Source organism: Rhinoraja longicauda, chromosome 15, assembly GCF_053455715.1.
Source record: "Rhinoraja longicauda isolate Sanriku21f chromosome 15, sRhiLon1.1, whole genome shotgun sequence".
Classification (NCBI taxonomy): Eukaryota; Metazoa; Chordata; class Chondrichthyes; order Rajiformes; family Arhynchobatidae; genus Rhinoraja; species Rhinoraja longicauda.
The window spans coordinates 49,783,026-49,903,974 of NC_135967.1; the positions used below are offsets into that span (position 1 = coordinate 49,783,026).

The following is a 120,949-nucleotide window of genomic DNA, read 5'->3' on the forward strand; positions in this document are numbered from 1 at the left end:
CGAACCTTGCGGTACCCCACTGGTCACTGCCTGCCATTCCGAAAGGGCCCCATTTATCCCCACTCTTTGCTTTCTGTCTGTCAACCAATTTTCTATCCATGTCAGTACCCTCTCCCCAATACCATGTGCCCTAATTTTGCCCACTAATCTCCTATGTGGGACCTTGTCGAAGGCTTTCTGAAAGTCGAGGTACACCACATCCACTGACTCTCCCCTGTCAAACACTACAACCTCCAATAAGCTCTGAACGACATAGAGTATTATTATTTCACTATTTTTGTTTGTTTTTTATGTGTGCATGTATGTTTATAATAATAATAATAATAATAATAAGCATTTATTTTATATAGCGCCTTATCGGGAGCTCAAAGCTCTTTACAAGAACAATCATAACATAAAAACAAACAGACAAACTATCCTAAAGGAGAAGCGGCGAATAAACAACGCCAGCGTCCTCTCACGTCAGGGTCGGCAGTAGACAACAAAAAGCACAGGACACACAGATACAATTTTTTACACAAACAGCCATCACAGTGATTGCTCTAGGCACACCCTCACTGTGATGGAAGGCAAAGAAAAGTCTTATCTCCTCCTCATTCTTCTCCCGTGGTGCCACGAGGTGATCGAGGCTCCCAACTTTTTGAAGCCCCCACCGGGCGATGGAAAGTCCCAGGGCCGAGCCGAGCAGGCCGATGAAAGTCCTGAGTCCCCACCGGGCGATGGAAAGTGCCGCGGCCGAGCCACGCAGGGCGTTGAAGGGCCTGCGAGCGGGTCGATCGTACCTCGAGCTTCGGGGCGGTCGAAGCTGCTACGGCTGGAGCTCCCAAAAAACCGGTCGCCAGCCAGGGACCTGCGAACTCCCGATGTTGCGGTCTGCAGGGCCCACGGCCGAAGCCTCCGAGATGGTAAGTCCAGGCCCTGCGACCGGAGTCTTCAAGGTCGATCCCAGCTGGAGGCCGCCGACTCCACGATGTTAGGCCGTAGCGCGAACGGAGATACGACACGGTAAAGGTCGCATCTCCGTTGAGGAGGAGATTAGAAAAAAGGTTTCCCCCAACCCCCCCACCACCCCCCCACATACACAGAATTAAAAATAGAACAAAACGTACATTAAACGATGACAATAGACAAAAAACAAAAAAAAGACAGAGAGACTGCCGGTGAGCCGCAGCTGCAGAACACAGCCACGCCCCCATATATATATATGTGTGTGTGTGTGTGTGTGTGTGTGTGTGTGTGTGTGTGTGTGTGTGTGTGTGTGTGTGTGTGTGTGTTTGTGTGTGTGTGTGTGTGTGTGTGTGTACGGTAGGTGAGTATGCGTATATATGCGCACACTGAACATTTTTTCTCATTTATTATATTCTTTAACTGTACTATGTTTACATATTCTGTTTTGCTGCTGCAAGTAAGAATTTCAGATGACAATAAAACATTCTTGATATTAGATATTTGACTAACGATGATGATATTCAAAAGTGAGTAAGTTGATTGAGAATGATCAGCCATGATCATATTGAATGGCGGTGCTGGCTCGAAGGGCCGAATGGCCTCCTCCTGCACCTGTTGTCTATTCAAAGGCAGAGGAAAATTACCTGAGGGGTAACCTTTTCACTCAGGGGATGGCGGGTGTAAGAAATTAGTTAACAGAGGAGGTAGGTGAGGCAGGTACTAAAACAAAATGTAAAACATGTTTGGACACGTACATGGATCAAATGCAGGAAAACGGGACTAGTTTAGATGGAGCATCTAATCTGGACTCCCCCAACGTCGGGAACACTTTTCCTGCATCTAGCCTGTCCAATCCTTTAAGAATTTTATTTGTTTCCATAAGATCCCCTCTCATCCTTCTAAATTCCAGTGAATACAAGCCCAGTCGACCCATTCTTCCATCTTACGTCAGTCAATAGACAATAGGTGCAGGAGTAGGCCATTCGGCCCTTCGAGCCAGCACCACCATTCAATGTGATCATGGCTGATCATTCTCAATCAATACCCCGTTCCTGCTTTCTCCCCATACCCCCTGACTCCGCTATCCTTAAGAGCTCTATCTAGCTCTCTCTTGAATGTATTCAGAGAATTGGCCTCCACTGCCCTCTGAGGCAGAGAATTCCACAGATTCACAACTCTCTGACTAAAAAGGTTTTTCCTCATCTCTGTTCTAAATGGCCTACCCCATATTCTTAAACTGTGGCCCCTGGTTCTGGACTCCTCCAACATTGGGAACATGTTTCCTGCCTCTAACGTGTCCAACCCCTTAATAATCTTATACGTTTCGATAAGATCCCCTCTCATCCTTCTAAATTCCAGTGTATACAAACCTAGTCGCTCCAGTCTTTCAACATATGGCAGTCCCGCCATTCCGGGAATTAACCTAGTAAACCTACGCTGCATGCCCTCAATAGCAAGAATATCCTTCCTCAAATTTGGAGACCAAAACTGCACATAGTACTCCAGGTCCGGTCTCGCTAGGGCCCTGTACAACTGCAGAAGGACCTCTTTTCTCCTATACTCAACTCTTCTTGTTATGAAGGCCAACATTCCATTGGCTTTCTTCACTGCCTGCTGTACCTGCATGCTTCCTTTCAGTGACTGATGCACAAAGACACCCAGATCACGTTGTACGTCCCCTTTTCCTAACTTGACACCATTCAGATAATAATCTGCCTTCCTATTCTTACCACCAAAGTGGATAACCTCACACTTATCTACATTAAACTGCATCTGCCATGTATCCGCCCACTCACACAACCTGTCCAAGTCACCCTGCAACCTCATAGCATCTTCCTCACAGTTCACACTGCCACCTAGCTTTGTATCATCGGCAAATTTGCTAATGGTACTTTTAATCCCTTCATCCAAGTCATTGATGTATATTGTAATTGATGACTATTATATAGTCCCGCCATCCCGGGAATTAACTTGGTGAACCTGCGCTGCACTCCCTCAATAGCAAGGATGTATGAAGTAGGATCATGAAATCATAAGCTAAATTTCAAGCGGCTGAATATGGAGGTATGTTGTTGTGGCGTGAGCAGATTTGCAAGCAGGCCTGGAACAGGGGAGAGAAATCAAATTAACGAGGAAAGGTTTAGGTTTATTATTGACACGTGCACGGAGGTACAGTGAAAAGCTTTGTTTCGCCCGCTTTCCAAGCAAGCGAAACACAATCAGTTCATACTCAATCAAGTTCAATAGATAGAGCAAAATGGAAGATACAAAGGTGAATGTAGATTGACCAATTGGTTGCAAAGAATTTCAGACAATGCAGATGAAACTAGTATTCGGCGACTTTAACGACTTGTTCAGGCCGCGCATCAGTGGAGATCACACTGTGTCAATAAAACTAAAACGCGACTGCAGAAGAAACGTTTTTGGAGAGGCGGCGTTAAATAGATCCTCACCTCTTCTTGCCACCACCCACAGAGCGAGCAACACACGGACGATAAGGACAGCCAACACAATGGAGATTGTAGCGGGGCTGGAGAGACGCTTTCCATCCTGTTCATGAGAACTAACTCTGCTCAAACATGTATTTAAAAAACAGAAGCAACCGCCTTGTTTCATTGGAGAGTTGGAATACATTTATGAGTGCAGTCAACACGACTTGAACACAAAGGGCTGCGTTGACCCCCATGATGCACAAGAGACTGTGTTTCACTGCGTTTCACAGAATTCACAAAGTGCTGGACTAACTCAGCAGGTCAGGCAGCATCTGTGGAGAACATGGATAGGTGACGTTTCACAGAGTGCTGGAGTAACTCAGCGGGTCAGGCAGCATCTGTGGAGAACATGGATAGATGACGTTTCACAGAGTGCTGGAGTAACTCAGCGGGTCAGGCAGCATCTGTGGAGAACATGGATAGGTGACGTTTAGGGTTATGACCCTTCTTCAAACATTGCGGGGGGAGGGGGGAGTGGAGGGGCAGGACCAAGCTTGGCAGGTCATTGGTTTACAGAGGCACGGGTTTTTTTGTGTCAAGCAGATATTTGGACAAAGATCAGAGATGAACACACACAAGGATAGACATACAATTGCTGGAAACAAATGCAGTCCATATCTGACAAGAATATATTTTATATCGTGTTTACGAAAGCAGATTTCGCCGCTCAGAGGAGAGGCGGCGGAAGCGGAACCATCACAAGGTTAATTCCCGGGATGGCGGGACTGTCATATGATGAAAGAATGGGTCGACCGGGCTTGTGTTCACTGGAATTTAGAAGGATGAGAGGGGACCTTATAGAAAGTTATAAAATTCTTAAAGGATTGGACAGGCTAGATGCAGGAAAAAAAGTTCCTGATGTTGGGGGAGTCCAGAACCAGGGGTCACAGTTTAAGAATAAGGGGTAGGCCATTTAGGACTGAGATGAGGAAAGATTTCTTCACTCAGAGAGTTGTGAATCTGTGGAATTCGCTGCCACAGAAGGCATTGGAGGCCAATTTACTGGATGTTTTCAAGAGCGAGTTACATTTTGCTCTGAGGGCTAACGGAATCAAGGGGTATGAGGAAAAAAGCAGGAATGGGGTACTGATGTTAGATGATCTTCACGGAGACGTGGCTCAACGCGCTGGTCCCCGACGGGGCTGTGGAGCTAACAAACCGCTCACTACATCGTGCTGATAGTACAAAGGACCGGTAAGAGCAAGGGCGGTGGGCTCTGCATCTACATCAACAATGACTGGTGCACCAACCATTCCGCAATAGAGAGCTACTGCTCCCCAGACCTGGAGTACTTACTGCTCAAATGTAGGCCATTCTATCTGCCGCGGGAGTTTACGGTGGTCATCATCATGGCCGTATACATTCCCCCACAGGCTAATGCTAACCTAGCACTAGCACAGCTACACTCGGCCATCAGTAAGCAGCAGGATGCCCACCCCGGCGGTGCCTTCATTGTTGCAGGGGACTTCAATCAGGTCGACCTACGAGCCTCGCTCCACAAATTCCATCAGCATGTGCAGTGCCCTACCAGGGGCTCAAACACACTGGATAAGGTGTACACCAATGTAAAGGACGCCTACAGAGCTCTCCCCTGCCCACCCCTGGGACAATCCGATCACCTCTCACTGTTTCTACTGCCCGCATACAAACCCCCTCATCCGCAAGACCAAACCCACAATAAAGACGGTCAAAATATGGCCCGAGGATGCCACCCTACAACTCCAGGACTGCTTTGATCGCACCGACTGGGACCTGTTTGCACAACAGGCCACCTACGGTTCAGAGGTAGACTTGGAGGAATACGCATCCACTGTGCTCTCCTACATCAACTGCTGTGTGGAGAATGTCACGGAGGACAAGGAGATAAAGATGTTCCCAAACCGGAAACTCTGGATGAACAAGGAGGTACAGAACCTGCTGAGGGCACGCAACAATGCCTTTAAATCTGGTGACACTTCAGCATACAGTGTTGCCAGGTCAAACCTGAACAAAGGTATTAAAAGGGCCAAAGACACCCACAGGCAATGGGTGGAAGACCACTTCAACACCACGGACACCAGAAGCATGTGGCAGGGTGTCAGGGACATCACTGCCCCCACAGCGATATGGCACTGACCAACGAGCTTAACACCTTTGCCCGCTTTGAAACTGGCAAAACCACCTTGAGTGAAAGAACCCCAGCCGAGGCGGTGGGACAGGTCTTGCAACTGAGCACACAGGAGGTACAACGCGCTCTGCAAAGGGTCAACCCACGCAAGGCTGCAGGACCGGATGGAGTTCAAGGAAGGGTACTGAAGGACTGTGCTGAACAGCTGGCTGAGGTATTCACCAGGATCTTTAACCTGTCATTATCTCTGGCTACGGTCCCCAAGTGCCTGAAGTCGGCTATCATAGTTCCGGTGCCGAAAAAAGCAAAGATCTCCAACCTGAACGACTACCGCCCGGTTGCCCTAACGCCGATAGTCATGAAGTGCTTTGAGAGGCTGGTCCTCTCACACATCAAATCCAGCATCCCTGACTTACTGGACCCACATCAATTTGCATACAGGGCAAATAGATCCACAGAGGACACCATCTCTCTGGCTCTTCACACTGTCCTGACTCACCTAGAGAGACAGGGCACGTACGTGAGGATGCTATTCATAGACTATAGCTCAGCCTTCAACACGGTCATCCCCACCAAGCTCATCACCAAACTCCACCAGCTAGGCCTCAGCTCGTCATTATGTGACTGGATCCTGGACTTCCTGCTGGAACGTCCGCAGGCAGTGAGAATAGGCCCGCACCTGTCCTCCACTATCACCCTGAGTACCGGCACACCACAGGGCTGTGCTCTGAGCCCCATGCTCTACTCCCTCTTCACACACGACTGTGTTCCTGCATTCAACACCAACACCATTGTCAAGTTTGCAGACGACACAACGGTGATCGGGCTTATCACCAACGGGGATGAAACAAACTATAGAGCGGAGGTGCAGAACCTGGCGGACTGGTCCTCGGATAACAACCTGTCCCTAAATACCACCAAGACCAAGGAGCTGATCACCAACTTCCGTAGGTCACATAACGGGGAATATGCCCCGATCTCTATCAACGGGGACAGTGTGGAGAGAGTGTCCAGCTTCAAGTTTCTGGGCACTCACATTTCGGAGGACCTAACATGGTCCAATAACACTGCTGCGCTGGTCAAGAAGGCACAACAAAGACTGTTCTACTTAAGAACACTGAAAAAGTCTGGTCTACCCCAACAGCTGCTGACGACCTTCTACCGCTGCACCATAGAGAGCATCCTTACGCATGGCATCCCTGTGTGGTACCTCAGCTGCACGGAGGCAGAAAGGAAAGCTCTACAGCGGGTAGTCCATAGAGCTCAGAGGGCCATCGGAATACAGCTACCAGACTTGGAGGGCATCTACAACACACGATGCCTCAGAAAAGCCACCAGCATCCACAAAGACTCTTCACACCCCCGCAACAGTCTGTTCGAACTCCTTCCATCAGGCAGACGATACAAGGCCTTCTACGCCCGCACCTCCAGACTCAGGAACAGCTTCATCCCCAGGGCCATAGCTGCTATGAACCGGTCCTGCTGAGCCGGATGGCCACATAGATCAACTTGCACTTTACCCTGTCTAAAACTGTTACAATTGTTTCGTTTCGTTGGGTTGCTGTTGTCGAAATTACTTAAATTATTACATCGTATGGGAGGCGCATTCCCAATCTCGTTGTACCCCTGGGTACAATGACAATAAAGATATATTGTATTGTATTGTATTGTATGATCATATTGAATGGCGGTGCTGGCTCGAAGGGCTGAATGACCTACTCCTGCACCTATTTTTATATGTTTCCAAAATTGTAATCATGCATAGTCTTTTCGCTGACTGGATAGAACAAAAAACGTTTTCACTGTGACAATAATAAACTAAGCTATGCTAAATCATGTGACAGTTTCACAGCATTTACCCCTAGAGCTCCTGTCTGGGCCGACACAGCGACACGCACAGCATTTACCCCTAGAGCTCCTGTCTGGGCCGACACAGCGACACGCACAGCATTTACCCCTAGAGCTCCTGTCTGGGCCAACACAGCGACACGCACAGCATTTACCCCTGGAGCTCCTGTCTGGGCCGACACAGCGACACGCACAGCATTTACCCCTGGAGCTCCTGTCTGGGCCGACACAGCGACACGCACAGCAAGTTGAAAAGGTCGCGATAATCATTCTTTAGTGAACATTAAAAGGTAAACTATCAGATGTGGATTGATGGCGCTTGTAAGGAAGGATAGGTGGACGGAGTGCAGGGAAATCAGGAGAGGAGATGTGGGGATAACAGCTGCGCTGGGCGGTGGCGTGAGCCTAACTGACCTGTGTCTTTAATGGTATGTACAGATCGAAAATTATTTTAAAAGAAAAAACTTATGATGTCACATAAATGATCGCCCTCTCTCTCAATGGAAAGCCATACCCAGTTGTCCACGGATCCACTGCCATGATGCCAGGGTACACACAAAATGCCCGATAACACAGCCGGACAGGCAAGGATGCTGCCTGTCCCACTGAGTTACTCCAGAGCCCAGCATTTTGTGTGTACCTTCGATTTAAACCAGTATCTGCAATCCTTTCCTGGGTGTCAGGAGTTATGGGGTAAAGGCAGGAGAATGGGGTTCGGAGGGAGAGATAGATCAGCCATGTTTGAATGGCTGCGTAGACTTGATGGGCCGAATGACCTAATTCTGCTCCTATCACTTATGAACTTGTCTGAGGGAACAGTCTCCACACTTCACTGGCAGTTGGCAGGATTGCAGAATAAATTCTGCAAAGACTGGACCCTTCCCCACCCACTCCGCCCCAATCACCACTTCACACCCACTCACAGACTGATTCCAGTCTGCAAAGACTGGCCCCTCCCCCGCCACTACTCCTTTGTAACCTGAAGAAGGGTCTCGACCCGAAACGTCGCCCATTCCTTCTCTCCTGAGATGCTGCCTGACCTGCTGAGTTACTCCAGCATTTTGTGAATAAATACCTTCGATTTGTACCAGCATCTGCAGTTATTTTCTTACACCACTTCACACCCACTCACAGACTGACTCCAGTCTGCAAAGACTGACCCCTTGTCCACTACGCACCCTCTCCTTGCTGCCCAACATCAGTCTGGCCACTTCTCTATTTCCAACAATAGAAATTGCAGAGGTGGAGAGGCTGTTCAGGAAACAGAAAAGCCGGAAATCTCCAGGACCGGACAATGTTTCCCCCTCTACCCTCGAGCTCTGTGCCGATCAACTGGCACCGATCTACACAGACATTTTCAACCAGTCCCTGCAAACCTGCACTGTCCCTGCCTGCTTCAAGGAACCCACTTTTGTCCCTGTACGCAAAAAGACAAGAATCACTGGTCTTAATGACTACAGGCCTGTCGCACTTACCTCTGTAGTCATGAAGACCTTTGAAAGACTTGTGCTGGCCCAGCTGAAAAACATCACAAACCCCCTGCTGGACCCCCTGCAGTTTGCACACAGGGCCAATAGATCGGTGGATGACGCAGTCAACCTAGCCCTGCACTTCATCCTCCAGCACCTAGACTGCAAGGGGACGTATGCCAGGATTCTGTTTGTGGACTTTAGCTCTGCTTTTAACACCATTGTGCCAGAGCTACTACACTACAAACTCTCCCAGCTGACTGTGCCTGAACCCCTCTGTCAGTGGTTCATCAACTTCCTGACGGACAGGAAGCAGCATGTGAGGCTGGGAAAGCACATCTTGGACCCGCAGACCCTCAGCATAGGAGCACCGCAAGGCTGCGTACTCTCCCCTCTCCTTTACTCTCTCTACACCAATGACTGCACCTCCACAGACTCCTCTGTCAAGCTCCTCAAGTTTGCGGATGACACAACCCTGATTGGACTGATCCAGGATGGGGAGGAATCTGCCTACAGAGGGGAAGTGACACAGCTGGCGTCCTGGTGCCATCGCAACAACCTGGAGCTCAATACTCTTAAGACAGCGGAACTGATAGTAGACTTTAGGAGACCTCTCCCTCCCCTCCCCCCACTCACCATCAACAACAACACAGTCTCATCTGTGGAGTCATTTAATTTCCTTGGAACCATCATCTTCAAGGACCTTAAATGGGGGCCACCATCGACTCCACAGTCAAAAAGGCCCAACAGAGGATGTACTTCCTGCGGCAGCTGAGGAAACACAATCTGCCACAGGCAATGATGGTCCAATTCTATACTGCTATCATTGAGTCCGTCCTCACCTTCTCCATCATGGTCTGGTTTGGCTCAGCCACCAAGCACGACATCCGGAGGCTGCAACGGATCGTTCGATCAGCTGAGAAGGTTGTTGGCTGCAACCTTACCCCCATTGATGAACTGTACATTGCAAGGGCCAGGAAGCGAGCGGGCAAGATCATCTCTGACCCCTCTCACCCTGGCCACAAACTCTTCGAAGCACTTCCCTCTGGAAGGCGACTCCGGACTGTCAAAGCAGCCACAGCCAGACATGAAAACAGCTTTTTTTCCACCAGCAATAACCAGTTCTACTCAATAACCAAAAGTCTGTCGTCCCTTTTGGTCTGGTTTATTTCACTCACATGTTTAAACCGTAATGTAGTATTCTTAATGTTTTATGCTTTATTCCTAATTGTTTATAGACAATAGACAAAAGGTGCAGGAGTAGGCCATTCGGCCCTTCGAGCCAGCACCACCATTCAATGTGATCATGGCTGATCATTCTCAATCAGTACCCCGTTCCTGCCTTCTCCCCATACCCCCTGACTCCGTTATCCTTAAGACCTCTATCTAGCTCTCTCTTGAATGTATTCAGAGAATTGGCCTCCACTGCCTTCTGAGGCAGAGAATTCCACAGATTCACAACTCTCTGACTGAAAAAGTTTTTCCTCATCTCCGTTCTAAATGGCCTACCACTTATTCTTAAACTGTAGCCCTGTTTACTGTATGTCCTTGTTGTTACTTGCGAGCGGAAGCACAAAGGCACATTCCTTGTACGTACTTGGCCAATAAACTTATTCATTCATTCACTAATTCATTAATTAATTCATTCATTCATTCATTCACCCGGCAACAACTGAGCCGACACAAACTTTTTGTTTTTTTATGGGATAACGAGCGTAAATCTGTCCAATCACATAAAAGGTAGAGGGAGTATGTGAATGAGTGAGTGAGTGAGGGAGAGGGAGGACACGGGACACACCCAGCTGTTTCTTGTGCTCATACCCTCATCTTTCCTTGACGGAGTGTCCTCCTTCAAAGAACCAGTACAGGTAGGAACAGCTAATGAAACCACAAACTGAGCCGAGTTCTCAGCTCGACTGCGCGGTGTCATTTTAGACGGAAGATCGACACCGAAAGCTGAAATAACGCAGCGGGACAGGCAGCATGTCTGGAGAGAAGGAATGGGTGACGTTTCGGGTCGGGTCTGCTAATTTTAGACGGAGCAAGGCCGCATTTACTCTGGGGTTGGGGGTCGGCGAAGTATAAGAAGATAACTGCAGATGCTGCTACAAGTCGAAGGTATTTATTCACAAAGTGCTGGACTAACTCAGCAGGTCAGGCAGCATCTCGGGAGAGAAGGAATGGGTGACGTTTCGGGTCGAGACCCTTCTTCAGACTGAAGAATGTATCCCTTAAGAACTCGTTTTTGTTTTAAAATAGATTTTATTCAAGTAATAAATATATACAATACATGTACCGTGCAAAAAAACGTCACCCGACATTCTCGGAGGCGATACATACATACCATACAGTTTCCCCAAATCGCAGATTTACCCCCACACCCTTGCCTTGCGAGTCCCGTGGTCCACGCGTGAAATGCCGAGATAACTCCGGCGATGGGCTGCACTTCAATCTGTGTCAATTCTGCCCGGTTTTCGCCAGCGCGCGAGTCTTATCTAATCCAGGATCGGTCCGGTTTCGAGTTGAGGGGAAATCGAAACTTACATGAAAACAACCTTTGGCATCACAAAATGCTGGAGTAACTCAGCAGGTCAGGCAGCATCGAGGAGAGAGGGAATGGGTGGCGTTTCGGGTCGAGACCCTTCTTCAGACTCGGGTGTGAAGGGTCTCGACCCGAAAAGTCACCTATTCCCTCTCTCCTAGATGCTGCCTGACCTGCTGAGTTACTCCAGCATTTTGCGAGACTTTCGATTCGCACCAGCACCTGCAGTTATTTTCATACATGAAAACAACCTGTTTTCGAAAGGGGAGTGGCTTTAGAGAGGCGGGCGGGGCACGGTTGATGCAATCAAAGCAGTGAACTCTTTGCAAATGGATCAGAAAACAAGAGAGAGCATTGGAAAGTCGCCGCTGGTGTTTGTTGCTACGTCAGCAGTCCGCTGTTTGCACAAGTCTCTTTAACATCCAGTACAGCCAGACCAGCACAAACTCCAGCCCCGCGGCCTCCTGTGGGCGGCGAAGAGACTGAGTGCATTGCCTGCCCCTCTCTGAGACTTGTCCACGGGCCCGGGACCCCACAGGCGGTCGCACGCAGTGCCCGCTGCCCCCGAGACCATCGCAAGGGAACACAGGCCTTTGAGCCACTGGGTTACTCCAGCACTCTGAGTCTTTATTGGCATTATAGCTGTAGGCATGGTATTTTAAATAATAGTTAAAAAATAAAACTATGGAGAACTTTCAGGGACGTCGACAGCCACTGACCCCATCTCCACTTCACGCTGCCTCGGCAAGGCCAGCTGCATAATCAAGGACCAGTCTCACCCCGGTCACCACCTCTTCTCCCCTCTCCCATCGGGCAAGAGGTACAGGAATGTGAGAACGCACACCTCCAAATTCAGGGACAGTTTCTTCCCGGCTGTTATCAGGCAACTGAACTATCCTACCACAACCAGAGAGCAGTGCTGAGCAACTATCTACCTCGTTGGTGACCCATGGACTATCTTTGATTGGACTTTACCGGCTTTACCTTGCACTGAACGTTATTCACCTTATCCCCTTTATCATTTATTTATCTGTACACTGTGGACAGCTCGATTGTAATCATGTATCAGGGGATATGGGGAGAAGGCAGGAACGGGGTATTGATTATGAATGATCAGCCATGATCACATTGAATGGCGGTGCTGGCTCGAAGGGCCGAATGGCCTACTCCTGCACCTATTGTCTATTGTCTTTTCACAGACTAGTTAGCACGCAACAAAAGCTTTTCATTGTACATGTGACAATAAACTAAATTAAACTAACTAATTAGCGATGATGGTAAGACACGTTCTCCCGCAAGGAAGAGTGTAAAAGCAAAGTGAAATGGTTTAATGTGAAGACTAAGATGTTTAGAGGGCAAACAGTCTTATTGAGTTCTGCAGGGGTATTCACAATGTGTAAATTCACAGAAAACTACTCGCCACATGCTGGTAACTAGTATTTCTACAGATGGGCAGCTGATGGTCAGCAGGGAGGCAGTGAGCCGAAGGGCCAGTTTCTGCACTGTATGACTCTATGGGTTCATAACTGAAAGAATCACCACCCCTCCATGCATTCCCCTTGTTCCAAGGTATCGCTTGTCGGTGCAATTCAAATAGACCAGCTGAGAATGTGTTATAATTTATTTCCGGGCTGCGGGTCTTGCTTGCAATGATGAAGGTATCACAAAATGCTGGAGTAACTCAGCGGGTCAGGCAGCATCTCTGGAGAGAAGGAATGGGTGATGTTTCAGGTCGAGACCCTTCTTCAGTCTGAAGAACGGTCTCAACCTGAAACGTCACCCATTCCTTCTCTCCATAGATGCTGCCTGATTCGCTGAGTTACTCCAGCATTTTGTGATACCTTTGATTTGTACCAGCATCTGCAGTTATTTTCCTACACAACTTGCTTGCAATGATGGTCTATAATGTCCAGCCCTAACTGCCCGAAAACAGACGTTGGTGAATCTTGAACAGCTCCCAGCCTGAAGGTGGAAGCAGCTATCTGTACAAGGTTGTCAATCACATCACTTCAAAGTGCTGACAGATCAGCAGACTACTGGTGAGCAATGGCCTACAGACACCTCCAATTGCTCCCATTTCTGCTCACTACCAGGTCACCGTGTCCTTTCTGCCACCACGAGCCCTTCTTCCTGGAACACTGTGGAGGAAGCTCAACTCTCCCGACACGCTCCAGCATTCGGCCGAAAAGGCAAGGTGAGATTTTAGACTTCAGAGATACAGCGCGGAAGCAGGACGTTCAGCCCACCGAGTCCGTGCTGACCAGCGATCACCCCGTCCGCACACTAACACTATCCTACACACAAGGGACAATATACAATTTTACCTAAGCCAATTAACCTACACACCTGCACATCTTTCGAGTGTGGGAGGAAACTGGAGCACCCGGAGAAAACCCACGCAGTCACAGGGTGAACGTACAAACTCCGTACAGACAGCACCATATTCGGGATCGAACCTGGGTCTCAGGTGCTGTAAGGCAGCAACTCTACCACTGCGTTACTGTGCCACGCTAAGACACCCACATTTGTGTATTTTCTAGTAGATATTTTAGTAGATTGAACCCATCCCGAATAAGGGTGATATTCCCAATAGCCTCAGGGATTTCTGGTACAGAACAAACCATCACTCACTCTCTCACTACTTTCCTCTTGAAGGAGAAGACTCGCACATCCAAGGACGAAGAAGGGTTCTGATCCCCGACCTCACCTCAGCACAGCGCGAGGATCACTGGATCATCACACAGGCCGGCAGCGACACACAGAGATCAGAAATGGGAGGAGGCAGCTCCAGGTAGGTCCGGACATGCCGCACCTTGTCACCCTGTCACCCTGTAACTTGTCTCCTTATCAGATTATCACCTTTTCATCTTGTCACCGTGTATCCTTGCCTCAGCACAATCTGCCATCACAGGACATGGCCAGTGCTCAGCTTGCCCATTGTTACAGGAGAGTGCTGGTCATTCGGCAACTCAAGTCTCTTTACTTTACTTTGCATTTATTCTATTTTCAGCATGTGCTAATGGGAGGAAGGACACAAGTGCACTTGACACTTGACTGAAAGCAGCCTTGCTGCTGTAGGCAGGTCTGTACGGCCTTGCTGCTGTAGGCAGGTCTGTGCGGCCTTGCTGCTGTAGACAGGTCTGTACGGCCTTGCTGCTGTAGACAGGTCTGTACGGCCTTGCTGCTGTAGACAGGTCTGTACAGCCTTGCTGCTGTAGGCAGGTCTGTACGGCCTTGCTGCTGTAGGCAGGTCTGTGCGGCCTTGCTGCTGTAGACCGGTCTGTACGGCCTTGCTGCTGTAGGCAGGTCTGTACAGTCTTGCTGCTGTAGACCGGTCTGTACAGCCTTGCTGCTGTAGGCAGGTCTGTACGGCATTGCTGCTGTAGACAGGTCTGTACAGCCTTGCTGCTGTAGGCAGGTCTGTACGGCCTTGCTGCTGTAGACAGGTCTGTACGGAGAGTGTAGGAGGGAACTGCAGACGCTGGGTTACACCTTTTGTCCAAATGTAGTTTAGCGAGGCTTTTGATAAAGTTCCCCGTGGTTGGCTGCTCTGGAAAGTTAGATCGCATGGGATTTATGGAGAGCTAGCCAATGAGATGTAGAACTGTCTTAATAGAAGGAAGCAGAGGTGGTGGTGGATAGTTGATTTTTGGACTGGAGGCCAATGCCTAGTAGTTGCCTCAGGGATCAGTGCTGGGCAGAATTCTGATTGTGGTTGCAACTAACGATTTGGATGAAATTGTTCAAGGCATGTTTAATAAATATGCAGGTGCACTGAAGTATGTGCCATCAGGGACAATGAAGGCGGTTAGTAAATGTAACAGCAAGATCTTGATTGGCTAATGGAGGTTAATGTAGACATCCAGATTGCATTTGGAGAAGTCAAACAAGTGCAGGACCTTCCCCCTGAGTGGTAGAGCCCTGGGGAGTGTTGTGGAGTAGAGGAATTCAGGAGTACAGATACACAGTTCACAGGTAGATGAGGTGGTCAAGAAGGCTTCTGTACTTTGGCCTTCATCAATCAGAGAATTGTGTGTAGCACTCGGGATGTTAGGTTACAGTTGTACAAGAGGTCCTTCAGACTGGAGAAGGGTCTCGACATGAAACATCACCCATTCCTTCTCTCCAGAGATGCTGCCTGACCCGCTGAGTTACTCCAGCATTTTGTGATACCTTCGATCTGTACCAGCATCTGCAGTTATTTTCCTACAAAGGTTTACATGAACATGGGCTAAATGCGGGCAAATGGGAATGGCTTAGATGAGTCATTTGGGTTCGCAAGGGCGTGTTGGTTCGAAGGGCCTGTGTACAGTAAGACTCTTAATACCGTGATCCTAAATAGGTGCTATTTCACCTGGAACCTATCACCAAACATGTTTCCTTTCAGTCAACAGGCAGCTCAGTCTGAGACCCCTACATTCTTCACACAGGAAGAGCTCAGCAAACTGACGTCTGAATTTGAAAAGGGTGGTGTGCAAAAGGTTAAACCTCTGCTAGAGAAGAATGTGACTGGGTTGAAAAATACTGAGCTGAACATTGCCGTGACAGGGGACACAGGTACAGGAAAATCCACCTTCATCAACGCCATGAGAGGACTTTGTAGCACAGATGTGGGAGCGGCTGCAGTTGGCACCACAGAAACTACAATGGAGCCAACCGGATACCCACATCCCAATCTGCCCAATGTCCACTGGGACCTCCCGGGGATCGGATCTACACGATTCACCGCAGATTCCTACCTAAAGGAAATGCAATTTGAAAAATACGATTTCTTCATCATAGTGTCAGCTGGTCGATTCAGGGAGAATGATGCACAACTTGCCATTGAGATTAAGCGGCTGGGGAAGAGGTTCTATTTTGTTCGCTCGAAGATTGACGCTGACCTTTATTCTGTGCGGATGGAACGGAAGGAATTTGATGAAGAAGATGAATTGGAAAAGATCCGGAGTGACTGTGTCCGTAGGTTGGGGAAGGTCGGGATCCCTGATCCCAGGGTGTTCCTGATATCCAGTTTTCAGCAGGATCGGTACGATTTCAATCGGTTAATGGAAGCACTTGAAGGTGATTTAACGGATTTAAGGAAAAGGGCCTCTCTGGAGGGGTGGGAGCAATCCCGATCCCCGGTCTCTCTCTCCCTTGTGACATTGGGATATTGATTGGAGCAATAATACTTCTCGTCACCGACTGGCCAACAGAACAGGTAAACCTGTGAAAGAGCTAGTGAAACCTCATCTGCTGGGAGAAATAACTCCAGATGTAATTGCGAGGATAGGTTGGGGAGCTGCTGTTGTGACGGTTTCAGCCCTGGAAGTAGCTCTCGACTTCGTCCCAGTCATCGGCTCCATTTTTGGAGCAGGTTCATCGTTTCTCATGACCTTCGAGATCCTGAGAGATGCGCTGAAGGAACTGACGGAGAGCGCGGAGAGGGTGGTGAGCGTAGCGTTTGACATTAATTAACTGCTTTGCATTTACATCGATCCAGAGAGTTCATGTCATGTTGCAGTCAATTGTCAGAACAGGTCCAACGCTAAATCCTGCCGTGATTCTCCTTGATGATTTTTCTGTTTGTCGTTGCCTTTTCTTTACATATTTCACTGCCACATTCCAGGAGGATTTAGAAATTTTCAAATTTCACTATTTGAAATGGTGGCACAGTGCTTGAGGGTGTATCACTCTGTCAAATGAGACGTCTGGAATCATGTCTGCACCTCACAATTGGACGCAATGTATTCTTGAGTCTATTGTTTAAGAAGAGCAGATGGGTTATCCCCAGAGACCTGATCAAATCTCATCTGCTAATCGCCAGCATTGTGGCAGATCAGCGGGTTGCTGCATGTGAGACATCACCGTGCGCAATCGGGTGCTTGTATTCCCCTCGTTACAACTGCAAATACGTTAAAGACCATTCAACAAGTGTCAAGTTGTGAACCCGAGTCTCAAGGAGAGGAATAGAATGACAGGTCTTTCTATTTGGTGGAAGTGTTTGTCTGCGTGCAGAAGGCTTAGGAAGCTCGATATGTCCCCAACAACTCTCATCAATTTATAGAGATGCATCGTAGATAGCATTTTATCGAGACGCATCACAGCGTGATTTGGGAACAGCTCTGTCCAAGACTGGAAGGAATTGCAGAGAGTTGTGGACACAGCCCAAACCATCACTCGAGCCAACCTCCCTTCCATGAAGGTAGACACAAAACGCCGGAGTAACTCAGTGGGTCAGGCAGAATCTCTGGAGAGAAGGAATGGGTGACGTTTCAGGTTGAGACCTTTCTTCAGGAACCCTGAAGAAAACATTTTGTGTCTACCTTCGATTTTACCAGCATTGGCAGTTTTTTTTCCTACTCCCTTCTATTAACTCCATCTTCACCTCACGCTGCCTCGGCAAGACCACCAAGATAATCAAGAACGAGTCTCATCCCGGACACTCCCTCTTCTCCCCTCTCCCATCAAGCAAGAGGCACAGAAGTGTAAAAATGCACACCTCCAGAATCAGGGACAAAGTCTTCCCAGCTGATAACAGGCAATTGAACCATTGGACTTTACTGGACTTTAACGCGCACTTGTCTTTATTCTCTTTATCCTGTATCTTTGCACTGTGAACCATTTGATTGTAATTATGCATAATCTTTGCACTGACTGGACAGCTCGCACCAAAAAAGCTTTACACTGGACCTGTGTACACGAACAATAAACAAAACTTACGGTAGGGTCAATTGCATCCGCCACAGGGAAAGCGTTATTGATCATTGTCCGTTTGTAAAGTGCACAGGCCATGTCGGGCAATTCCATACATCAATTGTTATTAACAGCTGGGTGTTCTTCAATGGTTCAGTGATTCTTTCATTGTCACAAGTACCAAGGTAATGAAATTATTTTCACCAGAAGACCCTAAAACCGCCGCTCCTGCAGAGACCCTGATAGAGATGCATGCAAGAGTTCAATCCAATCCTAAGCCATTCCATGGATAGTTCAAACAAGAAATTCTCACATTAATCGTCGATTCCTGTCACCCCTCTTATGGGATCCCATAGGTCTTCCTAATTTATAATGATGCTTAAATTCAAACATTCTTTAATGGTTATGAACAAATTGACTCAGCTCCATGTTGGGAAACCTGAACCCCTTTGTTTTTAATTCTGTTAAAAAGTGCAAAACACTAATATTTACTTTAGAGCAGGACTTTCTGTGTGTCCTGCTGTCAAAACGTACCTGATTTTCCATTGCTTATTCTCTGTAATTCCTACAGATGTAAACAGCTGAGACAAAAAAAAGGGAGAGCAATGCTTTTCAGAAGTTGAGATTAGAAATATGGCATTAACCTAGATATCTAAAATGCAAATTCAACTCATGCTGTTCTCTTTCATTTTGATTTTGAGCGCAACTCATCTTGTGATTGATGGGGGGCAAAGTTATCCCGTTTGTACAGGTGATGGGTCATTTGAAATATCGCCAAAACTTCCCCTAACAAAACTCCCCGCATTCACAATCAAAGGTCACCCTTGACAATTGATTGAAAACACTTGCTTTCTTATATACCGTCTGATTCCAGCCTGTTTATACCATGTCCAGGCATTCCTCAATCTAACTAGATACAGTCTCAGTTTGGAACATAAGTTATTTCGTGACAGTGAGGTACTATGAAGGCACCAAAAACACTTATTTGTTGACATTGAATTTGTGTGGTAGTCCTTCCACAGAAACATTTTGGGAGAAAATGGATGAATTAGATTGTATATTGGGGATGAGTTATTAATTTCACAAATTCTTTGTCTTACCATGTGGATTAAAAAGTGAACTAAACACAGTGATTGCGAAAAAAACTGAAATGAAAGCCTGCTGTTAGAAATAGCAGACCAATCCGTTTCTATGGCAAGAGAAAGTGCTCTGATCATTCGAGTCAACAAATTTATCTTGGATTTCGCAATTTTCCCTAAAAATCACTGACAACAACCCAAACCAAAAACCGGTTGGTTGCCCAGTAAGGCTATTGCAGGAACGAAGTTGAAGATAGATGACGTGTCTATTCACTTACAGGAAATGGACCCTTATCCCTTATCATGTACACTATAAATGGCTCGATTGTAAACATATATTGTCTTTCTGCTGACTGGTTAGCACACAACAAAAACATTTCACTGTACTTCGGTACACGAGACACTAAATTAAACTAAACTAAACTAGATATGAACTTCCGAGGAAAAAAACATATTGCAAAGGCCAATTACAGTGGGAGGAAGGTGTTTTAACACCTTTCATTATTAAATGCGGAAAAAAATTCCTGATGCTTAAGAGTCCGTGTTTTATTGGCATATGTCCCGAAGCGGATTAATGACATTCTTAACTTGCAGCAGCACCACAACAAGTTTATAAACACAGCACTTTTGCCGGGGAGCTGATCGCAGGACTGACCCACAATGGCGGGATTCTGCTGGCAGCAGCAGTAGTTTACTCCTGCAGCCACAAGGGGGAGGTATTACACCACTTCCTCAACAAAATATTACTCCACAATCACTGTTTATGTGCGACTACAAACAACACGAGTAAATTAATCCTTGACATGACTTTCGAGTCAATTTGCGGCCTATTCTGCTCCCATGTCGCCTACCATTGCTCTAAGGTTGCAAGTTTACCTCGTGCGGCCTTACCGCAAGAAATAACCTCCACCTCTGGGCAGTGTTGCTGAGCTAATTCATTAGGTGCCGGAGCTGTCACTGGCGCCGGAGCGGCCGCTGTTAAGTTCCCCGCTAGTTAAAATTCCCCGCTGTTTATTTTGGCTTTTTTTTTTTACAAAGGTGCCGGAGCGGCGCTCTGGTCAGCTCCGGCAGCACTGCACCCCTGCCTCTAGCTGTTAGACCAGTCAACTTTGTAAGAAGGAACTGCAGATGTTGGTTTAAACCGAAGATAGACACAAAGAGCTGGAGTAACTCAGCGGGACAGACTTCTGGAGAGAAGCAATGGATGACGTTTCGCGTCGAGACCCTTCAAAATTTATTTGTGCTGCTTCCAACATATTAATTCATGTTCAAATTATTATATCCTATTAATCCAAAATTAGGAGACCAATATGAAGAAAGATTCCGACCAGAAACGTCACCTATTCCTTTTCGCCAGAGATGCTGCCTGACCCGCTGAGTTACTCCAGCATTTGTGTCCATCTTCGGCATAAACCAGCATCTACAGTTCTTACCTAAACAGATATATAGTCAGTTCTCCCAACGCGATCTCACCAATTCCTTATGATGATTCCTTATGAGGCTGTAGGGTGACTTGGATAGGTTGGGTAAGTGGGTAGAAGCATGGCAGATGCAGTATAATGTGGATAAATGTGAGGTTATCCACGTTGGTGTCAAGAACAAGAAGACAGATTATTATCTGAATGGTGTCAGATTAGGAAAAGGGGAGGTACAACGAGACCTGGGTGTGCTTGTACATCATTCACTGAAAGTAAGCATGCAGGTACAGCAGGCAGTGAAGAAACCTAATGGCATGTTGGCCTTCATTGCGAGAGGATTTGAGTTTAGGAGCAAGGAGTTCCTGTTGCAGTTGTACACGGCCCTGGTGAGACCGCACCTGGAGTATTGTGTGCAATTTTGGTCTCTTAATTTGAGGAAGGATATTATTGCTATTGAGGGAGTGCAGCTTAAGTTCACCAGGTTAATTCCCGGGATGGCGGGATTGGCATATGATGGAAGAATGGAGCGACTGGGCTTGTATTCACTAGAAGGATGAAAGGGGATCTTATTGAAACATATAAAATCCTTAAAGGATTGGACAGGCTAAATGCAGGAAAAAATGTTCCTGATGTTGGGGAGTCCAGAACCAGGGGTCACCGTTTAAGAATAAGGGGTAGGCCATTTAGGACTGAGATGAGGAAAATCTTTTTCACCCATTGAGTTGTGAATCTGTGGAATTCTCTGCCACAGAAGGCAGTGGAGGCCAATTCACTGGATGTTTTCAAGAGAGAGTTAGATTTAGCTCTGAGGGCTAAAGGAATCAAGGGATATGAGGAAAAAGCAGGAATGGGATACTAATTTTAGATGAGCAGCCATGATCATATTGAATGACGGTGCAGGCTCGAAGAACCAAATGGCCTACTCCTGCACCTATTTTTTTCTACAATAGACACAAAATCCTGGAGTAACTCAGTGGGACAGGCAGCATCTCCGGAGAGAAGGAAAAATAAGTGAATAAGTTAAAGTTTATTGGCCAAGTATGTGCACATACAAGGAATGTGCCTAGGTGCTCTGCTCACAAATGACAACACAAACATACAGTTAACAATTAAGAATAAAACAAAAACACATCAAAACAATAAGGATGCAACATCACGGTCTAAACATGTGGGTGAAAATAAACCAGAGCAAAAAAGAGACTACAGACTTTGGTTATTGAGTAGAACTATCACTCGTGGAAAAAAGCTGTTTTTATATCTGGCTGTGGCTGCTTTGACAGTCCGGAGTCGCCTTCCAGAGGGAAGTGCTTCAAAGAGTTTGTGGCCAGGGTGAGAGGGGTCAGAGATGATCTTGCCCGCTCGCTTCCTGGCCCTTGCAGTGTACAGTTCGTCAATGGGGGGGAAGGTTCCAGCCAACAACCTTCTCAGCTGTACGAAAGTTCCATTGCAGCCTACGGATGTCGTGCTTGGTGGCTGAGCCAAACCAGACCATGATGGAGAAGGTGAGGATGGACTCAATGATAGCAGTATAGAATTGGACCATCATTGCCTGTGGCAGATTGTGCTTCTTCAGCTGACGCAGGAAGTACATCCTCTGTTGGGCCTTTTTGACTGTGGAGTCGATGGTGGCCCCCCATTTAAGGTCGCTGGAGATGATGGTTCCAAGGAACTTTAATGACTCCACAGATGTGACTGTGGTGTTGTTGATGGTGAGTGGGGGGATGGGAGGGGGAGCTCTTCGAAAGTCTACAATCAGTTCCACTGTCTTCACAGCATTGAGCTCCAGGTTGTTGCGATGGCACCAGGACACCAGCTGTGTCACTTCCTGTCTTCAGGCCGATTGCTCCCCATCCTGGATCAGTCCAATCAGGGTTGTATCATCCGCAAACTTGAGGAGCTTGACAGAGGAGTCTGTGGAGGTGCAGTCGTTGGTGTAGAGAGAGTAAAAGAGAGGGGAGAGTACGCAGCCTTGCGGTGCTCCTATGCTGTGACGTTTCAGGTTGAGACCCTTCTTCGGACTTCTTCATGTCTGGGAACAGAGATAGAATGTAGTTGAAGACCGTAAGACTGGTGGGAGAACCGGGAAGGGGAAGGGGATGGGGAGAGAGGGAAAGCAACGGCTATTTGAAGTTAGAGAAGTCAATGTTCATAGCGCTGCAGTGTACAGCATATAATCCTCCAACACTTTCGCCACCACCAATGGGATCCCACTACTAGCCACATCCTCCCATCTCCACCCCTTTCTGCTTTCTGCAGAGACCGTTCCCTCCGCAACTCCCTGGTCAACTCGTCCCTTCCCACCCAAATTACACCCTCCCCAGGTACTTTCCCCTGCAACCGCAGGAGATGCAACACCTGTCCCCTTACCTCCCCCATCGACACCATCCAAGGACCCCGACAGACTTTTCAGGTGAGGCAGAGGTTCCCTTACACCTCCTCCAACCTCATCTACTGTATCCGTAGTTCCAGGTGTCAACTTCTGTACATCGGCGAGACCAAGCGCAGGCTTGGGGATCATTTCTCTGGACACCTCCGCTCGGTCCACATTAACCTACCTGATCTCCTGGTGGCTCAGCACTAACTCCCCCTCCCATTCCCAATCTAACCTTTCTGTTCTGGGCCTCCTCCAGTGCCATAGTGAGGCCCAGCATAAATTGGAGGAACAGCACCTTATATTTTGCTTGGGCAGCTTACACCCCAGCGGTATGAACATTGACGTCCTTTGTTTTCCCTCTATTCACAAAATGCTGGAGTAACTCAGCAGGTCAGGCAGAATCTCGGGAGAGAAGGAATGGGTGACGTTTCGGGTCGAGACCCTCTCTCTCCATCCCCTCCCCTTCCCAGTTCTCCCACCAATCTTACTGTCTCCGACTACATTCTATCTCTGTCCCGCCCCCTCCCCTGACATCAGTCTGAAGAAGTGTCTCGACACGAAACATCACCCATTCCTTTTCTCCAGAGATGCTGCCTGTCCCGCTGCATTACTCCAGCATTTAGTTTCTATCTTCGATTTAAACCAGCATCTGCAGTTCTTTCCTGCACTTTCCTAGTTGGCGTGCAGGTACAGCAGGTAGTGAAGAAAGCTAATGGCATGTTGGCCTTCATAATGAGAGGATTTCAGTATAGGAGTAAAGAGGTTCTTCTGCAGTTGTATAGGGCCCTGGTAAGACCACACCTGGAGTATTGTGTACAGTTTTGGTCTCCTAATGTGAGGAAGGACATCCTTGTAATTGAGGCAGTGCAGCATAGGTTCACAAGATTGATCCCTGGGATGGCGGGACTGTCATACGAACAATGATTGAAGACTAGGCTTCTATTCACTGGAGTTTAGAAGGATGAGAGGGGATCTTATAGAAATATATAAAATTATAAAAGGACTGGACAAGCTAGATGCAGGAAAAATGTTCCCAATGTTGGGGGAGTCCAGAACGAGGGGCCACATTCTTCGAATAAAGGGGAGGCCATTTAAAACTGAGGTGAGAAAAAACTTTTTCACCCAGAGGGTTGTGAATTTGTGGAATTCTCTGCCACAGAAGGCAATGGAGGGCAATTCACTGGATGAATTTAAGAGAGTTGGATAGAGCTCTAGGGGCTAGTGGAATCAAGGGATTTGGGGAGAAGGCAAGCACGGGTTACTGATTGTGGATGATCAGCCATGATCACAATGAATGGCGGTGTTAGCTTGAAGGGCCGAATGGCCTCCTCCTACACCTATCCTTCTATGTTTCTTATCTAATTTCCTTAAGTTGGTATTCACCATTCACAGAAACACTGTATAGTCTGAGCTTTGTTGATTACTTACGGTGTCTGTAGGCATCTTTTACGGTCACATTTATTGTCAAATTTAAACCCGTCTACCATTTAAACCTAGCTATAACCCTTTGTAGCATCCTTTGTCCAGATCACAGGTTACTTTCAATTGATTAGCAAAGTTGTATGTTTACTTTTCTTCGATATCATCCATTATCAGCCTTCGACAAGGTCCCACATAGGAGATTAGTGGGCAAAATTAGAGCACATGGTATTGGGGGTAGGGTACTGACATGGATAGAAAATTAGTTGACAGACAGAAAGCAAAGAGTGGGGATAAATGGGTCCCTTTCAGAATGGCAGGAAGTAACTAGTGGGGTACCGCAAGGCTCGGTGTTTGGGACCGCAGCTATTTACAATATACATTAATGACTTGGATTAAGGGATTAAAAGTACCATTAGCAAATTTGCAGATGATACAAAACTGGGTGGTAGTGTGAGCTGTGAGGAAGATGCTATGAGGTTGCAGGGTGACTTGGGCAGGTTGAGTGAGTGGGCGGATGCATGGCAGATGCAGTTTAATGTGGATAAGTGTGAGGTTATCCACTTTGATGGTAAGAATAAGAAGGCAGATTGTTATCTGAATGGTGTTAAGTTAGGAAAAAGGGACGTACAACGAGATCTGGGTGTCCTAGTGCATCAGTCACTGAAAGGAAGCATGCAGGTACAGCAGGCAGTGAGGAAAGCCAATAGAATGTTGGCCTTCATAGCAAGAGGAGTTGAGTATAGGAGCAAAAAGGTCCTTCTGCTGTTGTATAGGACCCTAGTGAGACCGCACTTGGAGTACTGTGTGTAGTTTTGGTCTCCAAATCTGAGGGTATATTCTTGCTATTGAGGACGTGCAGCGTAGGTTTAGTAGGTTAATTCCCGGAATGGCGGGACTGTCATATATTGAAAGACTGGAGCGGCTAGGCTTGTATACACTGGAATTTAGGATGAGAGGGGATCTTATCGAAACATATAAGATTATTAAGAGGTTGGACACGTTAGAGGCAGGAAACATGTTCCCAATGTTGGGGGAGTCCAGAACCAGGGGCCACAGTTTAAGAATAAGGGGTAGGCCATTTAGAACGGAGATGAGGAAAAACATTTTCAGTCAGAGAGTTGTAAATCTGTGGAATTCACTGCCTCAGAAGGAAGTGGAGGCCAATTCTCTGAATGCATTCAAGAGAGAGCTAGATAGAGCTCTTAAGGATAGCGGAGTCAGGGGGTATGGGGAGAAAGCAGGAACGGGGTACTGATTGAGAATGATCAGCCATGATCACATTGAATGGTGGTGCTGGCTCGAAGGGCCGAATGGCCTTCTCCTGCACCTATTGTCTATTGTCTATTGTCACAATCCATCGTGTCCACCGCTGTGAGTTGATAATATAAATCCCAAAAGCTCAGCCCAATTCCAACCTTGGCTTTGTGGAGATTTCATCTTCCCCCATGATCGCCTGGTTCCTCCTGGGCGCGCCCGTTTCCAGGTACCAGTATTGAATGATTAATAACTAAAGACACAGCCTGGAAACAGGTCATTCGACTCATTAACTCTACACCGACCATTTATCACCCGTTCACTCGAGTTTAATGTGATCCCACTTTTCCATCTACCCCTTGCACACAACGGACAATTTACAGAGGTCATTTAAACTACAAAGCCGCACGTCTTTGGGAGATGTGAGGAAACCGGAGCACCCTGAGGAAACCAACGCGGCCACGGGAGAAAGTGTGAACTCCACACATACAACACTGGAGATTAGGATTGAACCCGGGTCTTTGGTACTGTGAGGCAGCAACTCTAATTAGTAGAGGTGTCAGAGGTTATGGGGAGAAAGCAGGAGAATGGGGTTAAGAGGGAGAGATGAATGGCGGAGTAGACTTGATGGGTCCAATGGCCTAATTCTGCTCCTATCACTTATGACCTCTATGTATGGCGCCACTGTACCGCCACAACTGCCAAAGACTTGTGGTTGCAAGGTTGATTGGCTAGTGTAAATTAGCTCTCGCGTGTAGATGAGTGGTGGAATCATGGGGATGGTGGTGGGGTTATGGTCATAAGGTCATAAGGAATAGGAGTAGAATTAGGCCATTCGGCCCATCAAGTCTATTCCGCCGTTGAATCATTGCTGATCTATCTTTCCCTCCTAACCTTACTCTCATGCCTTCTTCTCGTAAACTCTGACACCTGTACTAATGAAGAAACTATTTATCTCTGTCTCAAAAATATCCACTGACGGCCTCCAGAGGCTTTTGTGGCAATGAATTCCACAGATTCACGGCCCTCTGACCAAAGAAATATGGGAAGTTTAAAAACGGAACTGTGCACGATGAGTGTAAATATGTGGCTGGTAGTCGGTGGGTACCCTGGACCAATGTCTGTTTCCATTCTACACATCACTGCGACTCAGTGCGTTGATGTGGGAACAGATTACGCCGTTGTGTGTCCCAATATGTCACAACTATGTTTACAATTGTGCCCAGCGAGTAAAATGGCGGTACACATTGTGGAACTGAATGCAGTGGGCAGGGAGAAGCAGTTTCTATTTGGGGAGTTGTGAAGGGTGTTGGCCTGGGACCAAGCCAGTGGAAGCGATTCAGCAGAAGGTATTAGAACACGCCAATGAAATGGCGTCGTAAACAGCTCCGAGCAAATAGAAATGGGCAGAAAGTGCTGGAACAACTCAGCAGGGCAAACAAGATAAGAAGAGAAACACGAAATGCTGGAGTAACTCAGCGGGCAAGGCAGCATCTCTGGAGAGAAGGAATGGGTGACGTTTCGGGTCGAGACCCTTCTTCAGATTGAGAGTCGGGGGCAGAGGGACACGGATTTATGGAATGGTAAGGTGTGAAAACAACAGATCAAAGCAGTCGTTGATAAGGAAATGTATAATAGGAAAATTACTGCAGATGCTGGTACAAATCGAAGTTATCACAAAATGCTGGAGTAACTCAGCGGGTCAGGCAGCACCTAGGAGAGAAGGGTCTCGACCTGAAACGTCACCCATTCCTTCTCTCCTAGATGCTGCCTGACCTGCTGAGTTACTCCAGCATTTTGTGATACCTAGGAAATGTATAATAATTCATTATTAGCTGAGGGGAAGGCGACAAGAGGGCATTTAATCGGTAAAATTAATCAGAACAATGCAACTAGTTGGAGAACCATCCATGGAGAACATGGATTGGTGACTTTTCAGGTCGAACCCCTTCTTCTGAAGAAGTCTTCTAATGCCTTGACCCGAAACGTCACCTATCCATGTTCTCCACAGATGCTGCCTGACCCGCTGAGTTACTACAGCACTCTGTGAAACGTCACCTATCCATGTTCTCCACAGATGCTGCCTGACCCGCTGAGTTACTCCAGCACTCTGTGAAACGTCACCTATCCATGTTCTTCACAGATGCTGCCTGACCCGCTGAGTTACTCCAGTACTCTGTGAAACGTCACCTATCCATGTTCTCCACCGATGCTGCCTGACCCGCTGAGTTACTCCAGCACTCTGAAATGCAACCTATCCATGTTCTCCACAGATGCTGCCTGAACCGCTGAGTTACTCCAGCACTCTGTGAAACGTCACCTATCCATGTTCTCCACAGATGCTGCCTGACCCGCTGAGTTACTCCAGCACTCGGTGTCCTTATTTGTTTCTACAAATAGGAAAGGATTTGAATAAAACGAGTCATGGGAAGATAGAGCTGGTCGATGCAGCAGATCCACATGAACTAATCGTTGGCCTGAGCACCCCTTCACATCCAAAATGCTCCATAATTACTGGCATCATTTTGGATGTAAAGGAACGGGTAGTGCGTAGCAAGCGACCCAAGCTCTCCAGCGGGGGATATGTTTTACGATTAAGCTCAATTATTACTGGATGGGCTTTAAGTTTAAGGTAAATGCCTAGGAAATAAACAAAACACGCGATGGACTTTATTCAACGTCCGTATGTTTCAGGAGTGCGGGCAAGCGTAACACGAGCCGGGGAAATACCACAATTGCAGGTGCTTCCTGTCAGAAGGAAACAAAATTAAACTGGCAACAAAATTCGTGTGCCCCCTCAGTCAGTAAGAGGCGCGCTCCACGCCGATATTACAGAATATTATACACCATGTCGACATCTATAAAGTATCTTCATGGTCGTGTGTCTGGATCGATCGGTTTTACCCGGTGCGGGTCATTAATGTTGAATATTTGCCATTTCTTCAAGGGTTTCACGGGTCGCAGGATGTTTCCTAAAACCCATGGCAAGCTGCACCGGCAGAGTTGCAAAGATCATATCGGAGCTGCTGCTGAGAATCGTTTCCGCACAGCATCATCGCTCACACAAAAACCATCGCTGCAGGGAAATGCAAACTTAATGCAGAGTGTGTAAGAAGGGCCTGCAGATGCTGGTTTAAACCGATGACAGACACAAAAAACTGGAGTAACTGAGCGGGACAGGCAGCATCTCTGGAAAGAAGGAGTGGGTGACATTTCGGGTCGGGTCTGAAGAAGGGTCTCTTCCCGAAACGTCAGCCATTCCTTCACTCCAGAGATGCTGCCTGTCCCGCTCAGTTACTCCAGAATGTTAATGTCTAATAACAGACAGGACCTTGGCAGACCCAGCACCATACATGACAATAGTTTAGGACTCAGTGCGCTCGAGTAACTCAGCGGGTATAGGCAACGTCTCTGGAGAACACCTTCCCTGGAGTTAACCTTTCCGATCGAGGTCCTGCTTCTGACAATAGTTTAGTTTAGTCTACTTTAATAATAAAGCACAGAAACAGGCTTTTCGTCCCACCGAGTCCACTGATCACCCGATCATATTGGTCTATATAATCTCACTTTCTAACCCACCCCCTACACACAAGGTACAATTAAAAAATGTAATTATATAAAACTAATCTGATCAGTGGTCGGCCTGGATTCGGTGATCCAAAAAACCTGTCTTCATGCTGCATCACTAAACTAAACTAAACTAAACTAAACTAAACTAAACTAAACTAAATTAAACAACTAAACTAAACTAAACTAAACTAAACTAAACTAAACTAAACTTAACTTAACTAGACTAAACTAGACTAAACTAAACTAGACTAAACTAAACTAAACTAGACTAAACTAAACTAAACTAGACTAAACTAAACTAGACTAAACTAAACTAGACTAAACTAAACTAAACTAGACTAAACTAAACTAAACTAGACTAAACTAAACTAGACTAAACTAAACTAAACTAAACTAAACTAGACTAAACTAAACTAGACTAAACTAAACTAGACTAAACTAAACAAAACAACTATTGTCAGGTGCGGTGCTGGGTCAGTAAAATGAACTATCCTTAAGGTTTCTCCATTAACTGCCCCAAGTTCACTAGCCTTCCTTTTTTCTCCGGGGTAAGACAGGGATAAATTGTCATTGAGGAATTTGCACATGCCCTACCTAGCATGTTCCAGTCTCATACCATCAATGGTGGCCTCAACCCGATTCCGAACTTGGACTTCGGCCCACCATATCCTTATCCATAACTATTTTAAAGCTAATAGCGCCACGGTGGCTGGTTGCAATCGTCTCGCTCACTGATTCCTCGGTCACTTGCTATTCTCAGTTTTTTTAAGAGTAGGTGAGGCTTTGCCCCGAACTTAACATCTGTCGTTTGAAAGTTACCAGAGAATATTCTGAGGGATAGGTTTTACAGGCATTTGGGTGGGCAAGGGCTGATTAGGGATAGTCAGCATGGTTTAGTATGTGGGAAGTCGTGCCTCACAAATCTGATTGAGTTTTTTGAAGACGTGAGCAAAAAGGTGGATGAGGGCAGATCTGTAAATGGTATGTACATGGATTTCAGTGAGGTATTTGACAAGGTTCTGCGTAGCAGGCTGCTCTGGAAGGTTAGATCGCATGGGATCCAAAGAGAGATAGCTGAATGGATAACAAATTGGCTCCATGGAAGGAAGCAGACGGTGATGGTGGAAGGTTGCTTCTCGGACTGGAGGCCTGTGACTGGTGGTGTGCCTCAGCGTTCAGTGCTGGGCCCGTTACAGTTTGTCATCTACATCTGGGTAGCTGAGATAGCAGAGGGATCTAGGAGTGCAGGCGCATGATTCCTTGAAGGTCGAGTCACAAATATATAAGGTGGTCAAAAAGGCCTTGGGCACATTGGCCTTCATCAGTCAGAGTATTGAGTATAGAAGTTGGGAGGTCGTGTTGCAGTTGTATAAGACGTTGGTGAGACCGCATTTAGACTATTGTGTTCAGTTCTGAGCACCATGTTATGGGGAAGATATTGTCAAGCTTGAAAGGGTTCAGAGAAGATTTACGATGATCTTGTCAGGACTAGATCATGTGAGCTATCGGGAGAGGTTGAGTAGGCTGGGTCTCTATTCCTTGGAGCGCAGGAGGATGAGGGGTGATCACATTGAGGTGTACAAAATCATGAGAGGAATCGATCGCGTAGATGCACACAGTCTCTTACCCAGAGTAGGGGAAATGAGGACGAGAGGACGTAGCTTCAATGTGAAGGGGAAAAGATTTAATAGGAATCTGAGGGATAGGGTAACTTTTTTCACACAAAGGGCGGTGGGAGTGTGCAACAAGCTGCCAGATGAGGTAGTTGAGGCTGGGACTATCCCAACGTTTAAGAAACAGCTAGACAGGTACATAGATAGGATATGTTTTTGATGGATATGGACCAAGCGCAGGCAGGTGGGACTAGTGTAGCTGGGACATGTTGGCCGGTATGGGCAAGTTGGGTTGAAGGGCCTATTTCCACACTGTATCACTCTATGACTCTATGACGATGACTCTAACCTGTAGGGGGCCCTACATATTGCCCAAGGTAACTCCACTGAACACATTTGACAAACCCCACCCGTCCCGGCCTTCGGCACCATCGCAGTTCCAGACAATATTGGGAACGTTAAAATCCTCTACAGTTACAGCCTGTTATCTATCCAGCTACCTGTCTTAAAACAGGCGAGAAGTTCTACCGCCGCGATGTTCTCCTTAGTTCATAAAGCAACGTTTCCTCTTTTGCTCCAACCTCAATCTGGCAATAAACCAGAGGAGAAGTGTTCATTGATTACCCTAGCCCATGACATAGATGTTCAGTTTGAGTTTTGAAGGGGCCTATAGTCTCCCCAGTTACCCATTTCCCCCTTGATGTGCATGGAATCTCTTTAGATTTTCCTTGATATTTCCCCCCCCCCCCCCCGAGCTGGTGCCCCTTTTACCCTTCTGGTTTCATTGTTGAGTACGCTCCCCAATCCCCGATACTCCTCCGGGGATTGAATTAAACCCAAGTGCCTATACTTGAGCCACGTCTCCTGCTTTTTCATGACCAGAATCACAATTTACCTCATCTTCCATAGACAAGTTCCACCCATCTATCCCTGGGTACAACGGTAGTCCCAGTAAATATTAGGAGAGTTCAAATCCCCAACCAGGCCAACCCTATTACTCTTGCAGCCGTCTGCAATCTCCAGGCATGACCGATATTCTTATTTGTTTTTCTTATTATTTGGAGGCCTATAGTAAAATCTTAACATAGAAACATAGAAAATATGTGCAGGAGTAGGCCGTTCAGCCCTTCGAGCCAGCACCGCCATTCAATATGATCACGGCTGAACATCCAAATTCAGTGCCCCGTTCCTGCTTTCTCCCCATATCTCTTGATTCAGTTAGCCCTAAGAGCTGTATCTAACTCTCTCTTGACTTGGCCTCCACTGCCTCAACATGCTGATCAATTTACCAGCTCCACCCACGTAGCCTCATTGCATTAATCTTCAGTAATAACATCTCATGCTACGGCCGTGATGTTTTCCTTAATCAATAAAGCAACTTCTGCTCCTCATTTGCCCCCACACCAGCCTGGCCTGTAACACATGTGGCTTGGAACATTGCGCGCCACACCTGTCCCTCCCTTAAACCAGGTTGCTACAATAGCTCGACGTCCAAGTAGCAGGTACCTATCAGGGCCCTGCGTTCATCCGCCTTACCTGTTGGGACTCAATTTAATCAAACATCTTCAAATATTCACTGTTCTGCTATTACATTTTGTAAACGTAGAGCGGTGGGCTGAATCGAGAATTCGTTGTTTGAAGACTTTTGGGGAAATATTTGGTGATCATGTGACAATTCGGGGCAGTGGGAGATGAGGTATTGGTACAGATTTTCTTCCCAGACGCGCTGGAAAGGAAATGGGCCCAAGATGTCCATGTTTGGGCAGGCTCATTGCCATTGGTTGACTTTATCAGTCTGTAATTCATGCCTGACCTCTGAGACAATCTATTGGTTGTCTGGACGGAAGGGATGATTTCAGTGGAAAACATAGTTGTCAAAGCTGTCAAAACAGATCACTGGTGCGTTAGGAGATGTCAGAGGGATAAGTCTGAAATAACCTGAAAACAGCGTTCGTTGAATGTTCTGGTGCCATTGCCCTAACCGTTTGCCAATGATGCCGATGTCCGCGCTGGCGTTGGTTCTACTGTTTTGGAACTGTGAGTGATTACTCGTTAAACCTACTCGGTTATCGATTGCCAAGTTGATCAGTGTCAATGTTTGTGATGTCGAATTTATTGACACATCGAAGCGATGAAACATTGTCTGTCATCGCTGGGACTTTACTCTGAATGTGTAGAATAAGGTTTGAAACCTTACGGACAGATGTAACCTACATTTTAGAAGTGCGACGAAGGACAGTGGACACATGAAGCCGAGGAACGGGCTTATTTTATTCACGGTGGTAGGTATCTCAAAATGCAGACAGGGACGTTAAAATAAGAGTTTTATTCCTCGCACGCATTGTTTCAGTAAGTTGGGTCCTTATCTATTAGTATTAATATTCCGTATCAGCAAAACCGATTCCGATTGTTTGGAACCGGATAAATTCCCATTGCAGATTTTGGTCAAGCAAATGTAATTTGCATTGGAAGGAATCGCAGATGCTGGTTTAAACTGAGGATAGACACAAAATGTTGGAGTAACTCAACGGGTCAGGCGGCATCTCCAGAGAGAAGGAATGGGTGACGATTGTGGTCGACACCCATCTTCAGACGTTCTTCTGCACGGTCTGAAAAAGAGTCTCGACCCGAAATGTCACCCATTCCTTCTCTCCAGACACGCTGCCTGTCCCCCTGAGTTACTCCAGCTTTTTGTGTCCATCTAAATGCAATTTGCAATTGGAAGTAGCAAATACATGGAAGTAGCTGCATTATTTGATTTTTCGCTTGTGGATCTTGCAACGCAGTTCCAAATGGATAAATTGAAGAGTCTATTCGAGAAATGGTACCGTTATTATTGGAATGCGCTCAATCAGAGCGAGCGGCGAAGCAACTCAGGCAGACTGGCGCACAGACAGAGGTTCGCCTACTGAGCCGGCATTGATCTGTGGGTGGCTGATATACACCGATCAGCCAAAACATTATGACCACTGACAGGTAAAGTGAATAACAATGATTATCTTGTTACAATGGCACCTGTCAAGAGGTGGGATATATTAGGCAGCAAGTGAACAGTCAGTTCTTGAAGTTGATGTGTTAGATGCAGGGGAAATGGGCAGGAGTAAAGACCTGAGCGACTTTGACAAGGGCCAAATTGTTATGGCCAGACGACTGGGTCAGAGCATCTCTGAAACGGCAAGGCTTGTGGGGTGCTCCTGGTCAGCAGTGGTGAGTACCGACCGACAGTGGTCCGAGGAGGGACAAACCACAAACCGGCGACGGACAGGGTGTTGGGCGCCGAAGGCTCATCGATGCACGAGGGCAACGAAGGCTATCCCGTCTGGTCCGAACCAACAGAAGGTCTACTGTGGCACAAGTCACAGAAACTTTTAATGGTGGTCACGGGAGGAATGTGTCACAATACACAGTGCATCGCACCCTGCTGCGTATGGGGTTGCACACGGAGGACCAACAGCATATTAGGCAGGTGGTCATAATGTTTTGGCTCATCAGGTCATAATGTTTTGGCTGATCGGTGTATATCACTAACATTGTTGCTTGTGCACTATATGATACAAGTAACTGATTTAGTTCAGTATTCGTTTTTAGTTCTTAGAGATACAGTGTGGAACCAGGTCCTTCGGCCCACCGAGTTCACGCCGCCCATCGATCGCTCGCTCACACGGGTTCTGTTATTCCACTCTCGCATCTACTCCCCATTCACAAGGGGTAATTGTAGGGGGCAATTAACCTACAACTCGCATGTTTTTGGGATGTGGGTGAAAACCGGAGGAAAGCCACGCTGTCGGAGGGAGAATGTGCGAACACCACAACGACAGCACACTATTTCGGCATTGGAGCAGGGTAATGGCGCTGTGAGGCAGCAGCTCTGACCCAGGCAACTGTGCGGCCCCAGTTTAAGTGGCCTATTCGCTGTAGTTCCGGTGCAAAATGATTAGAAAGGTGGTATAAATAACATGATAATTATGCGGAATAAACATAATATTATGTACTGCCGTTAAATTAGTATGATAACTAAATTTGCCAGAAGAGGGATTTTGCTTTGATAACAATTGCCATCAGTTTATGACCTTTTACATCAATTACTTTCTTGAAGATCTTTTTTCCTTAAGCAACATTATCCCCCCCCCCCCTTCCTCTCTCCCCCATGCTGGGATGCGGCCCAATCTGTGGATGTAGACATAGAATTTAATGATCGATACGGGGATATATTTAATATTCCTTCCACATTTTCTCCACCATTGAATCGTGCTATATGTAAAGAATTCAGTGGTTTTTTTTTAGATTAAATATGCAATCCTTTTTAATGTAGTCCCCGCATTTTGCCCACTTTTTGTAAGATAATTCCCATCTCAACCCTCCAATTTATCCATATTTCAGTGGTTTTCCTAAAGGATAACACGGACCAGTTTCTCAGCCTTCGCAGTTGTCATTACATTAGATTGTTCGGATTCTCCCTTGTCAAATGCAGCTTTTGCGAATGATATGTGTTCTGGCAATTACTAGACTTACTCTGTGGCCTTGAGTTCTCTTCTATATCGGACCAATCTCCGCTTCAAAAGAATCGAGATTTTTATTTTCCCGAATCAATTTCACAAATTGTATATTTGACAGTTATAATCGTTCTAAATGTTTTAATCGGTCCCATTTCATACATTGGGAGTCAGTTACGGAGTCCTTTCCATTTGACGAGACGGGGGTTCTCTACTTCGCACATAATGTTGCCAGTGGTTTATGAAATCTTGATACCAGAATATTCTTGCACTTGTTCAATGTTGGCGCTCTTCATTCCTTCTCCATTTCCACTCGTATTTATTCCTTCTCCATTTTTACTCGAACTCAACAACAAAGCTTGTTATCCCTGTGCGGAAGATTACTGGGCAGCCGGGAGGATGAAACATTGTCCTTGTCTTGAGCTTCTGGCTCGGAAAGAACCGTCCGAAGCCGCGCATGTAATCAGTACGTTAACCCTCTCCGCCCGTGGAAGTTGCAAACAATAAAAAAAAACAGTTTAGTTTTTAGTGTTGTCATATGTACCGAGGTACAGTGAAAAGCTTTTGTTGAGTGCTATCCAGTCAAAGAAAAGACTACACATGATTACGATCAAGCCGTTCACTATGTACCGATACAGGATAAAGGTTACAACATTTAGCGCAAGTCCGATAATGTCCATTTAAAGATTGTTCAGGTATTTGGGAGGTCAGGACCGCATTCAACCTAATGAGCAGATGGTCCAGTTGCCTGATAACAGCTGGGAAGGAACTGCCCCAGAATCTGGAATGTTGAATTTTCTATTCGGTACTTACCCCGCGGACGTTTAAAGAGCGCAGCGGCGACTGTATCAGAGCCTGCAAGGTTTGCACTATGTGATGTGCAACATCAGTTAAAGCAGCATCTGCTGCCGGCTGAAGGCGCGAACACATATCTGTCTCTGATAGTGATCGCCGACACCGCTGTTTACACAGCACATGTTATCATGAAGTAAATCGTGTTAAAGTCCCTATTCACTAGTTTTACAGTACGCTGATATTTATAGGCATTGTATTTAATATTATTTAAACATGAAGCCATTCCGTTTTTAATTCTCATTGCTATCGACATCAATATTAAGTAAATAGTTGGACTAACTCTGGTGGCCAAAGATCCCAAAAGTAATGTTGGATTTCCCAAGTTACCAATTGTTAAAAGCAGGCTCTTTTCAATGAAACGCAAGACTTTCGTAATTGTAAACGTTAATTAATTTTTGGTCGGTAAGCGTTCACTTATTGAACCCTGTTCTTGAATATAATGAAAAAGGCCGACAGGATCCCAAATGTCTCGTCAAACTTTCCTGCAAATTAAACGGCTCAGCAGAATTTAATTCTAACAACAGAACCTTGATGAAAGCGAGATTACACAGAAGTAGTGTGAATGGGTGGTCAGTAAAGAGACTAGGTTAATTCCCGGAATGGCGGGACTGTCGTATGTTGAAAGGCTGGAGCAATTAGGCTTGTATACACTGGAATTTAGAAGGATGAGGGGGGATCTTATTGAAACATATAAGATAATTAGGGGATTGGACACATTAGAGGCAGGAAACATGTTCCCAATGTTGGGGGAGTCCAGAACAAGGGGCCACAGTTTAAGAATAAGGGGTAGGCCATTTAGAACGGAGATGAGAAAGAACTTTTTCAGTCAGAGAGTGGTGAAGGTGTGGAATTCTCTGCCTCAGAAGGCAGTGGAGGCCAGTTCGTTGGATGCTTTCAAGAGAGAGTTGGATAGAGCTCTTAAGGATAGCGGAGTGAGGGGGTATGGGGAGAAGGCAGGAACGGGGTACTGATTGAGAGGGATCAGCCATGATCGCATTGAATGGCGGTGCTGGCACGAAGGGCTGAATGGCCTACTCCTGCACCTATTGTCTATTGTCTATTGTCTATTGAGACACATTCTGGGGCGGGGAAGAAAATAATAGTTAAGCTGGATGACACTTCATTGGAACTTGGTCAGCATCTGTAATTTGTTTTTGTTTTCACGAATTGGGATTTATTTTGTGGCTATACGCACAGTGCCGTAGCTGGCAACGCTGCCGCCTCACAGGGCCGGAGATCCGGGTTCGATCCTGACTACGGATGCTGTCTGTGTGGAATGTTCCGACATCCCAAAGCCTTTAGGGGTTGCAGGACATTTGGCTCTTGTGAAGCGTGTGGGGAGTGTACGCGAAAGTGGATGACGGAACTCAGGATTATCGACGGTCGGGGTGGGCACAGGAGGCCGAAGAGCCCGTTTTCATGCTATGTATTTTAATCAATTAAATGTCAATATTGGGGGTGGGTTCTTGTAGTAAATACGACATAGGGCATAGGGACCGGCAAGTAGCCAGTTTCACGATAAACCGGAAATAGACACAAAAAGTTGGAGTAACTCAGCGGGACAGGCAGCATCTCTGGGGAGAAGGAATGTGCCACGTTTCACAGAGTGCTGGAGTAACTCAGCGGGACAGGCAGCATCTCTGGAGAGAAGGAATAGGTGGTCCTTTTACAGACATTATAGACCGGTCTTCGCTCTTCAATCTCCTTTTATTTAGCTTTTCGCGGTGTTTCTTGTTGCTTTTTCCCTGTTTAATACCTTGAGTTGTGCCTGAAATGATTCACCCCACCATTCCATTACAATCTAATTACATCCAAGAGCATAGTTCATTATGTGAAAGCTTACTTACAAAAAACATATAAATGCATGTTATTGTTTAATATACAAAAGACTTGGTTGGTCGCTTGGAAAGTTTCACATTACTTAGTGCGATTAATTAAGAACACATTTGCAGTTTATTTTCAGAACGCACTTTGGATTTTACATCGTGTTAAACTGGCACACGACAGTCATTCTGCCTAGCAATTCAGGGAAGCGAGAGAGGAAATTAAAACCGGTGTTATTATAAAGCAAATTCACAAGTCGGTTAATATAAAATTATGATATTATTTGTAGGTTTAAATTCCCGATACATGGGTCAACATCCATAAGTTGCTGCCTTACAGCGAATGCAGCGCCGGAGACCCGGGTTTGATCCCGACTACGGATGCTGTATGTACGGGGTTTGTATGTTCTCCCCGTGACCTGCGTGGGTTTTCTCCGAGATCATTCGGTTTCCTTCCACACTCTCCAAAGACGTACAGGTATGTAGGTTAATTGGCTTGGTAAAAGTTTTAAAAAAATGTTCCTAGTGGGTATTGGATAATGTTAATGTGCGGGAATCGCTGGTCGGCGCGGACCCGGTGGGCCGAAAGGACCTGTTTCCGCGCTGTATCTGAAAACTAGACTAAACGTCTCCTCAATCGTCAGCTCCATGTCCTTGCGCAGTGCACCTGTACAGTTGTTCCACATTGCCAACGTATCCACAGCAGTGTTTCAGCGTGTTTCCTTTTGCAGTTGATGACCGCTCATGAAGTCAGTGGATATTTTTAAGGCAGAGATAGACACATTCTTGATTGGAACGGGTGTCAAGGGTTATGGGGAGAAGGCAGGAAATGGGATTAAGGGGAAGAGATCAGCCATGATTGAATGGCGGAGTAGACTCGACGGGTCGAATGGCCCAATTCTACTCTTATAACATGCATCTTCAGAACAATCCCACACCGCGCATGCGTTTGTCGGTGTATATGTTTGGACGAATTAATTTTGTTAGACGTGAAAGGATATTAGAATCGTAATAATTTTATTTCCACACAGAGATTCATTTTGATGTTGAATACTTAATTAATGCTCTGGATATTGACAGTGCGCACTGCCCACTCGCTTGATTTATGTCCCTACTGAAAAGAAGGTTGTTGTTTCTAACATTTCATCTTGTTAAAGCAATTAATCTCTGACGTGTTTCATTTGACACGGATAATAGATTGACTGTTCGTTTAAGAATATTAAAATAATTCACTGGGCAAAAGTCCAATCATTTGCAGCCGACGTTCAGCAGATTAGCGGTACGGCGACTGATATTTGAATGGCGGGACCGCAACCGTTCGCAGTGGGCGAGCGGGCGCTCTCGGGACTCGATACTTGGTCACAAATGTTCAGCTCAAGTAATTGTTAATTCGACTTCGTCTTTGTACCCACGTTTCATGTCTCATTCTATGAATTCGAAATGGGATGATTGAGAAACATTTTCTAAATATGCAGGTAACTCGGCACCGAATCCCCCGAAGTGATTCTTGTAATTGTCAATCTATGCCACCGTTTTAGACAATAATCTCCCAAATAAAATGAAAGTAAAGCACATCCACAACCGATAAAATATAAATAGATGAACATTTACAACCATAGCCAGAGTTTCTAACGATTGATGCTATTAGTGTAGCTTTTCTGAAATAATAATATTATGTTGAAATATATAATATTTTACAGATTACTATGTTTGGCAGTAAGTTGTAATACGCTGTGGCATATTTGAAGATCCCTTAAATACATTGTCCTTCGGGACAATTGGGACTCCAATGAGTACTTTGGTAAATTTGTCGGCCCCAGACACGATGCGTACTTGGGGTATTGTGCGCAAAACCAAAGAATTTTATGGTTGTTCATCTCCGGATAAAACTTTCATTGTGGCCATTCGTTTATTCCCCATCAGTTTTTGGCCGGCCCTTCGCTCATGGTGGCGGCGAGCACAGGAGCTTTCGGGGAATGAGCCGCACCGGGGAGTAGAGTGGATCATTGAAATAAACCTTGTCCACAAATTAAATCATCAAAAAACAATAATATAAACGCTTGGCAGAAGGACGAAGTCAATGTATCTCACCGACAGATCGCCTTGGCTGCGCCGGCAGAATAGGACCGGCTTCAGTGTGCGGAGGCAATTGTTAGTCTCTCTTGATGTTACTGTGTAAAAACAGAGAACGTACTCAATGTCATAAGAAGTGTTTATTGGTGTCTGTATTGCTGAACGACCCAAATAACTCTGTCGAACGATCGTTAACCAACTTCCCCCTATGCATTTGTCGGTTCACTCCGTTACACTTTCATTTCCCTGCACCGTCGGGAAAAAAGCGGAGTCTCCTCACGAAGCTGCTGCCACTTCAGGATCACCCCTTGTCCACAGAGGTGTCAACACGCACTAAAGACACTTTCAGTGGGTCCATGTTTGTAACCAAAGACACTGGTTGTAACTACTTTGCTGCCCAGACTGAATGTTCCATTTCATGAGAAATCACATGTTCAAGGGAGCAGATGCCGGTTTAAACCGAAGACAGACATAAAAAGCCGCAGTAACTCAGCGGGATCAGGCAGCAGCCCTGGAGAGAAGGAATGGGTGAGCTTTCGGGTCGAGACCCTTCTGAAGAAGACGCCCTTCTCGACCCGAAACATCACCCTTCTGAAGAAGACGCCCTTCTCGACCCGAAACATCACCCATCCCTTCCCTCCAGAGATGCTGCCTGTCCCGCTGAGTTACTCCAGCTTTTTGTGTGTATCTGCGTGTTCAGGGGTCGCGGTTTCACTCCCTGTGCACCTGGATCAGAAATTCCCCCCATGCAATAGAGAGCGATGCTCAGCTTGCTGTGTTTATCACGTCCGACTGATAAATGATCCCATTTCACGGCCATTGCACCCAGTGGAATCTAATTATCGTTTCCCCCTTTCAGACAGTCCCGGGGATTGCCAGGCCGGGATATCAGGTAATCCTGCGTTATTTTCACGGTGAGGATGGGTGGGGGACAGCGACCGAGCGATCCCAAAGGTCCAAGTTTGTAGATGAGGGGCGGCGGCTGCCTTCCAGCCTCAGTGAGGTCCCTGGTTGAACAGTCTCTTCGCACTGTTGGCGGGACCCGGTAAAAACGCTCAACTGTTCACCGCACCACATGGCGCTGGGGTGGGCGGTGTGTGATACCCCAGCCTGGGCCTTTTGTCCTTCTACCTCGAACCTCCCCCACCCTCACGCCTCCAGCGGATGAACTCTTCCTGACAGACCAGTCAGTGTTGAACACAACGCGCTGCAGAATGTAGCAGCCTCGCCCATCACCGGTAACAATTGTTCGCCCATCACCCACTAATTGCTCCTGGCATACTGGTGGGGCAACGATGACCTGTTGCTCCATGACTGCGCGGACTCCAACCTCTCCGGGCTCTGGTCCCTGGCAGACATTGCCAGGGAAGATCGCATGGCCCGCGTTGACTGCGTAACGAGGGGCGGGAGGGGGCAGGGAGACCGCGGAATGAATCCAGTGTAACCCGCGGTGTCGGGTTTTCTGTTTTTTGTTGTTGCAGGAAGTGTGAAGTTACGGCTGGTGAATGGCGGCAGTCGGTGCACGGGACGACTGGAGATTCACTACAGAAGTCAGTGGGGGACTGTACTTAGTAGTGACTGGGACCTGCCTGACGCCGCTGTGGTTTGCCGGGAGCTGGGCTGCGGGGCCGCGCTGGCAGCGCCGGGAAGGGCTCACTTTGGGGAAGGGTCCGGACCCATTGTGACGTGGGATGTTCAATGCAGCGGGAGCGAGAGAGCTCTGCGGGAGTGTAGAACAGCGTCATGGGGTCACTACAAAACTTCCCACTCCTATGATGCCGGCGTTATCTGCGCAGGTAAAACCTGCTTCCCTCCAGGCGGGTTTGTTGGTTTCTGAAAAATTTGCGCAGGTCAAATAATGCGGATTGTCCGATTGGCGTCTTGCGAAAATAATCCCGATGCTGCAGAAGTTTAGGCGGATTGCTGGGGCGACAAATGCTGTCATCTATATACTAAAACTCTCGTTTGTTTGTTTGTTTGTTCGTGAACTACAGCCAAAACGGTACACGATAGCGCAACAATTTTAGGCCCACCTTACTCACCATCGTCCCTTTGGTGCTAATGGAAGAAGTTTAATTGAAATCGGTGTTATACTTTTAAAGTTATTCACATTTTAAAATCTATCTCCTCGGGAGGGAGGATAAGGGGGGTTGAGGGGGATGGAGTGGGGGGCGAGGGGAAGGGGAGTGGAAGGAGAGGGGGAGGGGAGGGGTTAGGGGAAGGGGGTGGAGGGAGGAGGGAGGGGAAGGGGAAGATGGGAGGGAGGGAGGAGAGGGTGCTGCACAAATGCAGGAGAGGTTTGGGCCCAACGGGTCCGCTTGGTCTAGTTGTAATTTAAAGCGCTTACATAGTATAATATCTAGCATATTCAGTCATCCGAACTCCCTCTCCCCACAGTAGCGGTCATCAGGTCAGGCCGCATCAGTGGAAGGCGAAAGAAAGATAACGCTTTGATGAACAACATTTCATCGGCGTTGATGAAGGTGTTTTGGCGAATGAAGAAGCAATATTTGTTTTCAACGTTGTCATATTACCCGCCTCAACTATGTCCCCCGGCAACTAGTTCCACATACCTACCAGCCTGCGTAAAAAGGTTGCCCCTTCAGGTTCCTATGAAATCTATCCCCTCCCATCTTAAACCTATGTCCTCTGGTTCTGGATTCCTCTAATCTGGGTAAACGATTGTGCATTTACCCTGTCAATTAAACTCAGCATCTTCCATACCTCTATAAGATCACCCCTTTAATATTATATTGCCAAAGGCTTCAATATTTTTTATGGAAGTTAATTGCACAACTCTGTGACCTCTTGTACAAATACAATATTTTCCACCAAATGACAATTTATATCGTCACGAACCGTTTCTTATTTCACACCCACTATGTGATCATATTAATACTGCAAGTGCTCGTTTCGGGCGATGGGTTTTGGGCTTGTGTTTACTTGCACAGAATTTGCAATAAATATGTATTGGAAGGGGGGGTGCAAAATGTGTTTTTAAGATGGAAAACGCTGTTTCCTGATTTCCAGGACCTCGGAAACCCAGATTGGTGGGAGGAAGCAGTCCCTGTGGAGGGAGGCTGGAGCTCTTCACGGGCGGAACATGGAGTACCTTGTGCGGTGACATATCCTGGTCAATACCAATTGGTGATCGTGTCTGTCAGGAACTGAGCTGTGGGTACAGAATGGAAGTTTCCCTCTCAACCCACTTCGCAAATGTTTCGGGACCTGTTGTTGGTCGGCGTGGGTGCGGGTACAAACAGGACGTTGAAATCATCTGTTCAGGTACAGGCCTTGATTTTTTTTTAAACAAATTTCTAAACAATGAAAGTTGCGCTCGCGCTGTCTGAGTGGTAACAGACAAGGTGGGGCAGCGGTAGAGTTGCTGCCTTACAGCTAAAGCAGCGCCGGAGACCAAAGTTCGATCCCGATTACGGGTGCTGTCTGTACGGAGTTTGCACGTTCTCCCCTTGACCTGCGTGAGGTTTCTCCGAAACCTTCGGTTTCCTCCCACACTCCAAAGACGTGCAGGTTTGTAGGTTAATTAGCTTGGAAAATGTAAGAACTATCCCCAGTGTGTGTAGGAAGTGTTGTGTACGGGGTGATCCCTGGTCAGCGCGGACTTGGTGGGCCGAAAGGGCCTGTTTCCGCGCTGTATCTCAAAACTAAACTAAAGAAGGATTCACTTTCTGGTAAAAAGGAGTATAACAAAACTTGAGTTTGGCTTATTTTGTCTATTGCCGAATGTGCAACACAATCTCAATCAATGGTCAATGGTTCAGGAGTGCTTTATTTCCCGCGTTTGCAACTGCACAGTGAGATCCTCTCTCCATTCCTCACACATGCAGGCGCCGCCATTTTTGACGCCATTGTTCAAAGCCCAAAGTCCGTTCGGTCCATGCGCTGGAGCAGTTCCCGTGACCGACCTCCGTCCCCTCTCCTCTCCTCTCCTCGCCCGGCCATCTTTGTGTCCCGGGGCGCTTTCTGCAGCCTACCTTGAAGCCGTTGTTGGCGTCACCCCGGTTCACCCTCCTACCAACCTATTCCTAACGCCCGTCGTCTCCCAGTTTCGCCGTCCTCCGAGTTTCTGGGCAGGTTACCGGTCCCGCGGTTCGACGAGCCTTCTGGGCGGGCACCTCGGGAAGAGGCAGCTTCTTCTCAGCCCTTCCCGTCCAAAGGTAGTCTGATTAGCAACAGGAATTATTGCCTTTCTTAGAGGTGACATTGAGTGGCCATTTACTCTCAGCTGCACATCGGGCTATCCTTGAACTGTTTACGGAAGACAGGGGCATTGCTGAGCATTGCAGGTGATTGCAATGAACCTGTTTCCGTTGAATGAGTTTCCGTTGAGCCCCTTCATTAAGGTGGAATACTATCCCAATTGAGCGAGTTTACATTGCTTTGATGTCATGGTTTAAAACCTGCAGTGCTTAGTCGAATTTTCTGGTTTGCACCACGTTGACGCAAAGAACACGCAATTGTGCTTTCGAAACGTCCCATCACCTTTGTCCAATTGCCCACTGCAAGACACTGTAACACTGCCTACTCTGCACCTCCTCCAACCTCATCTATTGTATCCCCTGTTCCAGGTGTCAACTTCTCTACATCGGCGAGACCAAACGCAGGCTCGGCGATCGTTTCGCTCAACCTCAGTCCGCCTTAACCAACCCGATCTCCCGGTGGCTCAGCACTTCAACTCCCCCTCTCACTCCCAGTATGACCTTTCTGTCATGGGCCTCCTCCAGTGTTCTAGTGAGGTCCACCGCAAATTGGAGGAACAGCGCCTCACATTTCGCTTCGGCAGCTTACAGCCCAGCGGTATGAACATTGACTAACTTTAGATAGCTCATTTTTCCCTCCCTTCCCCTCCGCCTTCCTAGTTCTCCCACTGACTTCCTGTCTCAAACTACATGCTTTCTTTGTCCCGCCCCCCCCTGACATCAGTCTGAAAAAGGGTCTCGACCCGAAACGTCACCCATTCCTTCTCTCCAGAGATGCTCCCTGACCCGCTGAGTTACTCCAGCATTTTATGATACTTCGATTTGTACCAGCATCTACAGTTATTTTCCTGCAAGACATCAAAATCATCTCCGCGTCAAGAATGCAGCAACTATCATCAAAGATGCACACGTCTTTCCCCTTTTTCACCGCTAACATCCGGCAGCAGGTACAGTAGACTGATGTTCCTCGCCACAGGTTCAGGAACAGCTACGTTCCTACAATCATTAACATCATGGATCAATGCGCACAACCCTCTTCCTACCTCGCCAACGGAACACGGGCATCCTCTTGCGGGACCGTGGACTTATTAACACAGACAATAGGTGCAGGAGGAGGCCATTCGGCCCTTCGAGCCAGAACTGCCATCCATTGTGATCATGGCTGATCATTCTCAATCAGTAACCCGTGCCTGCCTTCTCCCCATACCCCTTGGTTCCACTAGCCCCTAGAGCTCTATCCAACTCTCTTTTAAATTCATCCAGTGAATTGGCCTCCACTGCCTTCTGTGGCAGAGAATTCCACAAATTCACAACTCTCTGGGTGAAAATGTTTTTTCTCACCTCAGTATTAAATGGCCTCCCCTTTATTCTTAGACTGTGGCCCCTGGTTCTGGACTCCCCCAAAATTGGGAACATTTTTCCTGCATCTAGCTTGTCCAGTCCTTTCATAATTCTATACGTCTCTATAAGATCCCCTCTCATCCTTCTAAGCTCCAGTGAATACAACCCCAGTTTTCCAATCTTTCCTCATGACAGTCTCGCCATCCCGGGGACTTATGTTTCAAACGTGTTTGGCACTATGGCGATTTCTGCAGTATTTTTTTCTGCCTTACAGAATTTTACGTGTGATTTACGTACAATTCATCTACATAACTGCATGCCTTGCGTTTGCGACACTTTGCCGAACTCTTACTTGGGGCTTAACACTCCCCTGTGTGCCTGGGTCCAGGACTTTCTCACCGCCAGGCCCCAAGTGGTCAAGATGGGGAGACATACATCTAACCCCCTCACCCTGAGCACAGGATCCCCCCAGGGTTGCGTCCTTAGCCCCCTACTGTACTCCCTGTACGCACATGACTGTGGGGCCAGGTTAAGCTCCAACTCCATCATCATGTTTGCTGATGACACTGTGGTGGTGGGCCTGATCTCCGACAACGATGAGAAGGCCTACCGGGAGGAGGTGGCTGATCTGGCACTCTGGTGTCAGGACAATAGCCTCCTCTTGAATGTCACACAAACTAAGGAGCTGATTGTAGACTTTAGAAGGGCTCAACATCCGAGGACGTACATGCCACTGGAGATAAAAGGGATTACTGTGGATAGGTTGAGCTGCTTTAAATACCTGGGAGTCCACATCACATAGGATCTGACATGGACAACACACATTGCCGCGCTGGTGAGTATGGCAAGGCAGCGCCTTTACCACCTCAGACAGTTGAGGAAATTCAGAGTCTCTCTGAGGATCCTTCAGTGCTTCTACTCTGGGGCTGTAGAGAGCATCCTGTCCGGGAACATCACAAGTCTGGTTTGGGAACATCTCTGTCCAGGACAGGAAGGCCCTGCAGAGAGTAGTGCGTTCGGCTGAACGCACCATGGGAACTACACTCGCCCCCCTGCAGGACCTATACATCAGGAGGTGCAGATCCAGAGCAAGCAAGATTATGGGGGACACCTACCACCCCAGCAACGGACTGTTCCAGCTGTTACAGTGAGGCAAACGCCTCCGCTGTCACGCTGTGCAAACGGAGAGGATGAGACGGAGTTTCTTCCCACAGGCCATCAGGACTGTTAACTATTATATATCCAGGGACTACATTTTTTTCTGTATTCATTTTAATTTTTATGCTGTAATTGTATTTTTTTGCACAATCCGCAGGCATTGCCACTTTCATTTCACTGCACATCGTGTATGGGTATGTGATAAATAAACTTGACTTGACTTGAATCCGCTGAGGTGCATGTTTACATTAACTTTTATGTAATTGTGTGTCTTGTTTTTTTTTGTATGGCTTTATGGTAATTCGCATATCACTGGACCTTAATTGTTACATGTGACAATAAAAGAAATTTGAAACCTGTGAACCCGCAATGCCGAGAAGGATATAACTATCTCCTACACTTTGCGTCTTCCCCTTGGCTCTGTGCTTGCAGAACAAAGCTTTTCGTTGCACCTCGGTGCACTTGAAAATAATTTAGGAGTTTTACATGTCCTGTCGGTAAATAATTTATTGTTGTAAACGTTAATTGATTACAAAATACAAATTATTTAAATATATTTTCAGCACGTCTGCCTGTGAACATCCGGGACAATTACAGACAGTGGCAAATTGTTTTTTTCACAAAGGGGTTCGTCTAAATATGAGATTCCCAAGCAATAGGGGTGTGGTGGGGTTGGCTGGTGGCGATATAACTGCACTGACATGCATTTTAAAATCACGGTGGTTTTCACAATTTAGATTACAGGAATCTGAGACTCGTATCTGGGGATGGTCGGTGCTCCGGACGGATAGAAATACAGCAAGGTTTGGCGTGGGGCACGCTGTGCGACGATCATTTTGATTTGGAAGACGCGGCTGTTGTGTGTGAAAACCTTCAGTGCGGAGTAGTGACGGCAATCCACAGGGGGGCTCACTTCGGGAAAGGAAGCGGCCAAATCTGGAAACAGACGTACATGTGCCGGGGGAACGAGACACGACTCTGGGATTGCCCCATTTCATCCGGTCAGCGGTTCCGCTGCTCACATGAAAATGACGTCGGTGTCACCTGTTCAGGTGGGTCCTGGGAAAAGTACAACGCCAATATGCCCCTGTACATGTCAGCCACAATATGTCTATCGATGCAAACCGTGCTTTACCTGTCGCATTCCATGAACACACCTGTTAATTCGCCTGTCACGGAACTGTCTGAAGAAGGGTCTCGACCCGAATCGTCACCCATTCCTTCTCTCCAAGATGCTGCCTGACCTGCTGAGTTACTCCAGCATTTTGTGATACCTCCCTTGTATCTAATCTTCGCGCGAGATCTATTCCACGTCAACATGTCTCATAACACGATCTATGTCTCATAACACAAATCGAATAATTATTATGAACTTTAATGACCAGAGTTCCAGTTGTGAGATATTTCTGCCTAGTTTTAACTTTGGTTGGTGGTTGCATCACGGCAAATTGAATGCCCAGTAGTTGGAAAGACTGCAAAAAGGTGTGAACACTCCCCAGTCCGTCACCGGCTCTGACCTCCCCACCATCGAAAGGATTTACCGGAATCGCTGCCCCAAAAAGGCAGCCAGCATAATCAGAGACCCCACACCACCCTGGCCACACACTCATTTCACCCCTGCCATCGGGAAGAAGTTTCAGAAGCATGTAAACTGTAACGTCCAGGTTCAGGAACAGCTTCTGCCCTACGGCAATTCGGCTATTAAACACTACAACCTCAAATAAGCCCTGAACTACTATAGATGATTATTGTTATTATTGCACTATTATTGTTTGTTTTTGTGTACATACATATATGTATTTGTGAGTACGTGTATTTACATTCACACTGAACTTTTAATCTCTCTCTCGATTATTATATAATTTACAGTCTGCTATGTTTAGTTATTGTGTTGTGCTGCTGCAAGTAAGAATTGCATTGTTCTATCTGGGACATGTGGCATTAAAACACTCTTGACTCATGTTTTGCAGATGAGAGTTGGACTCCGCGGCTGACGAACGGAGGGAGCCGCTGTGACGGGACGGTGGAGATTTATCACAACAGACGTTGGGGGAGAGTACAGGACATTCGGTGGGACCTTGATGACGCCAACGTGGTCTGCAACGAACTAGACTGCGGTGAAGCGCTGTCCGCTTACAATTCTTCACAATACGGAGAGAGTCACTTGCCCCTCTTTGTGAGTGGAGTTGACTGTAAGGGAAACGTGTCGCAGCTCCGGAAGTGCAACTTGATGACACCCCCCTCATTTGCCAATGATAGCGGCGGGGTTGGGGTTCTGTGTTCAGGTAAATAATTCGTTTGCATGTGGTTAAAACTGAAGGGGAATCTCAAGATCTTCAAGAATATCTCCATTAGTTTCTCCTTATATTCCATAAGGATTGGAAAAGCAGATAGTGTTAACTACTCTCCCTTGTTCCTTCCTCCTCCATTGCCTATTCTCCTCGCTCTTTCCTCCCCTATTCAACCGCCCTCCACCTATCTCTGCCCCCCTCCCACTCTTCCATGCATTGCTCCCGCCTGCTTTCCACGTCGCTGTTCCATCCACCCCTCCCTCTTCCGCTCCCCAATTCTCTAACCCTCTCCGTGGTTGGCTCCATTTCTACTCCCCCCCACCGTCTGTGTGTCCATCTGCCTTTCTCCTTTCCACCCCCATCCACCACAACCCCCTCTGTCCTCAGTCGACCATCGCATTAACACCGTTGTGTATTTCTAGATGTTTAGATACCATTATTGTTCATCTGCAAATAAACCGAGTTTACATGTGACCAGAGAATGAGGAGCTCTTGACTTAACCATTACGAGAAAATCCTGCTGGAAGTTTCTATTTGCTGTCCAACAGGTCACAAAATGTTACGGCTAGCCGACGGCGGAAGTCCTTGTGCGGGACGAGTGGAGGTGTATTACGCTGGAGTTTGGGGCTCGGTCTGCGACGATTCCTGGGATCTGGCTGATGCAGATGTGGTTTGTAGACAACAAGGTTGCGGGAATGCCCTGAAGACGAAACGTTCTGCTGATTGCGGACAAGGCTCAGGGCCAATTTGGTTGGATGAAGTGACCTGTACGGGTGACGAGTCTTTTCTCTGGGACTGTCCCTCGGCACCTTGGGGTGAACACGATTGCGCTCACAAAGAGGACGTGATGGTCATGTGCTCGGGTAAACTTGCAATCAATCCAGTTTGTCTTCTTTCGAAGTGTTGCCTTGACGTCAAGGGAACAAGATGATCCAAACACTTGTTCTCAAACAGCTCTCCCCGTCCTCACTTTAATAATCGACAGCTAGCTTATTCCTCCTGGGCATCGTGCTTCCCTTAAATGTCATCCATGTTCGGTGTCCTCGCTCTTTGACAGCGAAATGCATAATCAAGCAACTCTTACTGCAAGTGATATTTTCATCAACCATGGATAGGACATATATGTAGTGGTACCTTTATGGACCATTTGCATTCTTGAAAGATAATGAAATAATTTACTCCTTCGAGACGAGCACGCTACGATTTTTTCCAACAATTTGTTAATTGATAATGTATATTATAGACAATAGACAATAGATGCAGGAGTAGGCCATTCGGCCCTTCGAGTCAGCACCACCATTCAATGTGATCATGGCTGATCATTCTCAATCAGTACCCCGTTCCTGCCTTCTCCCCATACCCCCTGACTCCGCTATCCTTAAGAGCTCCATCAAGCTGTCTCTTGAATGCATTCAGAGAATTGGCCTCCACTGCTTTCTGAGGCAGAGAATTCCACAGATTTACAACTCTCTGACTGAAAAAGGTTTTCCTCATCTCCGTTCTAAATGGTCTACCCCTTATTCTTAAACCGTGGCCCCTGGTTCTGGACTCCCCCAACATTGGGAACATGTTTCCTGCCTCTAACGTGTCCAACCCCTTAATAATCTTATATGTTTCGATAAGATCCCCTCTCATCCTTCTAAATTCCAGTGTATACAAGCCTCGTCGCTCCAGTCTTTCAACACAGGACAGTCCCGCCATTCCGGGAATTAACTTTGTAAACCTACGCTGCACGCCCTCAATAGCAAGAATATCCTTCCACAAATTTGGAGACCAAAACTGCACACAGTACTCCAGGTGCGGTCTCACTAGTACAACTGCAGAAGGACCTCTTTGCTCCTATACTCAACTCTTGTTATGAAGGCCAACATTCCATTGGCTTTGTTCACTGCCTGCTGTACCTGCATGCTTCCTTTCAGTGACTGATGCACTAGGACACCCAGATCTCGTTGTACGTCCCCTTCTCCTAACTTGACAATAGTTCAGATAATAATCTGCCTTCCTTTTCTTACCACTAAAGTGGATAACCTCACACTTATCCACATTAAACTGTATCTGCCATGCATCCGTCCACTCACACTACCTGTCCAAGTCACCCTGCAACGTCATAACATCTTCCTCACACGTCCACTCACCTTTGTATCACCTGAAAATTTGCTAATTGTACTTTTAATCCCTTCATCCAAGGCATTAATGTATATTGTAAATAGCTGCGGTCCCAGCACGGAGCCTTGCGGTACCCCACTAGTCACTGCCTGCCATTCTGAAAGGGACCCATTTATCCCCACTCTTTGCTTCCTGCCTGTCAACCAATTTTCTATCCATGTCAGTACCCTACCCCCAATACCATGTGCTCTAATTTTGCCCACTAATCTCCTATGTGGGACCTTGTTGAAGGCTTTCTGAAAGTCGAGGTACACCACATCCACCGGCTCTCCCCTGTCAATTTTCCTAATTACTTCCTCAAAAATTTCCAGAAGATTAGTTAAGCATGATTTCCGCTTCGTAAATCCATGCTGACTCGGAACGATCCTGTTGCTGCTATCCAAATGCTCCACAATTTCGTCTTTTATAATTGACTCCAGCATCTTCCCCACCACCGATGTCAGACTAACTGGTCTATAATTTCCCGTTTTCTCTCTCCCTCCTTTCTTAAAAAGTGGAATGACATTAGCTACCCTCGAATCCACAGGAACTGATCCTGAATCTATAGAACATTGGAAAATGATTATCAATACGTCCACAATTTCTAGCGCCACCTCCTTAAGTACCCTGGGTTGCAGACCATAATGCCCTGGGGATTTATCAGCCTTCAGTCCCATCAGTCTCACCAACACAATTTCCTGCCTAGTGTGGATTTCCTTCAGTTCCTCCGACACCCGAGGATCTCTGGCCACTAGGACATCTGGCAGAATGTTTGTATCTTCCTTAGTGAAGACAGATCCAATGTACCGGTTCAACTCGTCTGCCATTTCCTTGTTCCCCATAATAAATCCCCCTGCTTCTGTCTTCAAGGGACCCACATCTGCCTTGACTATTTTTTTCCTCTTCACATACCTAAAAAATATTTTATTATCCTCCTTTATATTATTGGCTAGCTTACCCTCGTACCTCATCTTTTCTCCCCGTATTGCCTTTTTAGTTATGTTCTGTTGCTCTTTAAAATAGTCCAAATCCTCCGGCTTCCCACTCTTCTTTGCTATGTTATACTACTTCTCTTTTATTTTTATGCTGTCCTTGACTTCCCTTGTCAGTCACGGGTGCCTCTTACTCCCGTTAGAATCTTTCCTCCTCTTTGGGATAAAGTGATCCTGCAACTTCTGCATTATTCCCAGGAATACCTGCCATTGCTGTTCCACCGTCTTCCCTGCTCGGGCCTCCTTCCAGTCAAATCTGGCCAGCCCCTGCCTCATGCCTCTGTAATTCCCTTTGCTATAATGTAATACTGACACTTCCGATTTTCCCTTCTCTCTCTCAATTTGTAGAGTAAAACCTATCATATTGTGATCACTGCCTCCTAATGGCTCTTTTTTTAATCTCGAGTCCCCTTATCAGATCAGGTTCATTACACAATACTAAATCCAGAATTGCCTTCTCCCTGGTAGGCTCCAGTACAAGCTGTTCTAAGAATCCATCTCGGAGACATTTCACAAACTCTCTTTCCTGGGATCAATTACCAACCTGATTTTCCCAGTTTACCTGCATGTTGAAATCTCCCATAACCACCGTAGCATTACATTTGCGACATGCCAATTTTAGCTCTTGATTCAACTTGCACCCTATGTCTGTTGTGTTCTTTAAAAAGATACTGTGAGTCCGACTGTGTTTTTACGTGAGTGTTTATTCAACCGCACATCTGCTCTCGCCGGGCTTCTCCCTCTCTCTCCCTCTGTCGCCCTCTGATGACCCCTCTACCAAAAGACCTGTGTAGTCTTAAAGGCACATTGCAATAACACCACATCTCCGCTTTCTAGAATCAATCGGTAGACTGCGGTTGATTCACCAGACCTTAGAGGATTATTCTGCCTCTTTAGCTGGAAGGTCTGTTCCTATCTGAACTAAATTAATTCAACATAAGTACATGTAAACACATTGTCTTAGTGAAACTCTCTTTTTTTTCCACTTATAGTTCAACCTATCTGGTCTCACCACTCTTCTCCCAAACCTGGTTCTGGGAGTGGATGGCAGTTTTGGAATGTTCTCCTTTGGTGGCTCTGCTGAGCTCTGCTCTGGAATGTTCTCTTTTGGTGGTTCTGCTGAGCTCTGCTCTGGAATGCAACCCGGGAGTTGCTCTTTCATACCACCCCCACTCTGGTCCGGCAAGGGTTTCATGGGAATTAGATGGCGACGGTTTCGCCTGACCGTCCCGTGAGGTCCCTCCACGATGTAAGAGCGGGGGGCGGTGTGGCTGCCGATCACAGCTCCAGCTTCGCCTTGATCCGTGACCCACACTTCTTGTCCGGGAAAGAGCCTGTCCAGACTCCGTGCACGATGCCGCAGGTTGTACCGTTGTGCATCTCTGATTCTCTTCTCCTTTTCCTTCCACACAACCACTTCATTGTCGGGAAGAGCAGGATTCAGCAGGGCTGGAAGTGTTGGTACCGTAGTGCGAAGCCTTCTCCCCATAAGGAGTTGGGCTGGGCTGTACCCGTTTTGCAGTGGGGTCGCTCTATATGCAAGTAAAGCGAGGTAGGGATCCGCCGCTTTCTTCAGGAGACCCTTCACTATCTTGACTGCACGTTCGGCCTCCCCGTTACTCTGAGGATATCTCGGGCTGCTTGTGACATGGCGGAAATCATACGACTTTGCAAACGCAGCAAAGGCGGTTCCGGTAAACTGAGGCCCATTGTCTGTGACCAATGTCTCCAGAATGCCGTGACGTGCAAACATTGATTTGAGGTGGTGGATTACATCTGTCGACTTGGTGGGGCTGAGTGGAGCGATTTCCACGTATCTCGATGCATAATCCACTACCAGCAGGTAGTTCTTGCTTCCCAGCATGAACAAGTCAGCTCCCAGTTTTTGCCATGGTCGGCCTGGGTATTGTGATGGCATCAGCGGCTCTGTGTGGTTCTGTCTCTCTTTGCTGCATGTCCGGCAGTTGAGGACCAATTCGTTCAGCTGCTGACTTAGTCCAGGCCACCACACTGACCGTCGTGAACGCTCTCTACACTTCACCACTCCCTGGTGACCTTCATGTAGTCTGGTCAGCACGTCGTTCCTCATAGTTGAGGGTATGACTAATCTGTCCCCTTTGAGTAACAGTCCGTCATTTACCGTGAGCAATGCTTGTTCTGCCCAGTACAGCCTGAGTGCCAGTTCACTGTTGCTATTCGTTGGCCATCCTTCCTGACACAGCTGCATTACCCGTGTGCACACACTGTCCCTTTTTAGCTCCGCTCTCAACTCATCCAGGTAGGCAGTGCTTGCCGGCAGGTTCTCTATTATCATGTCCACATAGATGTTTGTATTCTCAAACAACTCCTTTTCGTCAGGCGTTTCCCCCATTTTCACAGGAGCACGTGACAGCGTATCAGCTGTCCACAGACACTTTCCTGGCACATGAGAAATGGAGTAAGAATAGCGCATGAGGCGCATCCGGAAACGCTGAATCCGTGGAGGGAGAGCATCCAGTGCCTGTGACCCCAGCAGACTCAGGAGAGGCTTATGATCCGTCTCCATCTGGAAGTGTTTACCGATGAGAAAGTTGCGGAACCTTTCCAAAGCCCAGGTCAGGCCCAAGGTCTCTTTCTCCACCTGCGCGTATCTCTGCTCCGTCTGTGTGAGAGATCGCGACACGTAGGCTACCGGTCTCCACTCCTCATCCCATTTTTGGAGAAGTACACTTCCCAGGCCGTAAGATGACGCGTCTGCTGAGACTTTGCATTCACGGTTCGTGTCGTACATGGCTAGTACAGGTGGGGATACCAGTGCATTTTTCAAATCTTGAAACGCTCTTGCCTGGTCGACGCCCCACAGCCAGCAGTTCCTTTTTGACAGGAGGTCTCGCAGAGCCTTGTCTCTCTCTGCTGGTTGCGGGATGAACTTCCCCAGCTGGTTAACCATTCTGAGAAAGCTCCTCAGCTCACTCACATTGGTCGGCTCCTCCATCTTCCTTACAGCCTCAGTCTTGCTTGGGTCAGGACTAATGCCACTGGAGGAGAGGACATGACCAAGAAAGGTCACCTCTTCCTTCGACAGGTCACATTTGTCAATGTTAAGCGTAATGCCCGCCTTTTGGATCCTCGCCAGCACAGTATGCAGACGAGCGTCGTGCTCCTCTCGTGTTTGGCCCCAGACCAGTACATCATCCATGTGGCATACGATTCCCTTGAGTCCCTCCGTGACCTCTGACACCATCCTATTTTGAAAGTGTTCGGGGGCAGAGGCAATGCCGAAGGGCAGCCGCTTGAAGTAGTAATGACCGAAGGGTGTGATGAATGTTATGTATTTTGCTGAGTCTTCGGTCAGGGGTATTTGCCAAAACCCCGTGTTGGCATCCAACTTGCTGAATATTCTGGCTCCAGCCAGCATCCCCAGTGTTTCCTCCACCGATGGCAGGATGTACTTTTCTCGACACACCGACTCGTTGAGGTTAGTGAGATCGACGCATATGCGTACGGCTCCTGTCTTTTTCGGCACCACCACCATGCCTGAACACCAGTCAGTAGGCTCTTCAACCCTAGTGATCACCCCCAGGCCTTCCATGCGGGACAGTTCTCGCTCGACTTTACCCATCAGCGGCAACGGAATCCTTCTGGGTGTCTTCAATGAGAACGGTTGGGCCCCTGGTTTCAGCTTGATGGCATACTGCTGTCGTACCTCCCCGAGACCGCTGCATAGCTTCGGGTAGCTAGTCTTAAGTGTCTCTATGGTGATGCTTGTCTAACCGAACCCCAAGCTCCAGCTTGCCGATAGCAGGCCTCCCCAGCAATGCAGTGTGCAGGTGTCGTGTGACGTACACATCCTCCATCACCCTTTTCTCTCCTTTCACCAGGAACAGCCCAGCGACGCCCACAACTTCTAGTGGACTCCTCCCGGGTCCCAGCAGTGGCTTGGTTGCTTTACGGAGGGTAGGTGGATTGCTGTCTCTATAGATCTCTTTAAACACGGTGTGGGGTAGGACTGTAACATCGGCGCCGGTGTCAATTTTGAATGACACGTTTTTATTATTTATGTCGATGTTTACCATCCATGGCTCTTCATCGGCTGTGACGCTGCCTAGGAACATAACATCCTCGTCCTCTTCAACTTCCTGCACGGTTTTGGGTGATCTACATACATGCTTGTAGTGTCCCTTTTTTCCACATAAATGGCATTTCGCATCCTTTGCCGGGCAATCCTGCCTTGGATGGGACGGAGAGCTGCCACATTTATGGCACTGTACACTTTTCCCCCTGCTGTGTTTGGCGCTGTGTGTTTTGAGTTGGTGGCCATAAGCCTGGTGAGGTTTGTTTTTGGCACCTTTACTACTGCTCTTATACACTGTCCACAGATTTAGCATCGCTTGTCTCTGTCCTGGTGTCACCTCGCAGAGAAGATTGTTGCCGTTTCACCTCCTCACTCTGCCTCGCCATATTGACGGCCTTTTCCAGCGTCAATTCTGCGTCAAGCTGCATACGTTCGGACAGCCGCTTATCCATCAGTCCGACAACAAGCCTGTCGTGTATCAGCTCGTCGTGTAGCACCCCATAGTTACAGTGCTCTGCCAACGCATGTAACGCAGTGACAAAGGCATCCACTGTTTCATGTTCTCCCTGCCTGCGCATGTTGAACTTGGCACGCTCATAGATCATATTTTTCTTTACTATGAAAAATCGTTGGAAGCCATCACGCACCCCTATGTACGTTGCGCTTTGTGCTACTGTCAGGTTTAACCCGCGCAGAACATCGTCCGCCTCGTCTCCCATGCAATAAATCAGCGTGTTAACTTGATTATCTTCGGAACTGGCATTCAAGTTACTTGCCAGACGGAACCTTTCGAACCTCCGTATCCATTTGGCCCACTCTTGCGGCTTTGAAAAGTCGAAGGACTCCGGAGGCTGGATGCTAAATGTAGCATTTGGGCCTACCGGGGCTCTCTGTGCGTTGTCCTCTTGCATGTCGCACTCTTCTTTCTCTTTTGCCGTCAATGAGCTCCAAACGATAGTTGTTCGACTCAAAGTACACTTCACGCACCCTACAGGACTTCTGACACCATGTTGTGTTCTTTAAAAAGATACTGTGAGTCCGACTGTGTTTTTACGTGAGTGTTTATTCAACCGCACATCTGCTCCCGCCGGGCTTCTCCCTCTCTCTCCCTCTGTCGCCCTCTGATGACCCCTCTACCAAAAGACCTGTGTAGTCTTAAAGGCACATTGCAATAACACCACATGTCGAGGTTACTGTTTGGGGGCCTGTAGATAACTACAATCAGGGTCTTTTTAACGTTACAATTCTTCATTTCTATCCATACTGAAAACCGTCTCCTGATTCTGCACACACATTAGAACCGAAACATTAACTCCCCCTCCCATTTTCAATCTTACTTTCTGTCTTGGGCCTCCTCCATTGTCAGACTGAGGCCCAGCATAAATTGGAGGAACAGCACCTCATATTTCGCTTGGGCAGCTTATACCCCAGCGGTATGAACATTGACTTTTCCAACTTCAAATAGCCCTTGCTTTCCCCACTCTCTCCATCCTCTCCCCCTTCCCAGTTCTCCCACCAGTATTACTGTCTCCGACTACATTCTATCTCTGTCCCGCCCCCTCCCCCGACATCAGTCTGAAGAAGGGTCTCGACCCGAAACCTCATCTATTCCTTCGCTCTAGAATGCTGCCTGTCCCGCTAAGTTACTGCAGCAACTTGTGTCTGGAACCGAAACAATATTTGACATTGAACAGGTATTGTCCTATATACACATGCGCATTGTCAGTAGACGGGAAATCACCAGCGCATCTCCCGCCCTCCCCCCCCCCTCCCCCCCTCCCCCCACCCCCCCCCCCCCCCCCACCCCCATGTTGTTTAAAGCACCATACAGATCACCATAACAGGATGCCTTGGATCATTCAATGACATTCCAACTTGACTCTTGTAGTTGTTGCTTCTCCCAATCGTGCTAAATTCGAGGAGGCAGTGACATGAACACTTCTGCTCCCAGTGTTCCGAACCAGATTGCCTGTCAGTAACAATTAATGATAATCGGTTAACATAAACGTCGCCAAATATGATACGCTACGTGAAAACGTAATTGAACGTGGTCCGAGGCTAACATATATTTCCCGTTTCGTGGACAGAGCACCGAGAGATTCGACTGGTGAAGGGAGGCCGCGACTGTGCGGGTCGAGTAGAAGTGTTCTATAATGGGTCCTGGGGAACTGTGTGCTCGGAACGCGTGACGACAATGGATGCGGTATTGATCTGTAAACAGTTGCGGTGCGGACCCCTGCAGGGCATTCAATACAGCATCGAGCAATTCGGAGCGGGATCGGGTTCTATTTGGTTCAATGGAATGGCGTGTACGTCACACGAGTCGACCCTTTGGCAGTGTGCGGCCAACCCGCGGGATGGTCATGACTGTCCGCATACAAGGGACACTGGAGTTATCTGTTCAGGTAAAACCACGAGCAACTCAGCGAGCGTGCGGCGTTCGACACTTCAAACAATGATGTTCTCTGAATTAAATTAAATCATTTCCATCATCAACAGACGCCAAGGTGCCGGAGAGACCAAAGGACTGTTTCAGGGAATCCGGAACTGCGCATGCCCGTTCGCCAGGTAGTTAATGTTGCCGAACAACATCTCTGGAGAGAAGGAATGGGTGACGTTTCGGGTACACAGTTTTAAATCGAAGATAGACACAAAAAGCTGGAGTAACTCAGCGGGACAGGTAACATCTCTGGAGAAAAGAAATGGGTGACGTTTCGGGTCGAGAGTCTGAAGAAGGGTCTCGAACGAAAAGACACCCATTCCTTCTCTCCAGAGATGCTGCCTGTCCCGCTGAGTTACTCCAGCTTTCTGTGTCTATCTTCGATTCAAACAGCATCTGCAATTCTTTCCTCCACATAATATTTGCCTGTTGACTGAACCTGAATTTGTTTGGCTGTTTTCGCACTCAACATATATTATTTGATTCACTTTGCTAGAACGCGGACTGGAGTTGCGCCTGGTTGGAGCTGAGAGCAGATGCTCAGGGAGGGTGGAGATATTCACCAACAACAGCTGGGCCACGGTGTGCGATGACTCTTGGGGCGAGGCGGACGCTCATGTTGTCTGCAGGCAGTTGCGCTGCGGCCCCGCTGTGTCGGCCGCGGCAGGGGCCGCCTTTGGTCAGGGTGACGGGGTGATCTGGCTGGATGAGGTGAAATGCACGGGCAGCGAATCCTTTCTCTCCGACTGCGGCTCCTCGCCGCCGGGTCAGAACGACTGCAGTCACAAGGAAGATGCCGGGGTGATTTGTTCCGGTGAGAATCTCCTCAATCTGCTTCCACGGCATTTGGCTGTTTTAAAATGTATTGTAAATTTTGCGGATATGGTGGAATAAAGATCTGAACATGTTCCTGTGGTCGTCTCCACAGATTCGGAGTTGTCTCCAAGGGACTATTCTTCATCGCGTTCTGTAAGTACTTACTGGTAATATAAGGTTATTTTTTATTAATCCTCGATGTGGTCATGGATTTTATAATATTTCTCGGAACCTTATCCAACATTGTGCAGTATTCTCGCGCACCTCAACTCACAGAATTCCATTAAACCCCAATAATTTCGGTCACTATTTATACCTGGATAATCCTGTCAAAGATTGGGGTTCACTAGTAAGATACACTGCATGTGTCACGCCGCCTTTGATTGAGTCGCAGAGTCATCATCATCATCATCATCATCATATACATACAGCCGGAAATAGGCCTTTTCGGCCCACCAAGTCCGTGCCGCCCAGCGATCCCCGCACACTAACACTATCCTACACCCACTAGGGACAATTTTTACATTTACCCAGCCAATTAACCTACATACCTGTACGTCTTTGGAGTGTGCCATTGACTCTTCTCTAGTGTAACAGACAAGACAAATATTTGGGAATGTAGAAACAAGGAACTGTAGGTGCCGGTTTATACCAAAGATGGACACAAAGTGCTGGAGCAACTCGGCAGATCAGGCAGCATCTCTGGGGGGGGAAGATTGGGGGATATTTCGGGTCTCGACGCTTCTTCAGAATTATTCGTGAATGTTCCTCCCTGCTCCTTGTACATAAGATAGAACATAGACCAGCACAGCAGAGGAGCATGCCTTTTCGGCCAACAATATCTGCGCCAATAGGTGCCATAACCATCTCCTATCTAACTGCACATAATTAATATTAATCCCCTGCATATCTGTGTGCCCATCATAAATATGCTAGATGCCACTATCGTTTCTCTCTCAACCACCAATCCTAGCAGAGTGTTCCAGGCATTCACGACCTTTTGTGCAGAATCGTTGCCCTCATACATCTCCTTTAACCGCCTCCCCTCCCCCAGCTTAAAGCAATGTCCTCTAATAATTGATTTTTCTCCATCATGGGAAACGTTTCAGACTGTCGACCCTATCTATGCCTTTCATAGCTTTATATACTTCTATCAAGACTCCCTGCCATCTCCGGCGTTCCATAGAACAAAATCCGGGTCGGTGCAAGATCTACCTTTAGCTACTCGCCCCTAATCCAGGCAACTTTCTGGGAAACTTCCTCTGCACACACTACGGGCCACTCTGCTGATGAATGCACTCGCTTTCTGGAGTGAACAACCCGACTGCGCTTGTCTTACGATGGTCTGACACGTTATTATTGTGGACAGGGACGAAAGGTGTTCACCATTCCCGTGATAGCCTGTGTTGTGCTGGGTTTTCTGTTCGTCTGTGGGTTCGTCGCCTTGTTCCTGGTAACGCGGATAAAGCAAGGAAGAAGAGGTGAGGCTTCATCCGTCATGTTGCACCGCTGCTCCCTGTCCCCACTCTATTCTTCCGCAACCACATCCCCGCGTTCCATAAAGTGCCGCGCAATATTTGACCGCTCTTGTAAGCGGCGAGTTTTTGTTATTGCCCAAACCACCATGAAACCCACGCTCCCACCTCAACCGAAAAAGTCCGGTTAAATCCCACCAAATTCGCTTGAGATCACGTGCCTTGCGTTTTTACTGTTGCCAAACGACCTATAAACATTGTTCTGAAAGCCTCGTCAATTCCACTGGCTGAGGGGTTGAGGGGAGATCGAGGCGCGCACGTCGCGCTCACCGTAACACCCTTTCATATTGAACCGATCTAAAGATTATACTTCGCCTTCGCCATGATTTCAAATCAAAGTCAGACCATGAGGTGATAAACTTGTATCATATAACACACATTGTAATCACCACTCTCCTGCAGGCGTTGCCATTGGCCGATGGGACTCCCGCGCTGAGATGTACCAAGCTATTTACGAAGAGATTGAAGATATTCCACATGGCGAACACTTTTTCCCAACCGATGGTTCAGGTTCATTTTCTATTCGATCCTGACTCTGTACTGTCCAGATACATTATCTCCTTATTTACCATTGTAAATCGTCGCTATCCTACACACACTAGGGACATTTTTTTAAACATTTGCCCAGCCAATTAACCTACATACCTGTGCGTCCTTGGAGTTTGTCTCCAAGGACGTACAGGTATGTAGGTTAATTGGCTGGGCAAATGTAAAAAAAATGTCCCTAGTGTGTGTAGGATAGTGTTAATGTGCGGGGATCAGGGATCGCTGGGCCGAAGGGCCTGTTTCCGCGCTGTATCTCTAAATAATAATTTTTTTAAATCTCCTCGCCATTTTGAGAAAGCGGACTGGACGAAAAGCGTTTATGTCAGAGCGTGGTGCGTGCTGACACACTTGCAATGGTTCCAGGATTTTTCACTCTGGACAAAGGAGACGTTTGCTCTCAGATTCTATCGTCTGAAAACGGTCACTTGCACATCCTTCCAGCTACATACACACTCGCATTAACGTGCGACCCCGTAAATAAGAGACTGGTTAGCTGAGATGATCACCCCATGTGTGGACTATTGGCCCTGTTATGATGTTCTTGTTTTGGGTCAGCAACCATCCATCAATACCGGATTCCTTACGTGAGTAAGTTTCCACAAAGTGCAGGAAGGAACTGCAGGTGCTGGTTTAAATCGAAGATAGACACAAAATGCTGGAGTAACTCAGCGGGACGGACAACATCTCTGGAGAGAAGGAATGGGCGAAGTTTCGGGTCGAGACCCTTCCTCAGACACTCGAACTAAAACGTCACCCATTCCTTCTGTGTTTCCACAATGATGTCGGTTCACAATTTCACAAGTTCTAGTAGCAGAATTAGGCCACTCCTAAGACTACTTTCAACCATGGCCGATCCATCTTTCCCTCTCAACCCCATTCTCCCGCCTTATCCCCACATCTCCGGACACTCTTACTAACCAAGAATCTGTCAGTGACCAAATTCCGAAATAAACGACATTGTTTCTCGGACCAAGGTGGCCACGTTACCTGCTTCCATTTGCAAAATATCCATTGCACAAGCAATATATTATTTAATTGTGTTTGACATGTTTTCCATCATTAAAATGGAGAGCGAAAACAGTGACTCTTTGTTGTGTTAACCCCTGATCGGAGTTTTATTTTTCTGGCGACTTTAATCTTTGAAATTATGCCGCCACTGGCAAACAATAATAATAATGACCTCAGCATACGCTTGTGGGATTAATACAGTAGGTCGTGTAATAATAATGACCTCAGCATACGCTTGTGGGATTAATACAGTAGGTCGTGTAATAATAATGACCTCAGCATACGCTTATGGGATTAATACAGTAGGTCGTGTAATAATAATGACCTCAGCATACGCTTATGGGATTAATACAGTAGGTCGTGTAGTGTTGGACAGTGAAGCAAGACTGAGAAGCAACAGAATTAAATAACATTTTATTTGCGACGCGCTGTCTGACCCGCCTCAAGGCGCCCGAAGTTTATACAAAATGCGCTTCGCTGGATAAGACAAAAGGGATGTGAATTTAAAGAGGAAAATAAGCAGCCTGTCACGTGTATCGAGGTACAGTGAGAAGTTTTTGTTGCGTGCTAACCACTCGGCGGAAAGACAATACATGATTACAATCGGGTCATTCACAGCGTACAGAAACATAAGGGAATACATTCTGTACGAGATAAAATCAGTAAAGTGCCATCAAAGATAATCCGAGGGTCACAAATGAGGTGGATAGCAGTTCAGGACTACTCTCTGGTTGTGGTGGGATGGTTCAGTTGCCTGATAACAACTGGGAAGAAACTGTCCCTGAATCTGGAGGTGTGGTGATGTTATCACACTTCTAAACCTTTTGCCCGATGGGAGAGGGGAGAAGGGAGTGGCCAGGGTCCTTGATTATGCTGCTGGCCTTGCCGAGGCAGCGTGAGTTACAAATGGTGATAATGGAAGGGAGGTTAGTTTGTGTCATGGTCTGGGCTGCGCCCACAATTCGCTGCAATTTCTTGCTGTCTTTGGCGGAGCTGTTCTCAAACCAAGCTGTGATGCATCCCAATAAAATGCTTTCCACGGCGCATCTGTAGAAAATGGAGAGAGTTGTTGGGGACATGTTGAACCTTCTAAGCCTCCTAAAGAAGGAGAGGCGAGTTGCCATGTGTCAACATTTAAATGTGAAGTCATGTTGAATCTTCAATTTCTGCGCGCACATTCAGTGAAAATCACTTTCCCCACATCCAGAATCAGTTCATGACAGCGACGATGATATAAAACCTGTGGGCGTTGACGAGCGTGGAGATAACGTATCAACGTTCAGTGAAAGCGCAAGCAGGGATCTCTCCAAACTAGGTGAGCTGAAGCAATGTCGTTTCCTCACATTCTTTCAGGCAATGAGAACCAGACTCTTCATTCAATGGGTGACAAAGTGGCGAAGCGTAGAGCTGCCTCCACGTCGGAGACCAGGGTTCGATCCTGAACTTGAATGCTGTCTGTATGGAGTTTGCACATTCTCCCTGTGACCGTGTGGGCTCTGTGCAGGTTCTCGGGCTTCCACCCACATACCAAAGGCATGTGGATTTGTAGAATATTTGGTATATGTATATTGCCCCCTAATGTGGAGGGTGTGAATGAAAAAGTGGTATAATATAGAACTCGTGGGAAAGGGTTCCATGGTACAATACTGGTGCTATGGTAGGCGTGCACTTAGTGGGTTAAAGGGCTGTTTCCGTGCTATATGTCTAAACTAAATTAAAGTTCTGCATGTATATGTAAAGTACACGAATGTTACATCTGCGATCAAGCCGTTATCATAGCATTATTAACCTATCATCTGCTTCCCCACAGAGCATAGCCCACAAAAGCCGTGAGGACCCAGGAACCCCGCTTTCCGACAGTCATCGTGACATCGGCAATCTTCATTTGCGCACAACCCACCACCGACGGATCAATTGGAAACATCATTTCACCAACATCTGGCATATGAGAATAGAACATAGAATCGCAGAGCACAGCGGCAATATCTGTGCCGAACATGATCATGATGACAATCTAAAATAATGTACTCCGCCTGCATGTGATCCATATCCCTTTATTCACTGCGTATTCATTTGTCTATCCAAAGGCCTCCTAAATGCCACCAATTTATAAATTTCCACCAAAACCCTCAGCAGCAGGTTGCATGGACCCACCACATCATGTGTGTAAAACTTGCCCGCACATCTATTTTTTTATGTATCGCCCCACCTCCCCCACCCCCTTCCTGTAAGTTCAGACCTCTGACATTTCCACCTTGGGGGGAAATATTCTGCCTGTCTACCCTATCCACGCCTCTCATAATTAGATATTCTATTCGGACACCCCACCGCCTTCGCCACTCCAGAGAAAATAATCCAAATTTGTCCAACCTCTCCTCACAGCAATTAACCCCTAATCTATGCTACATTCTGGAAATCCTTTTCTTCCTTTCCAAAGCCTGTACATTCTTACTGAAATGAGGTGACCAGATCTCAATAGAACACAACAAATGCACCTTGTATGAAGTTGTAACATGACTGCCCGACTCTTACATTCAACGCCCTGAACAATGAAGGCAAGAATACGACATGCCTTATTTCCCACTTTATCTACTAGTGTTACCACTGCCAGGGAGCTATGTACTTGGATCCCAAGATTCATCTGTACATAATGCTGTCAAGGTTCTTTTAATTAATTGGGTACATTCTCCTGGCGTTCTGCTTCCCAAAGTGCAACACACTTGAGCGATTTAAACCATCTCTTGGTTCACCAGAAATATCTGGATTTAAGATTAAGACTCCAAGACTGCAAATGGTTGAGAGCTTCAATTTCCTTTGTGTTAATGTTACCAAGGATCTGTCATGGACCAGCTCTGCCCAAGACGGCAAGAAATTGCCATCTTGTAGTTGTAGCCAATCCATCAAACAGACCACACTCCCTACACAGTGCCTGCGAATAGCAACCAACATCATCAAAGTTTTGTATCACCCCAGGTATTCCTTCTTGAAAGCATGAAACACCAGACTCAGGAATAGCGACTACCTTCTGTAATCGGGATTCAGATCGGCCCTCCCATAAGCTAGGGTACTCTCCGATTCATCTCTACGCGATGCCACCAGGGGGCGCCGCACGATGGCCGCCTCGCCAACGGTCTGTCTTTGTCCTTTTCATTCTCTGTATTTTAGTTTCTTGTAAAATGTATGTTTTAGTTTATCTTTAGTTTTCTATTATGTGCGGGAGTGGGAGTGGGGGGGAGGGGGAGATGGGGGTGGGGGGGGGGGGGGGGTGGGGGTGGGGGTGGGGGGAAGGGGGAGGGGGGGTGGGGGGAGGGAAACTTTTTCTTATCTATTTCCTCGATTGAGATGCGACTTTTCCGTGTCGTATCTCGGTCCTCACTGCGCCCTAACATCGTGGAGTTGGCGGCCTTTTTGTTTGGGACTTCTAGACCTCCAAATCCATGGAGCCTGCGGACTTTAACATCTTGCAGCGGGCGATCCCTTTGCCAGAGGCCGGCCTTTTGGGCTCCAACCTGTTGGAGCTGTGGACGTTAACATCGTGAAGCTCGCGGTCCCTGGTTAGCGACCGATTTCGGGTACTCCAGGCCGCAGGAGTTTCGATCGCCCCGATGTGGGAGCTCGATCGCTGGCTGCGGATAGTTCGACTCCCACGACCGCAGTAGAGAAGAAGACAAGACTTTATGACCTCGCATCACAGTGGGGAATGTGGAGGAGCCGCTGTGCTGGATGTTTATGTCAACTTTTATGTCGTTGCCTATCTTGTTGCTTTTTTGTTATGACTGTACGGCAAACCAAATTCCTCGTACGTTACAAAACATACTTGGTTAATAAATAACGGTTATGATCATGATTATGATTGTGGACATTGGACTTAGTTCAGGGAATAGTGGGCTGCAATGCTGATAACTGCGTACTGCACTCCGAAACTTCCTCCTTTGATCTGCCTATTGCATTTGCGTTTGACAAGGTTGTATTAATTTAGAGCATTATCTGACCTGATTGAATCGCATGCAATGAAAGCTTTTCGCTGTATCTCAGTATACACGCCATTAATAAAAATATAGCTAAATCAAAACCGAGCCTCGCTAATGGGTTTCAACAGGTTCCGTAGTTCATTCCAATAGATTCTCTTTATATGAATTTAAAATTATGATTAATACTTTTTGTAATATGATGAGGTGTATGTGCAAGACCAAGAGGAAGGATATTCTTGCTATTGAGAGCGTGCAGCGTAGGTTTACTAGGTTAATTCCCGGAATGGTGGGATTGTCATATGTTGAAAGATTGGAGCGACTAGGCTTGTACACACTGGAATTTAGAAGGATGAGAGGGGATCTTATCGAAACGTATAAGATTATTAAGGGGTTGGACACGTTAGAGGCAGGAAACATGTTTCCAATGTTGGGGGAGTCCAGAACAAGGCCCCACAATTTAAGAATAACTGGTAGGCCATTTAGAACTGAGATGAGGAAAAACGTTTTCAGTCAGAGTTGTGAATCTGTGGAATTCTCTGCCTCAGAGGGCAGTGGAGGCCAATTCTCTGAATACATTCAAGAGAGAGCTAGATAGAGCTCTTAAGGATGGCGGAGTCAGGGGGTATGGGGAGAAAGCAGGAACGGGGTACTGATTGAGAATGATCAGCCATGATCACATTGAATGGCGGTGCTGGCTCGAAGGGCCGAATGGCCTACTCCTGCACCTATTGTCTATTGTCTCAAATGACAAGTACAAATTCTACAGATGAACCATTTTTAAAGCCACATGATTCACAGCTTGAGTTTGGGAACAAATCTGCCCAAGACAGCAAGAAATTGCAGAGTTTGTAGATGTAACCCAATCCATCACACCGACCGCACTCCCCACCACTGACTCCATTCGCACTTTGTGCTGCCTCCAAAAAGTAGCCGACATCATCAAAGTTGTCTCACCTCAGGTATTCCTTCTTCTCCCCGCTCCCGTCTGGCAGAAAGTACAGAAGCTTGAAGGCGTGCACCACTAGACTCAGGAACAGCGTCTTGCCCTCAGTTATCAAGCTTCTGAACAGTCCTCGCATTTGCTGGGGTACTGTCTGATTGTCTACCCCATTGCTGATATTGAAATTTGCCAATGGAATTGTGTGCTACAAAGCTGAGACAGTATTCTGCACTCTGTACCTTCCCCTTTGCTCTACCTATTGTACTTACGTTTAACATGGGTATTTATTAGAGCATTATCTGATCTGTTTGGATAGCATGCAATGAATGCTTTTCGCTGTATCTCAGTAGAGGCACCATTAATACCAATATAACGACATTAAAACCTGGCATCTCTAAACCACTTTAACGGGTTTTCGCGGTTCTAATAGATTCCCTTTATACGTATTTTTAATTATGTTTGACATACAGGAAATCATCGCCATAACAGAAAACACGGGAGCGATGGTGTCCGTTATTAAAGATTGTCCGCTATAAGGGTGGTTTATTGTGTGGTCCATATTTGTTGGCGGCTTGGTTTGATCCTAACCTCGGGTGCTATCTGGCGTTTCCTCCCGCGTTGCAGGGATGTGCAAGGTTGTGGTTTGGTTTGCCTCTGTGGCTTGAACTGGTGGTACCGCCTCCTTGCGGCGCCGGGAGCGCTGGATTGATCCCGGCGAGGTGAAGCGAGTACAGCGGCGAGGCGAGTACAACGGCGAGACCGGGCCAGCGGTGGGGCGAGTACAACGGCGAGACCGGGCCAGCGGTGGGGCGAGTACAGAGGCCGGGCCAGCGGCGGGGCGTGTACAGCGGTGGGGCATGGTTTTTGCGAAAAATGTGCGGCGAAATTGGAATGGAGGAAATGAAATAAGAAAGCGGAAACTTCCCGCCAAATTCGGAAGGGTTGGGAGGTTTGTGTGAGACTATTATTCAGGTGAAAGAAATGAATTGTTGGAAGTACTTCGCAGTAAGTGTTCCTATCCAACACATCCCCAATCTCAGGGATTTCTCGTCTTGAGTGTTTTTATTTCGGGCAGTAATTTTTCCACTGACATACAGTTCTCCGAACATTAATGAATGAATTGACAAGAAAGATAATTTCTTGTTGCACCTTATTCTTTTTACTCATTTATGTTTGGTGACGGTCGGCACATTGTTCGGAAGCTGGTACGCTCTAATGCCGATGGGTGACTACTTTAATGCTGCTTGGTTCTGTGGCATTTGCCCACAAAGGGACTTTCTGATTCAGTTACGTTCTGGTCTGAGCTAGATGCAGCTCTAGTTGGAAGGAGCTTGGAGAACATGTGCTAAGGTAATATTGGGAAGGACAGGTTGCCTTTTAAGCAAATAAACAGAAAGGGGGGTAGGTATCTGGAACGAGCTGCCAGAGGAGGTAGTTGAGCCAAGTATCATGACAGCATTTAAAATATATTTGGACAGGTACATGGATAGGAAAGGTTGAGAGGGATATGGGCCAAACGCGGGCAGGTTGACTAGTGTAGTTGGGTCATCTTGGTCGGAAGGGTCTATTTCCGTGCTGTTTGCCTAGATTAATCTGTGAAAGGTTGAACAGCCGAACATTTAATCCGCTGCAGCACAAATATAAGAAAGTGGAATTTATTTTTAGAGAATATACTCAGAAAGATCTTGACCAGATGAATGTGCAGATAATGATTCCATTGTGGGAGAAACTGGAACTAGGGGTCACTGATTTAAAATGCAGGGGTGCCCATTAAACAAAATGTAGACAGACCTAAAGCCACGATTTTGGGAAATAATTTTGGGATTTGATGTTACTATCAGAACAGCAGCTAACTGTTTTAAAACAACAGCACAGGGCAAGCAGCAGATATGTGTTCCCGGCTCCTACTCTGAATTTAGATGATTTTAGAATCCTTTACACACTCTGTAAATGTGCTCAGTCTGCTTGGGCCGTGGCAATCTTCTACTTGTTCATCTTAAGGATATTCTTGCTATTGAGGGCGTGCAGCGTAGGTTCACTAGGTTGATTCCCGGAATGGCGGGACTGTCGTATGTTGAAAGGCTGGAGCAATTAGGCTTGTATACACTGGAATTTAGAAGGATGAGGGGGGATCTTATTGAAACATATAAGATAATTAGGGGATTGGACACATTAGAGGCAGGAAACATGTTCCCAATGTTGGGGGAGACCAGAACAAGGGGCCACAGTTTAAGAATAAGGGGTAGGCCATTTAGAACGGAGATGAGGAAGAACTTTTTCAGTCAGAGAGTGGTGAAGGTGTGGAATTCTCTGCCTCAGAAGGCAGTGGAGGCCAATTCGTTGGATGCTTTCAAGAGAGAGCTGGATAGAGGTCTTAAGGATAGCGGAGTGAGGGGGTATGGGGAGAAGGCAGGAACGGGGTACTGATTGAGAGTGATCAGCCATGATCGCATTGAATGGCGGTGCTGGCTCGAAGGGCTGAATGGCCTACTGCTGCACCTATTATCTATTGTCTATTGTCTAAGACATTTGCTCCTCTCGGGAGCGTAGGCCATTGACAAATGTCCTCCACCTCACTCGGTTGTTGGCGGTTCTTGCGAGATCTCCCCAGTTGAGCGCACTAATTTTTATTTTGGCAACATTGGCAGCCTTGCCAGCCTGGAACATGGTTCGGAAGCTCCATGTCCCCACAAGGATAGATTTCTTCAGCGTCAGAAGGTGTGTCAGCTTCCCAGCGCCCTTGCGGGTTTGGCTTGAAAGTGTCATGTTCCCTGTTGCTGTGGAACCTTCTTCAACCAAGTGTGTCATTTGGTTTTCATTCGTCAAAGTTTCTGTAACCCATACTTTTTTTCCAGGGGGTGGGGTAGTTAACCCCACGCCCAACCCCCAACATGGAGGACCAGGGACTGCTTCGTCTGCCCCCTCACCCATGATCTGTCCGGTTTGGTTGAACCTGCGCTGTGGCAATCTCCCGGTTGTTAAACACTTCATTTCTTCTCTCCCATTCCCCTACTAACCTTTTTAAAGTTTCCCGCTCCCTGACTCTCAGTCTGATGAAGGGCCTCGACCCGAAACGTCACCCATCTCCAGAGATGCTGCCCGTCCCGCTGTGTTTCTCCAGCATTTTCTATCGAACTTCTTTGTCAGTACTTAATTGTCTATTGCACACCATGGCACATTTACATGCAGGTGTGATGCCGGTTCTGCATCCATCATGTCTGTTAGTTGCTGAATGTATTAAGTCTGTATTACTGGAGGGACGCATTGCATTGCAACAGCGCTGTCAGAAGTGTTTCTCAACACCAGCCCCTATATGAATTTTGCAAATTTCTTCGTATTATTCCTGATCACATAATTTAATCAGTCACACAATGTGGAAATAGGTCATTCTGCCCAACTTGCCCACAAAATACTCAATTGTGCTTTTTATTGTCACATCTGTTAATTATTAACACAGTGAAATTATTTTCCTTCAAACTGACCAACATGTCCCATCTACACTAGACCCTCTTGCCTGTGTTTGACCCATATCCATCCTAACCTGTCCTATCCATGTACCTGTCCAAATGTTTCTTAAACATTGCTATAGTACCTGCCTCCTCCGGCTGCTTGTTCCATCCACCCACCACACTTTGTGTGAAAAAGTCACCCTTCAGATCCCTATAAAATCTTTCCCCCCTTCACCTTAAACCTACGAGCTCCGGTTCTTAATTCCCATACTCTGGGCAAAAGATTCTGTGCATCTAACTGATCTATTCCACTCATGATTTTATACATCTCTATCAGACCATTATACACCTCTACTAGATTAGTCCTTTACCCAAACTAAATTTAACACAACTCTTAAATGATCTGTTATATCATTATTTAAGGGAACCAATTTGCTCAGTGGAATATTTAAAACAGTCTGCAGTCTGAATAAATTATGCCTGATATCATTTCTTTAAGTCCCCCATATCTGTAAAGTCTTTATGACGAACCAAAGGAGTTGGCTGCGCCTAACGGCTGCGGCTCTCTGGCAGTCTGTTGTCTTTTTTTCTTTTTTTTGTTTATGTCGGTGTTGGGACGGTTTTTGTTTCTGTTTTTGGCTGTGTATGTGTGGTGGGGGGTGGGGGGTGTGGGGGGGGGCGGGGGGAAACCTTTCTTTTATTGGGTCTCTTCCCCGGGGCGCGGCTCGGCTGCGGGCCTTAACATCGCAGGTGTGGCTCGGCCGCGGGACGTTTCAGTGCCCGGTGTGGCTCAGCTGCGGGACGTTCAGTGCCCGGTGCGGCTCGGCCGCTGGACTTAACATCGCCCGGTGTGGCCGCGGGACGTTTCAGTGCCCGGTGTGGCTCGGCCGCGGGACGTTTCAGTGCCCGGTGTGGCTCGGCCGCGGGACGTTTCAGTGCCCGGTGTGGCAGCGGGACGTTTCAGTGCCCGGTGTGGCTCGGCCGCGGGACGTTTCAGTGCCCGGTGTGGCTCGGCTGCGGGACGTTCAGTGCCCGGTGTGGCTCGGCCGCGGGACGTTTCAGTGCCCGGTGTGGCCGCGGGACGTTTCAGTGCCCGGTGTGGCTCGGCCGCGGGACGTTTCAGTGCCCGGTGTGGCTCGGCCGCGGGACGTTCAGTGCCCGGTGGGGCCGCGGGACGTTTCAGTGCCCGGTGTGGCAGCGGGACGTTTCAGTGCCCGGTGTGGCCGCGGGACGTTTCAGTGCCCGGTGTGGCTCGGCCGCGGGACGTTCAGTGCCCGGTGTGGCCGCGGGACGTTTCAGTGCCCGGTGTGGCTCGGCCGCTGGACTTAACATCGCCCGGTGCGGCCGCGGGACGTTTCGGTGCCCAGGGCGGCTCGGCCGCGGGGCCTTCCATCCCCTTGCGGGGGCTGTGCGTGTCGTTTGCCTCGGTAGGGGTCGAGCTGCCTGTCCGTGGGTGCGGGGGGAAGAGAGGGGAAGTTTTGTTGCCTCCATCACAGTGAGGGGGTGTTTGAAGTCACTGTGATGGATGTTTGTGTTGGGGTCGGGTGTCCTGTGTTCTTTTCTTTTTTGCTGTATTTTGTGTGACTGCTGAAATTTCGCTCGGTGTTGTGCCGAGTGACAATAAAGTGTTGTTATGTATGTTATGTTATGTTATATTATATGATTACCACATGCGACACAATACCCTGGATTGCATCCTCAATATAGCAGATGACTTTGACTTGTACAGTCTGTGGAATGAGGTGCTGCCCATTGATTAATGTTTGTAAATACTATGTGCATGAGTTGCATGGAATCTTGTACTCTATGGAGGACCTTAGCAACCTGCGGAAAGGTGCAATGCATTTCCGCAGGACACACAACTCTCTTGGTGTTTCTCGAGATACATTGCGCTGTGCAACCAAACGTTAGAAAAACATCAGACCACAATATTTCCATTTCTATTAAAGTTTTATCTTGTACAATCGCAAGGCACAGGTATGTATTTATGAGAGAAATATTCAGAATATTGTATGTTAATCACAGAGTGCGTTTCAATAATTTAGATCGTGAACATACATTGCGCTGAAAATTAATACAGATCATAAGTTCTAGGAGCAGAATTAGGCCATTCGGCCCATCAAGTCTATTCCACCTTTCAATCACGGTTGATCTATCTTTCCCGTTCAACATGAGTTAAATGAGCATTTACAATCCAGATTTTAAGCTATGCATTATTTTTACCCAATATAATTCCTTTCAAGAGATCATAATATTTTGTCATTTTATCTATTGATTTTTGTCTTATAAATTCATGGTTTTTACCTGTGCTAATAAAAATGTCGAAAGATTGTTTAGTTGTGTTGCATAATTATTATCTGTATAATTATTCATTCTACCCCCATCTCCACGTGTTAATATAAAGCTCTAAAGGGAGAACAAGCAAGAATTATTTTGCCATTTTAATAGTTCTTCAATTATTCGCAATGGCATTCAAGGTTTTAAAAAACCATGACAGCTTCTTGCGTGTGGGATGTGCATCATATTTGGATTAGAAACATAGAAAATAGGTGCAGGAGGAGTCCATTTGGCCCTTCGAGCCAGCACTACCATTCATTGTGATCATGGCTGATCATCCACAATTTTTTTAGTAAATTCTGTGATTGGGGCTTCTTCATCATTGTGATGCAAGGGAACTTCAACACGGACTGCCCTCCGTACACAGGACCTTGCCAAAAGCCACTGGGGCTAAATTCCTGAAGTACAATTCATTCACACATCCGACTGGTGAAAATTCACAGGTCAATGAGGCAAGAGCCTAGCGGTGAAAATCTGACCCAACTATAAACCTCAGAGGTTTGTAGGGATGATGGATTTGCATTTTTCCAATAATTTGTGTGCTTTACTACACCTATTTTTTGCTAAATATCCCCAGCGTTTCAGCTTCATTTTGATGCCTGTCAAATTGGCTGCATACTGTAAGGTGCTGTTGATTGGTACCTGGCAATGGTGCAACGGGTAGGTCTGCTGCCTCAGTACCAGAGATCCGGGTTTGATCCCTACCGCGGGTACAACCTGTGTGAAGTTTGCATGGTTTCCATGTGACCATGTGAGTTTCCACTGGGGTGCTCAGGTTTCCACCCACATCCCAAAGACATGTAGGATTATAGGTTAATTGACCTCTGTAAAATTGCCTCTAGTGTGGAGTGAGTGGATGAGAGAGTGGGGTAAAGTGGACATAGTGTGAAAGGGCGATCAATGGTCGGTGTGGAATTGGTGGGCTGATGGACCTGTTTCCATGCTGTATCTCCAAACTGAAAGTTCACCAAACTGTGCCTTCTATAGGCCCATACTTAATAACATTTCACCTTGATTGTTACAGAGCTTCTGAATTTGTGGAAGTAAAACCTGTCCATCTCACTGGTGGTTCTTGGTCATCATAAATATACTATCCCTCTTCTATTTATCCAGCAAGATTTGGCATTTGACTTCTTCAGTCTATTGATTACAGATGAAAACTAATGGCATGATGGCCTTCATCACGTGAGGATTTGCGATAAGGAGTAAGAAGGTCCTACTGCAGTTGTTCAGGGCCCTGGTGAGACCGCACCTGGAGTATTGTGTGCAATTTTGGTCTCCTATTTGAGGAAGGACATTATTGCTCTTGAGGGAGTGCAGCGTAGGTTCAGCAGGTTAATTCCCAGGATGGCGGGACTGACATATGATGAAAGAATGGGTTGACTGGGCTTGTATTCACTGGAATTTAGAAGGGTGAGAGCAGATCTTAGAGAAACATATAAAATTCTTAAAGGATTGGACAGGTTAAATGCAGGTAAAATGTTCCTGATGTTGGGGGAGCCCAGAACCAGGGGCCACAGTCTAAGAATAAAGGGGAGGCCATTTAACACTGAGATGAGAAAAACTGTTTCACCCTGAGAGTTGTGAATTTGTGGAATTCTCTGCCACAGAAGGCAGTGAAGGCCAATTCATTGGATGAATTGAAAAGAAAGTTAGATAGAGCTCTTGGGGCTAGCGGAATCAAGGGGTATGGGGAGAAGGCAGGCATGGGTTACTGATTGTGGACAATCAGCCAGGATCATGTACGGGCTAATGAGATCAGTTGAACTTGGCATAATGTTTGACACAAACACTGTGGGCTGAAGGGCCCATTCCTGTGCTGTACTCTTCTATGTTCTAATGTCAAATGCTACCCTCACCACCCTCTCCGCACTCTCCGTCAGTTCCTTCAGCGCACCTCTCAGGATCTTGAAGGTCATGAGAAACGATGAACCTGCTCCAAAAATGGAGCCGATGACTGGGATGAAGTCTAGAGCTAATTCCATGGCTGAAACCGCAACAACAGCAGCTCCCCAACCTATCCTCGTAATTATATCTGGAGTTATTTCTCCCAGCAGGGGTGTTTTTGCTGCTGATTTCAGCTCATCCATGGATTTACCTGTTCTGTTGGCCAGTCGCTGAAGGGAAGAGTTATTAAGACCCAGGCAACTCCTGAAATGGATGATTGCTCCAATCAGTATGCCAATGTCACACGCGAGAGAGACTCCAGGGACAGGGATGGCTCCGAATGCTCCCGAGAGGATCGCCAATGCCCAGATTTCCTTCTTCAGCAACTCATTTTTCTTCTGAACAATCTCCACGCTGAGGTTGGGAAGTGCCAGGACAAAGATCCTTTTCTTTATATTTGGTAAATCACCTTCCAGTGCTTCATTCAACTGAACAAAATCATACTTATCCTCTTCAAAACTGGATATCAGGAACACCCTGGGATCAGGGATCCCGACCTTCCCCAACCTATGGAGGCAGTCACTTCGGATCTTTTCTAATTCTTCTTCTTCATCAAATTCCTTCCGTTCCCTCTGCATTGCATAAAGGTCAACATCAATCTTAGAGCGAACAAAATAGAACCTCTTCCCCAGCCGCTTAATCTCATTGGCAAGTTTTGCATCATTCTCTTTGAATCGACTAGCTGCCACTATGATGAAGAAATCGTATTTTTTAAATTGCATTTCCTTCAGATAGGAACTCGCTGTGAATCGTGTAGATCCGATCCCCGGCAGGTCCCAGTAGCGGACATTTGGCAGATTGGGATGTGAGTATCCGGTTGGCTCCATTGTAGTTTCTGTGAGCCCAACCTCAGCCGCTCCCTCATCTGTGCTACGAAGCCCTCTCATGGTGTTGATGAAGGTGGATTTTCCAGTACCTGTCTCTCCCGTCACGGCGATGTTCAGCTCGGTCTTGTCCAGCTCTTTCATCTTATTCTGTATCAAGGGTTTAATCTTTTCCACACCACCCGTTTGGAAGTCGGACTTGAGTTTGCTGAGCTCATCCTGCGTGAAGAATGTGGGGGTCTCAGACTGAGCCGCCTGTTGACTGAAAGGAAACATGTGATGGAACATGACTGAAAGGAAACATGTGTTGGAACATGACTGAAAGGAAACATGTGTTGGAACATGACTGAAAGGAAACATGACTGAAAGAAAACCATGACAGTTTCCAGTTGAAACAGCATCCAAATACATTGCACATTGCATCATGACCAGATATCCTCGTGTCAATCTGACCTATTGATTGTACAGCAGGCTAAACAAAGCTTTTCACTGTACTTCAGTACACATGCACAACAATAAGGATAAACATAGTTATGGTTGAAATGCTTTTCCTGTTACAGAGCAAAGTGAAGAGATAATCTGTGCAGTGGGATTATAAGGAGATATATAAAATTATGAGGAACATCTGTATGGTGATTAATCGCTTGTCTTTTTCTCAGGGTAGGTAACTAAAATCAGGAGGGTTTCCAGTTGAGGGAGAAAGATTACTGGTGGCTATTTGGAATGAGCTGTCAGAAAAGTGGTGGAGACAGGTACAATGATAATAATCAGAATCGTAATTTATTAACCAAGCAGGTTTTGCAACATACGAGGAATTTGGTTTGACAATAAACAATAGGTGCAGGAGTAGGCCATTCGGCCCTTCAAGACAGCACCACCATTCAATGTGATCATGGCTGATCATTCTCAATCAGTGCCCCGTTCCTGCCTGCTCCCCATACCCCCTGACTCCGCTATCCTTAAGAGCTCTATGTAGCTCTCTCTTGAAAGCATTCAGAGAATTGGCCTCCACTGCCTTCTGAGGCCGAGAATTCCACAGATTTACTGCTCTCTGACTGAAAAAGTTTTACCTCATCTCCGTTCTAAATGGCCTACCCCTTAAACTGTGGCCCCTGGTTCTGGACTCCCCCAACATTGAGAACATGTTTCCTGCATCTAGCATGTCCAATCACTTAATAATCTTATATGTTTCAAAACTAGCTGTCAGAAAAGTGGTGGAGACAGGTACAATGATAATAATCATAATGCCTTACAGTCATACCAAAAAAGCACAAGGCAAAGAGTGGCAATAAAGGGGGCTTTTTCTGGTTGGCTGCCAGTGACCAGTGGAGTTCCACACGGGTCAGTGCTGGGGCTATTAATATTTGGATGAGGGGATTGAAGGCTTTGTGGCCAAGTTTGCAGATGATACGAAAATAGGTGGAGGGGCAGGTAGTGTAGAGAAAGCCAGGACACTACAGAAGGACTTGGACAGGTTGGGAGAGTGGGCAAAGAAGTGGCAGATGGAATACAGTGCAGCAAACTATGGACTCATTCATTTTAATAATAGGAATAAAGGCGTAGACTATTTTCTAAATAGCGAGAGAATACACAAATCGGAGGTGGAAAGGGACTTGGGAGTCCTGGTGCAGGATTCCCAAAAAGTTAATTTGCAAGTTGATTCGGTAGTAAGGGAGGCAAACACAATGGCAGCATTTATTTCAAGAGGACCAACATACACAAACAGGGATTTAATGTTGAGGCTCTGTAAGACGCTGGTCAAGCTGCAATTGGAGTATTGTGAGCAAATTTTGGCCCTATAACATATAACAACTACAGCATGGAAACAGGCCTGTCCAGCCCTACCAGTCCACGCCGACCATTCTCCCTGACCTAGTCTCATCTACCTGCACTCAGACCATAACCCTCCAATCCCCTCCTATCCATATACCTATCCAATTTACTCTTAAATAATAAAATCGAGCCAGCCTCCACCACTTCCACCGGAAGCCCATTCCATACAGCCACAACCCTCTGAGTAAAGAAGTTCCCCCTCATGTTACCCCTAAACCTTTGTCCCTCAATTCTGAAGCTATGTCCCCTTGTTGGAATCTTCCCCACTCTCAAGGGGAAAAGCCTACCCACGTCAACTCTGTCCGTCCCTCTCAAAATTTTAAAAACCTCTATCAAGTCCCCCCTCAACCTTCTACACTCCAAAGAATAAAGACCCAACCTGTTCAACCTCTCTCTGTAGCCTAAGTGCTGAAACCCAGGCAACATTCTAGTAAATCTCCTCTGTACCCTCTCCATTTTGTCGACATCCTTCCTATAATTTGGCGACCAGAACTGCACACCATACTCCAGATTTGGCCTCACCAATGCCCTGTACAATTTCAACATTACATCCCAACTTCTATACTCGATGCTCTGATTTATAAAGGCAAGCATACCAAACGCCTTCTTCACCACCCTATCCACATGAGATTCCACCTTCAGGGAACAATGCACAGTTATTCCCAGATCCCTCTGTTCCACTGCATTCCTCAATTCCCTACCATTTACCCTGTACGTCCTATTTTGATTTGTCCTACCAAAATGCAGCACCTCACACTTAGCAGCATTAAACTCCATCTGCCATCTTTCAGCCCACCCTTCCAAAAGGCCCAAGTCTCTCTGTAGACTTTGAAAATCTACCTCACTATCAACTACTCCACCTATCTTAGTATCATCTGCATATTTACTAATCCAATTTGCCACACCATCATCCAGATCATTAATGTAAATGACAAACAACAGTGGACCCAACACAGATCCTTGGGGCACTCCACTAGACACTGGCCTCCAACCTGACATACAATTGTCAACCGTTACCCTCTGGTATCTCCCATTCAGCCATTGTTGAATCCATCTTGCAACCTCACTATTAATACCCAACGATTTAACCTTCTTAATCAACCTTGTCAAATGCCTTACTGAAGTCCATATAGACAACATCCACAGCCTTGCCCTTATCAATTTCCCTGGTAACCTCTTCAAAAAATTCAAGAAGATTAGTCAAACATGACCTTCCAGGCACAAATCCATGTTGACTGTTTCTAATCAGGCCTTGATTATCCAAATAATTATATATATTGTCCCTAAGTATCTTTTCCATTAATTTTCCCACCACAGACGTCAAACTAATAGGTCTATAATTGCTAGGTTTACTTTTAGAACCTTTTTTAAACAAAGGCACAACATGCGCAATGCGCCAATCTTCCGGCACCATCCCTGTTTCCAATGACGTTTGAAATATTTCCGTCATAGCCCCTGCTATTTCTGCACTAACTTCCCTCAATGTCCTAGGGAATATCCTATCAGGACCTGGAGACTTATCCACTTTTATATTCTTCAAAAGTGTCCGTACCTCCTCTTCTTTAATCCTCCTAATTTCCATCACTACTCCACTTGTTTCGCTTACCTCACATAATTCAATATCCTTCTCCTCGGTAAATACCGAAGAAAATAAATTGTTTAATATCTCCCCCATTTCTTCCGGCTCAGCACATAGCTGTCCACTCTGACTCTCTAATGGACCAATTTTATCCCTCACTATCCTTTTGCTATTGACATATCTGTAGAACCCCTTGGGGTTTACTTTTACATTACTTGCCAAAGCAGCCTCATATCTTTTTTTCGCTTTTCTAATTTCCTTTTTAAGATTCCTTTTACATTCTTTATATTCCTCAAGAACCTCATTTACTCCCTGCCGCTTATATTTATTGTATATCTCCCTCTTTTTCCGAACCGTGTCCAATTTCCCTGGAAAACCATGGCTCTTTCAAATTATTATTCTTTCCTTTCCACCGAACAGGGACATAAAGACTCTGTACTCTCAAAATTTCACCTTTAAATATCCTCCATTTCTCTATTATATCCTTTTCATAAAACAACAATTTCCATTTCACTCCTTTTAAATCCTTTCTCATCTCCTCAAAATTAGCCTTTCTCCAATCCAAAATCTCAACCCTTGGTCCAGATTTGACCTTCTCCATAATGATATTGAAACTAATGGCATTATGATCACTAGACCCAAAGTGCTCCTCAACACATACCTCCGTCACCTGACCCATCTCATTTCCTAACAGGAGGTCCAACACTGCCCCTTCTCTGGTAGGCACCTCTACGTATTGCTGCAAAAAACTATCCTGCACACATTTTACAAACTCCAAACCATCCAGCCCTTTAACAGAATGTGATTCCCAGTCTATATACGGAAAATTGAAATCACCCACAATCACCACTCTGTGCTTACTACTAATATCTGCTATCTCCTTACATATTTGCTCTTCCAATTCTCGTTCCCTATTTGGCGGTCTATAATACACCCCTATAAGTGTTGCTAAACCTTTCTCATTTCTGAGTTCCACCCAAACAGCCTCCTTAATCGAGCCTTCTAGTCTGTCCTGCCAAAGCACTGCTGTGATATCTTCCCTGACAAGCAATGCAACACCCCCACCTCTTGCCCCTCCGATTCTATCACATCTGAAACAATGAAATCCTGGAATATTTAATTGCCAATCGCAACCCTCCTGCAACCATGTTTCACTGATCGCCACAACATCATACTTCCAGATGTCAATCCAGGCTCTAAGCTCATCCACCTTTCTTACAATGCTCCTAGCATTAAAATATACACATTTAAGGGACCCATCATTTCTTATTCTCCGTTTATTTATAGAAACATAGAAAATAGGTGCATGGAGGAGGCCATTCGGCCCTTTGAGCCAGCACCACCAGCCAGCACCACCATTCATTGTGATCATAGCTGATCATCCACAATCAGTAACCTGTGCCCAACTTCTACCCATAACCCTTGATTCCGCTAGCCCCCAGAGCTCTATCTAACTCTTAAATGCATCCGGTGATTTGGTGTCCACTGCCCTCTGTGGCAGCAAATTCCACAAATTCACAACTCCCTGGCTGAAAAAGTTCCTTCTCACCTCAGTTTTAAATGGCCTCCCCTTTATTTTAAGATTGTGGCCCCTGGTTCTGGACTCGCCCAACATTGGGAACATTTTTCCTGCATCTAGCTTGTCCACTCATTTTATAATTTTATATGCCTCTATAAGATCCCCTCTCATCCTTCTAAACTCCAGTGAATACAAGCCTAGTCTTTTCAATCTTTCCTCATATGACAGTCCCACCATCCCAGGGATCAATCTCGTGAACCTACGCTGCACTGCCTCAATTACAAGGATGTCCTTCCTCAAATTAGGAGACCAAAACTGTACACAATGCTTCAGATGTGGTCTTACCAAGGCCCTGTACAACTTCAGATGAACCTCTTTACACCTATACTGAAATCCTCTCATTATCTGAGGAAGGATGTGCTGGCTCGGGAGAGAATCCAGAGGAGGTTTACGGGAATGAGTATGTTAACACATGATGAGCATTTGACAGCACCAGGCCTCCACCACAGCAGTTTAAAAGAATGAGGTGGGGCCTCATTGAGACTGAGTGAAAGGCCTGGGTAGAGTGTCAGGTGTTATGGGGAAAAGGTTGGAGAATGGGGTTAGGAGGGAGAGATAGATCAGCCATGATTGACTGGTGGTGTGGACTTGATGGGCCAAATGGCCTAATTGTGCTCCTGTCAGACCATGAACATGGTCATTTGCAGTAGCGCCTGCAGTTCCACTCAACCATTGGAGGAAGGATGCGATGGACCTGGAGAAAGTGCATACAACGTTTACCAGAATGCTGCCTGGATTAGAGGTATTTGCTATAAGGATAGGTTGGACAAATTTGGATCTTTTTCTCCTGAATGCTAGAGGTTGAGGGGGATACCCGATGGACAGAATCTTTTTCCCCAGGAAGGAAATGTCAAAGAATATCTAGCATAGCTTTCAGGTTAAAGGACTAAAGTGTAAAGAACATTTATAGGGCAAGTTTTTACACTGGAGAGTAATGGGTGCCTGGAACGTACCACATAGGGTGGTGGTGTAAACAGATATGGCAGTGGCGTCTCAGAGGCTTTTGGCGAGGCACATGGGTATGCAGGGAATGGAGGGATGTAGATCATGTGTTGGCTGATGAAATTAGTTTACCTTGGCATTATGTTCAGCAGAGACATTGTGGGCTGAAAGGCCTGATCCTGCACTGACTGGCCCACATCACGACACTGCAAGTCTTTACACTAGCCTCAAGGTTGGGGTCAGGAATGTTCTGGGTAAAGCTGCAACCACAGATCCATCTTCCCCACTTGCCTGCAATGAGCACAGCTCAAACAACACTGTGCACCGTCCCACACTCAAAATTATCACATCTTCCAATACCAACACACAATGGGTTCACTGTGTGCCAAGCACAGGATGCCATGCTGCTACTTACCTGAGCTACTCTGAGAACAACTCCAAACCCCAAACCCTTCACCAACAAGCATTTTAGTGCAAAGGGATGCTGCCACCATTAGCATGCACAGCATGCTGCTTATGAAAGATATCACTATTCCTTCTGAAGGAAGGACTCAGCTATTGAGGAAGTATGACCGGGCAACTTGCTCAGGGCAGTTAAAAAGGGATATGAATTGGTTGTCTTGACTCCAATGTCTACATCGTGAAAAGAGATTAGATGCAAAGAGAAAGGACTTCAGTTGCCGATCAACGAGCTCTCTCCTGTAACAATGGGCAATCTGAGCACTGGCCATGCCCTGCGCTGGCAGGTTGTACTGAGGCAAGGAGACGCAGGGTGACAAAGTACAGGGTGACAGGGTGACAGGGTGACAAGGTGACAGGGAGACAAGGTGACAGGGAGACAAGGTGACAGGGAGACAGGGAGACAGGGTAACAGGGAGACAAGGTGACATGGAGACAGGGAGACAGGGTGACAGGGAGACAAGGTGACATGGAGACAGGGTGACAGGGAAATAGGGTGACAAGGTGACATGGAGACAGGGTGACAGGGTGACAGGGAGACAAGGTGACATGGAGACAGGGTGACAGGGAAATAGGGTGACAAGGTGACAGGGAGACAGGGTGACAGGGAAATAGGGTGACAAGGTGCGGCGTGTCCAGACCTACCTGGAGCTGCCTCCTCCCATTTCTGATCTCTGTGCGTCGGTGCCGGCCTGTGTGATGATCCAGTGATCCTCGCGCTGCGCTGAGGTGAGGTCGGGGATCAGAACTCCTCTTCGTCCTTGGATGTGCGAGTCTTCTCCTTCAAGAGGAAAGTAGTGAGACAGTAAGTGATGGTTTGTTCTGTACCAGAAATCCCTGAGGCTATTGGGAATATCACCCTTAATCGGGATGGGTTTAATGCAATCTACTTGAAAGTGGGCATGTACACGCTGGAGTTTAGGAGGATGACGGGGACATCATTGAAACTCACCAAATAGTGAAAAGCCTGTGTAGAGTGGATGTGGAGAGGGTGTTTCCACCAGTTTCCACCAGAGGGTAATGGTTGACAATTGTATGTCAGGTTGGAGGCCAGTGTCTAGTGGAGTACCCCAAGGATCTGTGTTGGGTCCACTGTTGTTTGTCATTTACATTAATGATCTGGATGATGGTGTGGCAAATTGGATTAGTAAATATGCAGATGATACTAAGATAGGTGGTGTAGTTAATAATGAAGTAGAGTTTCAAAGTCTACAGAGAGACTTGGGCCTTTTGGAAGGGTGGGCTGAAAGATGGCAGATGGATTTTATGCTGATAAGTGTGAGGTGCTGCATTTTGGTAGGACAAATCAAAATAGGACGTACAGGGTAAATGGTAGGGAATTGAGGAATGCAGTGGAACAGAGGGATCTGGGAATAACTGTGCATTGTTCCCTGAAGGTGGAATCTCATGTGGATAGGGTGGTGAAGAAGGCATTTGGTATGCTTGCCTTTATAAATCAGAGCATCGAGTATAGAAGTTGGGATGTAATGTTAAAATTGTACAGGGCATTGGTGAGGCCGAATCTGGAGTATGGTGTGCAGTTCTGGTCGCCAAATTATAGGAAGGATGTCGACAAAATGGAGAGGGTACAGAGGAGATTTACTAGAATGTTGCCTGGGTTTCAGCACTTAAGCTACAGAGAGAGGTTGAACAGGTTGGGTCTTTATTCTTTGGAGCGTAGAAGGTTGAGGGGGGACTTGATAGAGGTTTTTAAAATTTTGAGAGGGACGGACAGAGGTGACGTGGGTAGGCTTTTCTCTTTGAGAGTGGGGAAGATTCCAACAAGGGGACATAGCTTCAGAATTGAGGGACAAAAGTTTAGGGGTAACATGAGGGGTAACTTCTTTACTCAGAGGGTGGTGGCTGTATGGAATGGGCTTCCGGTGGAAGTGGTGGAGGCAGGCTCGATTTTATTATTTAAGAGTAAATTGGATAGGTATATGGATAAGAGGGGATTAGAGGGTTATGGTCTGAGTGCAGGTAGATGAGACTAGGTCAGAGAGAATGGTCGGCGTGGACTGGTAGGGCCGAACGGGCCTGTTTCCGTGCTGTAGTTGTTATATGGTTATATGGTTAGTGGGAGAGTCTCAGAACTAAAGGACGTTCCTTTAGGAAGGAGATGAGCAGGAATTTCTTTAGTTAGAGGATAGTGAATCTGTGGAATTCTTTGCCACAGAAAGCTGTGGAGACCAAGTCAATGGAGTTCTCTCAGGCAGAGATAGATTCTCCAATGTTATGGGTGACAGGGGTTATGGGGAGAAGACAGGAGAATGGGGTCAAGAGGGATATATATATATCAGCCATGATATATATATTGTGGAATTCTCTGCCTCAGAGGGCAGTGGAGGCCAATTCTCTGAATACATTCAAGAGAGAGCTAGATAGAGCTCTTAAGGATAGCGGAGTCAGGGGGTATGGGGAGAAAGCAGGAACGGGGTACTGATTGAGAATGATCAGCCATGATCACATTGAATGGCGGTGCTGGCTCAAAGGGCCGAATGGCCTACTCCTGCACCTATTGTCTATTGTCTATGATTGAATGGCGGAGTAGACGATGGTCCGAATGGCCTCAGCTATTACATCTGATAGAGAACAATGTTAATCACCAGTGGCAAATTCTCCACCATCAACATGTGGCAGGGACTAGTTGGGCCGAAGGGTCTATTTCTGTCCTGCAAATGCTACCACTAAAAGAAATCAATCGAAATGAGCAGGTACCGAAACAATGTCCAGAACCAGGGGGTCACAGTTTAAGAATAAGGGGAGGCCATTTAGGACTGAGATGAGGAAAAACATTTTCACCCAGAGAGTTGTGAATCTGTGGAATTCTCTGCCTCAGAAGGCAGTGGAGGCCAATCCACTGGATGTTTTCAAGAGAGCGTTAGATTCAGCTCTTAAGGCTAAAGGAATCAAGGGATATGGGGAAAAAGCAGGAACGGGGTACAGATTTTAGATGATCAGCCATGATTATATGGAATGGCGGTGTTGGCTCGAACGGCCGACTCCTGTACTTATTGTTCTCTGTTTCTATGAGTCTCATGTGGCACCGAGAGAGGTTGGATATTCTGCACGCGGGGGGGGGGAAGGTCCCAGGCCCGTGGACAAGTCTCAGAGAGGGGCAGGCAATGCACTCAGCCTCTTCGCCGCCCACAGGAGGCCACGGGGCTGGAGTTTGTGCAGCTCCAGCTGTACTGGAGTCTTGTGGCAACAGCGGCCACGTTCTCTCGTTTAGTGCCCGGGACATTCGGGCGGACTGCTAACGTGGCAACAAACACCAGCGGCCACTCGGTAGCTCCCCCATCATGTTTCCCAATCTATTTGCAACGAATTATCTGTATTGATTGCCCCTTCTCTGAAACCACTCCCATTCCGAGAAAACCCAAAGGCTGTTTTGCTGCTGTTGTAAGTTTCGATTTCCCCGAAACTTCAAACGCAGACAAAGCCGGAAATAGAGCGCCCCGCTGGGGATCGGGAATGAGGGGGATGAGGGGGGAATGGGGGATGGGCGGGGGGAATGGGGGATGAGGGGGGATAGGTGATGGGGGGGATTCACACAGATGGAAGTCTCAAGTGTTGCCGCAGTTTTCCCAATTTTTAATGGGATTCAGTCGCTTTGCAACAGATTACACGGAGCGCTGAGCGGAACGTTGCTGCCTTGCAGCGTGACTCCATTCAACATCACACCATCGCGCTGACAACTCGCCTCAGTTTGTACTTCAACCGCTTGTCCCTACCTGCACTCGTTCTTGCAAGCAACCGTCGGAGGCGAAAGAGGCGGAGACGAACAGAACAAACAGTTGTGTGGCTCGCCCCTCTCTCCTCTCTCCACCTCCCCCCCCCCCCCCCCCCCCGGCTCAGTCCCTCTCTCTCTCTCTCTCTCTCCCTCCCTCTCTCCCTCCCCCTCTCTCCCTCCCCCTCTCTCTCTCTCTCCCTCTCTCTATCTCTCTCTCTTTCGCTTCCACTTCCTCTCTCACACACACTCACAAACACACACTTTCATGTCATTGGCCACATTTTCCAACATGAGCCAATTAGAATTCTCCTTTGACTCCTCCCCCCTTCCTCCAAACCAGAGGCGTAGCTATGGGCCCCAGCTATGCCTGCCTCTTTGTCGGGCACTCGCATGGGCCCTATCTATGCCTGCCTCTTTGTCGTGAACGTTGAACAACCCCTGTTCCAGACGTACACCGGCTACATCCCCGAACTCTACCTCCGGTACATCGACGACTGCATTGGTGCTACCTCTTGCATCCATGCAGAACTCACTGACTTCATACATTTCACCACCAATTTCCATCCTGCTCTTAAATATACTTGGACTATCTCCGACATCTCCCTCCCATTTCTGGACCTCACCATCTCCATCACAGACAGACTGGTGACTGACATCTACTACAAATCCACTGACCCGCACAGCTATCTGGACGACACTTCTTCCCACCCTGTCTCCTGCAAAAAGTCTATCCCCTACTCCCAATTCCTCCGTCTATGCCGGGATCAGGCGTTTCACACTGGGGCATCAGAGATGTCCTCATTCTTCAGGAAACAGGGCTTTCCCTCTTCCATTATAGATGAGGCTCTCACTAGGGCCTCTTCTACATCCCGCAGTTCCGCTCTTGCTCCCCTTCCCCCCATTCGTAACAAGGACAGAATCCCCCTCGTTCTCCCCATCAGCCAGTGTATCCAACAAATCATCCTCCAACATTTCCGTCACATACAACGGGACCCCACTACTGGCCACATCTTCCCATCCCCTCCCCTTTCTGCGTTCCGCAGAGGCCGTTCCCTCCGTAACTCCCTGGTCCACTCGTCCCTTCCTACCCAAACCACCCCATCCCACCCCATCCCCGGGCACTTTCCCCCGCAACCGCAGGAGACGTCACCATAGGGCACACACGGCCTCTCCTCACTCGCACAAACTAGATGGACGCTGTTAACGGAGCTGCCCGCCCGCAATCAGGGGCTCCCCCCTCCTCTCTCCCCTCGCTTTTCTCTCCCCTCTCCTCTCTCTCCTCTCTCTCACCCCTCTGCTCTCCCCTGTCGCTCCCCTCTCCCCCTTCACTCCTCTCTCCTCTCTCTCTCCTCTCTCTCTCCTCTCTCTCTCTCTCCCCTCATTACTCTCCTCTCTCCCCTCTCCCCTCGCTTCTCTCCGCTCTCTCTCTCCTCTCTGTCTCCTCTCTCCCCTCGCTTCTCCTCTCTGTCTCCTCTCTGTCTCCTCTCTCTCCTCTCTCCCCTCATTTCTCTCCCCTCCCCACTCCCCCAGACCCGCCGCCACCCGCCTCCAGTAGTCCCGCCGCTCCCTCCCTCCTGGGGGTGGGGGGGAAGAGAGACAGTGGGGGTCAGGGGAGAGTGGGGGTAGGGAAGAGGGGACAGTGGGGGGAGGGAGTGGGAGAGGAAAGAGTGGGGGTGGGGGGGAAATGGGGACAGTGAGAGTGGGGGTGGGGGAGGAGGGGTGGGGGAGGAGTGTGGGGGGAGGAGAGAGGGGGGTGGGGGGAAGGGGGGGGGATGAGGGCGATTGTGTTAGGGGGTTGAGGGTGCCCCACCAATACAGGAGAGGCTTTGGGTCCAGGGCTCACCCACTCACACTCTCTCCCCTTCCCTCCACCCCCCCCTCCAAGGAATGGGCCCAACGGGCCCCCTTGGTCTAGTTAGACTTTAAAATTAACCTATGAACATTCCTCTCACCTTTGCTCCCACCCTCCAGCAGAGGAGGACAAAGGGCTTAATTAGGAAAGGGAAAATAGATTATGAGGGAAAACTGGCAAGGAACATAAAAACTAACTGCAAAAGCTTTTATAGATATGTCAAGAGAAAAAGATTAGTTAAGACAAATATAGGTCCCTTGCAGTCGGAAACAGGTTAATTGATCATAGGGAACAAGGAGATGGCAGACCAATTGAACAAATACTTTGGTTCTGTCTTCACTAAAGAAGACATAAACCGTCTGCCGGAAATAGCGGGGGACCGGGGGTCTAATGAGATGGAGGAACTGAGGGAAATCCAGGTTAGTCGGGAAGTGGTGTTAGGTAAATTAAATGGATTAAAGGCAGATAAATCCCCAGGGCCAGATAGGATGCATCCCAGAGTGCTTAAGGAAGTTGCCTCAGAAATAGTGGATGCATTAGTGATAATTTTTCAAAACTCTTTAGATTCTGGAGTAGTTCCTGAGGACTGGAGGGTAGCTAATGTAATCCCACTTTTTAAAAAGGGAGGGAGAGAGAAAACGGGGAATTATAGACCAGTTAGCCTAACATCGGTAGTGGGGAAAATGCTAGAGTCAGTTATTAAAGATGTGATAGCATCACATTTGGAAAGTGGTGAAATCATCGGACAAAGTCAGCATGGATTTACCAAAGGCAAATCATGTCTGACGAATCTTATAGAATTTTTCGAGGATGTAACTAGTAGAGTGGATAAGGGCGAACCAGTCGATGTGTTATATCTGGACTTTCAGAAGGCCTTCGACAAGGTCCCACATGGGAGATTGGTATACAAACTTAAAGCACACGGTATTGAGGGTTCAGTATTGAGGTGGATAGAAAATTGGTTGGCGGACAGGAAGCAAAGAGTAGGAATAAACGGGCCCTTTTCGGAATGGCAGGCAGTGACTAATGGGGTACCGCAAGGCTCAGTGCTGGGACCCCATTTATTTACAGTGTATATTAATGATTTGGATGAGGGAATTGAATGCAACATCTCTAAGTTTGCGGATGACACAAAGCTGGGTGGCAGTGTTAGCTGCGAGGAGGATGCTAGGAGGCTGCAGAGTGAATTGGATAGATTAGGCGAGTGGGCAAATGCATGGCAGATGCAATATAATGTGGATAAATGTGAGGTTATCCACTTTGGCGGCAAGAACAGGAAAGCAGAGTATTACCTGATTGGTGACCGATTGGGAGAAGGGGAGATGCAACGTGACCTGGGTGTCATGGTGCACCAGTCATTGAAAGCAAGCATGCAGGTGCAGCAGGCAGTGAGGAAAGCGAATGGTATGTTGGCATTCATGGCAAGAGGATTTGAGATTAGGAGCAGGGAGGTTCTGCTGCAGTTGTACAGGGCCTTGGTGAGACCGCACCTGGAGTATTGTGTGCAGTTTTGGTCTCCTAACCTGAGGAAAGATGTTCTTGCCTTAGAGGGAGTACAGAGAAGGTTCACCAGATTGATCCCTGGGATGGCGGGACTTTCATATGAGGAAAGAGTGGATAGACTGGGCTTGTACTCACTGGAATTTAGAAGACTGAGGGGGGATCTTATAGAAACATATAAAATTCTTAAGGGGTTGGAGAGGCTAGATGCGGGTAGATTGTTCCCGATGTTGGGGGAGTCCAGAACCAAGGGTCACAGCTTAAGGATAAGGGGGAAGTCTTTTAGGACCGAGATGAGAAAACATTTCTTCACACAGAGAGTGGTGAGTCTGTGGAATTCTCTGCCACAGAAGGTAGTTGAGGCCAGTTCATTGGCTATATTTAAGAGGGAGTTAGATGTGGCCCTTTTTGCTAAAGGGATCAGGGGGTATGGAGAGAAGGCAGGTACAGGTTACTGAGCTGGGTAACAGAGCTTTATTTGTCATTCGGTACCAAGGTACCGAACGAAACTACATAGCAGTCATACAAAAATGAACATAAGACACATAACCGCAACTCCAAACACCCCCTCACTTTGATGGAGGCAACAAAACTTCCACTCTCTTCCCCACGCCCACGGACAGACAGCTCGTCCCCGACCGACCCGCACAGTCCCCGCAAGGGGATGGAAGTCCCCACGGCCGAGTCGCACCGGGCGATGAAACGTCTCGCGGCCGAGCCGGGCGATGGAAGGCCCCGCGACCGAGCCTTGCGCAGCTAAGTCCCGTGGCCGAGCCGCACCGGGCGATGTTAAGTCCCGCGGCCAAGCCGCACCAGCGATGAAAAGTCCCGCGGCCGAGCCGCACCAGCGATGTAAAGCCCCGCGGCCGAGCCACACCGGGCGATGTTAAGTCCCGCGGCCGAGCCACACCGTGCGATGTAAAGTCCCGCGGCCGAGCCGCACCGGGCGATGTTAAGCCCCGCGGCCGAGCCGCACCGTGCGATGTTAGGCCCCGCAGCCGAGCTGCACCGGGCACTGTTAAGTCCAGCGGCCGATCCGCACCAGCGATGTAAAGTCCCGCGGCCAAGCCGCACCGGGCGATGAAAAGTCCCGCGGCCGAGCCGCACCGGGCACTGTTAAGTCCAGCGGCCAAGCCGCACCGGGCGATGTAAAGTCCAGCAGCCGAGCAGAACCGGGCGATGTTAGACCCCGCGGCCGAGCCGCACCCCGCGCCGTGAGGAAGAGAAAAGTTTCCCCCACCCCCCACCCCCACCACCCACCACCCACACCACCACCGCCCACACATACACAACCAAAAAAATACAAAAACCATCCCAACACCGACACACAACAAAAAAAAGGAAAAAAGACGAACAGACTGCTAGCGAGCCGCAGCCGTTAGGCGCCGCCACTTCCGATGATCAGCCATGATCATATTGAATGGCTGTGCAGGCTCGAAGGGCCGAATGGCCTACTCCTGCACTTATTTTCTATGTTTCCTCCACCCTGGTTGTTTAATCAGCTGCATAGTCCACATTGTTTCCCTTCAGTTCACACCTTTCCCCGCACACAACGGGCACTGCCCTGCCTGACGTCATTTGTTACCAGTCCTGATGTCCTGGTGGGAAAATAACTGCAGATGCTGGTACAAATCGAAGGTATCACAAAATGCTGGAGTAACTCAACGGGTGAGGCAGCATCTTGGAGAGAGGGGATGGGTGACGTTTCGGGTCGAGACCCTTTTATTCAGACTGATGAAGGGTCTCGACCCGAAACGTCACCCATTCCCTCTCTCCTAGATGCTGCCTGACCTGATGAGTTCCTCCAGCATTTTGTGATACCTTCGATTTGCACCAGCATCTGCAGTTATTGTCCTACAGCCCTGATGTCCTGGTCTTTTCTCGCCTCCAACTCTTCACCCCCCCCCCCCCCCCTCCCACCCACCTCCTACTTTCAGTCTGAAGAAGGGTCCTGACTTCTGAAACGTCACCCATTCTTTTTCACCACAGATGCTGCCTGACCCGCCGGTTAACTCCATCATTTTGTGTCTATTTTTTGTTTAAACCTGATCTGCAGTACTTTATTTCTACCTCCCCAAATCCTGCTTGTGTAAACAGTCTCTGGGAAACACCCATCCTAATAATTACCGGACAGCATTTGCTGTCTCTGCTGCAGGTTAATTTGAACTCGAACATCACAGTTTATGTGGAAAAAAGTCGGGAATATCGCGATTAGAAACGTGCCCAAAATGTATCCCCCCCTCCCCCGTGCTGTATTCAGTCCATTGCCGGTGACCCCAGACACACACACACACACACACACACACACACACACACACACACACGCATACATACACACACACATACATACACACACAAATACACATAAACACACACACGCACACACAACTGCTGCCCTGGTCGATTAAACCCAGTTAACACGATTGGCATTTTTGCCAACTCTACGTTCAATTCATCCCGTTAATGAAAACCAAGTGCACTGGAGACGAGAAATACAAATAACATCAAACGCTGGAAACGTTCAGCAGCCCAGGCAGCCAATGGACCCTGGAGCTGAAACACTCAACTCAGATTTTGCTGGGAGACAGACAAACAGTGGAAGGAACTGCAGATGCTGGTTTAAACCGAATATAGACACAAAAAGCTGGAGTAACTCAGCGGGACAGGCAGCATCTCTGGAGAGACAGATTCTCTCCGTGGCTGCTGCCTGTCTCACTGAGTGTTTGAACAGTTTCCAGTGCTGCTGCTCCAATTCTGGTCCTTACCTACTTCGGTTCAGGAGGAGTCTCCGTCAGTGAACGTCCGCTGTGGTCGCCGCTCCAGTCCGCTGTGGTCACCGCTCCAGTCCGCTGTGCGCCTGCACTTTCCCTCTCCCCGTGTCAAGTACTTGGATGGATTGCTGCGCCTTATCCAATAAGGCTCAAGGTGTGTGTGGGCTCACCTGTTGCCGAGTGACTTTAAGGGCCTGTCCCACTTAGGCGATCTTTTTGGCGACTGTCAAAGTCCTAGCAGATCGCCAAAAAAAAATAACCGTACGACGATGTCCACGACAATGCCCGCGACAAGGTAAGACAACCTACCACGTAGGCGACGGCAAGCTGACGAAAACCGGCGACTCAGTCTTCGCTACCTCGGACAGGGACCACGGCAAGCAAGACAACCAACGAAAACCTGCACTTATGTGGAGGTGTCACCAGCACAACTCACACGTGAACAAACCGACAGCAAGGTCATATCATATCATATCATATCATATATATGCAACGCGGAAACAGGCCTTTTTGGCCCACCAAGTCCGCGCTGCCCAGCGATCCCCGTACAGCATTTACCCCTGGAGCTCCTGTCTGGGCCGACACAGCGACACGCACAGCAAGTTGCAAAGGTCGCGATAATCATTCCTTAGTGAACATTAAAAGGTAAACTATCAGATGTGGATTGATGGCGCTTGTAAGGAAGGTTAGGTGGACGGAGTGCAAGGAAATCAGGAGAGGAGATGTGGGGATAACAGCTGCGTTGGGCGGTGGCGTGAGCCTAACTGACCTGTGTCTTTAACGGTATGTACAGATCGAAAATTATTTGAAAAGAAAAAACTTATGATGTCCCATAAATGATCGCCCTCTCTCTCAATGGAAAGCCATACCCAGTTGTCCACGGATCCACTGCCATGATGCCAGGGTACACACAAAATGCCCGATAACACAGCCGGACAGGCAAGGATGCTGCCTGTCCCACTGAGTTACTCCAGAGCCCAGCATTTTGTGTGTACCGATTTAAACCAGCATCTGCAATCCTTTCCTGGGTGTCAGGAGTTATGGGGTAAAGGCAGGAGAATGGGGTTCGGAGGGAGAGATAGATCAGCCATGTTTGAATGGCCGCGTAGACTTGATGGGCCGAATGACCTAATTCTGCTCCTATCACTTATGAACTTGTCTGAGGGAACAGTCTCCACACTTCACTGGCAGTTGGCAGGATTGCAGAATAATTTCTGCAAAGACTGGACCCTTCCCCACCCACTCCTCCCCAATCACCACTTCACACCCACTCACAGACTGATTCCAGTCTGCAAAGACTGGCCCCTCCCCCGCCACTACTCCTTTGTAACCTGAAGAAGGGTCTCGACCCGAAACGTCGCCCATTCCTTCTCTCCTGAGATGCTGCCTGACCTGCTGAGTTACTCCAGCATTTTGTGAATAAATACCTTCGATTTGTACCAGCATCTGCAGTTATTTTCTTACACCACTTCACACCCACTCACAGACTGACTCCAGTCTGCAAAGACTGACCCCCTTGTCCACTACGCACCCTCTCCTTGCTGCCCAACATCAGTCTGGCCACTTCTCTATTTCCAACAATAGAAATTGCAGAGGTGGAGAGGCTGTTCAGGAAACAGAAAAGCCGGAAATCTCCAGGACCGGACAATGTTTCCCCCTCTACCCTCGAGCTCTGTGCCGATCAACTGGCACCGATCTACACAGACATTTTCAACCAGTCCCTGCAAACCTGTACTGTCCCTGCCTGCTTCAAGGAACCCACTTTTGTCCCTGTACCCAAAAAGACAAGAATCACTGGTCTTAATGACTACAGGCCTGTCGCACTTACCTCTGTAGTCATGAAGACCTTTGAAAGACTTGTGCTGGCCCAGCTGAAAAATATCACAAACCCCCTGCTGGACCCCCTGCAGTTTGCACACAGGGCCAATAGATCGGTGGATGACGCAGTCAACCTAGCCCTGCACTTCATCCTCCAGCACCTAGACTGCAAGGGGACCTATGCCAGGATTCTGTTTGTGGACTTTAGCTCTGCTTTTAACACCATTGTGCCAGAGCTACTACACTACAAACTCTCCCAGCTGACTGTGCCTGAACCCCTCTGTCAGTGGTTCATCAACTTCCTGACGGACAGGAAGCAGCATGTGAGGCTGGGAAAGCACATCTTGGACCCGCAGACCCTCAGCATAGGAGCACCGCAAGGCTGCGTACTCTCCCCTCTCCTTTACTCTCTCTACACCAATGACTGCACCTCCACAGACTCCTCTGTCAAGCTCCTCAAGTTTGCGGATGACACAACCCTGATTGGACTGATCCAGGATGGGGAGGAATCTGCCTACAGAGGGGAAATGACACAGCTGGCGTCCTGGTGCCATCGCAACAACCTGGAGCTCAATGCTCTTAAGACAGCGGAACTGATAGTAGACTTTAGGAGACCTCTCCCTCCCCTCCCCCCACTCACCATCAACAACAACACAGTCTCATCTGTGGAGTCATTTAATTTCCTTGGAACCATCATCTTCAAGGACCTTAAATGGGGGCCACCATCGACTCCACAGTCAAAAAGGCCCAACAGAGGATGTACTTCCTGCGGCAGCTGAGGAAACACAATCTGCCACAGGCAACGATGGTCCAATTCTATACTGCTATCATTGAGTCCGTCCTCACCTTCTCCATCATGGTCTGGTTTGGCTCAGCCACCAAGCACGACATCCGGAGGCTGCAACGGATCGTTCGATCAGCTGAGAAGGTTGTTGGCTGCAACCTTACCCCCATTGATGAACTGTACATTGCAAGGGCCAGGAAGCGAGCGGGCAAGATCATCTCTGACCCCTCTCACCCTGGCCACAAACTCTTCGAAGCACTTCCCTCTGGAAGGCGACTCCGGACTGTCAAAGCAGCCACAGCCAGACATGAAAACAGCTTTTTTTCCACCAGCAATAACCAGTTCTACTCAATAACCAAAAGTCTGTCGTCCCTTTTGGTCTGGTTTATTTCACTCACATGTTTAAACCGTAATGTAGTATTCTTAATGTTTTATGCTTTATTCCTAATTGTTTATAGACAATAGACAAAAGGTGCAGGAGTAGGCCATTCGGCCCTTCGAGCCAGCACCACCATTCAATGTGATTATGGCTGATCATTCTCAATCAGTACCCCGTTCCTGCCTTCTCCCCATACCCCCTGACTCCGCTATCCTTAAGACCTCTATCTAGCTCTCTCTTGAATGTATTCAGAGAATTGGCCTCCACTGCCTTCTGAGGCAGAGAATTCCACAGATTCACAACTCTCTGACTGAAAAAGTTTTTCCTCATCTCCGTTCTAAATGGCCTACCCCTTATTCTTAAACTGTAGCCCTGTTTACTGTATGTCCGTGTTGTTACTTGCGAGCGGAAGCACAAAGGCACATTCCTTGTACGTACTTGGCCAATAAACTTATTCATTCATTCACTAATTCATTAATTCATTCATTCACTTGAAGGTGATTTAACGGATTTAAAGAAAAGGGCCTCTCTGGAGGGGTGGGAGCAATCCCGATCCCCGGTCTCTCTCTCCCTTGTGACATTGGGATATTGATTGGAGCAATAATACTTCTCTTCACCGACTGGCCAACAGAACAGGTAAACCTGTGAAAGAGCTAGTGAAACCTCATCTGCTGGGAGAAATAACTCCAGATGTAATTGCGAGGATAGGTTGGGGAGCTGCTGTTGTGACGGTTTCAGCCCTGGAAGTGGCTCTCGACTTCGTCCCAGTCATCGGCTCCATTTTTGGAGCAGGTTCATCGTTTCTCATGACCTTCGAGATCCTGAGAGATGCACTGAAGGAACTGACGGAGAGCGCGGAGAGGGTGGTGAGCGTAGCGTTTGACATTAATTAACTGCTTTGCATTTACATCGATCCAGAGAGTTCATGTCATGTTGCAGTCAATTGTCAGAACAGGTCCAACGCTAAATCCTGCCGTGATTCTCCTTGATGATTTTTCTGTTTGTCGTTGCCTTTTCTTTACATATTTCACAGCCACATTCCAGCAGGATTTAGAAATTGCACTATTTGAAATGGTGGCACAGTGCTTGAGGGTGTATCACTCTGTCAAATGAGACGTCTGGAATCATGTCTGCACCTCACAATTGGACGCAATGTATTTTTGAGTCTATTGTTTAAGAAGAGCAGATGAGTTATCCCCAGAGACCTGATCAAATCTCATCTGCTAATCGCCAGCATTGTGGCAGATCAGCGGGTTGCTGCATGTGAGACATCACCGTGCGCAATCGGGTGCTTGTATTCCCCTCGTTACAACTGCAAATACGTTAAAGACCATTCAACAAGTGTCAAGTTGTGAACCCGAGTCTCAAGGAGAGGAATAGAATGACAGGTCTTTCTATTTGGTGGAAGTGTTTACCTGCGGGCAGAAGGCTTAGGAAGCTCGATATGTCCCCAACAACTCTCATCAATTTATAGAGATGCATCGTAGATAGCATTTTATCGAGACGCATCACAGCGTGATTTGGGAACAGCTCTGTCCAAAACTGGAAGGAATTGCAGAGAGTTGTGGACACAGCCCAAACCATCACTCGAGCCAACCTCCCTTCCATGAAGGTAGACACAAAACGCCGGAGTAACTCAGTGGGTCAGGCAGCATCTCTGGAGAGAAGGAATGGGTGACGTTTCAGGTTGAGACCTTTCTTCAGGAACCCTGAAGAAAACATTTTGTGTCTACCTTCGATTTTACCAGCATTGGCAGTTTTTTTTCCTACTCCCTTCTATTAACTCCATCTTCACCTCACGCTGCCTCGGCAAGACCACCAAGATAATCAAGAACGAGTCTCATCCCGGACACTCCCTCTTCTCCCCTCTCCCATCAAGCAAGAGGCACAGAAGTGTAAAAATGCACACCTCCAGAATCAGGGACAAAGTCTTCCCAGCTGATAACAGGCAATTGAACCATTGGACTTTACTGGACTTTAACCCGCACTTGTCTTTATTCTCTTTATCCTGTATCTGCGCACTGTGAACCATTTGATTGTAATTATGCATAATCTTTGCACTGACTGGACAGCTCGCACCAAAAAAGCTTTACACTGGACCTGTGTACACGAACAATAAACAAAACTTACGGTAGGGTCAATTGCATCCGCCACAGGGAAAGGGTTATTGATCATTGTGCGTTTGTAAAGTGCACAGGCCATGTCGGGCAATTCCATACATCAATTGTTATTAACAGCTGGGTCTTCTTCAATGGTTCAGTGATTCTTTCATTGTCACAAGTACCAAGGTAGTGAAATTATTTTCACCAGAAGACCCTAAAACCGCCGCTCCTTCTGCAGAGACCCTGATAGAGATGCATGCAAGAGTTCAATCCAATCCTAAGCCATTCCATGGATAGTTCAAACAAGAAATTCTCACATTAATCGTCAATTCCTGTCACCCCTCTTATGGGATCCCATAGGTCTTCCTAATTTATAATGATGCTTAAATTCAAACATTCTTTAATGGTCATGAACAAATTGACTCAGCTCCATGTTGGGAAACCTGAACCCCTTTGTTTTTAATTCTGTTAAAAAGTCCAAAACACTAATATTTACTTTAGAGCAGGACTTTCTGTGTGTCCTGCTGTCAAAACGTACCTGATTTTCCATTGCTTATTCTCTGTAATTCCTACAGATGTAAACAGCTGAGACAAAAAAAAGGGAGAGCAACGCTTTTCAGAAGTTGAGATTAGAAATATGGCATTAACCTAGATATCTAAAATGCAAATTCAACTCATGCTGTTCTCTTTCATTTTGATTTTGAGCGCAATTCATCTTGTGATTGATGGGGGGGGGGGGGGGGGGGCAAAGTTATCCCGTTTGTACAGGTGATGGGTCATTTGAAATATCACCAAAACTTCCCCTAACAAAATTCCCCACGTTCACAATCAAAGGTCACCCTTGACAATTGATGGAAAACACTTGCTTTCTTATATACCGTCTGATTCCAGCCTGTTTATACCATGTCCAGGCATTCCTCAATCTAACTAGATACAGTCTCAGTTTGGAACATAAGTTATTTCGTGACAGTGAGGTACTATGAAGGCACCAAAAACACTTATTTGTTGACATTGAATTTGTGTGGTAGTCCTTCCACAGAAACATTTTGGGAGAAAATGGATGAATTAGATTGTATATTGGGGATGAGTTATTAAGTTTACAAATTCTTTGTCTTACCATGTGGATTAAAAAGTGAACTAAACACAGTGATTGCGAAAAAAACTGAAATGAAAGCCTGCTGTTAGAAATAGCAGACCAATCCGTTTCTATGGCAAGAGAAAGTGCTCTGATCATTCGAGTCAACAAATTTATCTTGGATTTCGCAATTTCCCCTAAAACTCACTGACAACAACCCAAACCAAAAACCGGTTGGTTGCCCAGTAAGGCTATTGCAGGAACGAAGTTGAAGATAGATGACGTGTCTATTCACTTGCAGGAAATGGACCCTTATCCCTTATCATGTACACTATAAATGGCTCGATTGTAAACATATATTGTCTTTCTGCTGACTGGTTAGCACACAACAAAAACATTTCACTGTACTTCGGTACACGAGACACTAAATTAAACTAAACTAAACTAGATATGAACTTCCGAGGAACTGGAAAAGCAGTGGACTATAATTTGGAAAAAAAACACATTGCAAAGGCCAATTACAGTGGGAGGAAGGTGTTTTAACACTTTTCATTATTAAAGGCGGATTTTTTTTCCTAATGCTAAAGAGTCAGTGTTTTATTGGCATATGTCCCGAAACGGATTAATGACATTCTTAACTTGCAGCAGCACCACAACAGGTTTATAAACACAGCACTTTTGCCGGGGAGCTGATCGCAGGACTGACCCACAATGGCGGGATTCTGTTGGCAGCAGCAGTAGTTTACTCCTGCAGCCACAAGGGGGAGGTATTACACCACTTCCTCAACAAAATGTTACTCCACAATCACTGTTTATGTGCGACTACAAACAACACGAGTAAATTAATCCTTCACATGACTTTCGAGTCAATTTGCGGCCTATTCTGCTCCCATAAGTCGCCTACCATTGCTCTAAGTTTGCAAGTTTACCTCGTGCGGCCTTACCGCAAGAAATAACCTCCACCTCTGGGCAGTGTTGCTGAGCTAATTCTTTAGGTGCCGGAGCTGTCACTGGCGCCGGAGCGGCCGCTGTTAACTTCCCCGCTGTTTATTTAGGCTTTTTTTTTTACAAAGGTGCCGGAGCGGCGCTCTGATGAGCTCCGGCAGCACTGCACCCCTGCCTCTAGCTGTTAGACCAGTCAACTTTGTAAGAAGGAACTGCAGATGTTGGTTTAAACCTAAGATAGACACAAAGAGCTGGAGTAACTCAGCGGGACAGACTTCTGGAGAGAAGCAATGGATGACGTTTCGCGTCGAGACCCTTCAAAATTTATTTGTGCTGCTTCCAACATATTAATTCATGTTCAAATTATTATATCCTATTAATCCAAAATTAGGAGACCAATATGAAGAAAGATTCCGACCAGAAACGTCATCTATTCCTTTTCGCCATAGATGCTGCCTGACCCGCCGAGTTACTCCAGCATTTGTGTCCATCTTCGGCATAAACCAGCATCTACAGTTCTTACTTAAACAGATATATAGTCAGTTCTCCCAACGCGATCTCACCAATTCCTTATGATGATTCCTTATGAGGCTGTAGGGTGACTTGGATAGGTTGGGTAAGTGGGTAGAAGCATGGCAGATGCAGTATAATGTGGATAAATGTGACGTTATCCACGTTGGTGTCAAGAACAAGAAGACAAATTATTATCTGAATGGTGTCAGATTAGGAAAAAGGGGAGGTACAACGAGACCTGGGTGTGCTTGTACATCATTCACTGAAAGTAAGCATGCAGGTACAGCAGGCAGTGAAGAAACCTAATGGCATGTTGGCCTTCATTGCGAGAGGATTTGAGTTTAGGAGCAAGGAGTTCCTGTTGCAATTGTACAGGGCCCTGGTGAGACCGCACCTGGAGTATTGTGTGCAATTTTGGTCTCTTAATTTGAGGAAGGATATTATTGCTATTGAGGGAGTGCAGCTTAAATTCACTAGGTTAATTCCCGGGATGGCGGGATTGGCATATGATGGAAGAATGGAGCGACTGGGCTTGTATTCACTAGAAGGATGAAAGGGGATCTTATTGAAACATATAAAATTCTTAAAGGATTGGACAGGCTAAATGCAGGAAAAAATGTTCCTGATGTTGGGGGAGTCCAGAACCAGGGGTCACCGTTTAAGAATAAGGGGTAGGCCATTTAAGACTGAGATGAGGAAAACCTTTTTCACCCATTGAGTTGTGAATCTGTGGAATTCTCCGCCACAGAAGGCAGTGGAGGCCAATTCACTGGATGTTTTCAAGAGAGAGTTAGATTTAGCTCTTAGGGCTAAAGGAATCAAGGGATATGAGGAAAAAGCAGGAATGGGATACTGATTTTAGATGAGCAGCCATGATCATATTGAATGGCGGTGCAGGCTCGAAGAACCAAATGGCCTACTCCTGCACCTATTTTTTTCTACAATAGACACAAAATCCTTGAGTAACTCAGTGGGACAGGCAGCATCTCCGGAGAGAAGGAAAAATAAGTGAATAAGTTAAAGTTTATTGGCCAAGTATGTGCACATACAAGGAATGTGCCTTGGTGCTCTGCTCACAAATGACAACACAAACATACAGTTAACAATTAAGAATAAAACAAAAACACATCAAAACAATAAGGATGCAACATCACGGTCTAAACATGTGGGTGAAAATAAACCAGAGCAAAAAAAGAGACTACAGACTTTGGTTATTGAGTAGAACTATCACTCGTGGAAAAAAGCTGTTTTTATATCTGGCTGTGGCTGCTTTGACAGTCCGGAGTCGCCTTCCAGAGGGAAGTGCTTCAAAGAGTTTGTGGCCAGGGTGAGAGGGGTCAGAGATGATCTTGCCCGCTCGCTTCCTGGCCCTTGCAGTGTACAGTTCGTCAATGGGGGGAAGGTTGCAGCCAACAACCTTCTTAGCTGTGCGAACGATCCATTGCAGCCTCCGGATGTCGTGCTTGGTGGCTGAGCCAAACCAGACCATGATGGAGAAGGTGAGGATGGACTCAATGATAGCAGTATAGAATTGGACCATCATTGCCTGTGGCAGATTGTGCTTCTTCAGCTGACGCAGGAAGTACATCCTCTGTTGGGCCTTTTTGACTGTGGAGTCGATGGTGGCCCCCCATTTAAGGTCCCTGGAGATGATGGTTCCAAGGAACTTTAATGACTCCACAGATGTGACTATGGTGTTGTTGATGGTGAGTGGGGGGACGGGAGGGGGAGCTCTTCGAAAGTCTACAATCAGTTCCACTGTCTTCACAGCATTGAGCTCCAGGTTGTTGCGATGGCACCAGGACACCAGCTGTGTCACTTCCTGTCTTCAGGCTGATTGCTCCCCATCCTGGATCAGTCCAATCAGGGTTGTATCATCCGCAAACTTGAGGAGTTTGACAGAGGAGTCTGTGGAGGTGCAGTCGTTGGTGTAGAGAGAGTAAATGAGAGGGGAGAGTATGCAGCCTTGCGGTGCTCCTATGCTGTGACGTTTCAGGTTGAGACCCTTCTTCGGACTTCTTCATTTCTGAGAACAGAGATAGAATGTAGTTGGAGGCCGTAAGACTGGTGGGAGAACCGGGAAGGGGAAGGGGATGGGGAGAGAGGGAAAGCAACGGCTATTTGAAGTTAGAGAAGTCAATGTTCATAGCGCTGCAGTGTACAGCATATAATCCTCCAACACTTTCGCCACGACCAATGGGATCCCACTACTAGCCACATCCTCCCATCTCCACCCCTTTCTGCTTTCTGCAGAGACCGTTCCCTCCGCAACTCCCTGGTCAACTCGTCCCTTCCCACCCAAATTACCCCCTCCCCAGGTACTTTCCCCTGCAACCGCAGGAGATGCAACACCTGTCCCCTTACCTCCCCCATCGACACCATCCAAGGACCCCGACAGACTTTTCAGGTGAGGCAGAGGTTCCCTTACACCTCCTCCAACCTCATCTACTGTATCCGTAGTTCCAGGTGTCAACTTCTGTACATCGGCGAGACCAAGCGCAGGCTTGGGGATCATTTCTCTGGACACCTCCGCTCGGTCCACATTAACCTACCTGATCTCCTGGTGGTTCAGCACTAACTCCCCCTCCCATTCACAATCTAACCTTTCTGTTCTGGACCTCCTCCAGTGCCATAGTGAGGCCCAGCATAAATTGGAGGAACAGCACCTTATATTTTGTTTGGGCAGCTTACACCCCAGCGGTATGAACATTGACGTCCTTTGTTTTCCCTCTATTCACAAAATGCTGGAGTAAATCAGCAGGTCAGGCAGAATCTCGGGAGAGAAGGAATGGGTGACGTTTCGGGTCGAGACCCTCTCTCTCCATCCCCTCCCCTTCCCAGTTCTCCCAACAATCTTACTGTCTCCGATTACATTCTATCTCTGTCCCGCCCCCTCCCCTGACATCAGTCTGAAGAAGTGTCTCGACACGAAACATCACCCATTCCTTTTCTCCAGAGATGCTGCCTGTCCCGCTGCATTACTCCAGCATTTAGTGTCAATCTTCGATTTAAACCAGCATCTGCAGTTCTTTCCTACACTTTCCTAGTTGGCGTGCAGGTACAGCAGGTAGTGAAGAAAGCTAACGGCATGTTGGCCTTCATAATGAAAGGATTTCAGTATGGGAGTAAAGAGGTTCTTCTGCAGTTGTATAGGGCCCTGGTAAGACCACACCTGGAGTATTGTGTACAGTTTTGGTCTCCTAATGTGAGGAAGGACATCCTTGTAATTGAGGCAGTGCAGCATAGGTTCACAAGATTGATCCCTGGGTTGGCGGGACTGTCATACGAGGAAAGATCGAAGACTAAGCTTCTATTCACTGGAGTTTAGAAGGATGAGAGGGGATCTTATAGAAATATATAAAATTATAAAAGGACTGGACAAGCTAGATGCAGGAAAAAGTGTTCCCAATGTTGGGGGAGTCCAGAACGAGGGGCCACATTCTTCGAATAAAAGGGAGGCCATTTAAAACTGAGGTGAGAAAAAACTTTTTCACCCAGAGGGTTGTGAATTTGTGGAATTCTCTGCCACAGAAGGCAGTGGAGGGCAATTCACTGGATGAATTTAAGAGAGTTGGATAGAGCTCTAGGGGCTAGTAGAATCAAGGGATTTGGGGAGAAGGCAGGCACGGGTTACTGATTGTGGATGATCAGCCATGATCACAATGAATGGCGGTGCTAGCTTGAAGGGCCGAATGGCCTCCTCCTACACCTATCCTTCTATGTTTCTTATCTAATTTCCTTAAGTTGGTATTCACCATTCACAGAAACACTGTATAGTCTGAGCTTTGTTGATTACTTACGGTGTCTGTAGGCATCTTGTACGGTCATATTTATTGTCAAATTTAAACCCGTCTACCATTTAAACCTAGCTATAACCCTTTGTAGCATCCTTTTGTCCAGATCACAGGTTACTTTCAATTGATTAGCAAAGTTGTATGTTTACTTTTCTTCGATATCATCCAATATCAGCCTTCGACAAGGTCCCACATAGGAGATTAGTGGGCAAAATTAGAGCACATGGTATTGGGGGCAGGGTACTGACATGGATAGAAAATTAGTTGACAGACAGAAAGCAAAGAGTGGGGATAAATGGGTCCCTTTCAGAATGGCAGGAAGTAACTAGTGGGGTACCGCAAGGCTCGGTGCTGGGACCGCAGCTATTTACAATATACATTAATGACTTGGATTAAGGGATTAAAAGTACCATTAGCAAATTTGTAGATGATACAAAACTGGGTGGTAGTGTGAGCTGTGAGGAAGATGCTATGAGGTTGCAGGGTGACTTGGACAGGTTGAGTGAGTGGGCGGATGCATGGCAGATGCAGTTTAATGTGGATAAGTGTGAGGTTATTAAAATTGCAACGGAAAAATTTAAGTATTTAGGTATTCAAGTTACCAGAAGATATAAATCATTATTTAACGCTAATTTTAGTCCTCTGTTAAATAAATTGAACGCTTTGATTATATTTTGGAAAACGCTCCCACTATCATTAATTGGCAGAATAAATGCTATCAAAATGATAGTGCTACCACAAATATTATATTTATTTCAATCCATACCAATATATATACCAAAATATTTTTTTTAAAAACTAGAGTCTAATATTACTAATTTTATATGGGACTACAAAGCACATAGAATTAAAAGAAATCATTTGTGTAAACCTAAAGATGTAGGGGGACTTGCACTGCCTAATTTTTTATATTATTATTGGGCAGTGCATATTAAGAATATTATTTATTGGTTGGAGTGTCCTTCTCAACAGATGGAATGGATAAGAATGGAAAAAGAGGATTGTCGGCCTTATGATTTAGGAGCGATCCTCTTCTCCCCGATAAAATTGAATAATATATTATATAAGAAGAATCCAATTATACACAATATAATTCGAATTTGGAAACAAATAAAATTAAATTTAAAATTAAGAAACTTATCTTCATTAACACCAATAGTGAATAACCCGGTATTTAAACCAGCTATTATGGATAAAACATATAGACAATGGGAAAGACAGGGAATTAAAAAGTTGGGTGACATGTATGAAACGGGAAATTTATTATCATTTCAACAATTAAAATCAAAATTTAATCTCAATAATAACCAATACTTTAAATATTTACAGATATGTGACTTTATAAAACAATATATACCAAGATCACAGAATATAACGATAGACCCACTGGAAGAAGCAATGAATATTAAGGCGGACTCACAAAAATTAATATCATATCTATATAACAGTATTCTTAATAGAGAATTGCCTTCAACAGAGGCAATTAGAGAAGACTGGGAAAAAGAATTACTGATAAAAATTTCTAAAGAAACATGGGAGAGGTATTTGATATACATACATAAATGTTCGATTAACTCTAGACATAATTTAATCCAATTTAAAATATTACACAGACTATATTACTCAAAAGTTAGGTTGAATAAATTTTATTCAAATATCTCACCCATTTGTGATAAATGTCTTTCACAAAAGGCCAATCTTACACACTCTTTCGTTTCGTGCATAAAACTTCAAAGTTTTTGGGGTGATATATTTGATATATTCACTAGTTTATTTAAGACAAAAATGGAACCTAGCATGGAAATGATTATCTTTGGAGATGTAAATAAATTAAATATATCCCAAATCTCATTTTTTAATTATGGTTTAATAATAGCGAAAAAACTCATACTTAAATTGTGGAAAAAGTCTACTCCACCAACACTTAAAATGTGGATTGGTAATATGTTGGAAACAGCACATTTGGAAGAAATGAGACTCCTCCTAATAGAAAAAAAAGACCAATTCTTATCGAGTTGGTCTCCATTTATTGACCTTGTGGAATCATGCGGTGTAATATCATCATAAAATTAAAAATTCTGGGTCTGACTGAAAATTGATTAAGAATATTAAAAAAAAAAATTTAAAAAAAACATCGATTGGTTGCGTGGGAGAATCTCCTCTCGGCTTTACTTTCCCACATTTTTTTTTTTTATTTTTTTTTTTATTTTTTTTTGTCACTCTATACTCACTAATCTATTCTTTACTCTTCACTACTTCTTTCTTTCTTATTTCTTTTTAAAAAGGAAGTTGTACAAATAATGTTTTAATAATTCTTGGCACCTGTAAAAAGGAACCATTAAAATGTAATGTGCTTACTTCCAAAAAAAAAAAAATTAAAAAAAAAAAAAAAAAAAAAAAAAAAAAAGAAGTGTGAGGTTATCCACTTTGATGGTAAGAATAAGAAGGCAGATTGTTATCTGAATGGTGTCAAGTTAGGAAAAAGGAACGTACAACGAGATCTGGGTGTCCTAGTGTATCAGTCACTGAAAGGAAGCATGCAGGTACAGCAGGCAGTGAGGAAAGCCAATAGAATGTTGGCCTTCATAGCAAGAGGAGTTGAGTATAGGAGCAAAAAGGTCCTTCTGCTGTTGTATAGGGCCCTAGTGAGACCGCACTTGGAGTACTGTGTGCAGTTTTGGTCTCCAAATCTGAGGGTATATTCTTGCTATTGAGGACGTGCAGCGTAGGTTTAGTAGGTTAATTCCCGGAATGGCGGGACTGTCATATATTGAAAGATTGGAGCGGCTAGGCTTGTATATACTGGAATTTAGGATGAGAGGGGATCTTATCGAAACATATAAGATTATTAAGCGGTTGGACACGTTAGAGGCAGGATCTCACCTGGTCTACCAACACCATCACCACAGTAAAGAAGGCACAGCAGAGACTCCACTTCCTGAGGATCCTCAGGAAAACCAACCTGCAGGAGAAGCTCATGTTGTCCTTCTATCGCTGCTCCATCGAGAGTGTGCTGGCATACTGTATAACCACATGGTATGCCAGCTGCTCAGAAAAGGACAGGAAGGCCCTTCAGAGGGTCATCACGACGGCCCAGAAAATCATCGGCTGCTCACTGCCCTCCCTGGAGCACCTGTTCAGCCTGCGCTGCCTCAGTAGAGCAGGCAAAATAATAAAAGATCCATCCCACCCCGGCCACCGTCTGTTTGTTCATCTGCCCTCTGGTCGACGTTTCAGGTCAATCAAATCCCGAACAAACAGACTTAAGAACAGTTTTTACCCCAGGGCCATACGAGAACTGAACACTACCTGTGCACTAGGCAACACCGTTAAAAAATCTTGTACTTAATTTAATTGTATTTATGTATTTATTTGTTTTTGCATTTATTGCATATATGTTTGTACGCACCGTCAGGATTGGCTATTTTTTAATTTCGTTGTACTCGTTGCAATGACAATAAATGAATATTATTATTATTATTATTATTATTATGTTCCCAATGTTGGGGGAGTCCAGAACCAAGGGCCACAGTTTAAGAATAAGGGGTAGGCCATTTAGAACGGAGATGAGGAAAAACATTTTCAGTCAGAGAGTTGTAAATCTGTGGAATTCACTGCCTCAGAAGGAAGTGGAGGCCAATTCTCTGAATGCATTCAAGAGAGAGCTAGATAGAGTTCTTAAGTATAGCGGAGTCAGGGGGTATGGGGAGAAAGCAGGAACGGGGTACTGATTGAGAATGATCAGCCATGATCACATTGAATGGTGGTGCTGGCTCGAAGGGCCGAATGGCCTACTCCTGCACCTATTGTCTATTGTCTATTGTCACAATCCATCGTGTCCACCGCTGTGAGTTGATAATATAAATCCCAAAAGCTCAGCCCAATTCCAATCTTGGCTTTGTGGAGATTTCATCTTCCCCCATGATCGCCTGGTTCCTCCTGGGCGCGCCCGTTTCCAGGTACCAGTATTGAATGATTAATAACTAAAGACACAGCCTGGAAACAGGTCATTCGACTCATTAACTCTACACCGACCATTTATCACCCGTTCACTCGAGTTTAATGTGATCCCACTTTTCCATCTACCCCTTGCACACAACGGACAATTTACAGAGGTCATTTAAACTACAAAGCCGCACGTCTTTGGGAGATGTGAGGAAACCGGAGCACCCGGAGGAAACCCACGCGGTCACGGGAGAAAGTGTGAACTCCACACATACAACACTGGAGATTAGGATTGAACCCGGGTCTTTGGTACTGTGAGGCAGCAACTCTAATTAGTAGAGGTGTCAGAGGTTATGGGGAGAAAGCAGGAGAATGGGGTTAGGAGGGAGAGATGAATGGCGGAGTAGACTTGATGAGTCCAATGGCCTAATTCTGCTCCTATCACTTATGACCTCTATGTATGGCGCCACTGTACCGCCATAATTGCCAAAGACCTGTGGCTGCAAGGTTGATTGGCTAGTGTAAATTAGCTCTCGCGTGTAGATGAGTGGTGGAATCGTGGGGATGGTGGTGGGATTATGGTCATAAGGTCATAAGGAATAGGGGTATAATTAGGCCATTCGGCCCATCAAGTCTATTCCGCCGTTGAATCATTGCTGATCTATCTCTCCCTCCTAACCTTACTCTCATGCCTTCTTCTCGTAAACTCTGACACCTGTACTAATGAAGAAACTATTTATCTCTGTCTTAAAAATATCCACTGACGGCATCCAGAGGCTTTTGTGGCAATGAATTCCACAGATTCACGGCCCTCTGACCAAAGAAATATGGGAAGATTAAAAACGGAACTGTGCACGATGAGTGTAAATATGTGGCTGGTAGTCGATGGGTACCCTGGACCAATGTCGGTTTCCATTCTACACATCACTGCGACTCAGTGCGTTGACGTGGGGACAGATTACGCCGTTGTGTTTCCCAATATGTCGCAACTATGTTTACAATTGTGCCCAGCGAGTAAAATGGCGGTACACATTGTGAAACTGAATGCAGAGGGCAGGGAGAAGCAGTTTCTATTTGGGGAGTTGTGAAGGGTGTTGGCCTGGGACCAATCCAGTGGAAGCGATTCAGCAGAAGGTATTAGAACACCCCGATGAAATGGCGTCGTAAACAGCTCCGAGCAAATAGAAATGGGCAGAAAGTGCTGGAACAACTCAGCAGGGCAAACAGGATAAGAAGAGAAACACAAAATGCTGGAGTAACTCAGCGGGCCAGGCAGCATCTCTGGAGAGAAGGAATGGGTGACGTTTCGGGTCGAGACCCTTCTTCAGACTGAGAGTCGGGGGCAGAGGGACACGGATTTATGGAATGGTAAGGTGTGAAAACAACAGATCAAAGCAGTCGTTGATAAGGAAATGTATAATAGGAAAATAACTGCAGATGCTGGTACAAATCGAAGTTATCACAAAATGCTGGAGTAACTCAGCGGGTCAGGCAGCACCTAGGAGAGAAGGGTCTCGACCTGAAACGTCACCCATTCCTTCTCTCCTAGATGCTGCCTGACCTGCTGAGTTACTCCAGCATTTTGTGATACCTAGGAAATGTATAATAATTCATTACTAGCTGAGGGGAAGGCGACAAGAGGGCATTTAATCAGTAAAATTAATCAGAACAATGCAACTAGTTGGAAACCATCCATGGAGAACATGGATTGGTGACTTTTCAGGTCGAACCCCTTCTTCTGAAGAAGTCTTCTAATGCCTTGACCCGAAACGTCACCTATCCATGTTCTCCACAGATGCTGCCTGACCCGCTGAGTTACTCCAGCACTCTGTGAAACGTCACCTATCCATGTTCTCCACAGATGCTGCCTGACCCGCTGAGTTACTCCAGCACTCTGTGAAACGTCACCTATCCATGTTCTCCACAGATACTGCCTGACCTGCTGAGTTACTCCAGCACTCTGAAATGCAACCTGTCCATGTTCTCCACAGATGCTGCCTGAACCGCTGAGTTACTCCAGCACTCTGTGAAACGTCACCGATCCATGTTCTCCACAGATGCTGCCTGACCCGCTGAATTACTCCAGCACTCTGTGAAACGTCACCTATCCATGTTCTCCACCGATGCTGCCTGACCCGCTGAGTTACTCCAGCACTCTGAAATGCAACCTATCAATGTTCTCCACAGATGCTGCCTGAACCGCTGAGTTACTCCAGCACTCTGTGAAACGTCACCTATCCATGTTCCCCACAGATGCTGCCTGACCCGCTGCGTTACTCCAGCACTCAGTGAAACGTCATCTATCCATGTTCTCCACAGATGCTGCCTGACCCGCTGAGTTACTCCAGCACTCTGAAATGCAACCTATCAATGTTCTCCACAGATGCTGCCTGAATCGCTGAGTTACTCCAGCACTCGGTGTCCTTATTTGTTTCTACAAATAGGAAAGGATTTGAATAAAACGAGTCATGGGAAGATAGAGCCGGTCGATGCAGCAGATCCACATGAACTAATCGTTGGCCTGAGCACCCCTTCACATCCAAAATGCTCCATAATTACTGGCATAATTTTGGATGTAAAGGAACGGGTAATGCGTAGCAAGCGACCCAAGCTCTCCAGCGGGGGATATGTTTTACGATTAAGCTCAATTATTACTGGATGGGCTTTAAGTTTAAGGTAAATGCCTAGGAAATAAACAAAACACGCGATGGACTTTATTCAACGTCCGTATGTTTCAGGAGTGCGGGCAAGCGTAACACGAGCCGGGGAAATACCACAATTGCAGGTGCTTCCTGTCAGAAGAAAACAAAATTAAACTGGCAACAAAATTCGTGTGCCCCCTCAGTCAGTGAGAGGCGCGCTCCACGCCGATATTACAGAATATTATACACCATGTCGACATCTATAAAGTATCTTCATGGTCGTGTGTCTGGATCGATCGGTTTTACCCGGTGCGGGTCATTAATGTTGAATATTTGCCATTTCTTCAAGGGTTTCACGGGTCGCAGGATGTTTCCTAAAACCCATGGCAAGCTGCACCGGCAGAGTTGCAAAGATTATATCGGAGCTGCTGCTGAGAATCGTTTCCGCACAGCATCATCGCTCACACAAAAACCATCGCTGCAGGGAATTGCAAACTTAATGCAGAGTGTGTAAGAAGGGCCTGCAGATGCTGGTTTAAACCGATGACAGACACAACAAACTGGAGTAACTGAGCGGGACAGGCAGCATCTCAGGAGAGAAGGAGTGGGTGACATTTCGGGTCGGGTCTGAAGAAGGGTCTCTTCCCGAAACGTCAGCCATTCCTTCACTCCAGAGATGCTGCCTGTCCCGCTCAGTTACTCCAGAATGTTAATGTCTAATAACAGACAGAACCCTTGGCGGACCCAGCACCATACATGACAATAGTTTAGGACTCAGTGCGCTCGAGTAACTCAGCGGGTATAGGCAACGTCTCTGGAGAACACCTTCCCTGGAGTTAACCTTTCCGATCGAGGTCCTGCTTCTGACAATAGTTTAGTTTAGTCTACTTTAATAATAAAGCACAGAAACAGGCTTTTCGTCCCACCGAGTCCACTGATCACCCGATCATATTGGTCTATATAATCTCACTTTCTAACCCACCCCCTACACACAAGGTACAATTTAAAAATGTAATTATATAAAACTAATCTGATCAGTGGTCGGCCTGGATTCGGTGATCCAAAAAACCTGTCTTCATGCTGCATCACTAAACTAAACTAAACTAAACTAAACTAAACTAAACTAAACTAAACTAAACTAAACTAAACTGAACTAAACTGAACTAAACTGAACTAAACTAAACTAAACTAAACTAAACTAAACTAAACTAAACTAAACTAAACTAAACTAGACTAAACTAAACTAGACTAAACTAAACTAGACTAAACTAAACTAGACTAAACTAAACAAAACAACTATTGTCAGGTGCGGTGCTGGGTCAGTAAAATGAACTATCCTTAAGGTTTCTCCATTAACTGCCCCAAGTTCACTAGCCTTCCTTTTTTCTCCGGGGTAAGACAGGGATAAATTGTCATTGAGGAATTTGCACATGCCCTACCTAGCATGTTCCAGTCTCATACCATCAATGGTGGCCTCAACCCGATTCCGAACTTGGACTTCGGCCCACCATATCCTTATCCATAACTATTTTAAAGCTAATAGCGCCACGGTGGCTGGTTGCAATCGTCTCGCTCACTGATTCCTCAGTCACTTGCTATTCTCAGTTTTTTTAAGAGTAGGTGAGGCTTTGCCCCGAACTTAACATCTGTCGTTAGAAAGTTACCAGAGAATATTCTGAGGGATAGGTTTTACAGGCATTTGGGTGGGCAAGGGCTGATTAGGGATAGTCAGCATGGTTTAGTATGTGGGAGGTCGTGCCTCACAAATCTGATTGAGTTTTTTGAAGACGTGACCAAAAAGGTGGATGAGGGCAGAGCTGTAAATGGTATGTACATGGATTTCAGTGAGGTATTTGACAAGGTTCTGCGTAGCAGGCTGCTCTGGAAGGTTAGATCGCATGGGATCCAAGGAGAGATAGCTGAATGGATAACAAATTGGCTCCATGGAAGGAAGCAGAGGGTGATGGTGGAAGGTTGCTTCTCGGACTGGAGGCCTGTGACTGGTGGTGTGCCTCAGCGTTCAGTGCTGGGCCCGTTACAGTTTGTCATCTACATCTGGGTAGCTGAGATAGCAGAGGGATCTAGGAGTGCAGGCGCATGATTCCTTGAAGGTCGAGTCACAAATATATAAGGTGGTCAAAAAGGCCTTGGCCTTCATCAGTCAGAGTATTGAGTATAGAAGTTGGGAGGTCGTGTTGCAGTTGTATAAGACGTTGGTGAGACCGCATTTAGACTATTGTGTTCAGTTCTGAGCACCATGTTATAGGGAAGATATTGTCAAGCTTGAAAGGGTTCAGAGAAGATTTACGATGATCTTGTCAGGACTAGACCGTGTGAGCTATCGGGAGAGGTTGAGTAGGCTGGGTCTCTATTCCTTGGAGCGCAGGAGGATGAGGGGTGATCACATTGAGGTGTACAAAATCATGAGCGGAATCGATCGCGTAGATGCACACAGTCTCTTACCCAGAGTAGGGGAAATGAGGACGAGAGGACGTAGCTTCAATGTGAAGGGGAAAAGATTTAATAGGAATCTGAGGGATCGGGTAACTTTTTTCACACAAAGGGCGGTGAGAGTGTGCAACAAGCTGCCAGATGAGGTAGTTGAGGCTGGGACTATCCCAACGTTTAAGAAACAGCTAGACAGGTACATAGATAGGATAGGTTTTTGATGGATATGGACCAAGCGCAGGCAGGTGGGACTAGTGTAGCTGGGACATGTTGGCCGGTATGGGCAAGTTGGGTTGAAGGGCCTATTTCCACACTGTATCACTCTATGACTCTATGACTATGACTCTAACCTGTAGGGGGCCCTACATATTGCCCAAGGTAACTCCCCTGAACACATTTGACAAACCCCACCCGTCCCGGCCTTCGGCATCATCGCAGTTCCAGACAATATTGGGAACGTTAAAACCCTCTACAGTTACAGCCTGTTATCTATCCAGCTACCTGTCTTAAAACAGGCGAGAAGTTCTACCGCCGCGATGTTCTCCTTAGTTCATAAAGCAACGTTTCCTCTTTTGCTCCAACCTCAATCTGGCAATAAACCAGAGGAGAAGTGTTCATTGATTACCCTAGCCCATGACATAGATGATCAGTTTGAGTTTTGAAGGGGCCTATAGTCTCCCCAGTTACCCATTTCCCCCTTGATGTGCATGGAATCTCTTTAGATTTTCCTTGATATTTTCCCCCAGAGCTGGTGCCCCTTTTACCCTTCTGGTTTCATTGTTGAGTACGCTCCCCAATCCCCGATACTCCTCCGGGGATTAAATTAAACCCAAGTGCCTATACTTGAGCCACGTCTCCTGCTTTTTCATGACCAGAATCACAATTTACCTCATCTTCCATAGACAAGTTCCACCCATCTATCCCTGGGTACAACGGTAGTCTCAGTAAATATTAGGAGAGTTAAAATCCCCAACCAGGCCAACCTTATTACTCCTGCAGCCGTCTGCAATCTCCAGGCATGACCGATATTCTTATTTTTTTTCTTATTATTTGGAGGCCTCTCGTAAAATCTTAACATAGAAACATAGAAAATAGGTGGAGGAGTAGGCCGTTCAGCCCTTCGAGCCAGCACCGCCATTCAATTTGATCACGGCTGAACATCCAAATTCAGTGCCCCGTTCCTGCTTTCTCCCCACATCTCTTGATTCAGTTAGCCCTAAGAGCTGTATCTAACTCTCTCTTGACTTGGCCTCCACTGCCTTAACATGCTGATCCATTTACCAGCTCCACCCACGTTGCCTCGTTGCATTAATCTTCAGTAATAACATCTCATGCTACGGCAGCGATGTTTTCCTTAATCAATAAAGCAACTACTGCTCCTCATTTGACCCCACACCAGCCTGGCCTGTAACACATGTGGCTTGGAACATTGCGCCGCCACACCTGTCCTTCCCTTAAACCAGGTTGCTGCAATAGCTCGACGTCCAAGTCGCAGGTACCTATCAGGGCCCTGCGTTCATCCGCCTTACCTGTTGGGACTCAATTTAATCAAACATCTTCAAATATTCACTGTTCTGCTATTGCATTTTGTAAACGTAGAGCGGTGGGCTGAATCGAGAATTCGTTGTTTGAAGACTTTTGGGGAAATATTTGGTGATCATGTGACAATTCGGGGCAGTGGGAGATGAGGTATTGGTACAGATTTTCTTCCCAGACGCGCTGGAAAGGAAATGGGCCCAAGATGTCCATGTTTGGGCAGGCTCATTGCCATTGGTTGACTTTATCAGTCTGTAATTCATGCCTGACCTCTGAGACAATCTATTGGTTGTCTGGACGGAAGGGATGATTTCAGTGGAAAACATAGTTGTCAAAGCTGTCAAAACAGATCACTGGTGCGTCAGGAGATGTCAGAGGGATAAGTCTGAAATAACCTGAAAACAGCGTTCGTTGAATGTCCTGGTGCCATTGCCCCAACCGTTTTCCAATGATGCCGATGTCCGCGCTGGCGTTGGTTCTACTGTTTTGGAACTGTGAGTGATTACTCGTTAAACCTACTCGGTTATCGATTGCCAAGTTGATCAGTGTCAATGTTTGTGATGTCGAATTTATTGACACATTGAAGCGATGAAACGTTGTCTGTCATCGCTGGGACTTTACTCTGAATGTGTAGAATGAGGTTTGAAACCTTACGGACAGATGTAACCTACATTTTAGAAGTGCGACGAAGGACAGTGGACACATGAAGCCGAGGAACGGGCTTATTTTATTCACGGTGGTAGGTATCTCAAAATGCAGACAGGGACGTTAAAATAAAAGTTTTATTCCTCGCACGCATTGTTTCAGTAAGTTGGGTCCTTATCTATTAGTATTAATATTCCGTATCAGCAAAACCGATTGCGATTGTTTGGAACCAGATAAATTCCCATTGCAGATTTTGGTCAAGCAAATGTAATTTGCATTGGAAGGAATCGCAGATGCTGGTGTAAACTGAGGATAGACACAAAATGTTGGAGTAACTCAACGGGTCAGGCGGCATCTCCGGAGAGAAGGAATGGGTGACGATTCCGGTCGAGACCCTTCAAACGGTCTTCTGAACGGTCTGAAAAAGAGTCTCGACCCGAAACGTCACCCATTCCTTCTCTCCAGACACGCTGCCTGACCCCCTGAGTTACTCCAGCTTTTTGTGTCTATCTAAATGTAATTTGCAATTGGAAGTAGCAAATACATGGAAGTAACTGCATTATTTAATTTTTCGGTTGAGGATCTTGCTACGCAGTTCCAAATGGATAATTGAAGAATCTATTCGAGAAATAGTACCGTTATTATTGGAATGCGCTCAATCAGAGCGAGCGGCGAAGCAACTCAGGCAGACTGGCGCACAGACAGAGGTTCGCCTACTGAGCCGGCATTGATCTGTGGGTGGCTGATACACACCGATCAGCCAAAACATTATGACCACTGACAGGTGAAGTGAATAACATTGATTATCTTGTTACAATGGCACCTGTCAAGGGGTGGGATATATTAGGCAGCAAGTGAACAGTCAGTTCTTGAAGTTGATGTGTTGGATGCAGGGGAAATGGGCAGGAGTAAAGATCTGAGCGACTTTGACAAGGACCAAATTGTTATGGCCAGACGACTGGGTCAGAGCATCTCTGAAACGGCAAGGCTTGTGGTGTGCTTGCAGTGGTGAGTACCTACCGACAGTGGTCCGAGGAGGGACAAACCACAAACCGGCGACAGACAGGGTGCCCAAGGCTCATCGATGCACGAGGGCAACGAAGGCTATCCCGTCTGGTCCGAACCGACAGAAGGTCTACTGTGGCACAAGTCACAGAACATTTTAATGGTGGTCACGGGAGGAATGTGTCACAATACACAGTGCATCGCACCCTGCTGCGTATGGGGCTGCACACGGAGGACCAACAGCATATTAGATAGGTGGTCATAATGTTTTGGCTCATCAGGTCATAATGTTTTGGCTGATCGGTGTATATCACTAACATTACTGCTTGTGCACTACATGATACAAGTAACTGATTTAGTTCAGTATTCGTTTATAATTCTTAGAGATACAGTGTGGAACCAGGTCCCTCTGCCCACCGAGTTCACGCCGCCCATGGATCGCTCGCTCACACGGGTTCTGTTATTCCACTCTCGCATCTAATCCCCATTCACTAGGGGTAATTGTAGGGGGCAATTAACCTACAACTCGCACGTTTTTGGGATGAGGGTGAAAACCGGAGGAAAGCCACGCTGTCGGAGGGAGAATGTGCGAACACCACAACGACAGCACACTATTTCGGCATTGGCAGCAGGGTAATGGCGCTGTGAGGCAGCAGCTCTGACCCAGGCAACTGTGCGGCCCCAGTTTAAGTGGCCTATTCGCTGTAGTTCCGGTGCAAAATGATTAGAAAGGTGGTATAAATAACATGATAATTATGCGGAATAAACATAATATTATGTACTGCCGTTAAATTAGTATGATAACTAAATTTGCCAGAAGAGGGATTTTGCTTTGATAACAATTGCCATCAGTTTATGACCTTTTACATCAATTACTTTCTCGAAGATCCTTTTTCCTTAAGCAAAATTATCCCCCCCCCCTCCTCTCTCCCCCATGCTGGGATGCGGCCCAATCTGTGGATGTAGACATAGAATTTAATGATCGATACGGGATATATTTAATATTCCTTCCACATTTTCTCCACCATTGAATCGTGCTATATGTAAAGAATTCAGTGTTTTTTTTTTAGATTAAATATGCAATCCTTTTTAATGTAGTCCCCGCATTTTGCCCACTTTTTGTAAGATAATTCCCATCTCAACCCTCCAATTTATCCATATTTCAGTGGTTTTCCTAAAGGATAACACGGACCAGTTTCTCAGCCTTCGCAGTTGTCATTACATTAGATTGTTCGAATTCTCCCTTGTCAAATGCAGCTTTTGCGAATGATATGTGTTCTGGCAATTACTAGACTTACTCTGTGGCCTTGAGTTCTCTTCTATATCGGACCAATCTCCGCTTCAAAAGAATCGAGATTTATATTTTCCCGAATCAATTTCACAAATTGTATATTTGACAGTTATAATCGTTCTAAATGTTTTAATCGGTCCCATTTCATACATTGGGAGTCAGCTACGGAGTCCTTTCCATTTGACGAGACGGGGGTTCTCTACTTCGCACATAATGTTGCCAGTGGTTTATGAAATCTTGATACCAGAACATTCTTGCACTTGTTCAATGTTGGCGCTCTTCATTCCTTCTCCATTTCCACTCGTATTGATTCCTTCTCCGTTTTTACTCGAACTCAACAACAAAAGCTTGTTATCCCTGTGCGGAAGATTACTGGGCAGCCGGGAGGATGAAACATTGTCCTTGTCTTGAGCTTCTGGCTCGGAAAGAACCGTCCGAAGCCGAGCATGTAATCAGTACGTTAACCCTCTCCGCCCGTGGAAGTTGCAAACAATTAAAAAAAACAGTTTAGTTTTTAGTGTTGTCATATGTACCGAGGTACAGTGAAAAGCTTTTGTTGAGTGCTATCCAGTCAAAGAAAAGACTACACATGATTACGATCAAGCCGTTCACTATGTACCGATACAGGATAAAGGTTACAACATTTAGCGCAAGTCCGATAATGTCCATTTAAAGATTGTTCAGGTATTTGGGAGGTCAGGACCGCATTCAACCTAATGAGCAGACGGTCCAGTTGCTTGATAACAGCTGGGAAGGAACTGCCCCAGAATCTGGAATGTTGAATTTTCTATTCGGTACTTACCCCGCGGACGTTTAAAGAGCGCAGCGGCGACTGCATCAGAGCCTGCAAGGTTTGCACTATCAGTTACAGCTGCATCTGCTGCCGGCTGAAGGCGCGAACACATATCTGTCTCTGATAGTGATCGCCGACACCGCTGTTTACACAGCACATGTTATCATGAAGTAAATCGTGTTAAAGTTCCTATTCACTAGTTTTACAGTACGCTGATATTTATAGGCATTGCATTTAATATTATTTAAACATGAAGCCATTCCGTTTTTAATTCTCATTGCTATTGACATCAATATTAAGCAAATAGTTGGATTAACTCTGGTGGCCAAAGATCCCAAAAGTAATGTTGGATTTCCCAAGTTACCAACTGTTAAAAGCAGGCTCTTTTCGATGAAACGCAAGACTTTCGTAATTGTAAACGTTAATTAATTTTTGGTCGGTAAGCGTTCACTTATTGAACCCTGTTCTTGAATATAATGAAAAAGGCCGACAGGATCCCAAATGTCTCGTCAAACTTTCCTGCAAATTAAACGGCTCAGCAGAATTTAATTCTAACAACAGAACCTTGGTGAAAGTGAGATTACACAGAAGTAGTGTGAATGGGTGGTCAGTAGGGAGACTAGGTTAATTCCCGGAATGGCGGGACTGTCGTATGTTGAAAGGCTGGAGCAATTAGGCTTGTATACACTGAAATTTAGAAGGATGAGGGGGGATCTTATTGAAACATATAAGATAATTAGGGGATTGGACACATTAGAGGCAGGAAACATGTTGCCAATGTTGGGGGAGTCCAGAACAAGGGGCCACAGTTTAAGAATAAGGGGTAGGCCATTTAGAACGGAGATGAGGAAGAACTTTTTCAGTCAGAGAGTGGTGAAGGTGTGGAATTCTCTGCCTCAGAAGGCAGTGGAGGCCAGTTCGTTGGATGCTTTCAAGAGAGAGCTGGATATAGCTCTTAAGGATAGCGGAGTGAGGGGGTATGGGGAGAAGGCAGGAACGGGGTACTGATTGAGAGGGATCAGCCATGATCGCATTGAATGGCGGTGCTGGCACGAAGGGCTGAATGGCCTACTCCTGCACCTATTGTCTATTGTCTATTGTCTATTGAGACACATTCTGGGGCGGGGAAGAAAACAATAGTTAAGCTGGATGACACTTCATTCGAACTTGGTCAGCATCTGTAATTTGTTTTTGTTTTCACGAATTGGGATTTATTTTGTGGCTATACGCACAGTGCCGTAGCTGGCAACGCTGCCGCCTCACAGGGCCGGAGATCCGGGTTCGATCCTGACTACGGATGCTGCCTGTGTGGAATGTTCCGACATCCCAAAGCCTTTAGGGGTTGCAGGACATTTGGCTCTTGTGAAGCGTGTGGGGAGTGTACGCGAAAGTGGATGACGGAACTCAGGATTATCGACGGTCGGGGTGGGCACAGGAGGCCGAAGAGCCCGTTTTCATGCTATGTATTTTAATCAATTAAATGTCAATATTGGGGGTGGGTTCTTGTAGTAAATACGACATAGGGCATAGGGACCGGCAAGTAGCCAGTTTCACGATAAACCGGAAATAGACACAAAAAGTTGGAGTAACTCAGCGGGACAGGCAGCATCTCTGGGGAGAAGGAATGTGCCACGTTTCACAGAGTGCTGGAGTAACTCAGCGGGACAGGCAGCATCTCTGGAGAGAAGGAATAGGTGGTCCTTTTACAGACATTATAGACCGGTCTTCGCTCTTCAATCTCCTTTTATTTAGCTTTTCGCGGTGTTTCTTGTTGCTTTTTCCCTGTTTAATACCTTGAGTTGTGCCTGAAATGATTCACCCCACCATTCCATTACAATCTAATTACATCCAAGAGCATAGTTCATTATGTGAAAGCTTACTTACAAAAAACATATAAATGCATGTTATTGTTTAATATACAAAAGACTTGGTTGGTCGCTTGGAAAGTTTCACATTACTTAGTGCGATTAATTAAGAACACATTTGCAGTTTATTTTCAGAACGCACTTTGGATTTTACATCGTGTTAAACTGGCACACGACAGTCATTCTGCCGAGCAATTCACGGAAGCGAGAGAGGAAATTAAAACCGGTGTTATTATAAAGCAAATTCACAAGTCGGTTAATATAAAATTATGATATTATTTGTAGGTTTAAATTCCCGATACATGGGTCAACATCCATAAGTTGCTGCCTTACAGCGAATGCAGCGCCGGAGACCCGGGTTTGATCCCGACTACGGATGCTGTATGTACGGGGTTTGTATGTTCTCCCCGTGACCTGCGTGGGTTTTCTCCGAGATCATTCGGTTTCCTTCCACACTCTCCAAAGACGTACGGGTATGTAGGTTAATTGGCTTGGTAAAAGTTTTTAAAAAATGTCCCTAGTGGGTATTGGATAATGTTAATGTGCGGGAATCGCTGGTCGGCGCGGACCCGGTGGGCCGAAAGGGCCTGTTTCCGCGCTGTATCCGAAAACTAGACTAAAAGTCTCCTCAATCGTCAGCTCCATGTCCTTGCGCCGTGCACCTGTACAGTTGTTCCACATTGCCAACGTATCCACAGCAGTGTTTCAGCGTGTTTCCTTTTGCAGTTGATGACCGCTCATGAAGTCAGTGGATATTTTTAAGGCAGAGATAGACACATTCTTGATTGGAACGGGTGTCAAGGGTTATGGGGAGAAGGCAGGAAAATGGGATTAAGGGGAAGAGATCAGCCATGATTGAATGGCGGAGTAGACTCGACGGGTCGAATGGCCCAATTCTACTCTTATAACATGCATCTTCAGAACAATCCCACACCGCGCATGCGTTTGTCGGTGTATATGTTTGGACGAATTAATTTTGTTAGACGTGAAAGGATATTAGAATCGTAATAATTTTATTTCCACACAGAGATTCATTTTGATGTTGAATACTT

General features: G+C 46.6%; 1 protein-coding gene and 1 pseudogene across 3 annotated transcripts; one reads left to right on the forward strand and one right to left on the reverse strand.

Annotated features, from left to right (window-relative positions):
- Positions 1-10,649: 10,649 nt before the first annotated feature.
- On the forward strand, positions 10,650-96,191 carry LOC144600728 (interferon-inducible GTPase 5-like; annotated as a pseudogene). Its single transcript, XR_013548177.1, has 8 exons — positions 10,650-10,732; positions 13,500-13,600; positions 14,062-14,197; positions 15,794-16,507; positions 22,476-22,497; positions 25,062-25,084; positions 47,512-47,548; positions 95,821-96,191. The product of XR_013548177.1 is annotated as an interferon-inducible GTPase 5-like (transcript).
- On the reverse strand, positions 72,900-92,430 carry LOC144600726 (interferon-inducible GTPase 5-like). Of its 2 annotated transcripts, none has more exons than XM_078412650.1 (3): positions 92,312-92,430; positions 83,107-83,242; positions 72,900-76,331 (listed from the first exon to the last, which is right to left on the reverse strand). In XM_078412650.1, exons 2-3 carry the CDS (start codon positions 83,124-83,126, stop codon positions 75,128-75,130), a joined length of 1,224 nt encoding a protein of 407 aa, XP_078268776.1. In that variant the 5' UTR covers positions 83,127-83,242; positions 92,312-92,430; the 3' UTR covers positions 72,900-75,127. The 2 variants fall into 2 exon arrangements, with proteins under 2 accessions (XP_078268776.1, XP_078268775.1); XM_078412649.1 differs by lacking the exon at positions 92,312-92,430 and adding an exon at positions 86,196-86,267.
- Positions 96,192-120,949: the final 24,758 nt, after the last annotated feature.

Excerpts from the sequence above, each read along its gene's own strand:
- LOC144600726 (XM_078412650.1), bottom strand. The coding sequence starts at position 83,126 with ATGGGAGGAGGCAGCTCCAG. Across the intron at positions 76,332-83,106 it reads ATGGGAGGAGGCAGCTCCAG|TCAACAGGCGGCTCAGTCTG; the intron begins GTAGGTCTGGAC and ends GTTTCCTTTCAG.